Source organism: Gymnodraco acuticeps, unplaced genomic scaffold (genome assembly GCF_902827175.1).
Source record: "Gymnodraco acuticeps unplaced genomic scaffold, fGymAcu1.1, whole genome shotgun sequence".
NCBI lineage: Eukaryota > Metazoa > Chordata > Actinopteri > Perciformes > Bathydraconidae > Gymnodraco > Gymnodraco acuticeps.
Window position 1 is genome coordinate 2,949,308 of NW_022990270.1, and position 144,179 is coordinate 3,093,486.

At 41.2% G+C, this 144,179-nt stretch overlaps 1 protein-coding gene across 3 annotated transcripts; it reads right to left on the minus strand.

Moving 5' to 3' along the window:
• Window positions 1-34,084: 34,084 nt before the first annotated feature.
• Window positions 34,085-85,064, minus strand: insyn1 (inhibitory synaptic factor 1). 3 transcript variants are annotated; one of them, XM_034220768.1, is made up of 3 exons: window positions 84,475-85,064; window positions 82,413-84,032; window positions 34,085-35,392 (listed from the first exon to the last, which is right to left on the minus strand). In XM_034220768.1, the coding sequence occupies exons 2-3, from the start codon at window positions 82,554-82,556 to the stop codon at window positions 34,574-34,576; spliced, it is 963 nt and encodes a 320-aa protein (XP_034076659.1). In that variant the 5' UTR covers window positions 82,557-84,032; window positions 84,475-85,064; the 3' UTR covers window positions 34,085-34,573. The 3 variants fall into 3 exon arrangements, with proteins under 3 accessions (XP_034076659.1, XP_034076661.1, XP_034076662.1); XM_034220770.1 differs by having other exon boundaries at window positions 84,236-85,064; XM_034220771.1 differs by lacking the exon at window positions 84,475-85,064 and adding an exon at window positions 84,360-84,455.
• Window positions 85,065-144,179: the final 59,115 nt, after the last annotated feature.

Below are 144,179 nucleotides of genomic sequence, written 5' to 3' on the forward strand. Positions count from 1 at the left end.
TCAGGGATAGCATTCTTATTTGGTCAGGAGCTCCTTTAAGTTAGTTATCAGATCTGTCCACATTAAAATTGTATCATGTTTTGCATCATTGATTCTAGCAGAGGACAGTTCAAGGTAGGAAATGTTCAAAAAACTCTGAAGCCAGTGAGAACTTGAAATATCGTGAGGAGGTTTCCAACGTTGGACTATAATCTTTTTAGCTGCAATCAAGCCTGTTAGCCAGATTTTGCGAGTTTTCCCCGTAAGGGAAAGGTGAGATTCATCATTTAGAAGATGTACAGCAGGTTCCATTGGTAATCTTAACCCTATTAAATCTGTAAGGGTACTAATAACCTTCCCCCAAAAGTGTAATACTCCTGGACGCTCCCATACAACATGTAAGAAAGAGCCAATGGTTCCCTGGTGACAAAATGAACAATACGGGTTAGCACCAATCCAATTCTGTGTCTAATTATTGGTGTTAGATATGCTCTATGACAAAATGTCAGATGTGTATATACTGATGGTTTGGGTTTTTTGAAGCTGAGACGGGAGTCTCACAGTAAAAAGAGCGCTGTTTGGAGAGATGACAAGTGGCATTCACAGTGGCCAATCAGAGTGGTACTCAACCGGATACGTCACACGGGATGAGGGTTCCCAACCAACCAGAATTGTTTAAACTAAGGAAGTAGCGTAATTTATATACCGATAGCAGCACCGTTTGTCCAGCGGCTTAACGGTATACCGATACCGTCCAATCGGTTACCGGTACTGACTTAGTATCGGTTCTCGATACTCATCCCTATATATATTATATAAATACATAAGTCTAGGCCAGAAATAAACTCCACTTTCTGTTCCAGTGAGTAAACTGGGCCAGGTGTTAATCAGATGTAGTGAATATATCAAACCTTGGTATGTTTACCAGTTCTATATTCGAAGACATTTATGGTACGATGTTTTAGATTTGTATCGAAAGCAACTTAACCCTCCTGTTACATTCAGGGTCAAATTGACCTGTTTGAAAATCTACGAAAAATACTTTCAAGTATTTTTTTTGTATGAAACTTCTTCTACTTACCTTAATATAGTGTAATAAACAAGTAAAATGAAAATGGTTCATGTCATGCATTTGGAACCCCCCCCTACATGTCTATATCACAGAGATGGTATTCGGGTCAATCTGACCCGGCAGTGAAAGTGGAGGCTAAAAGGGGTCAGAAATACACACACACACACACACACACACACACACACACCATTGAAAGTGGAGACTAGAAGGGGTCAGAGGGTTAAAATGCGATATACAGTATATATATATCGTAATTTTCCACACACAAAAAGACAGATAGACAGACAGATTTACACAAATACACACACAAATACACACCGCACCTGTTAGTGAAAGTGGGGGTTAGAGGGTTCAAGTCTCAAATGTGTAATGGGTAAGCTCCTCCCACACTGGGATACATTATACTCTGCACTTAACGTACAGTATACTCACAATACTATCAGACAAAATGAGCAACGCAAGTGAAGAGAGGACAGCCCTGGGCTATATGGAATACATCCTTGAGGAGGATCACGACAGCGAGATAGAGGAGAACGTTTCCAAGGATGAAGACTACCTTGAGGTAAACGATGAAGATTATGATTATGATCAATCAGATGAGGAAACTGATATTCGCCCAGATGAGACATTCATGTCCAAAAATGGTGAAATTCAGTGGTCCTCATCCCCTAATGGACGCCAGGCAACACTATCGGCAGCAAACATAATGAAGGCAGTGCCAGGGCCCACCAGGATGGCAGTCTCTCGTGTCACAGACATCAAGTCTGCTTTTGAGCTGGTCATTTCGAACACAGTGCTGAAGATCGTTCTGGATATGACCAATCTGGAAGGGAGACGTGTATATGGGGAGGAGTGGAAGGAGCTGGACGAAATGCATTTACATGCATATTTGGGTCTCCTCATCCTGGCTGGGGTCTACAAATCCAAGGATGAATCGACAGCCAGCCTGTGGGACGCAGACACAGGCAGGAATATATTTAGAGCCACAATGTCTCTGGGGACTTTCCACATTTTCTCAAGAGTGATCCGATTTGATAATCGTGACACAAGAGCTGGCAGACGTGAGAGAGACAAGCTGGCAGCTATAAGGACAGTGTGGGACAAGTGGGTAGAGCGGCTTCCACTTCTCTACAACCCAGGACCTAATGTCACAGTGGATGAAAGGCTGGTGGCATTCAGAGGTCGTTGCCCGTTCAAGCAATACATGCCTTCGAAACCGGCAAAATATGGCTTGAAAATATGGGCAGCATGTGATGCAAACTCCAGCTATGCATTAAACCTGCAGGTTTACACTGGAAAGCCAGTTGGAGGAGCCCCAGAGAGGAATCAGGGCATGAGGGTTGTGCTCGACATGGCACAGGGTCTCAGGGGTCACAACATAACTTGTGACAATTTCTTCACGTTCTACAACCTGGGTCAGGAGCTCCTGAAGAGAAAGCTAACAATGGTTGGAACTGTACGAAAGAATAGAACGGAACTCCCTGTCGAAATGCTGGTGATCAAGAACAGGGTCCCTCAATCCTCCAAGTTTGTGTGCACAGACACCACAAGCCTACACACACACACACACACACACACACACACACACACACACACACACACACACACACACACACACACACACACACACACACACACACACACACACACACACACACACACACACACACACACCACACACACACACACACACACACACACACACACACACACACACACACACACACACACACACACACACACACACACACACACACACACACACACACACACACACACACACACTTAATTGCTGTTACAATAAAATACTTTCAATACAAATCCTTATGACTCATTTGGCTTGATTCTAAATGAACGGGTCAATTTGACCCTGAACAGAAGAGGTGTCTCGTCTCTATTTATCAACATCAACCAATTGTAAAACAAGTTGGAACATTTTAAAATTAATTTAAAACATGTTGTGTTATGCAAAACTAATGTATTTTATATCAAGGTTTTTCCAATGTAAAAAGGAAAATAGAAAAATGTGTTTGAATGTATATGTTTTGAGATAAACGAGTGACTTATTCTAATGGAATCATGATCTGTGAGGGGTGAATAACACAATTTCACTAAATATTGATTTCATTGATAGTAATAAAAGGTACAAACTATGTAAACAAAAAAAAATCTGGATTTTGGGGTTTCTGACCATTTTTGGATAATTAAACATGCACTGGGTCAAATTGACCCACGAATATTATTGCTGTTACAAAAAACGAATATAACAGGAGGGTTAAATACACTTCAATACCGTAGAGATTCCTACAGGAAGAATTTGGGCTTAATTATCGTGCCCAATGAAACCAACGACATGTTGACTACTTGGGGATCAACTGACCATCTGATCGGAAGATCAGCCGTTACATTTAGTTTGAGAACGACTTCCTGTGGATTAACTTGGTTGTTGAGAAGCACCAAAGCAGACTTTTCTATTTGGTCTGTGTGAAGCAGAACGTTTGAATTTGCAGAGGTGGAGGTTCACCCCGGAGTATACTGTTCCAAATGAGAGATGAGAGATTTACTGTAGTCGTCTTTGATTTTTTTAAAACAATTGGTCCATGTTCATCATACTGTATAAAAAGGGGATACAAGACTTTTTGTCTTTGTGTAACATCACTTTGAAGATCAGTGTCAAACCAGAGTATTGGTTTCCTTTTCTTCTTGTTATCTCTGCCTTTGCAAATGAACACCTTTTGACCCTCGAGCATACAAGCTCTACATAATTACCATAAATACCTTACATTACTCACCCAGCTAATTTTATTGTACATGCATAATTACCCTAAATACCTGACATTATTGGCTGTTTTTTCTATATCTGTCTCATGTTTGTCACATCATGCTCTGAATCTAATTATGTTGTCTGACATTTCGACTGTCACATTAGTTTTCCTCAAATAGATAGAAACCAATCTAGAAAAGGCCCTGCTGTCCATTATTAGGGTGGGGTGTCTGTGACAGTCTGTGTGATTGTGAATGCTGGCTCACTGGCATGGCTTGCTCTCACACATCATTGTAACATTAATGTTATTTGTTAGATCTGTGCTATTCCTGCATGTCAAAATGTCTTCCGTGAGAAAAGGTCCTTTGGGTGTTTAAAGGTTAATGATGAGTGAAGAGCGAAAGATGCCTCTGTAGTAACACCACCTGTGGCTTTTACTAATGCTCATGGTTGCAGATATTACTTGCGTCATAGAGAGCTGCACCCACATTGAAATGCTAGCTGCTGGAGAATTATAAAAACTTGTGAAATAGACGGAGCTGTGAGGAAAACAATATTGGTGTAACTGCCTCAGTTACTCCAGATGGCACAAAGCAATGTGACATTAACACCAGTGACATGCGCTTGGGGATGCATGACACTATGTTTTTATGATCGCCTCAGACGTGACCTCAGTGTTTTTTTAGGGTTATTAGACCAAGCTCTAGGTTGAAGCTGATTGATATGTTACGATTGATTTTTGCAATAATTAAATGACCCGGTTGAAATGATCCTAGGTGGTTTAGTTATCGACAGTAAAAGGCTGATTTAAGAAAATAGCAATATTTGATTACCTCTTAGCAACCAGATGTGGTTTACACATGTTGGTCCAATAGAGGGTTTTAGGTTCAGGTTGAGCATCTTGCTGGTACACCCCACTCCTCTATTTGGTCAAATGCCTGCTAGCACCATCTCATCTTTGTCCATTCTTGGCACGTAGCAGATGTTTCGCATGAATATGGAGTACTTCGCTGATTTTACTTCTCAAACGGACGTTGGAGTTGGGCTGTTTAATTGATTTAGTCTTTAGCCTTTGCTTCTGTGGGCGGTTAAAGCTTTTTACAAGGGCAAGATAAAAGCTATCACTGGTGGTTTCAGCTTTTTTATTTATATTCTGTCAGAAAAACACAATGACATGTCCTTTTAAAATTCAGAATCCTGGCTGAGTGTCTGAGCAGGTGTGGAGAACAGAAAGCATTATTGAAATCACATTTACATCTGGGCAGTGGGTAGCTCTCACCATTTAAATGATTCTAATTTCCAGAGTATTTGAATAAATGTCACAAATGCTGTATTCAGCTCTAGGATTGGCTGCTTGCATCAGCTGGCACAAGCTGCAAGTCAGTGTGCCACAGTTGATGGTGCCCGGGCTTCCACTCTCATTCCACTTTATCTCCCCCGCTTTTCATATTGGAGAAATGGTTTCTACATCACACCACACACCGCCTCTAGCTTGCCCACATTGAGGAGGGTTTGTCTTCAATGCTATCAGAAGCAGGTGGTTGGATCTGGGGGTTTGGGCATCGGATTTAAAGAGCATGATATATTTGAAGACAAACTGGCTGAGAAGAAAGGAAAATGGCTTAATCCTGTGTGGAGTCAGGGAGCTGTGAAAAGGGCATGGAATAAGTGAGGTGGCTAGTGGGACGACCCTCCAGGGAGCACAGCCCGCCCTGGACATACCCATAACATTTATGAAAAATGATTAGGCTGTGACTAATTACCCGTTTAGTGCCGCCGAAAGTTGTTAAACAGACCATTGCCTTTTAATACCTAAAGTAAGGAATGGGATTAATTAAGCAGAAATGTATTCTTCTACTCTGCCAAGTCTCTTTCTCACAGTCTTTAAAAGCACTTTGTGATGGGGTTTGTACCTCGGGGAAATAGTTATTAATGGCTTGAATAAGGGATCTCCTTTTCTCAACTCACTACCTCTTTTTGGGTGGATGAATTGAATGAATAACTACATGAGCAGCTGCCTCTATAAAATGGAAGGGAGAAGTTGAGGCTCAGACGAAAAAAGATGTATGACCGCCCAACTGTTGCTTTGAAAAGCATGACCTTTAAAGGTGAAATCTATAATGTTTTTATTAAATGTAACATTATTAATATCCATCTGTATGGTAAATAGTAGTGAAATAGAGAAAATGGCAAATATACTGCGGATGTGGACGACAGTCTATTTTGTATTCTGCATCCAATAAATGTTGATTTGTTTGTTGGGTTATACATATCTGGTTGACTACCAACACTGTCTAACTTCATCAGTTCAGCAAACATTTCCATCAGTCATGACATTTACAATGCATACCCAGAGAAAAAAGGCAAGACAAGTTCTCTAACACAAAGCCAGATGCTCCATCATTCTTGTTGTATTGTGATTTATATAAAACCTTTGGATCATAGCTTTAATCACCAGGGCATATCTCCTTCTGCTTCTTTGAATACATAAACGTACATGTGGCGATGAACATGAGAGTTACCCGTTGTCCTTGATTGATGAAAGCAATTTAGAAGTGTTTTTCATCCGTGGGTTTTGAAAATAACATGTCACTTGGATTATGACATTATGTTGTCAATAAACTTGGTAAACTGCAAATTGGTGATAGTGAAATTATCTGGGAATCATTCACAATTTTTTATTGTAGGTTTTAGCTATTTTTCTAAAACCAAACTCAAAGCAATCCGTAAATATAGGAAAAGAACATGGTCTTAAATTAATATTTAAAAAGTGGACGATGACCTTACTCACACACATGATGAGTTGACTTGATTAAAATGTAATCTAAAGTAAAATATGTGCCTAATCTAAAGTGCATTTGTCATCTTTAACTACATGAGTACCCTTTTTTCCAGCAGTACATCAACTACACACCCTGTGCTGTTTTCAGGTGCACCATCAATGCTAACTGTAAAAGCTGAAGCCAGTGTTTGACTATTACCCAAAGTACCAGAGTTGACATTAATATTTGGTCATACATTGTGGACCTGTGAGGAATATACTGATTCTTACTATATTTTGTCGACAGCCTTGTGTGATCGCTGTTTGATGACTTTTTTTTGTTTGATTGGATCATTAAAGCTAACGGAAGGTGGCATGATAATGAATATTTTATGGATTATATCTGCAGTGGCACATGTTGAAGTGGTGGGGCACATCTTAATGGGATTGCACAATTAAACACATGTGCTCAATTTATGTACAAAATGTCAGTCTCCGCTTTTTATCAATCTGTTACGCACCAGTCCTTCCTTCATATTCTGATCCTCCATGACCATCAGCCAGCTGTCACTGAAGCTTGATCACATGTTTGACAATGTAACATATGCAGTAGCCTAAATTAAAACTTCTAGATACATTTGCTGCCACTTCAACAGATTTCTGTCAAAGGGATATTTTGTGTGCATTAGTCTACCATGGCAACACTGAACCATGTCGGTAAGTATAAAAGAGTATCAAAACCATTTCTGCCCCTCATTAAAAGTGAGTGAAACTTAAGCAGCGGCCACACTCGTTTGACAGTTCTCCTAGCAGTGTCTGGAGCATTGTATGTTTAATTGCAAGACAAATTGGCCTATGGCTGAGGCAAACATGATGTGGTGCTATAATATTACCCCAATTAATCACTTTTCATGTAAAGTCAGTAATTATAGAGGTTGGTAAATGTTTTATATCATGTCATATCAAAACATGTTCAGGGCCCCATTTTCAAAAACATCTACACAGCCTACATTCAAAGTGAAGTATGTATGATCGAGTGTATTGGGATGCTGTGTGTGGATAAGGGTTGAACCATATACTGTACTACATATGGAGTAAGTATCCATGACAAAGTTTGCAATTGGGGCCGTTACAATATCGGCAGTGACGCCAGCATTGAACTCTCGGACCGTTGCGTAAAAGGTCATTGTCAGTGGAGTTAAGGTGAGCCTTTGTGACGCAGCAGAGCTAGCCGTAGAGTTCTGAGCACCACCCACCCCTCATTCAATGTGACTACACCCTAATAATGAATTATGTTAAATCAGTTATATAAAAGTACTTCCCTTGGCCTGTACAGTCGTCATAAATACATTTAGGCTATCAAGACCCAACCTGTTTTTTGTACAAGGCTGTAAATATGTTTATTTTGTGCTATAAAGTTGGCCATTTTAACATCAGGGTCATGGAGATTGATTCCCTTTTTGAAAGCCTATAGGAAATGTTTAAAGATAGGTTTCCAGCATGATTCGACAATTTAGCTTTTTTTGTCATCAACACCGCAATGGATTTGGAGTTGCAACACTTACTGCACATGTCGTATTTTGATGCATCATAAGTCAGCATACTGCCATTATGGTGCAGGTAAAGAAAGATCTCAACAGCAAAATGTCACTTAATTGAGTTTGATAACTAACTGCTTCTTGAAATATTCAACTTCAAATAGCACGGAAAATAAAGACTACATTTTCTCTTCAAAATAAGTTTTTCCTCTGGCAAATTATATCATCACAGGGTTTGTACGTTGTGACTGTTGTGAAAAGATTCCAATAATGTCTAATTTCTTGCTGGTAATGGCATGTTGCTACAGCTGGCTTCTTATGGCCTTGTGCATGGTGGTAAATTCGGTCTGAAGCCAACAGAGATCATTCTGTCAGCTGGGAGATTTACACTTTACATGCTCTTAAAGTCCTGGTCCGACACCGAGGGTGCCAGAAACCCCTGCCAGATTGCCAGACACCAGGCTAGCAAAGGGCCCCACCGCCATTTAACAACTGTGCTTTCCAGGCTTTATAGCCCATGCTGATGCACTGAGGACACAAGCAAAAGAGAACATTGATTGACCACTTGGACAAGTCTGTGATGCCATAACTTAAAACTGCAGCCTGATTGCTTTTTATCCAAGCTACATTACAAGCCTTTTCCTGCCTTCGGATACATTTTAAAGGAAAAGCTGTGATGTTTGTTTGCCACCTAACTTGGCATATGACAAACCCATACTACAGTGTATCCCAGCCTCACTCCTGCTTTAAACCTCTGTTAGAGGATGCAGTATGTTATTTAAGAAAGTACATAATAGTACTTTGATGAGCAGAAATTATCAGAATATTTTTACTTAATTTGTAGGATCAATACTGCAGACTAGGGCTCTTCCAAAGCCACCAATGTTGGATTTATACTGGACAATGTGTCTGATATTAAATGACAATTACATATAGTGTTGTGCAATTAATCGTATTTTACTCTCGATTATGATTTTGTCTTGCAACGATTATCAAAACAACGTAATCGAAAACAAAACGATTATTTTGCTGCATTCCCTTTCGCAATGATACTCTCAATTTGTTTTGCGTTATACATCCTGCCCAGTGGCGTGTTCTCCTGGAGGCCAAGAGAAGCCAGGCTTCCCCTGTTTTTTCGGATTGTAGTTATCATTTTAATAAATGGCGGCTGGCTTCCCTTGCCTCACAATCCAATCAAATCGCATCAATTTAGTGTTGCAGTGACGCGTCCTAAAACCCGGAAGTAAGCTGCGCTCGGTTTCCCTCGACAAAAAATAAATGGGATTTCTCCATAGGATTTTGGAAAATAGCTCGAAATAAGGTCTGTGGAAAACGAACCTGTTAGATAAATGCACGTTGTGTTCAGTCGGATAATATCCACATGTTTACCCTACTTTTATAATTTTTGAATCATAAATCTAATCGATAGAAGAGTCATTCTACCAGAAACGTATATTTCCACATCTAAATATACTGAAGAAAAATTATTTCTTTCTTTCAATTTCAATAACAGGTCATATGGAGAACATGTTAAACTGTTAGGAACACATATTGTCCCATCTCAGCATGTTTTTATTATTGAATAAAATCCATTTTTAAATGAGTTTCACCCTTAAGATGTCAGGCCCTGTCACAGACAAATGTGAGTACGGTAGAATGGCTTCCTAATATATTTTTTTAATACAAATAACATTTTCCCATTGATCACATGTCCCTGATTGTATCTAAAATGTTTTTTTAATCCTTTTAAGAATTCTTAGCAACCTATCAGTTAACTGTAGTGGACGGTCAGGAAAGAATAATCACCAGGTAGTCATATTGTTGTAAAGAAAATACTTTTACACCAATTATTTTTCTAAACAGCTAATGTGGATATGACCCCCCCACCTCCAAGCTCACAATTGTAGAGGTTATTTCACTTAAAAAAAAAAAAAAAATAGTCAATTTCTGTATTATAATTTCCTGTGTGACAGGACTGACCCTGTCGTGACAGGGTTGACAGCCTGTGACAGGGCTGACTTAATAAATTGATTCAGAACATGTATGTTTGTATTTTTTAAATCTTGTTTTGGTAAGTTTTCCTTTTTAAAATTATTATCATGATTCAATATTAGACTGATGTGGTAATAATCATTTAAGGACACACGATAAGATTTGATAGAAATGTATTGATAACTGCTCGAAGCATTGTTTTAATAAACACATATTACAACTTAACATTGGTAATTTACAATTCATTTAATCTAATAATTGATTATTTGTCAGCTTAAAAACAAGTAATTTAACAGTTCAATACAATTGCATTTAACAGTCAAATGACCAGACACAATGAACATTAACATGAAATAGAAAAGCACTTCTCGTAGAAGGGACATTCTACCAGAATCTGTCCTGGGATTGTTACAGCGAATACAAATTATAATACATAACAGATCTTAAAACTGATGAGATAGTAGTGTTTTGTGAGTTGTTTGTACATAGGTCTGTGATTCACAAGGGTTTCAGGTGTTTTTGAAAGCGAACAAAACCAAAACACACTGCATGAATGTCATTATTTCAATTGGAGCTAATGACACGTACGAGGAAAATAATTTTCATCTTCTATTTTGCCAATTTGGCCCAAACTTATTTTTTTATCTCATGACGGCTAGTCACAGGCTGAGGCGGTTGAATGAAACAAAGCACATCCTCAAATAGGTACCAGATCATGTCTTCTCTTGTAGGCCAAAATAACCTGTTTACTCCAGCGCTGTGCATGCATTTCACTTGCACTTGAACCTCATCAATGGCAGTAATGATGCCAGGATAGAAGTCACTGTCATATTTTATTACACACCACTTTTGTATAACATCTGGACCCCATGTTATCTCTTCTATTGCTGGTGTGGTCGTTGGTTTGTTGAAGCTGAATGCCTTTGTGTTATAGCATGTGCAATGGTAAATCTTGTCTACAGTGCACATACAGCTCACATCCCGGTACAACATCTGTCCAGGAGAGGTTGTGAGAATCTGGTGTATTCTCATTGTTGAGGGGACTTGGGGGATGCTTTCTGGCATGTTCTTTATTGCCATGTCAATGGACTCTTCAGTTACATAGAACAGTTTAATAGTGGTGCCTGTGTTTACCAAGGCTTCAAACAGACCCATTGCATTGTTAATGTCACAGCCATGGCTCACCAAACGGTCTGCACTCCTTTTCGTTGTTGTTGCTTTCGCCATAACTTACGCCTGTATCTTTGCTCTCTCTTACTCAACTCGTCAATAGTTTTCCTACTTTCTTTTTTCTGCCTCCATCTCTCCTTCTCTCTCTGAAGATGTCTTTCCTTTCTATCAGGTTCTGCATTTCTGCGTGCCCGACACTGCCTCTGTCTCTCAGCTGCACTGACTGGAGCCATTCAACTGCAATTTCCATGAATTAAAACAAATTACTGCCATTGTTACTTACAGATAATAACCCCCATTACAATATTAACAGGTATTTAAAGGTCCCCTATTATACTGTTTTTCATTAATATATATTAGAGGTCTCAGATATACAAAATATGTCTCTGAAGTGTTTGGCTGTTTTGTGACAGTGACAGGGCCTGACGTGACAGGGCCTGACGTGACAGGGCCTGACCGTCGGCCATTTTAACTGCCATTACTCAGCATTTCAACATGTTAGCTTAAAAATAGTTAGCTTGCTAGCAAGGGATTTTAGTGAACTTTAATACATTTTTTAAAAACAAAAACAATATAATCCTTTTCAGGGATATTTGAACGTGACAGCACCTGACTCTTTAGCTTGTCCACGTAAAAAAAAAAGGTGTAAAAACAAGATTAAAATATTAAAATTCAAGGACAGAATTTACCCACCTCAAGGACAGCTCCTCCTCAGTCAGATGATGTAACTCCTTCACAATCATGTTCTTAAAGGTGTATTACACAATTTTGTAAGGAGTATTTTATGAAGCGTGACAGGACTGACCGAAAACATGGAGACTGTTGTAAAACACAATTTTTTGGTCAAATGTAAGCATTATTCAATGTTTTCAATGAACTGTGGTAAAAGATAACAAGTTAAATGTGTTATTAATGACGTTTGTTTTTAAAATAAAAGTTTTAAGTTCATTAAGAAATGTAAACCCCTCGCTCCAATTTGGCTGGGGACAGGCCATTTTTAAGAACTTCTATTTTTCAAAAGTGTTTTTCAATAAATTAAAAAACATCTGAAACCCTAATGAATCACAGACCTATGTACAAACAACTCACAAAACACAACTATCACATCAGTTTTAAGATATTTTATAGATTATAATTTGTATTCACTGTAACAATCCCAGGACAGATAATATACGTTTCTGGTAGAATGTCCCAGAAGATAGATAGCGTCACCGCTGTTAGAAAGTAGCAAGCAACTGAAGTAAGTGCAAGTGGAGATTTGGAGTATTTAATCAAAAACAATTGTACTAAACTTCCGCTACAGCAGCAACAACAAATACAATCTGATGACAGGCCAATGCCCAAACTGGAGCTGTGTACAGCGAGGAACAAAGGAGCGAATCGGACGTAAAACGTTAAAGGTCTCCTGATTTAGTTTGCGAATGAATGCTTATTAGAGTTTCGGCTGGAGTGCGTGCGGACCTGTCGGTTAGATAACAGGCGTGTGCAAGTCCTGCATCTGTATGATACAAATGTGTGTAAAATGATACCGGGTGCTGTAATCACTCATCTGGTTACGTTATTACATTGACCACCACACCCCCGACCCAAAATAAAGGACGTATTATTGCCCCCCCTAATTTTTTTTCCACGCCACGCTACTGATCCTGCCTGCGCCTAAAAGCCCTCTCGGCCAGCTTGTGTTGTGACTTGCAGTCTGTTTAATACATCCATATAAACACGTTACAAGGGAAGCTTTAGTTGCCGTGTCTTTATTCTCCGCCGGTCTCTAGCGTAGTTAACTTTCACTAACCTCGTCAAGCTGGAGCCTCTTAGCTACTTCCGGTTTCCAGATAAGGGGTTACCAAAATAAGAGTACTGCGTGTAGCAGTATAATTAAACATTACAGGTTGTGAGTGACATTAGTTATCATATTTATATATGTTTAGTAGGTTGTGGAAGTGCGCTCCAAAATATGTTTATCTTCTTTATTGGTATTTATTATTTTGATATTATTTATTTAAATGTAGATATAAATGGATAATTTTATTTTTGTATTGGTTTTTCAGTTAAATTATACTTAAAGTTCAGGGTATACAACTGTTAAAAACATACTGTTCAAATTATTATTTTAATTTGTTTTAAAGTTCAATAAATGGATGTTTTCATAGTCAATGAATAATCGTGATATCAATATTGACCAAAGATCAAGGTTATTTTTGTCTTATGAACACAGCTACAGTGTAGTTATGTCGATGAAAATCTTAGGCTCCTTCAACAGTGCAATACAATAATACAGATAAAAAGAAAAATATAGTGCAAGTAAATATTAAAAAGTAAATACAAAAATAAAAATAGTTTAAAAAAAGTGAAATAAGAGTCTATATGCAAGCTATTGGAATGATATATTAGATACATATATACATAATTACTAAGTAGCAGATGAATGCTATGGATGATGTTTCAACAGTTCAGGTGTTTAACAGTCTTATTGCCTGTGGGGTGAAACTGTCTCTGAATCTGGTGGTTTTCGTCCGGATGCTGCGGTAACGCCTGCCAGACGGCAGCAGGCAGAACAGCCCCGTCCTGGTGATGTTCTGTGCAGTTTTCATCACCCTCCGTAAAGCCTTACGGTTGAGGGCGGTGCAGCTGCCGTACCAGGCCGTGATGCAGCCAGTCAGGATACTCTCTATTAGGCCTGTCACGATAATTTATTTTGTTGGACGATACATTTTCCCAGAAACTATTGCGATAAACGATAATATTATCGGCACTGTTGTAAGACCATTTTAGACCACTGACATAATGATAATATATAATAATAATTCAAGTACATCCTTTCAAACATAACTTTTTATTGAACATCCAACATTGCAAATGAAAAGTGAAATAATATTCAAATATATAAATGATATATAATAAATAATATAAAAAAAATAATTAAATCACACACAACCAAAACAATCAATTAAATAGACTCAGGCTAGAAAACAGAGCTCTCTCATATATATAAATAAATATGAGCACACATTGTCTAACAAGCAAAAAAAACCTCCTTAAAATAGCAGTCCAGTGGACAGTCCATACAAAGACCGGCCATACAACAGGCCATATCCAAATCTGTATTTCAAAGATTTCGAGCAAGGAACACCAAATTAGGTTGCATCAAATTTGAATGGGACATTTTAATTTCAAAATATCAATTTGGCTGGCATTGCATTGTGTTCCAATTAACATAAAAATGACATTTGCAAAGTTTTGAGGAATTCCATTGAGATGTAGGGGTGCCACCAAAGACATGAACTTTTGTGAAATTTCCAAAAATGTGCAATTTTTAGTCTAATTGCCAAAAGGTTGACCTGGAAATGTTGAGTACAGTGAACTTTTATACAGTAACATGTTCTATAGGGTTATCAAAGTAAAAATTGTTAGTTTGCCCTTTGGGCAACTTAGGCATTTCTCAGAATTCAACTTTCAAGATTCTCCATTCATTTGTCCTATAGACACAATTAATGGAGCTCAATGGGACATGTTCACGTTACCCTGAGTTTTGTACAGCAGTGATGGATGTCGGACACACATAAAGTTTAATTGACTTTATTGTTAAACACAAGGGGCGATACTGACACACTTAAAAGAACAAACCCTAACTAAACTTCAAACTTAATTGCTCAGTCTGTGCCAGAGTCCGCTCCACTGAGCAACATCACCAGGGAGAAAGAGAGAGGAAATGGAACCTGAACTCTGAACCTAGCCCGTGCGTCTCCCTCCAGATATGTCTCCCCACCCGCCACCCAAGAGTAACCGTCCTATCGCAAGCTTGCGATTAGCTTGCAGCGGCGAAGGTTTGGCTGTTGGCTGCGGTCATGTTCAACTGCCTGCAGCACATTCTGCAGGTGCTGCTCCTTCCTGGCCACTGCGACGAAGTCGGACGTGAGCTTGACGCCACGCTCGGCACAGTCATTGACCACGTTCATTGCACATACATTGACCTCACTTTTTTTTAACGCAGCATTGGTCGCCCATTCCTTCACATCGAGAGACATAAATTCTGGATCAATGTGCAGCTGGTGCATCCCAAACCAGCAATCCTTATTGGCGAGATCAGCCAAGCTGGTGGTTGGCAAGAGGGTGGGGAACTTTGGCTTGCCAAAGCCAGTGCCAAAGCGCTGCTCAGGGATGTGCATGGGGAGATCAGCGGGCTTGTGCTCCAAGATCGCACTGGCAAGTGCACGCTTGTCCTCATTGGGCACCTTGCTGCTGAAGAGAGCCAGGGGTAGCATCTCACCTGTCAGGTACCAGCGATGCCTCTCCAGTGCCTTGATCGCTGATGCTGCAATGCCTTCATCTACAGCCTTGTATGCCTGCAGGAGTGTCAGGTCATTCCAGGCAGCATCTACAGATTTCTCGCAGGTCAACCACCACTTTGCATAGATGTGTGTAATGAAAATGGCAAATGCCCGAATCTTCGGCACCTGCTGCCGTGTGGTAATTGTGCCCTGGGGAAGCAACGCGATGTGCTGCTTCATCAAAGCCAGCTTGAGAGTATAGAGCAGCTTGGCCATCCATCGTGCCTTGTGGAGCGCTCCCGGTCGTTGGAAGGTCACTGCAGTCTGCTCTTCACCACCTTCATCCAGAAACACAAGACACAGCTGCACAAACTCACGGTAGTCACCTCGCTTGTGGTCAGTCACTTCTTTTGCGCACCTGACAAGTTCAGCACGTAACTTGCCCAGGAGTGGTTGCTCGGTGTTGCCAGGAATGTAACGGGACCATTGGCTGCTGGATTCTTGTGGTAACGGGTTCCATTTCTCTCTCAGACGTGTGAACAAGGTAACCTCTGGCGAGCGTGATGTCTCCACCTTCAGGTCTGTAAAAACCTGGTTCAGGAGGACCTCACCAATGTGGTGCCGGTACCCAGACCAAAGCAGTGGTCGGCCCAGTGAGAGCTGTATGGCAATGCAGGCTGCTGTGAGATGGCCGGTGTTTGACGCAGTGGTGTCAAATGCCATGTTGACAACCTGGTCAGCGCAGCACCAGTCCTGCAGCAACTTGCATGTCAACCGGGCAATGATCACTCCACATGCCTCATTGGTCTGCTTCTTATACGCCGGGACACCAAGCAGTTTCAGCCGCTCTGCATTTCCAATCACCACTGTAAGACGCTCCTCCCACTGGCGCACATTGGTGAGCATCGGTGTTAACTTGCTGTCCCAGTGTAGGGTGCACAATGGAGGTGGTGTCCAGTGCTTGTGCCGTTCCTCACTGATTGTCTCCAGCACTTGGCGTCTTGCTCGGTCAGCTGTTGCGTAAGATGCAGAGAGATGTGTACAGTCACCGCCTGACTCTGCAACCAGGCCACGCGTGAAGGCAGCCTGTTGCGTTGGTGACATCTTCAACCTTGTAGCCAGTGACACAACACTTGGTCGGCTAAGGATGTCATGTGGAATGAAGATGTTTGTTCCAGTCTTCTTACGCTTGTGGGATGGTTCGCCCTCAGATGTTGGACAGACTGTGTTAGTATCCTCCTCTGGCTCCTCATCACTCTCCGACACCAAGCTGGACATTGCCGTCATCTCCTCCAGCTCCTTTTCACAGCGGGACTGCCTGGCTGCTGCAGCAGCTTGACGCTCCTCTCGCCGCTTCACCTTGAGCTGCAGCTTTTTGTCCAATACACCAAATGTGGCCACTCTGTCGGTCTTCATGCTGGCCAAGAAAGCTAGGTCTTCTGGGTTATCAATCAGCTTTTCAACATTTGGAGGCCACAGCGGAAATGTGGCATCAAGTCTGCACTCCATTTTCTCCAATTGTTTCGCTGTAGTCTCACTGGAGCGCTTGGTCTGGGAGATTTTCAGCAGCTTGTTGTTAGCATTGACTAAGTCTACCATCTTGTGGCAGGCCCGCTTGTCGCTCACCATTGGGATGTTGGCTTTCTTGTAAAATAGCCGCACCTGCTCCAGGACACCCTTGGTTGCCTCGAACTGCGACAACGCTCCGTTTGCACCAGGTTTCTTGGCAAGCATGCAGCGTAAGATCTGACGACCAGTTGGCAGTTTGGCGACGGTGATGATGCCATCCTCACTGGTGATGCTGGGGCCCAGACCAAAGACCAGGCTGCGACTGCTAGTCTGGCAGGGACCAGTTGGTGAGGGCAGCATCTTAGGAGAGCTGGATCCTGGGATAGGTTGTGTTGTGCAGTGCCTGGGAATGAAAAGGACACAAGCTCAAGGATAGTGTTTAAAATCATATCTTAGCATACTTAATATCACTCAATTATGATAACCCATGCTTGCATAAGCCTCACATTTTAGCTGTACATAGTCTAACTTCAACATAACTTACCGTTACTACCAGAGTAGCTAGCTGTGCTCGCAAATATACTTATATTTAAAATGTTAATTTACTGTAACAACTACAATGCTACGTCTCAATAAACATGAGACATCAATACTCTGAATATGACATTGTCCACTCTAGAATAGCTGCTACTGTTGATGTTAAGCTTAATAGCTTAGCTAACATAGATAGCTAACTGTGGTTAGCAAACTATTGCTAGCTAGATTGTTAGATTGTTAGCTCGATGTAATGAGCACCACATACCTGTATAAATATGACTTAAGTATACAAAGACACAACTACAGATATGACAGTAATATGTAATAATACATACCCAACACAAAAACAGAAAGATCACCTCAGTTTTCTTGAACTGCAGTCTTGTTTACCTCCGATCTCCATGGCGCCCATTGAGCACTGTTTACCACTTTATCCAACAAAAACAGATGTGCGGTGGCACCCCTAAATCATCATGTATTGGAAAAATATTTTGCATGTGTTGTTTCTACATATATTGGAACACTTTTAGCACCCAGCCATATCAAAATTCAAGAATTGTGTTTTTTGATGCACCCATGTTTGCATTGTCGGGCAAATGCATCTTTGATTGCAAACTGTAGGGCTCTCCTGCTGCTGTGTTTGCTCCCAGGTGGGAAAACGGAATGGGGTGGTTATGTTTCAGGTGCAGTTTAAGGTTGGTCGTATTGCTAGCTTTTGTTGCTACCTTTTTAAAACAAATACGACACACCGCCCAGCTCACTCAAGTCCGTAGGTTTGCCTCGTTGATTTGTCTTAAATACTAAATATTCCCACACCGGAGATGTGGTATTATGTTTTGCAACCAATTCCATTTAACTTCAAATTCCCCTCGAGTAAGTCACACGTTGTCTCCTGCTTGTCTCTATATTGTTAATTTGGCTGCTACACTGTTGCACGCAAAGTTTCCTGACTTGGCTGTGTGTGAGCCCCGCCCCTCACAGCGTGCCAGGCTACAATGTTGGTCACATCTTTATGTAAACAAACACAGATGTAAACGGCAATTTATCGAGCTCAGAAAAGTTATCGAGTCCATTTTTATTTATCGTACGATAAGTCAATTTATTGATTATCGCGACAGGCCTACTCTCGGGTTCACCTGTAGAAGTTGCAGATCAATACATCAATCAATGTTTATTTATATAGCCCAATATCACAAATGTTACATTTGTCTCAGTGGTCTTCACAGTTTGTACAGAATATCAGTATGACAATACGACACCCTCTGTCCTTAGCAGTGTTGGGATAAAGTGTTATAAACGCGTTACTGTAACGCCGTTATTTTTGGCAGTAACTAGTACTCTAACGCATTACTTTTTAAATTCAGTAACTCAGTTACCGTTACTACATGGTGCGTTACTGCGTTTTTTATATAGTCAACAGCCAGGCGAACAGAGATGAGAACTGTACTTAAGTACAGTAGGCTACTTGAGTAAATGTACTTAGATAGGCTACTTCCTTTGTCACTTGCGCTGTGGGCGTGTTTGTGTTTACTAACAAGACTATCATGGCGGCGGCGGAGCTCAAGTCAAGTTTCTCCACCTGGAGATATTCTCACTATTTCACTTTTGTCGAGCACAAAGAAAATAAAGTTTCTGTTAAATGTAAGTTGTGTCCTGGCGGGTCAAAGATCCTATCTACTGCCCAAACCAGTAATTCAAATCTCTTAAAACATCTGCAAAAACAACATGCTGGGACGAAGCTAGTAACTAAGACCGGCACAGACCCAGACTCAGCCGATACCACTCGACCTCCACCTACGTAAGCAACAGCGGCTGGATTTTAACCAAGGGACAAGTTGATGAAGCCATTGCACGGTATGTTGTAGAACACATGCAAGCTATTGCTACAGTGGAGTCACCCGCTTTCAGGGAGCTACCATGATACCATGTCCGGGCGGCACACGGCATATGGGATGGAAAACTTTTTCCAACTACCTGGAGAAAGAATATACAAAAATGGAAAGCCAGCTAATATCGATGCAATCCAGATTGCATATAAGGCATGTCAAGTTGATCAACAGATTGTATTATTCTCCAATGCAATAACAGTAGGCTAACTTAAATGAAGGCTATAAGGGCATTAATGGGAGCCCTTTTTTAAGTAACGAAAAAGTTACTTTTCACAGTAACGCATTACTTTTTGGTGTAAGTAATCATTAAAGTAACTGAGTTACTTTTGAAATGAAGTAACTAGTAATGGTAACTAGTTACTGGTTTTCAGTAACTAGCACAACACTGGTCCTTAGACCCTCACATCGTACAAGAAAAACTTCCAGAGAAAACCCCAAAGTTTAAAGGGGAAAATGGAAGAAACCTCAGGGAGAGCAACAGAGGAGGGATCCCTCTCCCAGGACGGACAGACGTGCAATATATGCCGTATGTAAATCGAAAAGATAATACATTTTACAGCATATAGACCGAATGTTAGGAAATGCATGTGTCTATAATAAGAAGATGAATCCACGAGGATGTCAGCAATCTTGTGGGAGCCATCAGGGAAGTAGTATGATGAGTCAGGCAGGAGGACTGCAGAGACAGGTTCAGCCACGACTCAAAGTCCAGGACTCAGATCCAGGACTCAGGATCCAGGACACACGACCACAGCAACATGATTAGCCTCGACTCAGGATCCCGGCGTATATATGGACACAAAAAAGAGATTTGGGGGAAACTGGGTTAATCGGAACATGAGAGTACACAGGTACAAACAGCCAGAAAGACGGAGTAAGTTGCCCCCCCCAACAGTCCAAGCCTATAGCAGCTAAACTAACGTGTCTACATACATGCACTCCCTTAGGATAGGTTGAGGGAAAAGGGTAGCAAGTAAGAAGTAGGAAACAGAGGTGGAGAGGCACACACAGGGAAAAAGGTCCCCATTGGAACCTGAATTTGTCAGAGGTAGGAGTGGGTCAGTGACTACGTTCCACACTCCCCGGCCGGGCTAGGCGTTCTCTGCAACCTGTTACCCTCTAATGGCGCGTTTCCACTGCAGCGGGTAGCTCGCTTTAAGCGTGCCGAGCCGTGCGGGGCCCGTTTTTGGTTGCGCTTCCACTTGGCCTAGTTTTGGCCCGGGGCTACTTTTTCACCTTTTTTCTGGCCCGACTAAATCGTGGTTCTAGGGCCAGGAACAACCAGGCTGAGTCGGGCTGAGTATGCTAAACTAGAGAGAGAATCGCTGGCAAGGGGGCAACAACTACAACAAGATGAACATATTTGACCGTGATTTAATTGTAATACACGTTTCAAAATGATGCCGAAGTAACAACATACTGATACCGGTTAGTAAAAACCATGAATTAATGCTTTGACAAGTCTGCAGACAGACGGCAGGCGAAAAAACCCTTTTTAAAATGCGTGTTTTCTAAATGGAGCTTGGCTAAGCTAACGTTATATATGCTCCGACCGTCCACACTCACAACAACGGCCTATACAGACATAAATAAACCAGCGACTGTATTCGCCATGACACAGGCAGTCTGTGGTTTGTACTTGTTTAACTTTTGTCTAGTTTCTGAACAGATATGAGGAGCTGTGAGCTCTGAGTGCTAAGAGCTAACGGCTGTGTTGTTTTTTGGGGCGCTCATTGAAGATGACGTCACGGCTCTGCCTACACTGCGTTACTATACTAACTACCCCAGTTCCTAAACTGTAATGGAAGCGCAGCATTAAAGTGAGCCGGGCCTAATAAGGCCTAACCAAACCGAGCGAGGCCGAGCGAGGCCTGCAGTGGAAACGCGCCATAATAAACCTCGAGAGGTCATAGAGGGGAAAGGTTTGGATAAAGTTTTAAATATAAAATCTAAGTTTTTAGGATTTAAGTGAAAGAGTAAGAACTAAAATGTATAGGTGAAGAGGCACAACATATCTACGTCAATGCACTCTTATTAGATTATTTTATTTTATCACGATAAGCTTAATCAAAAAGGAAGGTCTTAAGCGTACTCTTAAAAACAGATAGGCTGTCTGCCGCCCGAACACAAACTGGAAGCTGATTCCACAAATGTGGAGCTTGATAAGAAAAGGCTCTGGCTCCCATTGTACTTTAAGAGACTCTAGGAACAACCAACAACCCTGCATTCTTGGAACGCAATGCCCTAGTAGGACAGTAGGGTAATGAGTTATTTAAGGTAAGATGGCGCCTGCCCATTAAGGGCTTTGTAGGCGAGAAGAATAATTTAAAATTCTATCCTGTGTTCTATAGGGAGCCAGTGTAAGGCAGCCAGAACAGGAGTAATGTGGTCCCTTTTCCTAACTCTGGTTAGTACACGAGCTGCAGCATTTTGAATCGGCTGAAGCGACTTGACTGACTTCTTGGTACACCCTGATAATAAGGCAAGGCAAGTTTATTTATATAGCACTTTTCAACACAAGGCAATTCAAAGTGCTTTACAAAAAATGAAAGACATTAAGAAAATGGCATTTAAAATCAGTCATTAAAAATAAAAGCTAATAAAATAAACATTAAAAGAAAAAATACATGGATAAAAGTTACAGTGCAGTCTAAGATATGAATAGTTCAATTAAACATTAAAAGAAAAAGTACATGGATAAATGTTACAGTGCAGTCTAAGATATGAATAGTTCAATTAAAAGCAGCGACAAAAAGAAAAGTCTTCAGCCTGGATTTAAAAGTAGTCAGAGTTGCAGCGGACCTGCAGGTTTCTGGGAGTTTGTTCCAGATATTTGGAGCATAATAACTGAACGCTGCTTTACCATGTTTAGTTCTGACTCTGGGGACAGAAAGCTGACCAGTCCCTGAAGACCTGAGAGATCTGGATGGTTCATAATTTAGCAGGAGGTCAGAAATGTATTTTGGGCCTAAACCATTCAGTGTTTTATAAACCAGCAGCAGTATTTTGACACACAGGAAGCCAGTGTAAAGACTTCAGAACAGGAGTGATGTGATCCACTTTCTTAGTGTTAGTGAGGACTCGAGCAGCAGCGTTCTGAATCAGCTGCAGCTTCCTAATAGCTTTTTTAGTGAGACCTGTGAAGACACCATTGCAGTAGTCGAGTCTACTGAAGATAAAAGCATGGACAAGTTTTTCCAAATCCTGCTGTGACATTAGTCTTTTAATCCTAGATATATTCTTTAGGTGTGGCTGATTTAGTAACTGTTTTAATGTGACTGTTGAAACTCAGGTCAGAGTCCATGACTACACCTAGATTTCTGGCTTTATCTGTTGTTTTGAACATTGCACACTGAAGCTCAGCGCTAACTTTTATACGTTCTGCCTTGGCTCCAAAAACCATTACCTCAGTTTTATCTTTGTTTAATTGGAGAAAGTTCTGACACATCCAGTCATTGATTTGTTCAATGCACTTACTCAGTGTTTGAATTGGAGCATAGTCTCCTGGTGAAATTGTTACGTAAATGTGTGTGTCATCTGCATAGCTATGGTAACTTATTTTGTTGTTTTTCATTATCTGAGCCAGTGGTAGCATGTATATGTTAAAGAGAAGAGGCCCCAAGATGGAGCCTTGAGGAACCCCACATGTCATATTTGTCAACTCAGATGTGTATTTACCTATAGAAACAAAGTTGTTTCTGTCCTTTAAGTAGGATTCAAACCAATTTAGAACTGTTTCCGAAAGTCCCACCCAGTTTTCCAGTCGGTCTAGTAATATGCTGTGGTCAACAGTGTCAAACGCAGCACTGAGATCTAATAATACTAACACTGAAGTTCTGCCACTGTCTGTGTTTAAGTGGATGTCATTAAAGACCTTTACAAGAGCAGTCTCAGTGCTGTGGTTTGGACGAAAGCCTGACTGGAACACATCGAAACAGTTATTTAAATGCAAGAAATTACTCAACTGTTGAAAAACAACTTTTTCAATGATTTTACCTAGAAATGGCAGGTTTGATATGGGCCTGTAATTGTTTATTACTGAAGCATCTAGATTATTCTTTTTTAAGAGCGGTTTAATGACTGCAGTTTTCAGGGCCTGTGGAAAAATACCTGAGTGAAGAGATGTGTTTACTATATGAAGTAGATCTGAGGCCATGCAAGGCAAAACATCTTTAAAAAATCCTATTGGAATAATATCAAGGCAGCAAGAGGAGGATTTCAGAAGTTGTATAATGTCCTCTAGGTTTTTATCATTCCTTATAAGGAGTTAGAATAATCCAGCCTAGAAGTAACAAATGCATGGACTAGTTTCTCTGCATCGTTTTGAGGCAAGATATGCCTAATTTTGGCAATGTTGCGTAGATGGAAGTAGGCGGTCCTTGAGATTGATTTTATGTGGGCGTTAAAGGATAAATCCTGATCAAATATAACACCAAGATTCCTTACAGTCTCACTGGAGGCCAAATTAATGCCATCCATAACTAGTATATCTTTAGATAATTTGTTTCGTAGATTCTTTGGGCCGAGTACAATAACTTCAGTTTTGGTCGTGTTTAACATAAAAAAATGTAAGGTCATCCACGTTTTTAAGTCCTTGAGGAAGTCTTGAATTTTATTTAGATGATTCATTTCATCAGGCTTGATTGATAAATATAGTTGAGTATCATCTGCATAACAGTGGAAATTTACAGAATGATTCCTTATAATATTGCCTAGCGGAAGCATATATAGTGTGAACAAAATAGGTCCAAGCACGGAGCCCTGTGGCACTCCATGGCTAACTTTGGTTTGCATGGAAGATTCATCGTTGACACATACAAACTGAGAGCGTTCAGATAGATAGGACCTAAACCAGCCTAAATCAGTTCCCTGTATGCCAACTAAGTGCTCTAGTCTTTGCAATAAGATATCATGGTCGATAGTATCAAATGCAGCACTGAGATCGAGCAAAACAAGAATAGAGACAAGTCCCTTGTCAGAGGCTATTAGAATGTAATTTGTGACTTTAACCAGAGCTGTCTCTGTGCTATGATGTGTTCTAAAGCCAGACTGAAAATCTTCAAATAAATCAGTTTTTTAAGTAATCACACAACTGTTTTGCGACCGCTTTCTCAAGAATCTTTGAGAGGAATGGGAGATTAGAAATAGGTCTATAATTGGCTAAAACCTCTGGACCGAGGTTGTGCTTTTTAAGAAGAGGTTTTATCACTGCTACTTTGAATGATTGTGGAACATAGCCTGATAATAAAGACATATTCATAATATTTAATAAAGAAGTGCTAATTAATGGGAAAACTTCTTTTAACAGCTTAGTTGGAATCGGGTCTAAGATACACATTGATGGTTTAGAAGAAAAAATTATTGAATTTTAATTGTTCAAGGTTTATGGCTGAAAAGCATTCTAGTTTACTATCTAGTATAATATTAGAACTTAGGTTTCTGGGAGCTGTTGATAACACTATACTGGTTAAAGGCAAGAGGTCATTAATTGTGTTTCTAAGAGTAACAATTTTATCGTTAAAAAAGCACATAAAATCATTGCTACTGAGTGCTATGGGAATAGAAGGCTCAATCGAGCTGTGGCTCTCTGTCAGCCTGGCTACAGTGCTGAAAAGAAATCTTGCATTATTCTTATTCTCATGTATTAATGAAGAGTAGTAGGCTGCTCTCGCTTTACACAGTGCTTTCTTATATTCATTGAGAGTAATATGCCAAATTAAACGAGATTCTTCAAGTTTAGTGGAACGCCATATCCTTTCAAGTTGTCTCGACTTTTGCTTTATTTTGCGGGTTTCGGCATTATGCCATGGAGCTAATCTATGTTTTATTTTCTTCTTTTTCAAAGGAGCGACAGTCTAATTTTATTCGCAGCGCATCTGTAGCACTATCAACAACATGATCAATTTGGGGTGGTGTACATTTTGTATACGTTTCCTCCCCTACATGCAGACATGCTATCGAGTTAAGTATTAGTGGAATCTCTTCCTTAAATTGGGCTATAGCACTAACAGATAGGTTTCTGCTGCAGGAGCTTTTGACTAATGCTTTGTAGTCTAGTAACAGTACTTCAAAAGTTACCAAAAAATTGTCGGATAAAGCAGGATTATGCGGTTCGACTAATAGTTGCTCAATTTCAATACCATAAGTCAGAACAAGGTCGAGAGTGTGATTATAGCAGTGGGTTGGTTTATTTACACTCTGACGAAAACCAACATAATCTAATGTAGAGTTAAATGCAACAGTAAGGCTATTTTTATCATCGTCAACATGAATATTAAAGTCACCTACGATAATTACTTTATCGGTTTTAAGTACCAAAGTTGATAAAAACTCTGATAAGAATTCTGAATAAGGACCTGGTGCACGGTACACTGTAACAAATAAGATTGGCTGCACAGTTTTCCAGGTCGGATGCATAAGACTAAAAACGAGACTTTCAAAGGAGGTATAATTACATTTTGGTTTAGTATTGATAAGTACATTTGAGTCAAAGATGGCTGCAACTCCACCTCCTCGGCCTGTGCCTCGGGCAATATATGAGTATTGATATGGCTGGGTGGAGTGGCCTCATTTATGCTGACATATTCTTCATGTCTCAACCAAGTTTCAGTGAGACAGCATCAATATTATAATCTGATATTAAATCATTTATCAATATTGCTTTAGATGCTAAAGATCATATGTTTAAGAGTCCACATTTAATCTTCGTGTTTTGTTGCACTGTAGTAGTTGTTACAATTACTTGTATTAAGTTATTATGTGTGACACCTCTATTAGCAGAGTATCCTGGAGTCCGTGTTGAACCTCCTCAGCTTGCGGAGGAAGAAGAGCCTCTGTCGAGCTTTTTTGGTGGTGGTGGTGATTATTATTTTTGCCATAATTGCACAGCCCTAATTACATATTTGATTTTAAGTTTCTATATTAGAGTCTCTTTGGGTTGACCAACCGTTTGGACCGGCCTAATTGTCCTTGGGAATATTCAGTTTGTGTTCAAAGTGTTCCCCTTCACATCAGGTCTCTCTATTTTTGCAAGTGAATTCATGAACGTCAATTTTGGGTCCAATATTCTATCTCCAAAATCTCAACTTCTCAGCTTCTCAACATGCTACCCAAATAATTATATGTTTGACCAAAATAATACATTCAAATAAATCCTTTTTGTCGCCTGTGTTTCTGTCAATTTAGCAAGCAAACACATTTCACAAACATTCATCGTGTTTCCTTCACTTCCTTCAAATTCCATAATTTCTCATTAATTCTGTTTCGCTTCAACTTCAAACTGCAAGTGCTTTACACATATTATTTTTCAGATATGATTTATTTTCCTTCATTAATCTTTGTAAACAATGAAGCCTAATCATTGTTACAAAGTAAAATGTTGCTGTTAGCTGGACTGTAAAGTGTGACATAAAAATGTGGACTAGATCAATACCTGGGCCTTTTGACAGATCTGTTTTTGCCTTTGCTCCTAATTATGGACTAAACTTAAGGGAAAGCAATTAAGTTTTAATTAATTTGTATATATTCCTCCCGCTTCTTTCAAGCACCTGACTCAATTAAATCCCACAGCTATTAATCTTCGGACATACCTCTGAGCTACATTGTCAGCAAGCCACCATGAGACCACCAGTTTGTGTTCGGGCGGCAGACACTCTATCCGTTTTTAAGAGTGCGCTTAAGACCTTCCTTTTTGATAAAGCTTATAGTTAGGGCTGATTAGATTCAGCCCCTAGTTTTGCTGATATAGGCTTAGTTTGTCGGGGGACATCTTACTTCTTCCTTCTCTCTGTCTATACCTGTGTACTCTAATTAACCCAGCTTCCCCAAATGTCTTTCTTTTTGGTGTCTGTATACGCCGGGATCCGGAGTCATGGATGATCCTGCGCTCCTCTGTCCTGGATCTTGAGTCGTGGCTGTGGTCCTGGATCATAGGTCCTGGATGGATATCCTCGTGGATTCATCTTCCTATTATACACACATGCATTTCCAAACATTTGGACTACCTATGTTGCAAATGTATTATCTTTTCAATTTACACACGGCATCTATTGCACGTCTGTCCGTCCTGGGAGAGGGATCCCTCCTCTGTTGCTCTCCCTGAGGTTTCTCCCATGTTTCCCTTTAAACTGTGGGTTTTCTTCGGAAGTTTTTCCTTGTACGATGTGAGGGTCTAAGGACAGAGGGTGTCGTATTGTCATACTGATATTTTGTACAAACTGTAAAGTCCACTGAGACAAATGTAACATTTGTGATATTTGGCTATATAAATAAACATTGATTGATTGATTGAGAGCGCAAACCAAGCCTGTCATTTGACTAACTGCAGTAATTTGAGAATGATCGCTAATATAATTTATTAAATGCACAGCCCCGTAACACAACATTTGGCCACCTCTTATCCAACTTGTGACACACTTACTTGTCGGAGGACAAAGTAAGCTGAAGTAAAAAATAAAATAAAATCTATTAATTGGGCCAAGTTAAGTACTATAGGTGATTGCAATCAGAGGATCGAGTCAGATTTTTGCTAGAAATGCTGAAGACAGGAACCAATCCATGGCGCAATCAATCATCCAGTGCTGAGCAATAACCCGACTCCGACTTATTGCCCTGCTATCGGTTTCATCGTGGAGCCTTAAAGGAATGACTCTTACCTGTCCTTGGCACCTAGCGAATTGCTGTGCACTTGATGAAGACCTCAGTCACACCTTCCTGGGCTAGAGTGGGGAGATCATTACGGCCAGAGGAGACAAGTGTAGGGTAAGAATGAATAGAGGAGTGTGTGCATGTTAGTGAGAGACAAAGAAAGAGAGCGAAATACATTCACCGGCAACTTTATTAGGTACACCTTGCTTGTACATTCCTCACATATTTTGGTCCATATTGATATGATGGCATCACGCAGTTGCTGCAGATTAGTTGTCTATACATCCATGAATCTCTTGTTCCAACACATCCTAAAGGTGCTCTATTGGATTGAAATCTGGTGACTGTGGAGGCCATGAACTCATTGTCATGTTCAAGACACCAGTTTGTCATGATTTGAGCTTTGTGACATGGCGTGTTATCAGAAGATGGGTACACTGGGGTCATAAAGGGATGGACATGGTCAGCAACAATACTCAGGTAGGCTGTGATGTTTAAACAATGCTCAACGGGTACTAAGGGGTACTAAGTATGCCAAGAAAATATCCCCCACACCATTACACCACCACAACCAGTCTGAACCGTTGATACAAGGCAGGATGGATCCTTGCTTTCATGTTGTTTACGCCAAATTCGGACTCTACCGTCCGAATGTCGCAGCAATTTGGGTGAGACCGTGCAAATTGTAGCCTCAGTTTCCTGTTCTTAGCTGACAAGAGTGGTACCCGGTGCGGTCTTCTGCTGCTGTAGCCTATCTGCCTCAAGGTTTCACGTGTTGTGCGAGCAGAGATGGTCTTCTGCATACCTTGGTTGTAATTTGTGGTTATTTGAGTTACTGTTGCCAGTCCATCGTCTTTAACCAGTCTGGCCATTCTCCTCGGACCTCTTGCATCAACAAGGCGTTTTCTCCCAGAGAACTGCCGCTCACTGGATATTTTCCCTTTTTCGGACCATTCTCTGTTAACCCTAGAGATAGTTGTGTGTGAAAATACCAGTAGATCAGCAGTTTCTGAAATACTCAGATCATCCCGTCTGGTACCAACAACTATGCCACTTCAAAGTCATTTAAATCACCTTTTTTCCCCATTCTGATGCTCTGTACACCAGGTCGTCTTGACCATGTCTACATGCCTAAATGCATTGAGGTGCTACCATGTGATTGGCTGATTATATATTTGCGTTTATGAACAGGTGAATCTAATAAAGTGTCCAGTGAGTGTAGTATAGGATGGAGAAAGCAGTAAATATGAGCAATGGGGAAGACCCTTGTACCCTGAAAAAGGGGCCCTTGTAGACTTGCCTTGTGCATTGCACCTGCCTCATTTAACTCGTATTTGTTGGCCTTGCTAAACTGTCAGTAATTCCCTGCCTTCGTGGCCTTTACCTGGAAAATGTCATGGAAATGTTGACAGGCTGCCAAACCGGAGCTGTCCGGAAACAGACTGCTGCTGGCTTTTATTTGACTTCCACCATGTATTGTAAATATGAGGCGTAGACACAAAGGGCTGCACTTAGCTGTATTAATATACCACAGTCCACCTCTCAAATATAATTCATTTAACGGCAGCTCTTCTCCAATTGACTTCTTCCTTTCACAATTCACCTGTAATTCAGTAATATAAATATTTTCCCTGAAACCTACCTCTCCTATTCCTGCAGTCTGTCAGTGATGTTTTGTGTAATCGTGTATTTTTCTGGGCCGATTCAATTGTCTCTTGATGTATTCTTCGCTTAGCTGCGCATGTCATTACACACATCATTTGTGTGCAATTTAATGTGGTATGCAACAAGGTTACATTTCTATGCTAGTTGAATTTGAAGACTCGTAGCATTTCCTCTGCAATCATTTCTCTCTGTCTCTCTTTTTCACTTGCTCTGAGAAATTGCTTCGTCAATGAATAGGCACTCCTCTGCTCCGCTCGGTCATGCCACAATTTCAGTTTCGCATTGGGGAGATATTCCAATCATCATTTGAGTAATGTGTCAAAAATGGTAAGTTTCTCTCTAGCCTGGGTGTGCTGATCATCTTTTTTCTGAAGTGGATTGCATCATACATTATATCTTTATGCTTCTCATTGGCTCTTGAATGGTGAGTGTGTTTCTTTTGAGCTTATATAGTTAGGACTGCTATTGCTCTTGGTTCAGTTAGTAATAGCAAGTAGACTTACCTTTTGATGGAAAGAAGAAAGTTTCCCACAATAAAATCAATGCAACACTAACTTGGACAGGCAGAGGGAAGTAGTCAAACATCAAGTTTGAACCGCAGTAATACAGGTTTCTCCAATCAAGGTCCAGTACAAACACTAAAAATGATTTGGTAGCTTCATTTGAGCAAGCCCTCATGGCCGCCTTCTCTGTGACCTATCATAGAATAATTATTGCCTCTTATTACCTTTCTTTGTTTTGCTTGACACACTGTTCAATCACAATGCCACGGTGTATGTGAAAGTGACAGGATTCTCATTAACTTTAATTACTGTGTGCCAAGTCATCTGAAGGCAGTGTTTTGTCCCAGGAACCGCCCAGCCCCCCACGCGCAGCCACAGGCCCCGTCCTTCATCACCTGTGAAGGTCTAATCTTATCTGCGGCTGTTGCATGGCTCTTCATTAATCACTCCCCCGGCCCAATCAAACGGTGACTGATGGTTGAAGCGGCCTTGTCCGGCCATCCCTCAGGTGCTGGGAGCCGGTCTCTGATTGGCCGGGGCTGCAAATGCGTTATGGATTCTGTGGCCGATTGTGAGCGGTGTCTGTGTGTGCATTAGAACAGCGGTGTCCTCTACATGGGGTACACTGCCTGCCATGTAACCATGTGCCAACCATCCAGTGAACCTGAAGTACAACATGTCGTTCTACTGATGCGGACCTTGTCTCATCAGGAGCAGGAAGCTCTTTAAGCTGTGACACTGTACATTGCTCAATGACACAAAACTTTAATTGTCTGACAAAAACTCATTGTGTGCTCAGTAGAGGATTTGCAGTGGCCAACCGGTGATACCATGAATTGAAAGAGGTGTGGGGTGAAAGGAGGTTGCAGTTTGGAGAAAGAGGGGGGAAATATAAATAGTTTGTTCGAGGAGCAGCATGATATAAATGGCACAAAGATGAAACAAATCAACCTTAGGTAGCCCCGGCCGTTAGCCAATCCATAGTAATCAGTGAGGCTGCATTGAGCTCTCCGCTTCATGGACCCTTACCAATCAGCAGAGAAAACAGAGATCTGTCATCTGTTTTCCTCTGCTCACTGACGGGAGCAAGGGGCAGTGAGAGTGAAGTGTGGTAATTATATATGAAGTGTGTGTATGGAAGGGGCTGGGGGGCGTGCGGTTCTGTGTTTTAGTGTCATAATCACCTTTTTAAAGTGGTTACACTATTTGTCAGTCACTCAACATGGACGGTGTCCCGCTGGCAGTGATTAGAGGATTGATCAGGGATGTGAACTAATACATGCCCACTGCCAATGTCAAAACACAGATGGCATGACTCACTTTGCAGGCTTCTAAAATAGATTGTGTTTAATCTTGTTTTAAGTCCGTCCAAATGACTTCCAGGGGGGACGTGCAGCGTCTATTTGTATTGATCTCCATTCATTACTTTGACAGTGAAATATGAAATTAAACATGAGGCAATTTGTAATTCTGAAAAACATTACTTATCTCCTTACACAATGTGCGGTCACAAAGGCACTGAAAATGCAGACGCACGTGCACTCAAACACAGACACACAACATCTGTTTGGTATGCAGTGCCATCACAAAATGATCTTCCTGGTAGGCAGATGATTTGGCATCAGTGTGCTCAGGTTTTCATAACCTTTGGATGCCGCCCATCCTTGTCCTACAGAGAGCCGAGGACAAAGCTCTGCCCTATTAGAGATGAATAATGAGCCTGTTGGCAAAAGAGACGTTGCTAATGTTTTGTCCAAATATCTCAAATCTGTCCCCAATGATAATGTATTCTGTGGCAGTGCCAAACAGCTCTATATTTGGAGAGGTGATTTCATTGCAGATATGCCTTATACAATCCTTAGATGGGAAAAGGAAAAAGAAAATCCCCTCACATTGTAATGTCTGGCGGGTGTATAGACATTATAATAAGGGCGTAGTTTGTTTTCCTGTAATTGATGCTTTGCCTGTGTGTCGGCATAGCTTTGTTTGTTTATGCTAATGGCTGTGATGACCTGTTGGTCCCCAATCTAGCAGGGAAATGGCAGCCAATGCTTTGGGGAGTGAGCCATTGATCCCTCTTCAGTGCCTCTTTCTTCACAGGTACTTGGGATTAACCGAGCCAGAGCAAGACAAAGGGAAAACGTTACAAAAGCAGGGGAAACAACACTGAATGACTTCTTATGCATGTATCAGCTTCAGGCCAATTGATGCTTGTACGACTCCTACCAGGCTGCCTGGTGTAAAAGTGCTCACTCTGCTTCCCTTATATCGTGCTCTTGAGACTTGATGCTGCCTAAACAGCACAGCTGTAACTCCCCTAAGCAGTGCACTATGCAATAACTGTTATACATAAACACACAAACAAAGAGGTGGGCTGTTATTGATGTGCTTCTCCAGAGAACCTCATAATCTACGGTGTTGCTGTGGCCAGTTTCATAAGGCTGGGTATATCCCAAGCTATGATGGAAATAGAGAAGCACCAGCTCTGGGGGGTCCAGGGTCGCATCAGAAAATCACTGTCGTAAATTGTCGAATAGTGACTAAGCGTATTTTAAGCCATCGTTGAAATGTTTAGGAGTTGTTCAAATTAGTTTTCTATTTGCATTGCATTTATATTCGCCTTATTTGGTAGCATGAATTTTATATGAATTGTTTATTAGTCTGTTGAATTCCATATATAGCATTGATCATTTCAGATTCAGATTGATCTACATGTTATATATTTTAAAGATAAATGGACTTTTGTGTTCCACAAGTAGTTTCAACAACAAAAAAGTATATGACTATGAGTTGAAACTCTATATTACTGCCTATAAAGATAAGAGTCTTTTGCCGTTTGTTTAGCTGTGTCATTGTGAGTAAATTCAACAAACTCCCTTACAAAACATAGATTCATTAAATACATATTTTAAGATGTAAATACATCCAATTGACTGAGCATTTCTGCCTGCGGAAGGTTAAGTTCACCTTAGGCGATCAGAGGCACAAATGTCAGCAAGGAGCTTCCTCTTTAAGACTATGACATTTTACAGTTTTTTCCTTTTCAAACTTGAAAACACAACGTGAGGAAAGTAATAATAAGGGGACCAGGCTCACAAAGCCTTTCCCCGGGGTGAATTATTGCTTGGGAACAGGAACACTCTCTCTTTCCACGGTCAGCGCTCGCTGCTGGACGCACATTTTTTGAAATGTCAGTTCTTTAGGGCCACATATCTAATTGTGTTTCACTCGGTGTAAGTAAATAGGTCTGACTGTGAGTTTTTGTTCACAGATCCCGGGAGAGTGGTTTGCAGCACAGCAGAGAGACCTCTCACTGCAACCTCCCTCTAACATATTGATCAGGAATGGCTATTGGCGTCAGCCCTGTGAATAAAATGCTTCTCTGCTGAGTTCAATTCCCCACTGGGCAACTGAATAGAGACAAAACCCTTTAGCACTTTCTTTGTGGACTTCTATTTAGCTCGGATCCCGGGTCTAATAACGTCGCCCTCAGGCACAGACGAAGAGAACACATGGAAATGCCACTTCTGTTGACCACACATTCTCAAATTACTTCATATATACCAGTTGTTCTTCCTGCCACTCTTATGTTTTTGCAGCAAACTGAGAAGAGATCACATTGAGATGATTTATAAAAAAAACCAAGGGCAGGTCAATAGTGTTGTTTTCAGGCGTTTCGCTCAAACTTGTTTGTTGACATCAAAGAGAGGAAGAGGCTTGACATATGCATCTAGATACATTATCCCGCTGAAAGCAACAATCCCCTTGACATTTGAAATAACTGGAACATGAAAAAAGACAATGTTTATACAGATTCAGAGTACAGAATGTGCAGCGTTTTGTATCCACATAATAGGAACAAGCATTTCCTTTTCTTTTTTTTGTGACTTCTACTATTGTATGAGGAGGGGAAAGGACCTCTTCATACCTCATTTCCAATTTAGAACACTTAAATACTCTTGTAAAAATGATTGCTTTTATAATGTCTGTCATTGTTTCATATGATTACACATAGGGAATCCATTCAGTGTTTTTTTTTTAACATCAGAACAGGCACTAACCTTTTGGTCCACCAAATTTTCATCATAGTGATCTGCTTTCCTTCATTTCATCGAGTTTTCCCTGAGCCTCAGAATAACTTTAGGTAGTCGAGTGATTTCCCATATATCATTTATTTATTTAGTAATTTATTTATTTGTGTATTAATCTATGAGCTATGTATTTAATATTAAATAATGCACAGTCCTCTTCATGAGATTTATGATAAACGTAGGGCTTTCTCAGTGGTCCTTTGTTTTCTGTTTGGTTGGAATATAGGGCAGTACAGTTTGGGTGCTCTTGTCAGAGACAGTTTGTGTGCTGCTATTTCGTAACAGTTTTTTGCGGCAGCCGGGGTTTAAGAGACCTTTCCTGGGTAGTGTGTGGGCTCCCATCGTCCCCTTCATTGACGAGGGAACATAGGAAGGGTCCAGACAGTTATGGAGGAGTGAGTGCTCAGAGGAAGAACGTTTGGGGCCGACTGAGCTCGACAGGAGACTGGGTTCACCTTCACTATCTGGTGTAGTACAGCCACTCTTGTCCTCCTGCAATTCCTCTTGCTCCTCCTCCTCGTCATCATCACAGCACAATGCGTGGTACAGAATTTTGTCACTGAAGCGCACCCTTTCTCTTGTGCCGGAGTTACGAGAAGTCTTGTGGCTGTGAGTGGAGCTGCTCGCCTCCTCGCTGGATGAGTCTGGAGTAACAATGCGGGGCCCATTGGGGATGGGCAGGCCGCCGTTCATCTGGGAGTAGACCGAGGCAGTGGAGGGGGGCGGGGTGGGGGTCTGCGTCTGGGTGGGGATGATCCCGCGGCCCATCTCCGTTCGCAGATCTCCTGGTTGCTCACCAGGAATGCGGCAAGCGGCGCCAGCACCCTCCAGGTAGCTGCAGAACTCCCAGCTATCAGAAAGCACATCAGAATTGAGGAAGTCAAGACGGAAGGCCTCTCCCAGTCCTCGCTCACTGCTGGACGTGCTGCTGGCCGTGGCCACCGTCCAGTCATCTGGCTCCTGGTCAAAGTCAAAGTCGGACGTTAGTTTATCGATCTGACCCACCACCTGCAACAGAAAAAGGAGAGCGGGGGAGAAAACACTGATGAGATACTGTGGAGAAACCATTTCTGAGAGAGATTACATTCAGAACCAGATGCTTATACAGTATATACATTTATTTTAGCGACATGGCTCTATTGATGGCACGATTGGTCTGTTTGTCATGCTTTTCAACACTTGGGTCCAGAAATATCAACTTCTGGATGGCTTGTAAAATTAGGTACAGACATTTGTTTTGCAGGTGTTATTTACCTTGCTTGGTAATGTGAAAACATTTTGTGGCCAAAAAATAAGCAATTATGTTTAATTTTCACATGAAAACACCATAAAAACAGAACAAAGGTCTTTTTGCACCAAAATTGGGGTACTAGATCTTTAGAGCTGTTTTTCAGTCGATCAGTCCATGTTTTCCACTATTTAACTGATAAACGGGTGCCACGTGCACAATCACGTGAAAATGTTTTATAAAGAAGATACTTTTTTTAGACCTGAAAGATACACACGAGGTGTTTGCAAATGTAAATATTGCTTTTGTTTGTTTGCAAGAAAACTCCACATGGCTCTGTTAATGATCACAGGGGGTTCATTATAACGTTCACCATGGGGCTAATGTTTCGGCTGGGTTTGGATTACAGAGAAACTACTGGCCTGATTTTTATGAACTTTGGTGAAGCATGGGCCAAAAAATAACCCATGTCCTTTTTGAGTTTCACTCTCGTCACTTTAGAATACAGGGCATTGTACTGCATTCAGGTAATATTGGAACTTGGAAATTGCTAGTACTGTGTTGTTTGAATGCTCTGGGAAATAAAATACAAGGCTTGTAAGACCCTAGCCACACGGAGACGGTAACGAAAACGAACCGAATTCAATATCAAAAAGTCTTCCGTCCACACGCAATCGGCACCAGAAACAGTGCAGTCCACACGAGACCGCTCGACCCGCTGGAGACGCTGTAGTACATATGCCGGGCCTGTAAGTGGCGCTGTACTTCCGCCACAAAATACACCAAAAGCAGCGAAGAAGACTTCACGAGCATGCATGGTTGCCCTTCTGTTTATTCTCCACGGTAGATTTAGCAGCAGAGATGGTTAGAGGCCAGGGCTCTGGCTCTTTTTCTTTCTCCCCGAGGCAAGCGTGTGCTCCTGCTGTAATTCTCTCCGGTAGTCCACCAGCAGATGGAAAACACCCACCTCTCCGTCTCTTCCAAGGGAGGAGGGAACCGTGCGGCAGAGTTTCCGTTAGAATTTTTTTTCGCCGGTCAACATGTCCGTTAAAGTTTAAATCTTCCGGACAAAATTATGAAAGTGCCGGTCAGAGGTCTTCTTTGTTATTTATTGAGCTTTAAAACAAATTAATAACTACTCTATATAATAATATACGGAGTCTCTCTTTTCTTCCCTCTCTCCTGACAGCCCATCAGTATTTTCGTTATCAGGAAATGATCGTATAGGGCGTAATCACGGAGCCGTTTGGCCCCCCAGAGCGTTGCGTCCGCAGATCTACCCACCTTGGGACCCGTTATCGTTATCTGCGTTTCCCTGTCGGCCTTGTGTGGCCAAACCGTCTATATGATAAAGAACTGTTGCGGATACGACCCGTTTCGTCTCCGTGTGGCTAGGGCATAAGTCTGTTTTAACATTGCAAATTGATGCTAATTAACTAATTAGGATTGAAGAATAAAATCGATATTCATTAAATGGGACTATCAATAACTTTTGCGAGGTATACGCCCTATAGTGCTATTATAGTTACTCATATGTTGGTACTTTAAGAAGCATTACAAATTAAAATCTCATACACACTTTGACTTTTACTCTTATTGTATGAAAATAGACTGCCTTTGATGACAAAAGTTAACAAAAGTATGAAAAACGAATACAAAAGTATTAATTATAAATCTCCCTTTAAAATAAATCTCTCTGACAGCTTACTTGTTACGCATTATATCACATTTCCAGATGCTTTACATAGAATATCCGTGTCCCCTACGGGCAGTTTAACAAAAGCTCAGATTTAGTCACAGCTGCTAATAGATCAGTGTTTGCATTTAAAGCTTGCCATTACAATACTTTCCACCTATAAATCTTGAATTGTTTGTTAATGGTTTTTAAAATGTTTTTATTTCTGCTAAGGCCTCCTATGGACAGCTGTTTTAAATTAGCTTTATGTTAAATCAAGAAAAATGTAAATGGAATACGTTTGTTGCAGTGAAGATGTGTCAAAATGTGTCAAAGAGGCTTTTCCAGCCCTAAGAGAGAAAATAACAAAAAAATACTTTTCGATTAATGCTGAGAGCCGGATGACCTCAGTACAATGGCTCATTCATATTGCCTTGATGTTGTACTGCAGCTACCAGGATGAATAAGATGAAGCTACACAGACGTATAGCTTTATGGCACAAACACTTAACCCAGTGCTTTTTATGCTCTAATATTGATGTATATTTTGAATTCCAGTGTTATTGTAATGTCCAAGTCTAACTAAATACAATCCAAATGTCCCCTGCTGCATGGAAACGTAGCCTACTCGGTAAAAGCATTTCATTCATGGTTAGTCAAAATTAACCTCAATGCTTCAATCATCAGCAGCCACAGCGGTGAGTGTTTGATGAATAGAAAGCACTTCAGCTGAAATCCCACTGATTTGCTGACAACACCTAAAAATCAAGCCCTCTATACTTGACATTTTAGCACCTTCAATCAGCATGTTCTGCTCTCAACAGCAATAGGCGCATTCACACCGCAGTACTTTTCCCACAAAGGTTCATGACAACTCTTTAGTTCTCATGAACTAAGTACAGATCGCGTTCACACCGGAATAAATCCCTGGGGGAGGATTAGGCAAATGAAGCCGCTGACGTCACTTCTTCTTCTTCTTCTTCTGCTTTGGGTTTACTGGCAGGCCGCAAACCACAAAGTCCCCGGCCGGAATTCCCCGGAGTTGGGGAGTCCCAGCAGCTTCTACTGAAGCCTTCCGAGTAAATCGCCAGAACGCCGACACCTCCTCATCTCCACCGCTCCCATGTTTTATTTTGTGTTGCCATAAGTTAGTCTCTCTGCATTTCTGCGCTGGGCTAATGCTAATGATGCTAATGCGAGGATAATAAAATGGCGGCTTCACAAAATTTTTGGGAGTTTTACGGGGCGTGGTTTGCAATCCGCCCAGCCAATCAGACATAGGAACCTTTTTCTCCCACGAAAGTCCCTGCTCTCTAGCAGGGACGGAAAAGGGGGTGAAAAGGTTCTCTTTTTTTGGGAGAAATGACCCCTTAAATTAGGACTTCTGGTGATGTAATGGCGCGTTTCCAGTGCAGCGCGGAGCTCGCTTTAAGCGTGCCGAGTCGTGCGGGGCTCGTTTTTGGTTGCCTTTCCACTTGGCCTAGTACCGGCTAGCGGGTCCTAATTCACAGTTTTTCTGACCCCATACAATCGTGGTTCTAGGGCCAGGAACAACCAGGCTGAGTCGGGCTGAGTATGCTAAACTAGAGAGAGAATCGCTGGCAAGGGGGCTACAACTACAACAAGAAAAAACCCTTTTAAAAAGCGTGTTTTCTAAATGGAGCTTGGCTAAGCTAACGTTATATATGCTCCGACCGTCCACACTCACAACAACGGCCTATACAGACATAAATAAACCAGCGACTGTATTCTCCATGACACAGACTGTCTGTGGTTTGTACTTGTTTAACTTTAGTCTAGTTTCTGAACAGATCGTATATGTCCCCAGCTGTTTGAAGAGCAAGCATGGGAAACAAAAGACAGCATTTACCTGTTTGCATCCAGCTAGCCATGCATTTCTGGTGTACCAGCTACGTGAGAAGCCTCGTTGATACGTTTTGTATTTTTCACGAGCTTGCTGCGATATATACAAATCGGGTTGGTCCGGTCCAAGGTCTTTAAGCCACAGTTTATCTCCCACACTTCTCCCTTCGAAATGATTGGAGATTAGCTCTTGAACGGAATTGGGCGGGGACTCCACCTGCACATGAAGCCATCCTCATCAACTACTGCCGTACTGCGTCACCCCACCGGATATGAGTCACTAGTGTCCAAACTACTCACAGACTGGACCGGGCGCTGACCATCGGCGCCCGGTGATCATCAGATTTTACGACGCTGATTGGCTGAAATTATGTTTCGGCATCATAGTTTACAGATAGCAACAGTCAGCTGCTAGTGGCTTCTGCTGCACTGGTTGAGGGCTCCTTTCTTACCGCCCAGACGAGAGAGGGTAATGACCATAGACTGTATATATAAAGGTAATGACACATGGGCAAGGCCAGGCAGGAAACATGTGACTTATCCGTAACTTTAGACATCGTCGTAACACAATTTTAAACGAGATTTTATTGTAGATTATACATTTTACTGATACCAATTATATAATATTTACCTTGTTTATTAAAAATAAAAATAAAATAAACTTTTTAATTTTTTTTTAAATATATCTTTTATTTTAATTTGGTATGTGGGAAGAGGTGGGGCGGCGCCCCTAGCGCCCCTATGGGCCGGCCGCCACTGGTGTGAACGCAACATTTCGGAACTATATCGGAACTAAAGTGGGAAAAGTACTGCGGTGTGAATCTAATCTATTGTATAATGCAGGCACCCAGTGTTCCTGTGGCTTGTAAATGATACATTTCCCCAAACCATTCAGGAGGCTTGTCATAATAATAAAGTTATCGACTTAACGCAATATTTGGACAGGACCTTGATCATTTGTACGTTATTAACTTTCAGTCCGCAACTCTGGTGTGATTAAGGGTTCAAGCTAAGTTAATGTTTTGTTATTACTTAAACTTAAAGCTGATTTTTGGTTGGTTTGAACTTTATGCTTACTCATTCTTAACCATGAATAAGCTGGACTGTCATTGTATCTTATTGGCACTTTAATGACTGTCTATGCCCCTGTGAATAGAGAGTTTCCGATATAATACAATATTAAAATATTATCATTTCTTCCATGTGATAAAATGGTCCTAAAATAACAGTACAAATATTTTGATTATTGCAGTTATTTCACAGTCAATAGATCGTCCAACAACAGTAGTTATTGTGACAGGCCTAGCATTTAGCAATAAAGCCCAGAGAAAAGCAGAGAAAACGTAGCTTTAATCTGAGATTTTTAGAACATAATTATTTTTGTTTTAGCCTCTGTAATTACTTGTTGTGTCGGCTCTTTTCTGGATTAAATGACTACTGTTGTATCCACAACACACACTATTATCTGTTCCTATAATTAAAGTCCTTATTCACTCTCCGTCCAACTTTAAAAGCGGTATTATGAGTTGCAGACTGTAAATGCAAACAAATGTTCACCAAAAGATCAAGTGATCTCCACTGCAAACATGGAAACCGACATCCAGGAGCTTGATGATCTTTTGCAAATATCTCAAAATGATGATTTTAATCTAACAAACATAAACTTTAAATCCAAACTAAAGAGCACTGACTTATTTTACAGGCGGCACATCTAGGCTGCAGCCACACAAGGACGATAACGGTTGTATCTGCTACAGTTCTCTATCATATAGACGGTTCGGCCACTAGAGATGGCAAATCCGGATCCTTTTACGGACTCAGGGTCTTCTGAGTCAGTCATTGAAGAGATCCGGATCATACGAGTCATTTGAGTCATATGAGTCAGCATCACCAAGACCGTATCCTATCGGTGAAACCGAAAACTTGTTGCATTTCACGAGCATATCAAACTGACGTTATATTAACCTCTGCTACACAGTGTCTTTTGCTTTAATAAAAAATGTTGATCACAAAAAAAAGGGTTATTTTGCAATTTGGCGAATCTGAGTCTGCTGTTGACTCCTGCATGACGACGAGTCTGCTGGATCTCTGGATCTGCTGCTATACGGTTACGGCTCTGAGTCCGCACGAGTCTGCTGTGTTTTGCACAGTGAGTCAGGATTTGCGAATCTCTGAGTCTGCTGTTGACTCGTGCATGATATAGCCGCGGGAGCCGGGAGCTGGAGGAGGGGCTGCAACATGTTACTGTTAATCTCTCCCCACTTTTGGCCACACCCCCTAAGTAAAATGTCTTCCCGGCCGCAGCTATGCTCGTGCTCATGACGAGTATGGATCTCTGGATCTGCTATGCTATTACGGTTAGGAGCCGTAACTTACGGCTCCTCTGAGTCCCCACGAGTCTGCAGGAAGTTTCACTGATCCGCGTCCCCTCCCCTGAGCCAAACGATAACTTCTGGAAGATATCCTACTTGCTAAAGGGTAGGCAGATGGACTGGGGTACGTTGTAATGTTATTTTACATGTCATAAGGAGAGTAGCGAGTGACGCAATTTATAGTTTTAATTTGTACGTCACACCAGGTGTAGGACTCAAAGTACTCGGGTTAATGGAGAGGGGAGACTCGTCACGACCAGCTCATTTCTAGGATCCGGGTTAATGATCCGGATGAATCAGGACTCGCCCATATCGCCCAGGGAAATGCAGATAACGATAATGGGTCCCAAGGTGGGTAGATCAGCGGACAAAACGCTCTGGGGGGCCAAACGGTTCTGTGTCTACATCCTATAACGATCATTTCCTGATAACCGATGAGTTGAACAAAACACACACTTCAAGTTAGATCATCACCCTTAGCTATTTTAGTTACCTCTCAAACTACCTAAATTAGTTATAAATATTCACTCATTACTGGATCAGCCAGCTGCATGAGACCACGGATACTGACGTGCTGTCAGGAGAGGGGGAGGAAAAGAGAGGCTCCGTCCTCCGTGTATTATTGTTATATTATTATATAGAGTCGTTATTCATTTGTTTTAAAGCTCAATAAATAACAAAGAAGACCTTTGACCGGCACTTTTCTAATTTTGTCCGGAAGATTTCAACTTTAACGGACATGTTGACCGGCGAAACCCCACTTCTGCTGCTAAATCCAGCACGGAGAATAAATAGAAAGGCAACCATGCATGCGCGGGAAGTCTTCTTCGCTGCTTTTGGTGTATTTTGTGGCGGAAGTACAGCGCCACTTAGAGGCCCGGAATATGTACTACAGCGTCTCCAGCGGGTCGAGCGGTCTCGTGTGAACGGACACGTTTCTGGTGCCTATTGCGTGTGGACGGAAGACTTTTTTGATAACGATTTCGGTTTGTTTCCATTATCGTCCTCGTGTGGCTGCACCCTTAGTAGAAAGAAACAGTTTTGCATGAATAAATGCTATTTTCCTTACTTTTCTTTTTCTGTAGAGGTGCTTTATGTTTTTAGACATTTATATCTTGCTGCATATTCCTACACCCATGGCATTGGCACATTTGTCAATGAGCTTCTCTGCAGATCCACCAGTTGTGGCATCGTACAACTCACGAGTACCTGGACCGTGCTTCTCTATTGGCAGACGGCCTGGAGGGAATTGGGCTGTATGAGTCCTCTAATCCTTGAATTACTCATCATGTTTGCTGTGTGATTTGCCGACTTTGTTCTCATGGAGTTGTTAATGTTAAACGTTTCTCAGGATATATGTCATATGTATATTACAAGCTTGCAATGACACCGACATATATTATTTGGTTGGTTAGCAGTCAAAAACAGAAAGTCCTTTAAATACATTTCTTTAGATGTGTTTAAGAGAGTTGCATAAACAACATTGTACTGTGACATTTTTAAGGGAATTGTACACATTTTCTGGTTGCTGAACATAACCCAAATGTGGCTGTTGTTTCTCTGCAGTTTTGCATTTGAATACATTAATTATGTAAACTTCCACTGCTGGTTAGCCTGACCCATACCTACAGTATGTAGGCTAATTTAGCTTGATAAGCTTCTCAGCTCAAAAGGATTCTGCCAAATCTTTCTAGGTCACAATGCAGTACACCTTGTACAGTATGCAGCAACAATGAACACTCTCTACCTCTAGTCAAATAATGTGTGGTGAAGGAGTGAATCGGAGGAGCAGATTGCTTTAGCACAAAGGATGAATGAACACTTCAGGAACCAGTCATTGACTTGCTGCCCAACATATTTAAAATTGATTAGTCAAAAATGGAAAGTAACAGTTTATTTTAATCACTTTACATTGGATCATATATAGCCCATACACCATTATCAGTATAGGAGGTACCAAATGTTTCATTGAGATTATTCCATGGTATTCGTCATAGTGCAACTATATAGTTACAGGCCATTTAAGAGTAGAACATTTACCAAACATTGCACAAGTAAACATCATTAATCCGGTGCTCATTTCCTATGCAATTACCAGCTCATGTTTACTGCAGCACCTCTTCATGATCCTGTGCACGAGTTTAATCAGCCAGAGTAATTGAAAACACCTGTGTGGGTGGAAAACACACTCTACACGTTTAAACTGACTGATATCCTCACACTGACTGACAGTTTTGTAGCCTCTTTACAATGCCTGAAATGTAGGCCTATTTTTATTTATTAGTCAATACTAAATGATGGCAGAGTACTTTGGATTCCTCCTAGGTTTTCTGCCATTACAATATATAGTATGAGTAGCTTGAAGCTTGGTATACACCTCTGGAGTTGCGCTGTGTATCCCCCTTTTGGCTTTATGACGCTAACACTCTACAAAGTTTATGATGCATCGATGGCCCATCCTTGAGACTGAAAATACTCCATTTGCAACACAGTTAAGCAGTAATGTATGGTATAAGCGTGAATATAAGTGCGGGGTGTGAATTCATCTCAAGTCTTTAATTTTTCTTGATGCCTCAGCTGACAACTTAACTCACTTTCTTTACTGTAAATGGTGTCTAGTGGAAGCTACTGAAAACAATGAGGATCAATATTACCTTCTATGATTCACATATGAGTTTAAAGCACACAAATGATAGCTATAAACAATTTTCTTTCAATATTTTAGAAAAATTATGATCTTTCTACTGTAGAAGCACAGTAACAGAGTCCTCGCAGAGCAATACGTGGTATTGTTTTTCTTTTTCTTTTCCACTGCACACTATCAGCCGGCAGCCGCGAGTCAACTGTGGTCACTGCACCTGATCAACAGCGAGTTCAGTCATTTCAGAGCTCTCAGAGGTGCTTTGAAAGACAGGCAGCATCAGGCGAGGTTTTATTACTGTACCTCAACAGCTGTCTGAGATGATTGGGCCGGGTAATTGAGGGTCAGAGTGAAAGAGGGCACTTGAAGCCTTTTCTGTGACAGAAAGGTACAGTGATGGAAAAGACAGACAAGGATAATCTTACACTGAGTGATGGTCAGTAATGTAAAAAATCTCAGAAGAGCCTCTTCTCAGGCGGAGTAGTGATTTGGGAAATAGATTCCATACGGTCCACTATCATTACAAGAGTCCTTCTCTGTAATATTCACCACCTCCTGGTATCGTGATTTATTTATTGCCGGTGTGGTAGCTGTTTCTTTTTCCCTAAGTCAGCGCCTGTGCTCTGTAAATGCTTATTGCAAATATACTGGAACATCAGTACTGGAATACCTGATTCCACTATTAATGTTTAATGTACAGGTTGAGGTCAAAATCAGCAAATGTTGACATTTGTGTGTAAAATTGCCTCTGATGAGGAGCGAACTATTTACCACATGTTCTAAGCACTCTGTTGATCTTAAAACAGATGTTTAAAAGGAATAGCTTGTTTTGATGTGCATTGATGGCTTTCTGTATGAAAGGACTTCTGTTTGCTGTCTAGTAAACAGATGGAGGTTGCCATCCTTTGCATGTCTTATGGACATAAATTATGTAAAAGTGCATCTTTAACATGTTTTTAATGATCACACTTTAATGTGTATCCCCTCTTACATATTCTAGTATTTATCAGCACATTAAAAACAACTCAAAATATGTTGTCTGTAGCAATGTACATATGTAGAAAAAATCAGGTGTGAGTTACCAAAATAAATGAGACATGACACCCTCACTGGGTTCATTTGAAATGCACGCTGTACGAGGGAATCTTCTGCGTATCGCTTCATTACGCTGTGTTCAAGTGGCCTCTCTCCATCTGTTCCTGCACCACCCGTTCTTCCAGGAGTCATTTTCAGAGAAGACTGAGAAGTTTGCCGTGCTTGTTTTTTTAATTATGCAGCATTCAACGTCTTGCATGGCTTTGCTTATCTTCCTGGGAAAATCTAAAATATGTTTAGTGGAGCCATGCAAACACATCTAAGTGTCATTTATTTCTCAACATGTCATAATAGATTTCCAGCCCGCCCCTGTGCAGCACTTCCAGAGCCTAAAGCGGTTTATGCCAGTTAGGAAGTCTCAGCAATTATCAAAATAGCCTTGCATGCTGGTTTGTAAGTAAAACGTTTGCAAATATTGTTTTAATGCAGTTCGCTCCTGCAGTTTTGCAGTTTCTCCTTACCCCTTGCTTACTTCCCCTCAATCTAATTCCCCTCAAGATTTGAAGAGGGGACCATCTAAGCCACTCACAACGTGGCGATATAGTTTATCGTATCCCCCAGAACCTAATTTATCATCCCCGACCTACTCTGAGAGAAAATATTTACAGGATTCACTAGAAAGATTGTCCTGTGACTCGTAAACTTGTGCAATCTCTTCCAGACATCGTATTCACCATTGGATGAAACAGCACTCTGGGAGTATTAACAATTTCTCGTTATGTACTTAATATTTCCCAGCAGTGTTTGAACAACATGCAAAACGGTGCAAAATCCGAACAGTGCTGTTGGCCCGTTAGCTCAGGGCGGATTTGTGAAGCAGGAAGCTGACTGGCACGCACTGACCACTGCAGATGTTTACGTGTAATCGCAACAAGGTCATGTACAAAGATTGGGATGGATTCAAAGTATTAAGACTTATTTTGTTAATAAACAACCATTTAGATCCTACTAAGCAAATGGATAGCCATACGAGTTATATATTATGCTCAAGTAGTCTAATTTTAAAAGTGATTTGGATAGTTCATTGCTGCCTTCATAATTTGATTTTTTGTCGACTTTTATCACTTCAATATTGCTTTGCATTCTCTACAGCTGCGCCTCAAAACCTCATTGGTCAAAATGTTTCTGCAGCAATGCCAGCAAGACTAATTCCTGTATGCAAATCACTTACATTGTGTGGTTGTGACTCTAATGCAGTTGACTCTGCAGAGGTCCAGTAGGTCCGTGGGCGGGACACTTTACAGACGAGCCACGGGGACCTGATTTAGGTCAGGCCATCTTGATTGGTGAGATGTGTTGCTTGGTGTTGGCACAGGGATGAAGTGTCCTTTGAAGTGTTCGCTGGAAGCATTTGGTGTAATTATCCTGTCACGAGAGGGGCTATAAGCCTGAGACTTCATTAGGCACATGCCCCCTGCTTTTTCATCTTTTCTCAAAAAATGCTCATCTTTATGAAGGTCTTTAAAGTGCTAAACAACGCTGTGATGAGCGTAGAGCCAATACCTCCTGACAACACACTAATCAAAAGCATCATTACTAACTTCACTGCATAATGGGCCTCATTTATCCCTCTGCAGCTTTAGAAGAGGTGGGCTTCTGTAGTCCTTGAGGTCTGGAAAATCAACCACTTTCTTAGCCAAATTTCGGTCATTAGACTGGGCAGACACATCCACCTGCCGCATGGCACATTTGGAAGGTTTATACTATTATGCTGGAGAGTTTATGGGTTGTACTATCAGTGAGGGAGCAAGGTGCGAACTCTGTTTTCTAGCAACAGGGAGGCAGCAGATGCAGCATGCGTTGGTGCTGGCAGAGCACACTGATCATTTATTGAAGTTCTCCTTCATTGCTTCTATCCGTGTTGAGAGGCCTAGTGCCGGTAATGACCAGAGAAAGATGGTAGTGCCACGCTACGGGGCTCTTCAGTCTGTCTGCTTGCCTGAGATAGCGCTCGGATTAGGCCTGAGTGCTGTCAGGTCGCACTGGTCACACGAGGAAAACGAGTTGTGCATGTGAGCACAGCCAGGCCACACTGACCTATTTTAATGACTGAGTAGAGTTTTCCTTAACAACACGGTGTCTTCCTGTAAAAGGCCAGTGAAGGTTTAAAGTGATTACAGTTTGTCAGAGCACTGGAAATGTATGGTTGGAGGGTCAACAAAGTTGACCCATACTGGAATAAGGGGAGAATCTCTCCAACCACGCTACATTCCAGCAGTATATCCTTGACCCTGATGCTTCACACTAACACTTTGTCTACAGGCCAGCAAGTCTATTCTGACAAAAAAACAGCACAAAAAGTAGAGATCCATAGCTACATAGATATCCCAATTTGCTGACTAATAATACTTTATTTTTACTGTAGTTAAAGTAAATTGTTAACATAACAATACCTCAGGTAATTCTTACTACAGCAGCAGAGGCAATTTTAATGTTACTGCACAAAATGCAGAGCCTGTTAGTATCCGATGCTGTGAATAATTGCTTTTAGGTTCTTGGTGTTCCTGTTTTATTGGATCTATATACGACAGAAAAGCATATCAACTTCAAAGAAAGTAAGCTACACTTTGAATTCAGTTTTTTGTTGTCTCAATCATAGAAAATAAACCACTTTTATACATTTTATAGGAAAAGTCTAATTTAGGCAAAGGTCTCTGGTGAAAATACTGTCTTTTGCACATGTTGGCTTGCAAGATAGGCTCAAACTAAAACACATTCATACATGGCCTTCTATAAGTCTAATTGAAACAGCAGGCATCCATATACTGTACAGTATGTTCTCAACTTCAAATGGTTGTAATACAAAGAACATAAGATATGGAGGGACAGAGAGGCAGGCATCAAGTGATAGACTGGCTGGCAAAAATGATCTTTCCCATAAGTTCATTTCACTTGTAAGCTTCGTTCATATCTCTAAAATATACAGCCTTGATTTGAACCTTACTCAAATAGCATTATCAGTCACACACAGCCATCAATGCCTTTATCATAAGTAAGAATGAAGCTGCAAACCCCACATTCAGCAAAAAGGTTTTTGCAGTAGCCCATTCTGTTCGGCCAATAAGACGGAGAGTGCTATTTATGGTTGTGTAAGATCCATGTCCAGTGTTACCATGGGACCAACTATTTTATTCAAATTAAAAATATTTCCAGCCAAATTCTTGATATGCCTACTATCACTGTCTCTCTTCCAGGGCAGGAGACGGTAGGATGATATTGCCTAATGACAGTTTCCAGACGGCTGCAATGGGTGTTGTTTTACAATTCCAGGGGTGTAAATGGATTTACACACCCCCAAAAATCTTGAATAACACACCAAGGTGGCAAAAAAAAAAAAAACTACCCTGAAGGCTTACACTTTGTTCTCACTGTTTTTCCTACAAGATCTGGCAGTTAGATCTATCGGCTCTGTTTGTGGTGAAGAAAAAAACCAAGATGTGAATATACAGACTGTTGCCAGAGGATCAGATGTGTGGATGTGTAAAATAGTGTTAATCACTCAGGTATCCATGACAGCTGCCAGATGGTTTTCAGCTGTTGACAACATTACTGTCACCCATGTCAACAAGTCGCAGTTTTTTGCGATCATCTAGACACACTGTTTATAAGGAAGTAAATTGACAGAATTTGTGTTGGGTATCCATACTGTCACTTTCTGTCTGATGCAAGCTGCTATCACTCTTCCTATGTGAAGCAGGAGGGCTACAGATCCTGTAGCTGAAAGGTGTTAGCTGCTAGAAAACTCCAACCAGTATTGGGGTTTAAAATGCATAATGCACTTTGATCTGCATTACCAATGGTTAGGTTAAGAACAGTTAGGAAGCATGACTACTTGGTTCATTTTGTAATCCTAAAGTCTGGTCCCTGGTTAATTTATCAATCTATGGTAACATCCAGCATGGTTAGGTACTACAGTAAACACTCCTTAATTAAAACATGCATGTTAGGGCAAACAATCTAAACTATATAGGACTAATTACTTAATATAAATACATAGCTATTGCTGACAGAAACCAACCCATAACTGTTATACATTTTGTGACTTTTCACTTTGACAATATAGTATAAAACCGTCAATCTATCCAACACACAGAAAACACACGAGAATTATCATTACCCCAATAACATCAATAGGTCAGATTTCTTTTTAAATATATACACAACGATACACATGCTTCGAAGTTTGCAGTGAACGATTACATAGAATAAACTAATCATTTGGAGGTAGCGGTTTGCAATGCAGCAGAAATGCTGACATATAGTGTCCATGACTACCCAAACTATTCAGCATACAGACCGCATCTGCAGCTCTGCTTTATATGCTGCAATGTATTACATAAATTATGTTAGCATGTCCCTGCTTTTATTCGGACATCATCCATGAATCTGCTGTGCATGTCTGTTATTTTTATTTATATTTATTTATTTTTACAACTGCACTGGTTAAGTGTGTAGCAGCTGTAGTCGTTCACATGCAGAACTCATACACTGATCAAATAAGACATATCCATCAACAACATGCCAAGTGTAAATCCCTCACTAAAATGTAAATGAACTCTCCGCACCTATACCAGACAGAAAAGCTCAACAACATGCTCTGGACTCAGGGTTTTTCTCTTTTAATATTGCTCTCTATATTATCATGTTGAAAGTTAATGATGCTAACATTTATTGCACGTCTGTCCGTCCTGGGAGAGGGATCCCTCCTCTGTTGCTCTCCCTGAGGTTTCTCCCATGTTCCCTTTAAACTGTGGGTTTTCTCTGGAAGTGTTTCCTTGTACGATGTGAGGGTCTAAGGACAGAGGGTCTAAGGACAGAGGGTCTAAGGATAGAGGGTCTAAGGATAGAGGGTGTCGTTTTTCTCATACTGATATTCTGAACAATCTGTGTTGTTGTATTTGCTGTAAAGTGTCTCTACTGTAGGCTATCTTTATTATATGTACAGCACTTTGGCTCGACCAAAAATCGTTTATAAATGTGCTATATAAATAAAACTTGATTTGATAACATAGCTGGCACCTCGAAATATACTAAATATTAAATCAACCAATTGTCGTTTCTAATAATTGCAACTGCTACAAATGATTAATTGTTGCCTGTTTGTGGCTTTCCATGGTACTTACAGCATTGTGCATACAACGCAGTTTATTCACAAGTATAAACAAAGCCTATTTAAGAAGTCAGAATGAACAAGGGTGATAATATCACATATTTACCATAATATTCTGTCACTAACAGTCTGTCCTGAGTGAGAAAATTATATTTAAAAAAAAAAGATTCCTGACACATTTAATTAAGCAATCATACACGAGAGGTCGTTCTTTAACGTCATTATTGGTACGACAGTACTGCGGCAGGACCGAGGCGCTTGCGCCGAGGTCCATACGCCTGTACTGCAAGCAGTTTGCTTTTCAGGCCAAGGGTATACCGTTTTTCTCAGACGCGGAGGGATACTGACTTGTTGTGAAAAGGCACGTTCTATTTGACCGTTCTTTGATCGTGGAATCAAACACGCCTATTGACCAATCAGAGAGCTTGCTCACACCTATGTGTTATAGAATACTAATTAAAGCATAACATTTAAAACAAGTAACCACCAAGACTGGCTAAAATTCATAAACAATAAAAAAGCTAATCTAGGCTTAAGACATCGAGGTACAATTATTTGATCAAAAGACTTATAACTGGACTTTCCACCATAATTCACACCTGCTATGTTCTGGTATTCATTCCAATTGACTAATTGTCTTTTCAGCTCTACAGCACCTGTGCAATGTTTCATTTGGTTAAAACGTGGGGTTAGTTTTCATTGCTGCTCATTGTTGTCGGGCCACGGCTTTGGATGAAATGTCCGGGCTGTGATACAGGGTATGCAATCAATATGCCACTGGCATTTCTAGGTTTCCTTGGCCTGCAGCGCTTATCTTAATGGGAGTGTGCCCCCATTTTGTTTTATTGTATGAACCCATATATCATTACCCAACAAATACAGACGGATCTACCCTGCTGAAGTAAACACATTGAGGCTCAGAGAAAAAAACTACAAAAAAATAGTTTTTGCAATTTCTTTTTACTTTAACCTTCTCTTTGCTGCTCATGGTAACGGAGTAGACCTCAGAAATGTATCCAGAACTATTCGATTTTTGCTAAATCTTCTTTTTAATTGGCTGTGGATTTCCGACAAATGTTTTCCCAGTGTTTGCAGTCAAGTTTTGTTACCCATGAAACATGTCGTGTCAGTAGACAATGATGTACTGTGTGTTAGTGCTCGATATACAGGCATCAATATATGTATGGACCAAAATTGTCATAGTCCCTCATTATCTTGATATGATACACACTTGGGGCATTTCCCACTGAAGGATAATGAGGAAGGAATGAATGAATGAGCAGATACACCAGGTCTCACATCATATTCTATTTTGTATTCATGTGTTATATGAATAAAATGAATCTGTATTATGTTATGTTCTTAGCAGTTTGTTTATAACTGTTAATTTGTTTATTTGTATGTATTTTGTATAGATGTTACAACTATACATAGCTTTGGCAATACTGTATGTAAATATGGTCATGCTAATAAAGCTTTTGAATTGATAATCGCCATGGAGAGATGCATCTGTTCAAGGTTGCATAGTACATTGTGGTTTTCATGAAACTGATATGGTTTTCAACAAGACAAACATTTCTTGCAAGCGCATCAACTCCATGTTTTATGGATGACGCTGACCTGCTATCTTAATGTCCTGGAAAACCCTGAGTTTCTAATATTCCCTTTTTAATGATGTTGTGCTCACAAGCCTATACTTGCAGTTATGTAACAGGAGTTAAACCCGGCAGGGTTAACTACTGTTATCGGCCAATGTGCACTGCCAGGATATAATAATATTTTTTCTTAGATGTCTTTTCTCACACCCTTGTTGCACTAAGTATTACTTGTGGCCACTCTGTTAGCTTGAACAGGTCTTTGCTGACCTCTCATCAACAAATCAGTTTCACCCTCGGGCCTGTGACTATGACTCACTGTCTGGAGGAGTGAGCTGTTTCAAATAAGCAGTCTGGTTTATATAATGGTGAGGGATATGCTATAATGGAGTCTCTTCTACTGTGAGGTATTATCCCAAGGCATTATTGACTATTCAAGCTGCAATCCACTTTTAAACAAATACAAAAAAAACTGATATTGCCTCGTGAAGACGCACGTATTTCAGTAAATATAAACAGTACATCTGTGATGCTAGACAAAAATTATAAAAATGATCCTATGATTTAATCCATATATTGTATCTTTAGTCTGTTCCTCCCGAGCTACAGATGGGAGAGTAAAAGAGCTCTAAGTAGTGAAGACTTCAAGAGATAAAAAAAACCTGCTGCTCTATTAAAAATAATTGGAGATTGAATTTGTGTATGCGTAAAATGTTTGTTTAAGCTTTTACACCCAAATGAGCTGTATCTGGTGTGGTGCTAGCAGTTATGAACGGGAAAATATGCCCATATCTCCGTGAAATCACCCTGGCTTCTGTTACAGCGTTCACAATGTCGTACTCGCACTCACTCAGTGGAGCACATCAAGGATTGCTCTCTTGATGACATAAAGAGGTTCTTGACTTCTATTTTTCTCATAATAGAATTGTTCATGTGCACATTAGGGCCGTCCCCAAAATCATGATGTTTAGAGACATGCATTGATTTGACTCCCTTGCCCACTTAGTGTCAGTTCAGCGCACAAGCAACATTACATTCCTAAATAACCTTCCTGAGTCTCATTTCTTACCTAAAAGACCCAGCCTTTAAAGCCATGTTATATACATTTACATTTACTTCCAGGCAGAAGTAAAGGTTTGTGTCCTGGTCATATAGTTAAGTCATAACATCTTAATGCTTAGTAACTACAGACGGCAGTAGATTAGGTTGTAGCAGCATATGGCTCAAAAGTAGTTAAGTCTTCTTCATCGACAGTCAGCACTGGAGCTGATAGTGCTGCGGTCCAGCCTCACGCCTTTATCCTTTTCTACTGCTATCAAAGTTTGTTTTGTGCTTCGGTCATCTCAAGACTCAGTTTGTAAACTTTACAGCCTGCAATGGTGGTCCTAAATGGGTCTGTATACAACGACACATCTAAAAAGTGAAGTCATTCAACCGACAAAATGTGCATCAAATGTGTTCTCGACTGATTACATGGATCATAGACTTTTAGGAGACTTACATTATGAAACTATGCTCTACAATGTCAGCGCAATAAGACAAAGTGTTGTTTTTAATGCATTAAGAGAACATTATTCAATCCTCTAAATCCCACTAACCCATGGAAACTGTTTTAGGTTACATCCAGGTAACTAAAGGCATAATGAGTAGCATTTCCTACAAAAACCGAACAATGTGTGTTCTCGTCTAGTTTGATGCTATAATAACCAATCAGATTGAATCTCTGGTTGGTTTTCACTTGCTGATGCATGGGGGCGTGTAATTCTGGTGTAATTAAGCCTGGGGAGAAGGGATCAACTTTGAATGTTGTCTTTACAAACCACAACCAAGCAAATCATCCTGCCTTAAATGTTGGGTGTTTTGCAGTCTGCTAACTGATCATTCTTAATGCGGGAAATAACAAATGTGCAGTTATATCTATCATCAGGAAGAACCCGATTTTGCAATTATGCAGTAATTATGACATATACTGTTAAGGGAAGTAAAAGCAAAGATCTTGAGTGACGGCATGCTCCCCCTTTCCCAGTACCCACTGCTGAAGTAGGCCACAGATATTGACATGAATGGGTCTCTTACCAATTTTTTCTCAGAACAATTTGTCATTGCTTCCAGGGTTCTGCCATTTCTATCTGTGACAATCTGTAGGGCGGTCGCCTCAGAGAGTGACAAAAGCTGTCACAGCGCGTCACTTTCACTCTCTCTCTAGCAAGCGGCGGGACATCTTTGAGTCTGCAGCACCTTTATCAGATATGGCAGTTCCTAAAGCTCTGCCTATAACAGCAGGCAGGTTGGAGGAGAGGAGACGGCGACTTTACAGAGACCTATTTGCAAACAAAATCACTGGGAGACATTCCCCACAAGGCACCATCTGGCTGCCACACATACCTGCCCGCATCATACCATCACCATCACCGGCTTCTCTATTTATAGACTGCTCTCCTGTCCACACATTGCATCTTGTAAAACAGCAAGCACAATGTAGCAAACTGAAGAATCTCCTTCAGGCAATCAATCATCAGGGTGACAGATGTCAACACAACTCTCCGTAATGTGTGGATAACATCTTCCTAACAGTCTGCCGTCGCTAACAATAGAAATGAACAATCATCCGCCTCCTTGCCAGACCTTGCGGAGATAGCGAGGACGGCAATGACCTTCTTTGTCATTATCTGAACTCTTGGCCTACTTTAGCTTGCCTGTGTTAGAATAAGTAATGGGATGAGCTTTGAAATACAATGAAGCAACCCTAATGTGAGGTAGAAACGTACTGCGGTGACAGGTGGGAGCAGGTGGTGAGGGTACTGGCCTTGATCTAATCTGTGTGTATTGAGGGTTGGAACAAGAGTAGTTTTTAGATGATGGAAAAACATCAGCTATCATCAGACTTGTCAATTATGTAATTAGTGCCTCCTCTCTGAGGGGTGTATGCAGAATTCTGATTGTTGGTTGAGCTATATATCTCTTTATATTATTTAATAGTTTAACATTTATTTTCTTGCTGTTTTATAGTGTTTATTGTAAATGTATTCTTAGTTAGTCTCATAAGTTAAAGTAGTTTCTATACTTTTATTTTGAAGGCATGTTTTGGGCACTGGGTGATTAGAGCACCTGGTGTAATTGTATATATTGCAGACAGGTGGAAGTGGGAGCCAGAGCACTAGGCAAACGGTTTTTTACCAGGGTGTTTCAAGCCAGCAAAAGGAAAGGCTTAAAGGTCAAATGCAAAGCTTCCAAATATGCTACATTTTTATAGAAATGTTGTTTTTAAGACAGCAGATAACGGAATTGCAGTTTTATTGCTTATAGATTATCAGAACATTTCAAAGGGGACACAGCCCCATTGGATATTAACCTATGGATTAACTACATCATCGTTTTTATCGTTTTAATGCCATTTTAGACCAGACAAAGAGGAAGGTAAGCCTAGCTCATGTTAGTACCTAGCGCCACTTGTTTTTGTACGTTTTTGTTGATAACCTCGCGAGTTTGTATCTTTCAGTGTTGAGGTGGGCACCGTTAGATTCTGTGTCTTTACGATCATAAACAATGTGTTGGATGTGGAGCTAGGATAAGTAATAAGGGAGCTAGGAGTGATTTTCGGTGCAGTAATAGGTTAGCATTTTTCGCTCGGGGCTAATTCAGAGGCTCACTGTTAGCATTGTGTTTTCTTTTTTTAAATAAATGAAAAAGATCAGTTAAATGAGTTTTTTCCCGTTATATGGATATAAAATATTCATAGTTTATTAAATATTAAGGTTCCTTAGACGTCGTTTCCTGCAAATGACGCGATTTCGGGTCCGTGGGGCTAAGAGGATAACAGAGTATGTTTTATTTTTTTTTCACAACAGTTGTATTTGGATGGAATTAATAGATACCTATAGTGATAATTCAAAGTAATAAAATGATTTTTACAGTGAAAAAGTTCAAATGGAACTGATGGTTCCCAAATTACCCAGAGGTTGCCTGGACTTTATTTTTCTAAACCTCTCTAAAAAGGTCACATTTCACTTGTTTTGCATCAATCTTGATACAGGGTACTTATTATATGTTATAGTTTCGATTCCTAAAGATTTTAGTCTATAGTCTACTCAGAATCAGACATGATAATGAAACTAAGTTGTACTATCGGCGGAAGCAGCTGTGAGCGAAAAGCCAGGTGGAAATATGTTTGGCCACTCTGACGTCCCTCGACGCCATCTTGCGGAGACGAGCGGCTGAGAAATAAATCGTCGGACTTGGTGTTGGGGGTTGAACAAAATAAATATTGCGCATTGCCAGACGCATATTATCTCCGATTTTAATACTGCAATATCTTAGATAGTGTTGTAGCTATATGATTTTGATTTTACTGGCAATTATAAAAAAACCTTTGCATTTGATATTTAAGGAAAAGGGATATAGGAAACCTGTTCGTTGTACTTTGTTATCGGAATAAACTGCACAAATGGAGAATCTTGTCTGGACCTGGATCATTGCCCTGCGTAAGATCTGCTAACTAGTGCCTCAGCGGCTGTATTATTTTAAGTTAATTATCTGTTTTATTTCTATATGATTTTGGCCGCTACAAGGTTATTGAAAAAGTATTCCTTAATGATATTGAGACCCTCACACAGAATATACAAGCTAGTCAGGCATTTTCAGAATTTTGATAATGTCCACAGTGACTATATTTTGAATGCTATAATAACCCCTTACATCAATGAACTACTTTGATTGCAGTGTTAAAATGTCACATGTAATTAAACTTTAGCAAGCAGGGGGGAAAATACTGCCTCGCTAATGGCTATTTTTCTCTGCATCCCAACACAAGTTATCCCGCATTTATTTGTGCATTTAACATATTCTCATTATATTCATGCTCCAAGTTTTTATCCTTTTGAAGCATGAGTAAACTTTTGTAAAATTCTGCAGTAAAATACAGCCTTTGAATGTGAAACAAGCCATCAAAATCCAGATGTGCTGGCAAGGCTCCCCATTAAGAAGCTGCAACAGCTTTTCTCTTTCTCTCCTCTTTTTTTTTTGGATGGATTTCATCAGTCATCTTGGAGCGAGAACACATAGTCAATGCGCATGGATCAACTCCTATAATTACATATTGAAATATAACTCATAAGCTTAAAAACATATTGATTACTTGCCTGAAATATGCAGAGAATACATATATGATCCCCTCAGAGCAATACCGCAGCACATTTTCCCTCCAACCATTCTGTTGATTTGCATTTGAGTGTGTGTGTTCTTGATAATTATAGGTTGCAGGGGTGGCAGGGAAACATGTTGGTGTGTGGAGAAAAACGACCTCACTTATACAAGTCCTTCCGGCAAGAGGAGCTTGGTAAACAAACTTCACCAAAGTGCTATTTAACTAGAGCAGTCTGCAAGTGCACTATTGACATGTTTCTACTACTTTCTAGATTCATTTCTAATAGTTATTCTTTGCATAATGGTTGTGAATGTACAGACAAAGGCTAACCAGTATGCATCAATCATAAAAAACGACCATGTTATCTAATTTCATGAGGATTTAAAGGTGGGGTAGGTAAGTTAGAGAAACCGGCTCGAGATACACTTTTTGTTATATTCCATGGAATGCTCTTAACATCCCGATAGCAATGAATATCTGAAGTGCTTTGACAAAAAAATCTATAAAAAAAAAATCATCTGTGGAAGCCGTAGTACTGTAAAAAGTACAACCAATCCGTTTAGCCGGGCCGACTAAACGGATTAGATTGCCCCCATGTCTGTCAGCCTTCCATCTCGTGCACGCACAAATGTATCTCGTGCCCTCATTGGGTGTGCCGTCATTGGGCGTGCATTGCAGCAGTACTTAAATTACTCGCCAGCAACAGGCGGCCACTTTCACCAGTCTGCTGACGTCATGTTCATGTGTGTTGGAGGAGGTGCTCTGTAAGGAAGTCTGAAGGAAGGGGCGGATTCTTTTCGGCTGTGTACTTTCAAATTTTAGTGCACTCGAGGCGATTTCTGAAACTTACCTACCCCACCTTTAACTAAAGCCCATTGTCCATTGTCTGCCCAGTGACAAGGAAATACGTGCAAGTCTATAATAGATCAATCTAGATAGACCCAGAATATATTCCATTCGAGCATGCATCATCCACCTATCAGATTTCCTCCCGTCTGCTCCATTCTGCTCTGCCGCCTTGTTAGAAGAAGCATAACACAGCGGGGTTCTCTACCTGCATTCTCCAGAAACATTAAAAGGACCAATTACCACAGACAAATAAGCAATGTACGGTGAAAGTGAAGGACAGGAGAGGCAATTCTCCATACTTCTCGCCTCTCACTTCATCTCTTGTTTTCTCACTTTAAATTGCCAGGCCATAAACAGTGGGCCCATTGTACTTCGCTGTTGACACAAATTGGGAGGGCTGAAGAATGGAGATGTATTGTCCCATGTAAAGCATATTCATATTTTCAAAATAGTTTGGCATTTAAAGCGAAGGGAATGTGAAGTCAGGCGCATAATGTAATTAGCAGGTAGAGGTATGCTACGGACGCCGCATCGAGCCATCTGCGAGGAGCATTTGTGAGGATTTATCTGACTGAGCTTCCCTCGCTTCCTTGTCTTCACTTTGCGTTTCTCCGTGACTCCCTTATTCCCCCACCTCCAATACCTATTGTAGCGCCTATTTGCAAGTCTGCGTGACGCAATAACCGGTGTTCACCAAGGCACCTAATGACGCAAGCTGCTTGCTTTTAACACACCAATTCAAGGTTCTTGGAAAAATTCAAAAAGGGGCCAAATTAATAATTTATGCCTCTATGCATAAATGTGGTGGCAACCTACAAGTACACGTCCTTAGTTGGACACTGTTTTGACACCTTTCAGGGTTTCTCCCTCTCTCTCTGTGGCAGCCAAGCTTTGATTGATGACAACAAAAGGGGTGGTGAAATCTGAGGGCTGGATGGAGAGATAACTGACTGGCTGAGAATGACTCAGTCTGTAGCAGAGTCAGTCTGCGGCAGCCTGGAGGAAGAGAGTGAGACAGGAGTGCAAGAGCGCGAGGGAGCGGGGAAGGTATCAGGGGGTAAATGAGGCCTTGCAGTTTGGTAGTGAACATAGCTTCATCATCCTCGGCTCATGTTTGAGAGGCAAACATGACTGGGCAAATGTCGCTTTATTTGAAACGAGAAACATCACAGTCAGTGATGTGGCCAAACACACGGTGGGGGCCCCGCCAACAGCATTATATCTAATCAATTGACCGTGGCAGGACAGAAAACACGCACAAACAACGTGCGCAAACACACCCACAATACACTTTTTTTCAGTGTAAGCACACACACTCCCATACACACAGCCATCTTATATCTTCTGGCAGAGACTCATACACCCACGCAAACACATGCATCAATCACTAGCTCTTTTTTCACTCTAAAATTAAAAACACACTGTCATACACACGTAACAGATACATATGCAGCACACAGCAAATAATTCTGTCTGCCAGGCTGGCTCTTGTTGCTTTGATCCTGATGGAAACCACTGATCATTGTGATAGCAGCTTGAAGGGGTTAACCTCAGGGTTAGAGAGTTGTATTAATAGGCCCACAATAAGCCTTGACATGGGTAGAGCAGCTCTGACTGCATCTCTGACATCATCGGACATATTGCCTCTCGTGTGACCTTGGCTTTTATGTGGTGAATCTACACGGATGCAAAAAACGTGATCAGGTCAGTCACGGCAGAGGAAAAGGCCCCCTCCCCATTTTGTATCCGTCATTTGTGCTTCATCTTGTTTGTCACAAGGTGAAGGCTGCCAATGATGTCACAGAGGCAGCAAATGCACTGTGGACACTGGCATCGGGGGCTGTGGCGTGCGCACCCTCTTTAAATAGCCCCAGATCTAATCTGCAGACAGCAGCAGAGTTCTGACAGATCCTGCCTCGGTGCCTCCTCCCACTAGGTGACACATTCTTTATTTATTTGTCCTCTCCTTCGCTGTGGTATTCACTCCGTGGAGCACAGACCCCTCAAGCTATTGTCAGTTCCGTTCTCCTTCCATGTCTGAAAAACCAAATGGATTTACAGAGTTTACTGTCAACCCCTCCCTTTTTCTAGGATCACGAATGTGACAGTCTTCCATTTCCACTCTTTTATTTCGACGCTATCCAATCCTTTATGAAGACTTGGATGTCCTTCTTAGTATGGGGCACTGTCGCTGTGGCACCAGCTTTACTTTGTCAAAGCATGACTTTCACATGACATCATAATGTCTTGACCTGTGTTCTAGCGCAATACGTTTATAAGATCGTCAGAGCAGTCATGACCATCATTACTGTTTCAAAGACTTCCAGCAAATCCGAAAAGTTTGAACCGTTTTAACCTTCATTGCTTTTCCACTAAGACAGAGAGGAAAATGGAGAACCTACTCTAGAATAGACTGCCCTAAAAAAAAAAAAAAAACTAAATCTAAGGCTCCCAAAATGAAAAAGGCTAGGTAGGGAAATGTTGAAATGAATGGGTTAACAAAACACCAGAACAGTTTGGAACATTCACAACATTTTCATTATTTAAACCAAATCGTGGACTTTCCCTGGCCAAGTTGTTCGTGTCCCTTAACCAAACCTCTTCTATTTTTAACACTTTTTAAGGTTGTCATTGTACTGGGTTGCCATATGAGTCGACAGTTATTCTGGTTGGAAGTCATTTTATAGTTTTATTTAGGGAGGAGGACTTTATTTAGACACCAATCTAGAAGTTCCTTCAAGATCCGAGTGCTTAAATCTGCCGTTAACATAGTTGCCTGATATCACAAGCACAAATAAACATTTCTAATTTGAGATGGTAAATACATGGTGTAAAATGTATACCTCTTAACTTATTCAGCTTTTTTAAATATCTGTTTGGTAAACTGACTCTGCAGCCCCTCAGTTGTAGGTGTACTCTTGGCCAACAAAGCAAATTATTGTCATACAGATCAGCTCCAATGTGAAGATCATGAACGCTTTCGGATCCATTTAATCCTTTTACTTTGGGTGACAAAGCTATTATCATGTCAAAGCAATGAGTTATTTGCCCCACATCTTCTAACTTATGAGCTGTCTTGATACATTATCAGCTTTAGTAACAGTGCTCCTGAGATTCATTGAATCACCATTGGCTCTATAACACTGAACTTAAGTTTTTTAATCGAGACATACGTTCTATATAATGATAAATGAGTGGAACTAAAAGACGCTCTGACTCAAGCAAAGAGGCTGATAATGATCCATCTTATTATAAGATTTGACCAAATGATAGTGTATGGTCAGGCGCTCATAAGCATAACTGCATTTTGAATCCTGTGGTAAAGTGCTTTATGATGCAGTTATTTTATTCTGTAGGTTTCAGAACAAATGAGATGGCATTGTAGACAATGACAATACGAAAACCTCAACCAACCTCAGGACACTCAGGCTCTGTGCCGTGGCCCAAATGATTTGTATCTTACCCTAACAACAATGGCTATCATGGTAAAACAAGGCTACATCCCTTCTGTATCAGTAACACCTCAGATGTCATCAACGTTTTTAATTATATTTCTTAGTATGTCAATTTTCTATAATCCATTAACAAGGCTAGACATCCATTAATAATTCCTGTCAGGTTTCACCTCGTGACTTAAGTATTTAGGCACAAGTGCAATACTTCAAAGCCATGGGATAATCCTAAGGCAGTACTTTCATCATATGTTGGCTTGCATAGCCATTTCAATGTACATACCATGCATACCCCCCCCCCCTCTCCACACCATGCTGACAAGCCTGGAAATGAGCTCATATGTAATGCTGCACCACGTCTGTGCTCTGCATCCAGTTTTCTTTAAGAGGCAGCGGCTGTGCGGACTTAGCTGGGACCAAAAAGGTGAAAACAAGAAATCTCGTTTTACTTTATGCAATAAAGTGATGACATGGCGAAATCCATCTCAATGAGATCGTCTCCAGACCCTCCTCGCTCCATGCACAATTAATTTGATACAAGCTAGAAGCGTAAATCCTAGATGATTATGCTGTGTTCACGACAACAGCGATGAATATTTTCATCTTCTCAAGACACAAGAACAGCAGGAGAAAGGGAAATTAGTTTTGTTGTATTATGTAGACGCCGGCGCATTCTGCAGCATCGACAGGATTCTTCAAATGAGATGTATGTTGTGGATGGGTGGGTCAAGGTTATGAAAGTAAAACAAATACGATGAAACATAATTTTTTCCACAAAAAAAAGATATTACATTTTAACGACGGCAGGTGTTATTTCTGTGGATAGTTGTGTTTCTCTTGAGCAGTGAACCTGTGAGGCAAGACATGGTAATGATCTAAATGTAAATGTAATTATAGCAAATCCCCCCCCCACCCACACCCAGAACACAAGCACAATTAAAAGTGCAGTCGTTCAAGCTGGAAGGTGGCCAGCTGTACTGGGTTAATAGATGGGTTTGGCCAGACGTCTGCGAGGTGACCGCTAGCTGGCAGCCGGCTGGATAAGGTTGCAGATTGTAAGTGGACATGTACTTTGCTTCCCTCTGTGTGCAGTTGTCACCAGAGATGATGAAGCACCCTGAATCTTCCTCCTTCTCCGACTTTAGCACCTCTTCTTGCCTTTATCCTAACCTTCCTAACCCTTTCTTTCTCTCTCCAATGGCGACGCAAATGTAGCGCTGACACGTGGGTACCGTCTCGCTGGCCCTCTGACTTTATACCCAAGAGTGAAGTGTCTCTATTGACTCAGGGGAGTTTAAGGACCAGGAGAGCATGATGAAAAGAAAGAGGGAAGAGACAGCAGACTTCGCCCTTTGATAACCTGTGCCACATCTCTCAAAAATGACCCCACACAAACTGTGCTTACTTTGCACTTCACTGTTGGAATTTTACACTCGCATGCCCTAAAACTGGATTAATCTAGTAATCAAATCAGGCAGAGGCTCTGACCTGCAATGACCTGGAGTGGCATGGTAAAATATGTACATAGCGCTACATGTTCACCCAGTGTGATTCGGCTATGTCTTATTTCAGTGCTGCTCTGCTTAGTGGTTTCGTTTGGCATCTGCTCTCATTTTCAGAGCAAAAAGAGAGGTTGCAAGATGAGGGTTGGTGTGTTCGATCAGCCACACATGTTACTCCAGCTTTTCCTGTAATCTTTGGAGTAGAGCCGTGTTATTGATGTTAAACAGAAATTGGTCTGAAATGAGCATTAAAAGTTTACTGGACATGCTCCAGTAGCCAGTAAAGCTTCCCATTCAAGCACTTAAGGGAGCATGAATTATCCATGTGGTGCTCTATGTGTACCCAAAAATGGGTGCATAGTTTATTTGATTACTGCTACCATCAGATCACAAATAACACGTCTATTTTATGATATCGTAAAAACTTTGTTTCCATCAGCAATGTTTATAGATATTTTTATAAAAAGCTCCCCATACACAATTGATTGAAAAAGACACAAAATGCAGATTTTCCATTTGCAACTCAGTCTTGAATTATGTATGTGAATACTGTACCTACTCAATAATTTATATAGTCAAACAAATGACTGATTGGGCCTCAAATGTATTCACTCTTTAATGCAAAATGGGAGGAAATCGGAGCATGTGAGCAGGAAAATAAATGATAGGTAGTGTTTGCAGAGCCTATGGTAGATCCCATCAAAAGGCACATGAAATATTCATTTAATGGGTCTCACTTTATTTGGATAGTCCGGTGGTGAAAATCGGAATCCCATTAAGGGACTTTAATGTGTCACTAAATTGCCTAGGGTGTTTCAAATGCTGCTCATAATTGTGTGAGAAGTAGTCAATATATCTCTGGGCTACAGTTACACTTATGGCTCGGGTTACTTCAGTAGTACACTGTCCCGAAAGCTTTAATGCAGTAGAAAAGGAGGAGGAATACAGGAGTGGAGTCTCTGGCAGCTCTCTCTTTGGCTTCACACTGGCCTGATTAATATTCTATCTGCAGCGTAGGACACTGGTCTAAATTTAACCAATACAAAATAAGGAACTGGACTCGTCTTTCCAATTCTGAGAGAAAAGAGCTGACCAGATCTGAACTGCTCCTATTCCTACTGGAGGACCAATGTTTGTGTGTTTTCTTGCCTCTGGCCACAGTTCTGGCTCTTGAGCAAAAGTCCTAGGTCTGGGCTTGATTGGTTGCTTCTCATCACTGCTGGGAGGTTGCTTTAGGCTGGCACTCAAACCAGCGCAGCCCTAGATACTGTATTCCTGGGATCCTGCTCAGAAATGGCATATCAGTAATCCTAGCTCTCTAAAGTAGCATGGCATTGGAGAGCAATTTTAATCAGCCGTTTGAATAAGCATGATAACCAACCTGTATGTCAACAGCTGTCATGTGCATATATTATACTAAGATGCCTCCATCTGTAGCTGTACAATTACCAGTTGGCCCCTAATGATGGAATAAATAGGGGGAAATACAAGAAACGCTATGTGTAACATGGCAGGCAGCTTTTAGTTCCGCGTCTCTGTATTGTCACTCTGAAAATGTCATTAAGTGTCCTCAGATGGCAAAGGCAGATGTTCCTGCAATCACCGCAGTTCACCCAATTCATTAGCCTCCAGATACCCAGCACTGATCTCAAAAACCTACCGTTCTGCTCCGAGTAATGAAAGTGGCAATAAATGGAGAGCTTTGTGGGGAGCGGGAGAGAGTGAAAAAAGAAAGGGCATGCATCTATCAATTAAATGACAGGGGCAGAGAGTGTGCTGTGAATTAAGAGAATCCAATGGCCTATTTTCCCTCTCTCATTGGAAATCATCAACACTAAATACAGCAATAGTAGATCAAAAAGGGAAATCCAATAAAGCATAAAATGGAAGAAAAATACAGCCACTGGCTGTCACAAAAGTTTACAGTGGGTTTGTCGTCAGAAATACTCTGCACTTCTCCAAAATGGAGTCCATCTGTTATGTGTTGCTTCGACTTGCTGTGCAGAACCTTTCATCAAATAAATGCTATTTTAAATTGAACTGCTTTCTTTATTGTCCTGAATATTATGAGAACACAACACCTTCCACAGAGTCCAACAGCAATTCTGAGACATGAAACATTTCTGACAGTTATTTTGACGACGTTTTGAAAGGAAGGTAAGAAGTGGGTGGGTGGGCTGAATGACGATGTTGTTAGCGATGCCAGCGCTCTTTTCCGTCTTTCCCTCAAGCTTTTTTTTGTCTTTAACGGCTCAATGGCCCTCAAAGATGATACCCCAGGCAAGCTCCAACTGTTTCCTGTCTCTTTCTTTCTGAGACTTAAAAAGATAAAAGATGATCAGACTCAAATGATCTGCCACTTTTTAAATTTAGCCCAAGATAAAGCACATGCACAATGAGAGATGTACTTGAATAGCAAATTAAATCCAATTTAGGAATCTTCATGGATGTGAGGTTTTAGTACCAAAGTATTTGAATTTGGTCATTCTAGGACAATATTGTGTTATTTGCAGACATTATTACTATGCAAAACTGTTTGTGTTGAAACATTATTTCTGTATTTAGTTGTTCAATGATATAGGGCTTGGTTGCACCAGATCTTGGTGTGCACAATTCAAGATATGACATTGTGGTATGCTAAAAGTTTTAGCAAGAAAGTGTGTCATTCCTTAAAATTATTCACTGCTATCATAGGATCAGAAATCAATAATGTATCCCATGACTCTGCTAGTCTCACTGAAAAGAACAACAAGATATTTGTCAAGTGAAGGCAGCAGTTATTTGTCTTTGTTACCTCTCTTCTATGGTTAAGTGCAACAAAGTAGCTTTGAATTCATTACTGCAACCATGGTAGGAAAAAGCTTGGCAAGTCACATGGCCTTGTTTGCTAAAACAAATGGGCAGAGAAGCGAGGGGTGTATCTATGGCGCCAACAAAAATCAATTCATCAGATGACACACACTTGTTTAACAAGAGGCTCAGCATGTCAGTAATGGGAAACACTAGATCCCCACATTTAACCAACTGAGACAACCTGAATTAAAACATTAATAAAGTTATGGCGTATGGTTGAGCTAGTCCAACCCAGTCTCACAAAAAAACTACTACGTTGGTCCACAACTTGGGACGTAGTATTTCTACAAAAACGCCTCTGAAATTGTAAGATCCCTACGTTTTTTTTCACCATTAATTTCCAACGGCTGGCGTCTATGTCACGTGATCTTCAAATTTCTCCCTGCAGAAAAAAAAAACATGGCCGATATTGATTTTATTCTCGGTGGAAAATGCCTATTTTAAGGTTAGTTTGGCCATTAAAATGCGTTTTGATGTCATTTGATGCGAGAAATATGAGTTGTTATTTCAGATTATGTGTGCAGTGGATGTACATGATCTTTAGTTTGCTAGTTATTACGAAGATTACTTCAGGAAATTATGTCTATACAACGTTTTCATTGTTACCAAGGTGGTTGCTAGGGACGCTGCTATCGATATTATTTCTGTTATGTTGTGTAACTGTTTAATGGTGTTATCTTTATTGCTACGTCCTTCCCCGTCAATTTATAGTGTTGGTCCACAGCGCAAACGTATTAGTTTAACAAAATCTGCATCTAAACTTGTGGCTTAGATACGTTATTATTATAGTATTATTATTACGTAGTTATTACACGTTTTTTTGTGAGACTGGGTTGGCTAGTCTCTCTTCCCTTCACTCATACATATGCATGGAAGCAAGCAGGCAGGAGTAGGCTGAGAACAGCATGATATTTTGTTTTGCACAATGCATATCTAATTAGCTGACCACCAACAGTTATAGCCGAATTTAAATGTAACACAAAATTCTGCACTCTTTCCAACTTCTCGACCCTAACGGCAACATCCCTGGAGCCCTGTGTAGGCGGGGCAAGTGCCGGGTCTACTTGACGCGAGAAGAGGCTACACTCAACCGTTATCAATCTGTCGATCAGGCAGGAGCTGTCGGAACGAATTTCTGAGCATCAATCCCCCGCTACCTCTCCTGCAGAATTTGGCTTCGGAACAGTTTCAAACTGCCAATGTTATGTCCATGCAATTAGACTGAGAGAGAGGTAATGTTGTCGCCCTGCTCCAGGTGTGTGGCTGCATCTGGTCAGGCAGAGGAGAGGGGCTTTGCCTGGATGCAAGTTCCCAGAAGTGCACTTGTCCAGGAGTGCCACTAAGCCATGGAAAAGTCAAGGATACATATGTGTTTTGCCTTTTTGCTGCAGTCGATAATTGGTAGAGTTGTTTGAGATTTCAGTCGATAATTGGTAGAGTTGTTTGAGATTTAAATTCACAGCTTTGTCACGGACTTAGGTCACATTATTTTCCTGTTTGTGTGCTTGTAGAATATTGTTATAAGTTTGGAAACTACAATCTCTTCAAAGTCTCTTAAATTGTATTTCATCCCTTTAGAAACATTATACTCTCCTTGTAAAAAGTCAGTCTTTGTGCTTAAATTAATAACTGTAGGTGCGCTAAATGTCAAAAGCAGTTTATCTCAAGTTATTACGTTTCTATTAAATACTTTTGTCTGAATTTCTCAATCCATCGTAGGAACAGCGCTAACTAAGAAATGAAGCTCTGCGAGGATCAGATCCCTTCTTCTAGAAGAATCAAAGAGGTGCATCATAATGGCAACTTCGTCTTGGATACAAAGCACTGGGGGACTTGCTTCCACGCAGAAAGAGAGGGTACATTGATCTGAGCAAAGTGGTGTGATAAGTAGGGAAATTAGGTTTAATTTACATAGACAATGTGGGGAAATATGTCTATCGCCCACAGGCTTGCCAAACACTTTTCTTAATTGATTTGGGAATTGTATTGTCTCACGGCGCATAATTCTCCATAAAGAGTTTACATGTCGCCTTCCCAGGCTGCTCCGTTTGTTTTTGTTTTGATCATTGAAGTCGCAATCCACACTTTTGACCATGGAAATAGGATGACGATGGTACTCCACTTTGTATTGCAAGTTAGAATAATGCTCTGATTATCATATTTGGGATATATCTTTAAATAATATGTATAGATCACTGAGTAATTATTGAGCATATAGACCAGTTTAAATGAGTGTCTTTGATTGTGTATCGTTTGCCTAATTCAATTCCTCGTCTCAAAAAAACATAAAAGAAGATTCCAGTCATCTTTTAGATTTCTGTAGAAGAGAGTGGATTCCGATTTGTGTTACTTTTTAATACAGTAAGAATTAACGTTTTTGCTGATTCCAACATATATCTCAGTGGTTGTACTTAATTCAGCGCTTCCTGGTAAGATGCCTTGAGTCACCATGAGATGAAAAACAATTTTTCCATTTAGTATGCTAATTTTCCATGTAAAAAAAACATTTACATTACATTAAACGCCCCCAAAAGTGCACTTGTGGTTTTGAATCAAAATCCAATTTGAATACCAATTCAGTTCTTTTATAAAAGTGTATGCGGAACCTTTACACCTCCTTCCCATAACAATATTTTCGTCTTCCTAACTGATATTGCTTGAGATTATAATTCTAGATGAAGTTTTGCCATAATATTATATGAAAATATAATACATAACATTTATTAGGAAGCTCCCCAGTTCCTGTATTGTGACTCATAAAGGATTTGTAGCTTTTTGATGTTGGCTGTGCCCTTGATTTTTTTCTTCCTTTCTTCATTTTACCTAAGAATGTACTGAAAACACAGTTCCTCTTTTAAAGAGTGTGTGCCATCACCAATTTAGCTTCTCGCAGCCCATTTAATATCGCCTCCATTTAGGTCATAGCAGATGTCATTGACTAAATGTAGACCAAAGCTATTCTTGGTTGTTACAAATGACTCTGCAAAGCAACAGTGACGAAAGACAGATGGATCTGACGCTTCTGAGGGGTAAAGGACTCTGAAAAAATGCAAGCACTCGGATGGAAAAATAAATAAATATTTTGTCCTCCCCCTTTGTGAAATCTTGCAAATATGCTTTGGCTAACAGCCGCTCTTGACAGCTCCCAGTGCAGAGGCAGGAATGACAGGTGTTAAATAGCTAGGTCCCGTTTTCTATTGTTGTGCATCTGCGCCTGACTTGCAGCCATCGAATTATGCGATGAACTGCTGACCCTCTGGCTCGTGCACCCCGAAGAGGAAATCACTTCCCCCCCCAGCCCTGTGCACACGGCTCCAGCTCAGAAAAATAACTGTTGTCTGCAGGCCAAGTGATAAGCCTTCCTCTCCGCCTGTCTGCTCTTTTTTCTTATTCTTTCCCGGGCTCCTCCTCTCTCCCCCTCTGCCTCCATCGCTTTCTCTTTCTCTAAATCATCTATTGGTTCTAAGTGTCTAAATATTCCCCTCCCCAGTCACTGCTACAGACGGCAACGGACATTGGACATCAGCAGGGTTGTGTTCTACCCTTGTCCTATTTGTTTTGTGCTGACAAAAGCCACCACACAAATGGATGACCTTAGCGTCTTCACCCTCACCTGACTCCAAAAGTCCTGACTATGGGCAAACCACTCCATCAAGTTGCCCTCTTTGCCAACATGAACAGCTGATTCTAGGAGTTATAATTCTAGCTGTGACCTTGATAGAAACTATGGAGGTCATCAAGGCAGCTCCACCTCTGCTCGATCTCTCCCTCCACTCTAATCCATGTCAAAGGCTCTAAAACCAAAGTCGTCAAACGTTCGGTCAATTAGTCACGTGGTTTGCCTTTTGCAGTTTACGATTGAACACAGAATTGGTTAAAAAAAACCTGAAGCTGCCCACTGGGGTTGATGATGTATGGGATAGTGGCTGGACATTTAGCTCTGTGGGGGCCTTTGCATCATACATTACCTTGAGTCCCACACAAATTGCATCATATTGTGTCATTGGACCACACACTCTATTGATGAGCACACATGAACCCTTGAAACCATGCATTTACTAGATACGAACAACCACAACAGCTGAATGATTTTATAATAAAAACATAGTTTGAAGAAAAGGAATAATTTCATATATCTTTCTGAACAAGAAGTCATTGTTAGTATCTCTATCAACCATCTAAATTCCAGTGAATAATCTGGATCACACAGAGCCTCAACACTGTGAATCATGGTTGAGTTGAGGACTGTGGAGCAGCTTTACTTGTCAGACTCTTGAGCTATTTTATACCCTCCTTACCACACACAGGAAGCATAAATGGATCTGTGTGTGTGTGTGCACTACTATGCATCACTTCTGGGTGTATGTGTGAGTCACTGTGCCTTGCATAATAGATTCACTATAGAACTGACTGTCGTTACCGATGAACTATGTAACTACGTTGGCTTCTATTGAATACATTGCGTTGTGTCATTTTGTGTGAGTGATTGAAACACTACTTTAAGTCATTCAATAAAACCATATTATTTCAATCAATCTTAAAGTGTATGACCTCACAGCGTTGTAAGCTTCAATGGCCAGGGTCAAGGTGACCACCACTTAAATCAATGGGATCTGTCTGGCTTTCTGTGTTGATCCTAATCTTGGAATTAATTAAATAAATCATGCATTCGACCTGTGATAATGCTGCAATTAGGGGATGAATTATTGCCGTGAAGATTACCCTATATTCTCTAAACAGTTTATCTACTAATGCCTTAAATTAAACAAACTGCACAGTAAAATGTTAAGTTGCTGCAACTCACAATTATTTCTGTTACAAATTCATCCCCAGGTTGCACTACAAAATAAACGTGTATATTGAAATGGTTGGCGCGACACGTCACAATGTTGAAAACAAAGCAAACAGTCCAGCAGGTTATTAACCTTGGGAATTTGCTAATGCATGTTCATCTGTGAATTCATCAGTAAATCTCCAATCTGCTTTTTGCATAATCATAATTAGGATTTTCTCTCTCATCAGAACCTGCAGCTCACGGTCCGCATCAACCCGCAGTCCCATCCTCAGTTAATATCCTTGAGAATAACAGCGGACCCAAAAGTCTAATTATAATTTTCACCCTCGTAGACCTTGCTATATCGCCTACTTTGCATAAAAGTCAGGAATCTTGGGCTTCATCATCTTGGACATATACTGCCAATTGCACAGGTGACTGCGCAGATGACAACAAATATAAATCATCCAAACAGTTTGTTGACATGTTTTTTCCCCTTCTGCTCTTAGCTGTGAGTCTGAATAATTATCCTGTCCTCTCTGCTGTGCCTCTTTCATCTTGCCCTGCCCTGCGTTAGATGGTTGTCGTGTTATTGACAATGTCAGTGGTGGCAGCCATCCATGCTGTGCAACTGGCAGAGTGTGAGCTGCCAGAGCAAAGCCAGATACAAAGAAATGGGGGGAATTTCCCAAAAGCATGGGAGATCTGAATTTGAAAGCACTCATCAGGTGTTTTTTTCATATTTTAGACCCCACAGTGTAAAGGTGCTGCCCTTTACCAAGAATCACAGTGACTGTAGTGAAACATGTACAAACATTGTAACAAAGGTCACTTTTAAGCTGAGCAAAAAGTGGAAACCCAACCACCGCTGAATACTTACTGGAAGTATAACTCATTATCATGACCAACTTATTCACCTGTTAACATTTGCACCGACAACATTAACTGACATTAAACTAGCCTTTCCTGGATCCTCCAATGAAACTACCAACTAGCCACATAGCCACAAGGGTCAAATACATTATGCACTGAAATGAGGGAACCTACAATAATTGAATGCAGACTTCTAATCTCAGCTAGCAACGTTTTCTACAACAAGCTTATTAGTTGAACTTTAATGCATCTTGTGTGTCACAATGTTTGACTTGACTCGCATTTCAATGACAATGTTTACAATTGGTGATCCATTGGTTTATTAGAGCCCCTGATGACTCTTAAAATGATTCACTGTTTTCTGATGATGAATATCTTACTGAATAGCTCTGCAGTACCCAGGTAGCCATGTTTCTTTAGAGCAAAGATATTATAACCCAAACTGTACCTGACTTGAGATCCATATTCTTATTTTAGTTTGTAGCAGTCTCATTCATTTTGAAATGTAATTGTTCATGAATAAGTAAAAAAAAAAACTGATTAGTCTAATGTTACAGTTCTCTTCAGACCCTCGATGCAGATTAACTACGACACCTTGGGCCAAGCGCAGACACTCTGCTTCGATATTCAGACGGACAGGTTCCTCATAAAATGAAGTAATTAAAGACATTTAAATGTTAAATAGATCTGTCTAGTTGGCATTCATTTGGTCCAAGTCAGAGAATCTTCTGTTTTACCATTTCTAGTCCTGTTACAAAGTGCATTACCTTTATATTAGCCTATTATCCCCTCCAGTAATCTGTGATTTCCGGTTAGAAACGTTAGTGGACTTTCTGCCACTCCTTGCATTTTCTGCTCAAAGTCAGTGTTGTAATCATGACAACCTAAACCAAAGGAAACCAGAATGTATCAAGACCGAGACAAGTCGAATACAAATATAGATTAATACCAAGTTAAAATGTAGAACAGAGGTCTTATTTACAGTTTAACCGTTTGCTTATTGGTTGTCTTAATAGTATCTTCTAATACAAATGTTTTTGTGTGTGAAATAACTGCAGTCTACATGACTGCGTCTCCAGTGCAATCTGTTCAACACACTCTGCTTTCTCCTGTCACCTCACCCGGCACAACTTCTCCTCTTGCACAGATTGTGTAAATTAGCAAAGTCTGGAAATAAAACCAGTGTAGGCTCTCGCACAATCATTACACTCCTTATCCTCATTATACGGTAAGCCCCAGTGCAGGCCAAGTTCTCCATAACATAGCTTACATTAATAAATATATGGTGTTCACCAAAATGTGTTTTCAAATGATAGGTCTCGGAAGGAGGTATCACTGATTTGTGTGACCATGTTGGTAAGTTGTGAAGCAATCAGTTTAATTGCTGTAAACATATAAATACTGCAGTGACACGTTTAATGTGTAATGCTGTATAATGTTGAATGGAAAAACTAGTTAGGAACAAATGTTTAGGGACAACCTCCGCCATCAGCATGGTGATGTATTTGCTAGAAGGACAAAAGTGGCCTTTCTATGGTAGTCGATGGGATTTACTGTAAATAATATAAACTTGTGTAATATAATAATCAACCTTAAAGGTCACCTATTATGCAAAATCCACTTCGTCATGTCTCTTCTTCATCAACATGTGTCCCCTCTTCGTCATGTCTCTTCTTCATCAACATGTGTCCCCTCTTCTTCATGTCTCTTCTACATCAACATGTGTCCCCTCTGTGGAAAGAGATTCTGAAAGTTTCAGGAACAAAGATTCTCTCACTTTTTGTCCTGATCCATTTCTATAAAAACCTGTCTGAAAATGAGCTGATCAGATTTTGGTCACTTTATGATGTCATCACGATGTTTTGGCTTGAGTAACCATTAGCCAATCACCAACCAGGGTACCCCCCCCACCTTATCACCTGAATCTCCTCCTAGAGCACCATTGTGTTCTTTTTAACCAAATCTCTCTCAGAGGGGCGTGGGGAGGGGCTCCTTATTTTCATCTAAAGTAACAGACAGAGAATCAGCACTTTGGAAACAGGGCTGAAACAGAGGGGATTATGGGATGCTGCAATGATCTGTTTGGTGTTTGGAGCCAAACACTTCAGAGACATGTTTGTATATATCTGAGACCTATAATATATTGATGAAAAACAGTATAATAAGATGTGCTCCATTGATCATTTATGGTTGAATGTGTCAAGGACGGGATGTGACGCTGATCCACGTGCACAAGGTTTTATAAATCAGAATGTTTTGGCTTTCTTTCCTTTCCTCATGTGTACGTTAGGTGTTAAAACATTAAGATAACATATTGGCTTTCTTCCGTGAGCAATTTTTAAGATCACATTTTATTGTGTTGCCGAACATACTTCAACATTTTTTAACCACTCAAATTGATGGTAATTATTTTCTGAGCACCTGTTGCAAATTGGAACTGTGTGCCTCTGTACAAAAAAAATCACATCTGCTCTGATTTGTGCCAGTAAAATAAACAGTGAAGAATGATGAGATTATTCTTGAGTTAATTTTATATTTTGAACATTGTATAATTAACTTAGCAAATTGTTTCAGGAGCCACATTTAGAGATTTAGAAAAAATAAAAGCTGTAAAAAGGCAAGTATCCATCTGGTTACCATCAATAAACCTATAACCATCACATTGCCAAAGACATGGTGTTGACATTTGGAAAGTAACAACAATTTAGTAGCAATGCATTTCAGATCATTTAATAAACGTAGTATAAACACAATTTTAAGATTTGTATTAGCGTTTTTTGCTGTCTGGACTCCAATGCAATCAATAAAAGAAGTCTAAGTGGAGAAGACGGAACGACGTAGCTGATGTTGTGCCAACATGTGCAGACTTTAAAAATTAGTTTTCCATGGCAGCGTGTCCTTATTTTGTCCTCTGTGTTTGTGAGGTGGTTGTTGTTTCTTCAGGACGTAATGAAATTGCGCTTGGGGAAATGTGCGTAGTAATTATTTACCACTATCTAAACTACTGTATAATCTCACATAATCTCATCTAAATGTTTTTGAAAATTCTCGAAAAAAACCCTGAAATGTTGCAATGATTTTTCCTCCCTCATCATAACTGAAATGTTTTTGAAAGTGTCAAACTATAAGTCAGACTAAATGTGCAATGGCTTATTTCTTATACTTTTTCGACAAAATAAAAGTGGAACCTTTAGTTGGAATACTGTAACATTTCCTCTTAACAAAATGCTATAAACATTGTTTTACTACCCTTTTAGTTTTCTTCAACACATTATCAAGTCAAGTAGCCGAACATTATCATATTGTTCAAAAACCTTCCTCAAAACATGGAAGAACAAATACTAAAAGCATGCTTCAAATATAAGAAACCTTCACAATATTCATCCTTCTAAGAACCAACTTGTGAGGTACCTGTGCGCATCTGCTCAACATTATGTGTTTATGTGCATTTGTTAAGGCCAGAGGATACAAACACTTGCTAACGTGCTATCTCGGTTCAGCTGTTCCTGCTGGTTAAAACTGAACAATCTTATTTGAAACTGGGTTGATTTATGATGCATCACAGGCTATGGCTAAAAATAAAAGGCAGGACAAAAAAAGCTGCCTGATGATCCCTCAGTATAACACTCACACAAAGATTGGAGCTGGATTAGGCTGATACACTGTTGAGTGCAGTGGCCCACATTGCCCTGAGCACTGTCACAGGCAGTGGAAATGAAGTTAGAAACAAAAGATCTTTTTACATTAATAATTTGTATTTCTCATTATTCCTTACTTGAATTTGTACTCTTAAAACATTTGTTCCACACCAGGTGGAAGAGAGAATCTTGCGTCCTAATAGAGAGCACGCATGTCTCTCTGCGTACAGTATGCTTTGACACAATGAAATGATGTAGCTATTCTCGGAGGCTGCTTGTGCACTTCGATGGATGCCATTTTTCACACCATTAACTACAGCCTACTGGTTTTATTCACAGCACAGAGATAGGCCAAAACAATCCGAAACACGCCCACGAACGAGCACAATTGCAACAATTGATCTAAGCTGTTCCACCCAGTCTGTCGCAATTTTGTGCAGCAGGAGAAACCATTATCTCCATCCGCCCTTCATCTCTTGCTCTCCTTTTCTCTCTCTCCATCTCACTTGGACACATTTTGTTTTTCTTGTCCATGTCTTTAACTCCCCTTTTCATCCTATTCAGCTCTATCCTCGCCTAGGGACATGCAAAAGGGTTTGTGGCTGAATCACAAAATACAAACATGCAAGGTTTAAAAAAGAAAAAGTAAAAATAAGTCACGCTTTATCCGCTACTCGCCCACAGTAGACGTGTTATTTGATACAAATCAATGAGCAAGATGAGTGCAATTTTTGGAGTGTTTACCTCAGCAGAGGTATAACCTAAAGCCCTCATTACAGTGTATGCGGAGTTCGCATAGGGAGGCCGAGCTCAAAGGGCCAGCTAATCCACTGGGTCTTACAGGCATGATGGGCTAGTCAATATGCTGTGCCTGCATCCTGAAGGAGCTGAAGCCCCACAGCAGAGCGAGGTGGAAGAGGCTCAGGGGGATGCTTTGCGTGGTGCCGTTTTCATTCTCTTTACAGCTCTCAAGGTTAGATGCCGCTTAAGTCTTAACCTGTTTTTTTTTACTGCTACCCCCCCCCCCCCCCTCCTCCTTTGATTCTGCTCTCCTTTCAATCCTTAATACTGCTTACGTTTGATGTAATCCGAGGGCGTTGTATGCCGTAGTGGCTTCTAATGTAAATATCTGATTTTGGGCTGTATATTTTAATTGATTTCATTACAATTTAGTAACATATGAGCCTCTAGGAAATGTATATCTGGAATGATTCCTTTGCCAGCTATTCTTGGTAAAATCATCAAATAAATGGAAAATATGTTTATCACCTCCCTTATCACCTGTTAAGTCATGGGCCATCTTTGTTATCAAATTGTAGTTATTCAATGGAATCACCATGGTAGTTTTGTACAAGCAGACATGAGCATGCCGTGCTCAGGTCGGAATCCATTTAAAATCAGTTCAATCAGGACATGATCTGACATTTTCACTTCAAATCCCGAAGCAGTATTTCATCAGTCCTGAGAATAATTGAGCCTCTGATTCATTCCAAGTGTTTTATGTGGAGCTCAACTCAAGGCTAAAACGCAGGTGTTGAGATGGCAGTGTTTTATGTTCAGCAAAGAATAGATAAGGCTTGAGGTACCTTGTTCTTGTTGTTTTCCTGAGTAAAGAGAACTGCGCTGGAGGCATGTTTAATTTAGGAATGTAATTTCCACACACAAAAGAGGTCTGACAAGGAAGAACACATTGACAGACACGGCAAGCGGGTACTTGTCATTTCTTCCAAATGGTTTTTAATGAGAAGAAACCCTTTGGCCCAGGTATGTCAGGTTGAAGAGTACTTTCCTGTGTGAGTGGTTAAGCTTTCACTATTGCCTACAGAGCGTTGTTTGCCTGCTAGGACAGCTGGTGGACATGTTCACAGGTCGTATACTGGGCCAAGCCTGCCTCAATCAGAAGTAAATGGACTATGTGATGGAAAACAGACTGGGCAGTCGTCAATGGAGACCACTGGGCTGTGGTCAACTGGCCAGTAAACCCACAGTACTCTGTAGCCAAGTCAAAATGGTTGCTTTGTGGGAAATGATCAACCAGGACACAGCTTTGTGACCGATTGTAATTTCTGATTGTAGCCATTCATTTGGACAAACATGGAGCCACAATCTCCTGCCAATATGTTGTGGTATTCAGCCACATCAAGTCATTTTTAATTGTTGAATTTATCTGAATTTGTATTTACAATGAAATGACTTCATCAACAGGAAGAAGTTCTTAGTGAATTAAACTTGTATTCCTCATAATGTTTCCCAATTTGTTGGCTATAAAGAGTAATTGTAGTTGCTAAATCCTTGCTATAATTGCCCACGTTAATTATTCTAAAATATTCTATTGTACTACATGCTGCAGCAGTAAGCCATTTCCCCAACAGGAGTTATCAAAGTTCCAATGCCTTTAAACCTTCCGGAAAATATTCCCCAGAAATAGGATCAACTATTTCATTCAATGGAGACTTTGTTTACCAGTGGCCCTTATATTGTTCTACTCCCCAAGTCCTAGTCTTGGTGTTTAGTCCTGGAGTCTCATGGTCAAACGTTGAAGTATTCTTGCTAGGCAGTCTACTGCTCCCTACCCTGCTCAGCAGAAGCATCATCATCAGCAGGGGGAAACACAGTGTGAGGAGAGGATATGGCCCCCGAAGAAAAAGAAAACGGCCCTTTTGATTTTGCTTTTGGTCTCCCTCTGGGTTTTGGAACAGATTTGGTTCAGTGCTGAGCGCGGCAGCTCCAGCAGATAAGGGACCGCGGTTCCCTCCTCGATGTGGATGTGTCATAACTGGTTTCAGTCTAGAGAAAGAGACACCATTGGCTGGCTGATCTGGGGCCAGCTGTTGGATACCACACCAGGCTTTAACAATGGATTATTTAAACATGGGACAGACATGAAGGAGCACCACATGGTAACCTTCGAATCATTCGCATAACACTTTTCTATTTTGCCAAATGCCTTTATTTACCAACCAATGCTATCATGCTGGTATCTGGTAAAAAGAGGATGAATGGAAATTGAATGGACAAACTTTACTGTGACTTTAAGGTGTTCCTGCAGATTTAGGCTGAGCTTGTCATGCACAAAGTTGACCGTAGAAACAAGAAAACCTGAAAGGCTCTCAATCCTGATGCTACTCTCTGCTGATTCTCAATAGATGGAACACATTAATGAAACACTTTTTAAAAATCCATTATGTAGTTCTAAAACTGCACTGTGGCAAGACTCATTAATAAAGGGTTTAGGACGTTATTCCTAAAAAGCTGACTTTGGGAGGAAGCAGTTTTCACCTGACGCCAGTGCTTTCCTGCTGCCTCCCTGCTCTGTCTTCAGGCTGAGTCTAAACGGTAAGCCAGTCTCCGTTATTACACTGAGCATCGTGCATGCAGCTACAGCTGACTGATGGAGGCCAGTGTCCTGCACATGCTGTACTCTGCTGTTCATAATTGCTCTTTGTCCAGCTTATATCCTCTCCTCTCTTTTGGAGCTTTAATTCCTGAGTCCTGATTGCCTTCCTGTGTTCATTTGTCTTGAGCCGTGCACAGACGTGCGGCATCGTCTGCTCGTGGTATGATTCTGCATAATAACTACATCCACATAATAACAGTCCATCATCCCTGTTTGGTTCCGTATATAGACGAGTAGCTCACTGCCAAACCCCTTCCCCCAAGTGCCGCTGCATCTTCTCCCCAGTCTCTCTCTATTTTCTTTTTTAACGCTTCATTAAATTCTTTCAATTTACAAGTCGGTATCTCTCTAATAACCAACATGAGTGCACTTCAACATTTGCGTTTCCTTACGTGCCCTTTCTCCCAGAGGGAACAGCTCAACGTCAGACATTTCAGAGGTTCTTTGCATGTCTTTCGTGCAATTCTTTTATTTGTTTTTATCTTCAAACTTCTAAGTGCAAGGTTGAAATGATACCTAAATAAATTATTTCTTCTAGAGTTGCTACTACTGCTGGTGTTATTATTACAAATGGAGTAGTTTATCAGTATATTACCCTCATTTTACCCGTCATGGGGCCTGTAATGGGATTCACACGTAAGACAGGCTGCATTTGACTGTAGGCTTTTGAAGGGAGCTATCTTGGAAAACTGTGTAGTCCGTGGTCCATTTTTCTTTGACATGTAAAGGAGATTTATGCCCGAGACTGTGCTGTAGCAAGGACAAGCAACTGTGAAAGCATCACAGTATTTCAAAAATAAAATGATCTCTCTAATAAAACAGCTTTCTCTCTCTTATAGATGATCAGTACAGTATAAGCACTGTTGTAGAGACAGCTTATATTTAATGTTTTTTTATTTTTGCTGGCTTGGGGTGGAAGCCACATTGCATGGATGCTACATGTCTCGATTGTATTCCACAGTAGACCAGCTAATTTATGTGACCAACACACCATCAGCCAAGGAGAAGGAATGATATATAATTGTACCACATGTTTGAAAGCTAATCATGGTTAATGGGTACATGTTAGGTAATTATGTGAATTATATGGAATTTACCTGGATGAATAAAAAACATAGTTGCTTAGAGACCAGACGGGTGGATAACACTGAAGAAAAACAAATAATAAACTCTTAGAAGGTTTGATGAAAAAGCACAACCCTGACAGATTTACATGGACATTTGTTGGTATAGTTTTTTTTAATTTAAGATTCATTATTGCTAATTTCTCAGGCTTCCTGAAAATGACTGTTTGATGAAATCAGACACTGCACTGTCCAAATGACTGAATTTGCCACATAGGAACAAAAATCCCATTTACCTGACGGTGATTAAAGTGTAATGGTAAGTTCACCACACGGTTTGATTAGACTGCACTAAGTGTGTTGTGGTGATCCAAAGTCAGGATCGTTAATTTTGGCAGAGAAGGACCAATGGATGACCCCTTTTTTTTTTAGCAACCATCTTTTTAAGGAGCCACATTGGGTTAGAATCAGTGGCGTGGAAAGTCTTTCTAATGGGGAAGTTCTTGTTCCTTTCAGCCAAATGTTCTTAATTTATACCATCATGTTCAGTATTTAATCACTTTGCTTATTGGTGCTTGTTAGTATCACTTATCCAAGCCCACATTGTGCTGAAAAACAAGTCATTTTGGATGGATAATTTTAATTTTGAAATCTGCAAAACTACCCTAGTTTGCCTTCTTTGGATTTCTAAGCTACACAATTTGCAAAATGTATTCAAACAATGTTTCTGTGTCACCTACTTTTTGGATGTGAGATTGCCCTTGGGCCTTATTAAAATGTTCCTTGGGGCTTGACATATTTATTCAATTAAAAACTGTTAGATTTTGCTCAACAATTTAGCATTAAGTGATAAAAGGTTTATTCCCGGCACTTTTATCACCTTAAGGACATCTGCAGAATTATCATTCCTTTAACAGTTGATGCATAAGCCTGTGAAGGACAGATTGAAAACCTTTGAATACATGTAGAGGACTTAATGTTTTAAATGAATATTGCAATATACAATGCGCAACCTTTGAAGCAATGAGCAATCAGCTAATTAAATGTGGGCAGTTTGACTAATGATGAAATTAGATTTTTTTAACAGCTTTTGACACAATTACACTGCACGTATGTGATCTTGAGCTGTGAAAACAGTACTGTGAAGTAAGAATCGTGACAGACCAGTTTCCTAATTTCTGGGCAGCTACGTGCTTTGGAGTGTCAGCTTTAACTCCTCGGAGCACTGCAGTATCTCCAGTTCCCCAAAGACCTTGTGGGTGATAATCAGTCATTACTGCTCCTTCACGGAGTTGTTTATTTCACTACATTCACACGGCAATTCATCATTTATTTATATGACAGTTGTTATCTATTATGTTGTTCCTTTCATGTGGCCAACAATGAAGGCTTGTATGGAACATTAGGCTTCCATGCATCTGATGGCGTTACACTGATTCTTCATCTTCCTTTGATTCCCTGCAATCTCATAGGTCAGTTAATTGCAGGATATTGATACCAGCATTATGACTGCCACTGCAGCTAATATGATTCCTTAGCCATTTCAATATGTGGGATTGTGCTCTCCCAATAAAAAATGACATTTGAGCCTCTGTGCCGAGCCCTCTCTAATGGGGTCTGGGATAAGAATGGTAATATGCGTTGGAGCTGGCAGAGGCACACGCTGTGTTTTTGTTTATAAATAGCTCCAGCCAGCATTATTCCACTTGCAGTTGTCCCATAATCATCAATCACTCGCGCACAGGCCGGCTTCTCCTGCTCACCAGAGGGAAGGTGCGCTGTGAGCTGTGCCCTTGCACCTCCAACTGTACAAGTACATAAAGTAGAGCATGGTGAGCGGGACAGAGCTGGGAGTGTGGGGGGTTGCGGGGATCCTGTGCGGTGATGGAGTGAGTTATGGCAGCTTCACCCTGGCTGTTCAAAACCCTCCTCCTCCTTCAGGTCATTACATGCGCTAACATCCACCATTTCGCTTTTTCAACACGTTTAGAAACACACACACTCCCTCTGCATCCCTGATCAGAAGCAGGTGGGAGGATTATCATGTGATAAGCTTGGAGGATGTGGGATGAGTCGGACACAACTGTTTGCTCTGGTTTCATTTGTCTCTGTCTCTCTATCAGCCATTATCTCTTTCTTTGGAGGAGCTTTGCGGGAAGAGCTCCCAGCTTTGAGGACACTGCAGGGGAAGATCCCAAACAGATGATGAGGGCCATTTTGTACTCTCACACGCTCATGAACAGATGTACCCTGATTATCAGCTATCACACACATGTTTGTCCAGTTAATTTACTTGTGAGAGCACATTCACACACATTCACACACGGTATATTTCTTTGCTGATCCTTTTTTCAAACTGTGTACCGTTAATACACACAAAAATCTCCCAGTGTTACCATGGCAGTTGCAAAAATACAGTAGGAATCCAGCTGATCCTTAACAGAACGGTTATATAACTATTGCGGTGCTAAGTCTTGTATCTTATCTAAGCTTTTATGTGTTTCCTTACAGCCTGGCTTTGCTGCTTTTCAACAGCTCTTATCATTGACTGTACCTTCCACAAGACACCACTGAACACATGAAGGACATTTGTAATTGGCGATAAGCATTTGTTTGATTGGAAAAGGAAGACGGACTCGCTTTGGTTTTAATCAACAGTATCCTCCTCCTGTTCCAAAACAAGGGGAACAAAAGTGAGATCTCATCACTTTAAAATCTTAATCAAAATCTCCATGCTCGGTAAAAAATAATTTTACACTTAATTAAATGCAGCCTACTTAAGAAGCACACCCACCTGGCACCCACATTCTTTCCCTGCCTCCGTCTATCCCTCCTCCTGTTCTACGCTAAACTCCCCCCACCCCCCAGGAGCACGATATGTGAAAGCTGAATTTTAAACCTCACCTCCCGGAGTTCCTTGGCCACATCCTTGAGCTCTTTGAGAATGCCGTCCAGCTGGTCGATCACCATCTTCATGTGGCTGCGGATGCGTTCTCTCGGGCTCGGGGTCTCAGAGGTGTCCCGGGCCGGAGCTCTGCTGAGGGACATCCTTTACAGGGCGACGTGGGGCCAGTGGCCAACAGGCTGAGGGCGTGGGGGAGCCGAGTCGGGGTCCATGTCTTTGGCTACAAGGAGCCTCAGTGCTACTGATCCGAACAGGGGCCCCGGCCACGCAGGGAGACCTCAACATCTTAAAAGCACCTGGGCAGCCAAAACACCTTGCCTCGCCCGCACACCAGGCACAGGCTCACACATCCATGCCCTCTTGTAGACACTTCCAAAAACGAAGAGAAAATGAGCATGGGAAAAGTCAAGCGCTGTAAATCCATGGAAAAGAAACAGGCAAAACACATGGGCTGAAGCTCGTACGAAACTCTTACATAATCTTGTTGAGCCAACTCATCTCATGTGTCAGTGTGTGTACTGTACGTTTGAAATTGTTCCCGAGAAGACGCTATTTAAAACGCCTGACTATACAGGGAAGAGACGTTTTCCCTCTTCCACTTGTCCTGTAAAAGCTTTTTTACTTGTGAAACACAGTGACATAATGGCAGGCTAACATACAAAAGTGAAAGCAGAAAATGGGTTCATATTAACCCTTTTTATAGAGAAAGCTATCCAACATAGATAGAAAAATAGAACTCCCAGCAGTGGCTCAATTTTCAAAATGATCGTGTTCTACATTATTGGTGGCCAGCAGGGACAAGATTTGCCTTCTAAATATAGTCCTTCAGCTACTGTCTGTTATGAGAGAAGGACAGACCCTGTTTGGAAAAAGGGGATATTCCTCTGTGCCGTTTCCCCCTCCAGGACAAATGTTAAAGATTCTCAGTAGAAACTCGCATCAGAATAAACTTTGCTTCACATCCATTTTTCTTTGCAGGTGATGACTTAATCTAGTTGTCCTTCAATTCTCGTCCATGAAAGGGAGGAAGGTAGGTGTGGGTCTTCTTCACAGAGCGTCCACTCTCCCCCGATAGCACGGCTTATTCCAGGTGGCGTGGGATCAGAATGAATTGATTTCCAAGCCAGCGGAACGTGACTTGTGATGAGAATTTGTAGAGGGATAACAACAATTCATGGTGTCCATGAGACGCAGTTACGAAGCGGTTCGAATAAGAGCCTTCCCCTGGAATTCGGGTGGCAGCTTGTCTTATGCAACAGCGCTCTCCAAGTCCTCTCAGAAAACACTGACCCACAGCAGTCCACAGGGGTGTGCCCAAAAACCAAGGGTGCAGAAACAGAAAAGGATTCTCTTCTCTCCTTCAGTTGTTGCTAAGGGAACCCGGTCTGCCTCCTTGTGCTGTGATTGGATAATTATTTTACTTCTTATCCGTGTAGTGTATGTTTTCTCTGTGGACTCTTTTCAGAGAGGCAGAGAGCTCAGTGCCATCCAGCAGGAAGAGATAAATCCCATGAAAGCTTCCCTGAGGAGCCCCAGAGAACAAGCGGGGGGAAGAGCTTCTCTCCAAATCCAGGGCGATGCCACTGCCACGGGGTGCGCTGGCCAATCACACATGGCACCTGGACAGACGGGAAGAAAAGCAATCACTTATTCTCTCATGTCTCATCCCTCAATCCTTTCGATTCATCCCTCTTTCTGGAAGTCATAGCGACATAAGAAAAGCAATAGAGTGAAGAAGACTCAGAGATGGACGGCAATTAACTGCGTTGTCAAAATGTATCTCTAGATTCAGAATCACTTTCTCACACACACAACTACTCACATTTCCTGTGCATCACTTTGCTGTTGCTATGCCCCCCAGCGCTCACTGTCCACACACGGAAGGATCATTCAAGCTACACACAACCTGCTGGTTCTTCAGCAGTCCCTCTGTCGCACACACTAACCTCTTCTCCTCTCGCCCGCCTTGTCTTCCTCTCATTCCTTTCAATCTCAAACAGACTCTTACTCTCTCTCTCTCTCACACTCACACACAGCTCTCTCCCTCTCTCCCCTACTTACTGTCTTGACAGAGAGAGAAGCTTCTATCAGCAGGGCTATTTCACTTTGAGGCTGTGGCTCATCAGAGGAGGAGTAGAAGTGGAGGATGAAGCTGTGGAGGAGGAGGAGGAGGAGGAGGAGGAGGCAGGAGGCATGAGATGGGAACGATGAATGGCCCTGATAGCACTCTGAGCAGGGAGAGAGGAGGCTGAAGAGGAGGGCTGAAGATGACTAAGAGCTGGAGCGGCGGCGAGGAGAACACCTGTTTCAGATTGTGATGCCGCCGTGGCTGCTACCATCACTCAGATAACTGTGCTGCCCAAAAGCATGCCACCCGTCATCCCCGTCGGCGTTCGCCTGCACCGGGAGGCAGCAGACCGAGCTGTAGAAAAGGAGCTGTGTGATTCCTATGACAGCCTCTCCCTCTCTGCCTATCCTCTCTGTTTTTGTCTCTCTCTCTCCCCCCTCTGTCACTCTTGCTCTTTCCCTTTCTCCGTCCCCGTCTCTCTGCCCCTGCGCCCTCACTGTGTCCTCGCTGACTGCCGGATGAAGGGAAGCTGATGCCAGAGTTTATCGTGGGGCTCAGGCTCCTGCCAGCACCACTCGGCTGTTCTGCGCGGCTCCGAGGAGGAGGGGCCGGGTGCTTTAAAGGCACAGTGTATCGCACAGTCCCCTCCTCTCCTGTCCTCTCCTCTCTGCCGGCGCCTACACTCCCCCACTATCTCCTCACACTGCCTATCTAGCCTTTGTCACAGTTATATCGAGGGTGTTGTCTCTCTCTTAAATCAAGATGAAGTCTTCCTCTGCCTTCAGCCAAGCAGTCTCTGGGGAAAGAGTGTCCAAAAACCTCTGGCTGTTACATCATTAATATACAAAGCAGGTTGGTGTTTGATGACCTCATCTGACTGAGAGACAGGAATAGGGAGGGAGGGCCAGTCTGACTTGTTCTCTCCCCCATCCTCTTCATCAGCATTTTCTTCAACACAACAGCCCTGCATAACCCCACCAGAGGCAATTACCCTAATATGAAATTACTTTTCTAAAGGAGATACTGTAACAGTAAAGCAGATTCATAATAGCAACTTCTTGAGCAATTCACGCCCGATTCCAGAGGGTCTTGGCAGATAACTACTGAACAGCGGCTCGGTGCATTCCTTAGCATAATTGTAAAGTGCATTGTAAAATGCAGAGTGGATTCAAGTTAGGTGGATCGTCCATGCTCATGAATTTGATCTGGGGTCCTCTGTGATTTCTACCACTAGCACCACAGACCTTATTCTGGTGCTAATTGGGCGAATAGGCTGCAGTTTAATAAAGTAAATTTCTCTCTAACAGAGTTCTACTTTTTCAAAATACAATAAAGAAATGCAAATGTGATATTCCTTTTCTTTATATAGTCACATTGTGTCATTTTAGGACATCTTTATGTGTTAATATTACGTCAGATTCTAAAGCACATCGTGGCTCTTTGTGGAGAAAGGGGACTGAAATGGGATCTTGTGCTTTTCCTGCACTTGCACATGGCTGCTGCAGTGGCAAGATGCTTCTCACAAACTGCTCCCTGAGAGAAACAGGTGTCCTTGAGCACGTTTCCTTTGTAGCTTCACTGCTTAGTCGCACTGCTCCCTTCTTAGAACACAGTACATTTTTCAAGCCATCATTTAAAAAGAAAAACCGTATATATCTTGGATATTCGTGATGTATTTCATGGAGCTCTCCCAAAATAAAGTGTGTACTAAATGACCTCTTAGTGGGAAGGCCCAGGTGTAGAGCACAGATAACTCTGTGGCAGTGAGGCCTTCATTGGTAGAGAATTAGATTATTTCCTCCCGTAAAATATATATTTTATTAATGCTAAGGTCATTCCACCCTGTGAGTTTAACTGGGAATTTGGAGCGGGTCCAACTATATGTTATATTTCTACCTTTGATTTATTGTGCCATACAGTTTATAGACATTTTATACAACGTCATTTTTAATAGCTGGGCACACGTATGTTCAAACGCACCAATGCACAGCAGCAAGCCACAAAGCATAAGGAAAAAAAATATTTGTAAGTTGGTGCCTTGGCAATAAATCCCTAGACAGATTTTATTTGACGTGTATTGTTTACCTCCCAATAAGCTATCATACTCATATTTATTTGATGCAGCAGGGATCAACGGTCTTTATTATTGTTCTTTTTTTGGCAGCCTTCCGCACAGTTTCTCGGTTCACAGCCACTGATGCAGGATGTGCACAGGATTTATTTTTTATAATAAAGCAGAGAAGGGCGAAAGACAACAATCAATACAGATACTCTATATCCTCCCTCTTTCCTCAATGCACACACTTGTATCCTTGCAAAGATGGGGAATATACATATTGGAGTATTTTGACTTATTCATGAGCAGGCATGCATTGGCAATTGGATATATAATAGAACATACTTTGCTGTAGAAAACACCAAATAAAATATACATTATGTCTCACGCTATAGAGACAAAAAATGCATTGCAATTGGGTGTTCAACCTCAAAAATACAAGTCAGTCATGATGAGGTGAACACCATTGGGCCTGCTAATAAATTCCAACACCTCTGGAATTCCTCTACTCTATTGAGATTCACTGTTTGTTTATTGGCATTGAAAATGAATAGTGGTGAGCCATGGGCCTTCATGTAATGCCTGACCGTAGTATAGTCCAGATGCTAGAAATGCTACTTGTTAAGAGCTAGTTTATTCTGTCCTAGAAAAGGAAAAGCAAGGCTAGATGGTTTTGCTGTTTTCTTGCGCTACGCTAAGCTAAATATCTAGTGGCAGTGGTTCTTTGTTTACTGTACATAATAGTTATATCAGTAATCAACAAGGTATCTATAGAGACAATGAAGTTGTCTATAATTATGTTTGAAAGCAAGTTCATTTTTTTATATTTGCTGGCTAGGAGTTGTATTCCCACCTACAAGTTTGAAAACACACTTTCAAGGACGACAAAACAAAAACAATTTAAAAAAAAAAAAAAAAAGCAAAAGTTCGTAGAGATATGAGCGATCCTGTTGTGAGGATTATATTCTATAGGTACACTTCTTGTAAAAAGCAACTTTTCATTTAATTTTGAAAGATTCTGTGTGGGATCATATTCCCTCTACGAAGAGTAGCATTCCTCCTCAAGCAATACATCACCATTTCCTCTCCACTAATTAGCTCTCATTCAGTCCTCAATACCCTCGATTCCCCTCACCGCTCTAAAAGCTGCAAACACACGCTTTCTCCTGTCTTCTACAAGGGATTCTGCCCGTGTGTGCCTAAAAGCAAAAGCATGTGACCAACAGTTCTTGTTCATTCTTTTGCACCCGTCCTCAAACTTCAAGGTGGAAATCATTTGCATAAATCTCTGACACTCATCCTCATCATGTGCATAATTGATATATATTTTATATCAAACCTATAACTGTCCATATCTAACTGCCAAGAGCTGAGTAACTGTCTGTGTTTGAAGGTGACTCATGGGGACATGTCACGAAAAATGATTTGATGGAGTAGATGCTGGTTTTGCAAAGTTTTAAAATCAATGCAGAAATATGTAGACACTATAACATTAGATGCCTGTTTTTTTTAATAGCATAAGGGTATGTTGTTTAGTCTTCAAACATGGTATTTTCCCAGCAGCACAAAAACAATGTAAAATAGTCGAAACCCAACATCCTGACTACCATGGAAATCTAATCAGCTAATACATTGTGGGAGGATTGTCTTCCTTTGAATTTCAGCCAAAAATATTTGTTATATTTAAAAATATTTGTTGCCAAACACAACCCTTTGCCCACTTTTGTTAAAACCAATCAATTACAGTTTAAAAAACAAACAAATACATAAACCTTTAATGAATCTACATACATTATGCTTTTCCTCTCCTGGCCATTGTGTGGCACTGTGGTGTAGATGTGACGTGTTACTTTTTTCTCTTCTGACTGAGGACTAAAATGGTGGACAGACACAGAAAAGTTGTTTGTTCTTGGTATTGGACCAATGCGATAAAATATTAATTGTGATGATCATTGTGTGAAGACTTCACACGATTACATGATGCAGAATCAAAGGGGGATTAATTGCAGTTTTCAATGCACATTCAACTCACACATAAATAAATAAGCAGATCCTTGGTGTTGCGTGATTTATTTAAATGTATATGTAGTGGACATATCTCCACTGATATAATTAACTCTTACTTAGAGGCCAAAATATTTTAACATACAATCTGTCATCATATTTCCGTTGTGGGATTTTTGGGATGTATGTTGTCTGAATCTGAATGATGATTTTTAAACCAAAGGAATTGGAAGGCACATCTGGCATTTGCAATATGCATGGCCACACACCGTGCCCTGTTTACGATCTCCAGTTGTCCTTGATTTCACACAAACAGCGACACCAGTCTCTCCTCTTGCCTGTCTGCTGACCTTTTGATATTTCAGTCCTGTGTGTGTGTTTGTCTGTGAGTGTTTGCTTTTTTTCCCCTCAGCAGTCATGCAGCATGCAGAGGAGCAGAGGCTGTCTCAGACCATAACACCCTGTGATGGATCAGTGCTCTTACACAATGAAATGAAGCTTAAGTGTTTGATTGATTTCTCATTTACTTTCCTCACCATTGGTGGAATTCTGGTCTGGACACAGCTGCACTGGGGGTCCTAGTCCGGGCCAGTGGTCTCATTGTTCATAGTGGTCCTGTGTCATATTTAAGACATGCTTTTGAGCAGTGTCCCTATTGTTCATTAATGTTCGCCTCTATAATTTAACATAACTGGGTAGCCTCTTTGTGTGAATATAACTAAAGCCAATAGTAAATGTCTTTGTTGTACTGTTTTGTTTGCATTTAACCCTTTGGAGTCCAGGGCTAATTTGGCCGTTTTCGCATACTTTTGATTTGTCTTACTAAACCCCATTAAGAAATGTTTGTTTTGGACATTAAAACTATTACAAATATACATGCTCCATGCTACCGAATGTATTTTAGCCCACTTCAAAAGTGAAAGGAACTGCACATGTGAGAAGGGAATTTAATGTTCATGTTGTTCGGTTAGAGATGCTTACAGAACATGCTTTATAAAACAAGTTTCAAACTGTACATTTACTGCAGAAGAATTATGAGTAAAGATTGAAGCAAGCTGTGAAAAATAACAGCATTCTCACAGCAGCAGTGATCTTTTCCAAATCAAAAATAATCGAAAATTACTCTTGGAGCATTCAGCAGGGCACAGGACACATTGGCAGAACAATTTAGTCTTCTGAGAGGTTATCACAGCAGGCGATGGATAAAAAGGACATTGTTAAGAGTGTTCAAGAGACTCTGGGTTGTTGTTGTTGTTGTTGTTGTTGTTGTTGCCTATCTGTTTTGTTAAGATGTAAGAAAAGCTCCTGTTGTGTTCAAGTGTTCTGCACTCAATTACAGCTTTGTGTTCAAGTGTCACATCACAATGCTGCAAAATCAGAGATATTCCTTTCACGGTTTTCCCCGTCATAACCATTTGCCATCATTACCCGCAAAACAATTAGGTCATTAGTGTGGTTGTATATTCTGCTGTGTATGCTAGTAGCGGAAAATGTAGTCTTTAGCAGCTAGCCTAAAACAGAGATGAGTTGCGAGCCACAGATATCTGTTAAAGTTACTTTGTTCTAACTCAACACCCACAGACCCAACACACTTTGTCTTCAGTGACTTCACTGTCAACATGTTTCCTCTCTAGAGACACAAAATGTCCGTAATAAACTTTGCATATGCAGTAGTACTCCCAAAGACTTGATAACATACTGGGTGTTTCTCAATGTCGAGGAAGGCTGCTCCAGAGCCACTATTTCAAACATACTACGTCATCGAGTGCCGCCGAAGGACTGTTCCAATGTCCAGCATACTTGGAATTCTACCGAGGCCGGCGTACTTCGTAGCGGGAAATTTCGAGGCTGCACATGTATAGACTCCGTGGTCTTAAAATCCCCACAATGCTTTGCGCACGGACCAATTTCCAAATATTTGGCGGAAATCGCGCTCCATTTTAGGCGGGGCCTCGCATATGACGCACACCTGTTAGCCTGTTCCACAATTATTCGTTTTCCGAGGCTAGGAAGGATTCTTGCCTCGCTTCTGAAGCAACTGACTCGGAGGTACATGCTACCAAGGAATCGTCCTCGACATTGAGAAACACCCACACATACAGCAAACCTGACTGAATAAAATACAAATATAGAGAGGTTAGTTAGAAATATATTGTACTTGATCCCCATAACCTCACTAACTAATCTGACACTTCCTGTAGCTGCTTTACACACTTGCAGTGGTTTTCCATCACAACAGTTTTAATGGAAAAGCGGTATGAAGTGTTCAGCTCCCATCAACAACAACTAAACATCATAAACATGCATATTGAGCCAAACACATCGCATTGAGGCCAACACCATGGTTTGGTCCTGCGTATTGTGGGTCACTGTGGTTATCTCCTGCTGTGAGGATATAGTGGAAATATAAATTATCTTAGCATGGCCAGACATGCTGCAGCTTCCATTATAAATGCTCCCACTGCCCTCAGGATATAAAGCCATATGCAGTGAGAAACTTGAATGCATCAACCTTCTCACATCAATAACTGCACAGGTTGATGTAGTACATGTTCCTTTATCTATTGTTGTACTGGAAATCCATGTTGCTGTTACATTAACTCAAACATGCCAGTCCATCCCCACATCCACCCCCAACCCGTCTGTGTCGTCTATGTATTGCAGACTTCTGTTTAATACAAAAGTAAAAATGGTGTAAAAAAGAGCAGCTTCTCCCTCAGAGAAAGCAAATGTGCATTGGTGCCACTAAATCACCAGAAATGAATCTTTGTTTGATGGCATAGTTTGATAAATTCACGGTCTTTCAGTAGGACTTAGATGAGGGTGTTGCACTTTTCCTTTTCCTTATACATGTGATGTTTTTGATGTTGTTGTTTTTTGTTGTTTTGTTTATTTCCGTTAACCGTCAAGTGGGAAATAAGTAGTTTGTGTGTTTCTCTTAGTATCCTAAGATACTGTTATGTTTGGCTGTGAAAAACAATTAATATGAAGGGCAGACCATCTATTTGTATTTATTTTTGTTGGCAGGTCATATACAGTAGGATTGTATTCTTCTCCCTGCTCCTTTTCGCTCAATGGTGTGTTTGTAGAGACATGTTTTGTTGGCAATTATTGTACATTTGGTTTTGCGTACCATGAGCGGGACAAATAGAAATGAAATGAAATGATCCGACATGTTTACATTGGACCTTTGTCCTGTAAGACTAGTTTGCTTTTGGACTAGAATACATACTGGTAATCATTGTATATGTTCATATTGTTTGCAGTGGCACTCCTTCTACGCTGCATTATGATGGATTCATTTGTATTTCTGCTTGAACTACTATGAAATTTGTAATCCATAACGACGGTAGAAAATGACTTCATCTTGTGCTGTGGAAGGTGGTAGAAAAATGTACATCATGTCAAAGCATAATCCAGCCTTTGATCAGGAAGATAAAGGGAAAGGATGGCAGAGAAATTCAAAGCTTCAGGTCATTTGAAACATCTTCAATATAAGGTTACACAACCTATATGTATAAATAATTCAGCAATATAATTTAAAATTACATTGTGCAAGCTTTGTTGTTGGTTCAGGGTATAGGCACTATTCTTGACTACTGAGGTAAAGTGAAAGTTCAATTGAGGATTTGTTCACCATAATGCATGTGCAGTTGATATAACTTAAACACATGATCATAATGTATTCCATATGGAATATCCTGTAGACCAGTATTCATTCGAATAACTTCATTATGTCAATTCAAAGCACCTAAACCAAACACGTTGGAGTGCTGTGAGTTTAGCTTACAATCATCCTTACTTGTACAGTCATAGACATAGAAAGACCCTCAGGGAATAGTATGTGTGTGTGAGACAAGAGTTGTTAATTTGCAGGTGAAAGTATTATTCATTCATTATAATTCTGCATTTACATTAGCTGTGACAGTTTGCACCTCTCAAACTGGCACAGCGCTTGAAATGGGATCAGGAAATATCACTCAAAAACGTTTTCAATATTCATGCAGATCAGGGAGATTTTGACAAATCCTCTCAAATGATGCTGGGGATAGGACATACAGGTTCAAATTCACAGAAAGATTAGAACAAAAAAACATAATCCATAATAACATTCAATCCCATAGTTGTTTTGTTTTGTTCGGTCCTATTACCATGCGTCAGTACTTGAACAGTCGGCCCAGATGTATCTGTATCTTTCAATCTGCTCTTTCCCCACTTCCCCTGCATGCTCACTTTGCTCAGGATGCCCTCTCCGTCTCCTTGTGAAATGCTAAGTAGTCATCCCCCTTTAACCCTGCCCTTCTCTCAGAAGCTAAAGTATCTTTGGTGTGCCGTTTGCCAAGAGCTATAAACAAGTGTAATAGAATTGCAGAGGGGTTATCAGAGATAGCCGACTGTGCATCTCCCTTCACCCCTCGCTCACCAGCCGCGTGCTAACAAGCCCGGCAGCATCATTGCAAATTCATAACGAGTCACACCAATGTGGGTCATCTCTGCTGCTTCCCCGGTGCCCCTCCTTCTTCCCCTCTCCCCACTTTGTTTTTGCGCACCTGTTGCCCATTGCACAAGCATTATAAGTCTCAGCTGTGCTAGAGACTAAAGTAGATAAAATGTATCCCTCTCTTGGTCTACCTTACTCAAAGGAGAGTTAAATCATCAAAGAAAGAGTCTTATTAAAGAGAGCACTCTAAAAGGTAGGTTATCTTGGGAGGGGGGATATTTTGAAGAAAGCTTTTGAGAATTACTGCCATTTTTCTTCAGTCCAAATTGTTGGATTTGTTTAATTAATGGACTTTTTTTGTCAGTATTTCTACTTTTACAGAGCTGTAATGTAAATGTCAGTCACAAGGAATGCATAGAGTTCCTCAGTCTTAAAGCTGTCCCCATATAAAAAGACATTCAATGTACAGTATACATTCTTTACTGTGTGCCTCTACAGTCTATTGGGTGGTCTGGGAGCCAATGTACATTGTGTAAAATAGTGTGCCAACATAACAATGCAAGACGATGGCGCCTAATACATTTTTAATGTAACACCATTCATGTTTTTACAATAGTGAACAGGGAAATGCTGTACATTAAATGTGCGACAGGTTTGCTCATTACATATGACTCTGCTGTGATACAGATCAACCCTTGAGACTGTTTTTCTAATCAGCATCAACAGAGTCCTCACAGTACATCAGACCCAACCTTCAGGTGCTGGCTAATGATGCCTTTTTAATTCCTCAAGAGGAGTCATTAGTTGATTTGGATATTTATAGGGTCTGAAGAGGAAGATGCATTAAGGCAGAGGAAGCAAGGATTGCTCAGATTAATGTGCCAGTAAAAATATGAATATGAAAATGTACTGTGATCCAGGGGCTGAATTATTCAGCTCGACCCTGATGCCTACTGCCACTCTTGTTTCATTGCCTAAGGCAGCCTGAGTTCCTCTCTCAATGCCATGGTCCGGAATCTAGCAGGAGACACCAAAGAAAGACTGCTACCCTCTAGTTAGCATTTACTGTATAGTGTCAAGAACTGGTGTAAAGAGGCAGGCAGATACAAATTACATGAACAAATGGATCAGCCCCCTGTGATCTCAATCTCGCTTCTTCTAAGCCAACGCTCAGCCATGATGTTGTCAGATCTGATTTGTGATGAGTGTTTATAATATTCAAATGTTGATGATGCAGACCATCAGCTTCTGAATAATTTTGTGGGAATGCTGATACAGCATTCCAACTATCTGTTATGGTACGCACAAAATTATTTATTATTATTCCGCCGGGTTATTTTGCGCGTCTTCTTCTCCCACATTGAACATCGCAGAAACTCCGTTCAAACATCAAAACGTTCAGCTCGGTCGGGAATCGATGGCTATTACTTTTATCATTCATAACTTTCATAATTCCAGAGATACATCCCATAATTCATCCCATTTTTAACATGAAGTCAATGGAGAAACTCTTCAGACTTGAAAAATCTTCATGCGACTTCAACTGCTAACTGTTCCTTCATACTTTCACTCAGAAACCTCATTCCAACTTTAAAATGTTACACATCCTTCTGACATTATTCGTGTAACACCACTTTTAAATCTGATTCATACTTTTAGAGACATTAAACATTGTTCAGACCTTGGTAAAGAGGCCTTCTTCAGATTTTAGAGTGCGTGATGTCACGGCTATAGGGACAGATTTAATTTCGCCTTCATATTTTCTTTTTAACCTGCCATAATTCCCAAACCCTACATTCCTGAGACATAATTGTTCATGTGAAACATAGGAAAACATCTCGTAGCTTGAAAAAGACAAAAAATTAAGCAAAATAATTAAACAAAATGCCTCTTGAGGGCAAATTTCAACATGTCTCCATTAAACCCCATTGTAAGTTCAGCCTCATCTTTCCCCACCACAGCAGCCGCACACCTTTAGTTAATCTGCCAAAAAGGCCACATTATTAACCCGAAAGTACACAAAAAGCACACTTCAGATGCTCAAGTTCCTTGACATTATTATATTCACATGTAAGAGGTTTATCTCTCATTCAGAACAATGAAAATGCTCTCCTCTCACTGATTACTGCACATCACCATGGAAACCTTTGATCTCTGGACACGTCGTTAGCTCAAATATAAAAACCTTTGTCATGGAACACGATGTTGTCATAACTCCAACTGACATGCTCAGAGCAGCAGACTTTATATAATGGTTAACACAGCTCTACATCAAATCTGATGTTACGTAATGTGCAACAGCTCTACGTCAATTATGGGTGTCATATGCCGTTTCCATGGAAACGCATCCCTCGCCATAAAACACGATGTCGCTGTAACTCCAATGGACACGGTCTGATCGTCCCCCAAACATTGCTTGTATATCACCGGTCCATGCCTCAACAGCTTTACGCCAAATCTGACATCTCACCATAGGCTGTTGCCATGGAAACGCATCCCTCGCCATAAAACATGATGTTGCTGTAGCTCCAATGGACACGGTCCGGTCGTCCCACAATCTTCACCTGTATATCACCTCTCCATGCCTCAACAGCTCTACGTCAAATCTGACATCTCACCATATGCCCTTTCCATGGAAACGCATCCCTCGCCATAAAACACGATGTTGTCGTAACGCCTATGAAAAGGGTCAAAACAGCACCAGACTTCAGATAATGGTTAACGGTTCAGCCCTCAACAGCTCTACGTCAATGGGGTGTCATCATATTTCCATTGCCATAAAAGAGGATGTCGCTATAACTCCTATGAAAATGTTCAAAAAGTGCTCACACTTCACATGTCCAGCCGTGAAGACATATACGGGACAGGTTTGAGATGTCTTCAAATGCCGTTGCCATGGCGACACAATGTTCACCATGAAACACGATTTTCTTATAACTTCAGTAAAAATGCTCCAAACGGCCCAAAACTTCACAGGTTTGGTAACGATGCAGCCATCAACACATCTAAGCATATTATGGAGTGTCATCAAATGCCGTTGGCATGGCGACAGATCATTCGCCATAGAGTTAGCTACAATTTTGCAATATTCTGCTGCTTTTCCAAGCCTTTTTACTTTATTTTCTTCTCTGATCACACATTCAAGCCCCCAGTGTTCATGTATCATTTCAATCTAAATTCTTCACTTTCTTCTTGCACATTACATTTCAGCATAGCAGTTTAGCGTCACCTTTTCAGCATAAAGGAGGCGCTGGGAGGCGTGTGGCGCAGTGGATAGAGCCTTGGTCTGGGGATCAGATGGTCACAGGTTCAAACACCACTGCAGTCAGCATGTCGTTGTGTCCCTGGGCAAGACACTTCACCCCAAATTGCTCCTGTGGGGATTGCCCACAGTATTGAGTATGTAAGTCGCTTTGGATAAAAGCGTCTAACAAGTAACATGTAATGTAATAAAGCATTCCCACTAGCAATTTCTTCAGGAATTGCATTCTCTAGTTTATAATTGGTCTGCCAGTGACGTGCGGTGAGGTTCATGGCTGGTGAGGCACTGACTCTTTCAGAGTCAGATTTACAAATATTATATTTTGACCTTAATCGAAATATTCGGTTATTTTCAAAAGCTTTTTTAGTCTGATGCTTCAATTCATTTTAAACAGACCGTTCAACAAAAGGATAGGCCTACCCACAATTTAAATATTGGATTGTTCTTTCTTAGTAAGATTCCATTTGCATTACAATTGTGGTCTTACCTTGACTTGAAGATTAAGTCCATGCTATCCTTCTGGACAACAATCTCTTTTACTTTTTTGTAAAAGTCCTCCTTATCTTCCTCTAGTTTCAAAAGTCTAGTTTGTTGTTCACGTCTACCGCATGGATGTATAATAAGAATGTAGAATAACAGTCGCAACAAGAACCTGTGGGCTCACTTGCGCCCCCTTTGAATCCTACTTAAAGGACAGAAACAACTTTGTTTCTATAGGTAAATACACATCTGAGTTGACAAATATGACATGTGGGGTACCTCAAGGCTCCATCTTGGGGCCTCTTCTCTTTAACATCTACATGCTACCACTGGCTCAGATAATGAAAAACAACAAAATAAGTTACCATAGCTATGCGGATGACACACACATTTACGTAACAATTTCACCAGGAGACTATGCTCCAATTCAAACACTGAGTAAGTGCATTGAACAAATCAATGACTGGATGTGTCAGAACTTTCTCCAATTAAACAAAGATAAAACTGAGGTAATGGTTTTTGGAGCCAAGTCAGAACGTATAAAAGTTAGCGCTGAGCTTCAGTCTGCAATGTTCAAAACAACAGATAAAGCCAGAAATCTAGGTGTAGTCATGGACTCTGACCTGAGTTTCAACAGTCACATTAAAACTGTTACTAAATCAGCCTACTATCACCTAAAGAATATATCTAGGATTAAAAGACTAATGTCACAGCAGGATTTGGAAAAACTTGTCCATGCTTTTATCTTCAGTAGACTCGACTACTGTAATGGTGTCTTCACAGGTCTCACTAAAACATCTATTAGGAAGCTGCAGCTGATTCAGAACGCCGCTGCTCGAGTCCTCACTAACACTAAGAAAGTGGATCACATCACTCCTGTTCTGAAGTCTTTACACTGGCTTCCTGTGTGTCAAAGAATAGATTTCAAAAATACTGCTGCTGGTTTATAAAGCACTGAATGGTTTAGGCCCAAAATACATTTCTGACCTCCTGCTAAATTATGAACCATCCAGATCTCTCAGGTCTTCAGGGACTGGTCAGCTTTCTGTCCCCAGAGTCAGAACTAAACATGGTAAAGCAGCATTCAGTTATTATGCTCCAAATATCTGGAACAAACTCCCATAAACCTGCAGGTCCGCTGCAACTCTGACTACTTTTAAATCCAGGCTGAAGACTTTTCTTTTTGTCGCTGCTTTTAATTGAACTATTCATATCTTCACTGTAACTTTTATCCATGTACTTTTTCTTTTAATGTTTATTTTATTAGCTTTTCTTTTTAATGACTGATTTTAAATGCCATTTTCTTAATGTATTTAATTTTTTTGTAAAGCACTTTGAATAGCCTTGTGTTGAAAAGTGCTATATAAATAAACTTGCCTTGCCTTGCCTTCAGTGCGGCAGAGGTTATGGCTGCCTCTCCTGGTGCTTTTTCATTGCCGTTGTATGATAAGACCAGCGAGCCTAAATATCATATATACGTGAAATAAGTTATTTAGAGACTATGGATGGCAAGGATAAATGTAATAAAGGGATCTACAAACATTACATTGGTGACATACAGTGAGATGGTGCAGGCATGCGCTTAGTGCCCGCTTTCCAGACAGTTTCTGTGGGGTGACGCATTCTGAGGTGAGGCAGAGCTCATCTGTGCCTCACCTTACCTCACAGTAACTGGCTTGAGCGCGCTCACAAAATAAGTGCTCGCGCTAAATTAGTGCCCGCGCTCCAGCCAGTTACTGTGGGCTTACGTGAGGCAGAGCTCGTCCCTGCCTCACTTCTCATCGCTACCCGTAGTTGTAGCGGAGCTCGGCAAATTTGCTGATTTTGACTATAAAAAGCGATTGGAATCATACAGAAATCACATTTACAAAACAGATCAGTGACCAGACACTTTTGATCAGACATTTTATTATTATTACTATTTAGTTGTTTTTTAGTTGTTTTTCCGTTACATTGGAGTATGACAGGTGAGGCTCTGCCTCCCCTGACTGCACGTCGCTGTGGTCTGCAATACAAAAATAATCGTCTGCAGGATTGTCCGTTGTTCCTCTACCTTAAGCAATTAGATGTATAGCCAATAAAGTTTTGTGAGGACACTTATGATCGCCAGAGAATTAAGCCTTCTGACTTTTCTTCAAGCACGATCAACAGGTTGAAGTGTTCAACTTTAGTAAACATTTTCGCCAGCTATTGTATGCATTGTCATAACGTTTGTGACAGCCATCCAAGGTACCTAAAGGATACATACTAATGTTTTTGTGATTCCCTGGTTTTCCTATAGCGCAACCATGTTGCGCTATAATGTGATTATCACATTGTGGTTTAAAGCAGAACTTTTCAACTATCTGCTAACACTAAACCAAGAGGGTGAACATAGTAACCATTTAGCTCAAAGCACTGATGTGCCTAAGTACAGCTTTACAGAGCCACTACTAAGCCTGTAGACTAAGTGATGCTCATGCTCAAATAAAAAAGAAAACAATATTAATCAGCCTGTTTATCAAAGCAATCGTAATGAAACATGTCCTCATTCCTATTCAAATCACGTTCGCCATACAGGTTAGTGCAACTCCAATCTAGAGTCTCGGTACAGCATATTTCCAGGCCAAGGGAGGCCTCCGCCCTCCGATTCTCCCCGCTCTCATCAACACATCACAGAGACAGAGTGCTGTGCCCCCCTATCCCGCCCACCGCTCGTCACTTACTCATCACAGCCTCTCAACATGTGTCAGGCTAGCCAGCGGCCTCCATCTGTCTCCCCTAGAGCCAGCCAGCCATGTCCATCCCAGAGAGCCTCACAGGCAGAGAAAAAAGTATTCCCAAGACAAAGTGCGTTATGCCATGCAGCCGTTCCCCTTGAAGATGAGAACTCCATTTGAGGAGCTGGGGTAGTTTAGCAGCCAGGCCACTTGCCTGTGTGTCATGCCCCGGCCACACGAGGACGAAAACGGCTAAACGCATAGGATTAACGCAAACGCAATCGCAAAAAACCTTCCGTCCACACGCAATAGTCATCCGGATAGTGTCTGTCCACACGAGACCGCTCCGTTTAGCTCCAACCGCTGGAGAAGCTGCAGTACATATGCAGGAGCCTGTACGTGGCGCTGTAACTTCCTCCACAAAAGCAGCAAAGAAGCATGGTTGTCATGGTTGCCCTTCTGTTTATTCTCCGCGGTGGGGGCCGAGGGAACCGGGCAGAGTTTTTCGCCAGTCAACGTGTATTAAAGTTTAAATCTTCCGACAAAATTATAAAAGTGCCGGTCAAAGGTCTTCTTTGTTATTTATTGAGCTTTAAAACAAATGAATAACGACTCTATATAATATAATAATAAAATACACGGAGCCTCTCTTTTTCCTCCCTCTCTTCGGACAGCGCCAGTGTCTGTTTCATGCAGCAGCTGATCCAGTAATGAGTGACCCGGCCGACAGTAAAAATAAACATATTTATAACTAGTTTAGGTAGTTTGAGAGGTGTCGTTATCGTTTCCGCAGTCGTTTAGTGCCGTATTCGGTCGTCCTCGTGTGGCCGAACGGTCTATATGACACTAAACAGTAACGCAAACGACCGTTTTCGTCCTCGTGTGGCCGGGGCATCAGAGAGGCAGGGAAACATGGCCACGGCCACGCAGTGGAGAGCTGCGTGGCTGAAGATAGTGAGAGGAGATTTGTCATCCTGAGCCACATGCTGACATGGTGTTGGGCTTCTTCAATATAGATGAACACATGCACACACACTGGAAGAAGTACATATGCATGCCTGCATGGGAACATGTAGTATGTGTATGCTTGTATAGTACATGTACATATCCACACTAACAATGTATAATGTTACTACTGAATAATACATTTAATTTATTTTTCATAAGTTATGCATTTAACTTACTCAGCACCAATTAAATCTACTAAAAATAAGTTTCCTATCTCATGTTGGGAAACTCACAGCTTGCATTTTTGGAACACAAAGAGCTCTCACGCCATCCACTATCATTTATTCTACTGCAACGTCTCTGCCTCTGTCACACACATACAGAGCTCAAACACTGTGTCTCAGCAGGTAACCAGAGCGAGAGAAACGACAAAAACATTAGTACCAACTGTGTGTTGTCTCTTGGGATTTGTGATGTAAAATGTATAAATGCATGCAGCAGACATTAATGCTTCAATCTACAGTGCTAATGAGAGCATGGATAACATGGACAGTGATAAGGAGCATAGGACACGGGAGCATGTGGCGGCAGATAGTCTGCTACACGGCACTCTTCATGCTAAAGATGGCACTGGTTGAGCTAGCTATACATGAACATAGATTTTCTTTTCCTTTTTCTTAACAATGTGTAATGACTCTAAACAGCATTTGAATCTGGAGTCCATCCCCAACTTTGTCTGAAAAATGGATCCAGCACTTTTTCTTTGATTGTTGCTTATATAGATTTATCACCAAACTCTTGACCGTGATCAAGTCCTTTACAACAACAACAACGACAACAATGTTAGAGCAGGGAATCTCTGGATTGTGTCTAGAGTTTGAAGCATGTATAAACTGCATTGTTATTGCTATAGTGATAAAAGTGAGTTACCCTAGTATATACAAGCAGACTTCAAGGCCTGCACTTTTCTGTTATAACCTGAGCAAAGGTAAAAGCTTAAGTCAAGTATTTTTCCTGGAGAAAAGTATATAACAATTTGATTAACCTGTGCCTAGAGCAGAGATTGTCAGGGGAGATATAGGGATAGTGGTTTGAAAAATGAGGAAAGTAGCGGTGTTTTATTCAGCAAGAAAAATATTATCATCACCACTTGCACAATGACAGCAGTATAAAACACTCATGGAACCCTTATCAGGGTTATGTTTAAAGTTAATCTTCTAGCGTTGATTTATTTTAAAAGGCAGATTTTTTTGAAAAAGTTTGAGGCAACTGAGAAGGCATGGTTAAAGGTGACATTACCTCATCCCACTGACAGTGTTCTTACTTATAAATCATATTTCAAAGCAGAATATACAATTAAATGACTTAAGATGTTTTGCACAGCTCAGCAAACACTGTCAACGCTTCCAAGTGGGGCATGGGATGTTTGTGTGTTCCTATCAGTGATGGAAAGTAACTTGAGGTTTCTACTTAAGTACTTTTTTGACATATTTGTAGTTTACGTGAGTATTTCCTCTTAACCCTTCTATTGTCTTCGTTTCCCCCCTTACTTTGGTGTTCGCGGTTAAATTTGACCGGTCCTGTTTTAACTGCTATTACATTAACACAAAAACCATTAATCATCACCAAATTTCATTTAACATCCTTTCAAACTGTAAATATTGTATCAGACTACTGGTATACATGAAACATGGCGTGTGTGTGTGATCTGAGATCTGATGGTTACTAATTCCTGCGGTCATTTTTGACACCATGGGTGTTACAAAGTTGACTAAATCATCCAAAATTATAATTTTATAATAAGCAATTGCATATGTTCAAATGTCTACTGTGAAGGATATCATAAAGCCTTAATGCAATCGAATCTAAAACAAAAAAGTTATGGTCAGATTTGACCCGAAGACAGCAGGAGGGTTAAAGCTTTTTTGTATACTTCTTCTACTTTTTACTCCACTACACTTAATGTAACACTCAATTGCTGATATAATACAGTACTGTACTGCTAATCTACAGAGTTTCACATATCTAATTGTGGTCAACATAGATAAACTGCAATGAGTACTTTTACTTTTAATTCTTGAGGTGCACTTAGTTGATAATACTTCTGTACTTTTAAATCATTCTGAAATGGGCCATTTTGCAGAATGAGTACTTTCACTTTTCAAGTATATTTTTATGCTAATAGTCTTGTACTCAAGTAACATTCTGAAATGAGGACTTCTACTTGTAGTGGAGTGTTTGAAGACCATAGTATTTGTATTTGTACTTAAGTAAAGGATCTGAGTACTTCTCCATGAAACAAAAACGTGTCTATTAAACAAAAAAAAAAGGGAAAACAATTCACACACACGCACACAGGTCAATACAGACTTTTCCCACATAAGCATTGCAGTATTACCTTTGCCTTTCTGTGAGCACTCTCATTTCCTCTGTGAATGTAACCGTTTTCTGTGATAGTAGGTTAAAGGTGCTCAACCGGTACTCCAGATTACTTCCAAAAATGTGAAGAGAATTTGTAGTTATCCTTTTTCGTGTTGCTATATTCACACTGACCCCTTCTTTCTACAAAATCTGAAATACCCATCACCTTGTCTCATTGAAATTCTTCTAGACATCACTGCTCACCGATCGGGGATCATTACATTTTAGGAGCAGCACTCCCGGTTTATCTGAAACTGGATCATGCAGTAGATGTGGAAGCCCACATCTTCTCACTTTGTTGTCAGCCTTCAAAAGTTAAAGCTGCATATTTGACAGGCACTGCTGTCTTTCCTCTTCACACTCCTCTGTGTATTACAGCTTGCTCACTGATGATACTGATGTTTTATTTTTTGTCTGTGGAGAGAGATTGGGCTATAAGGGAATCTTGCCGATACACCGGGTAAAACCAATTTCTCTTACGTCTAATAATCCCAAGGAGGGACCATTTATTACAGTGCCCTATGGATATTATACATGCGTGGCATTAATCACAGACCTCTCTGGCTGAAGGTCTTCTGTTTAAAAACGTTTTATCGTATTGCTGAGGCGCTAAATGCATTGGCGTGTATTTCTATCTGCATTTCTGGGAGGTTCTTTACATTTTTAAATTAAACTGGTTGTCTCTGTATCTCTGCATTCACAGTTGCATGCACATATAGGAACTACTGCATGGATTCTCATTCCTGCTTGAGAGGAAAAGGAGAAAGAGGGGAATGAAGTGCTAGAGAGTTCCATTATATGTGGTGGTTGAAGGCAACCAAAGATGACTTGTAAGTGCATGAAGGCCACAGCTGTGAGGAATATCAATAGCACAGAGACAGCAGTGAGATTGTCTGTCTGTCTGTGTTTGTGTGTGTGTAGGCGGTTGCATAGTGAAACATATTAATTTCTCTCTTTGCCCTATTCATGTCTATGCATGAACTGAAACCCATTTACATGCATGTATTCCAATACCTCTGCATCTGCTGGTATGTCTATCTGCATGTGTGTGTGGAGGTATGGCCATGTGAATGCATACTTTGGTTGTGCAGCACTTTTCCTTCATTCTTTATGCCTCTTGAGGGCCAGGCTTCTCATGAAGACAACAGGGATTCTAACAGGACGCAGTCACTCAATGCCATTGTCTGTCACTCAGCACTAGGACTCCTTCCATCTCCTCACTGCTCATATGCTGCCCTCTGCTCAGCTGTGTCACTGACCGGCAAATGATGAGAAGTGACAGCCAAGGACAGCCCTGTGCTCAGCCCCAGCGTTGGAATTGAGTCACCATGCAAAGTAGCAGCATAGCCCCAAACACACATATGCACACACACTGAGGCAGCAAGACATGAATGTCCTCGGACAGGCATGTGTATGCAGGCCTGCACATTCAGAAACGTGCACAGGCACCCATGCTGTGAAATTAATGTCAGTGTTGGGTATAATGTTATACACAATGAGTTGTAGAGGCAGAACACTGCATCAGCATTTTCTTACAAATGGGCCTGAATGTGTATATATCGAGGACATTTTTGGGCAGGTTATTTCAAAAATGTAACCCATAATTAACGTTACTTTTTGCAGCACAGCCTCTGACATGTCGCCAAAGGAAACAGAAAGTAAGATGTTGTGGATTACCCGAATGTGCAGCCCGCCTATGTACTGGAGGTATATTATTTTCTGACCATCAATTTACTGCCTCAGTGACTTCACACACCATTCCAGAAATGCAGTGCTCACGGTGAAGTAGTGTTTACATGCCCTCCGTCCAAATGTAAACAAAACCAGGTGTTTCATGAATGTAGGTTCATACCAGGCCAGCTGAGAGCACACAACATAAAAAGAGAGAAATGTTTTAATCACTGGAAGTTGCGTTACTGTCTCTTATACATCCCCAGATCACAGACAAATCTTCACTGAAGGCAGATAGACAACACCTATATCCTACTCTATAAACTGTAGGCAAGAAGCCGACCATGACTAAATTGTAGACCCTTTTAACTAGTCATCTTTGAAAAAATTATAATATTGTAATGTGTTACTTAGTCATTTGATACTGCCCAAAACAGACTGTGGACATATAGATAATATGCATGCTTCATGTTGGAATATCTTTAACATCTTAATTGCAATTAATCATGTATTAAAGGTCAACTATTATGCAAAATGCACTTTTCCATGTCTTGTGTTCATGTCTCTTCTACATCAACATGTGTCCCCTCTTGTTCATGTCTCTTCTACATCAACATGTGTCCCCTCTGTGGAAAGAGATTCTGAAAGTTTCAGGAAAAAAGATTCTCTCACTTTTTGTCCTGATCCATTTCTATAAAAACCTGTCTGAAAATGAGCTGATCAGATTTTGGCCACTTTATGATGTCATCACGATGTTTTGGCTTGTGTAACCATTAGCCAATCACCAACCAAGGTAACCCCCCCCCCCCACCTTATCACCTGAATCTCCTGCTAGAGCACCATTGTGTTCTTTCTAACCAAATATCTCTCAGAGGGGCGTGGGGAGGGGCTCCTTATTTCATCTAAAGTAACAGACAGAGAATCAGCACTTTGGAAACAGGGCTGAAACAGAGGGGATTATGGGATGCTGCAATGATGTGTTTGGTGTTTGGAGCCAAACACTTCAGAGACATGTTCTGTATTTATCTGAGACCTATAATATATTGATGAAAAACAGTATAATAGGGGACCTTTAACCCGTTAAAATTGAGTTTTGCAGCTACCATTTTCAGGAAAATGTATAAAATAAATATAAAACAACATTTTCCACATCTCTTCTATCAATGCACAAATACACACAGTGTATAGGTCAACCTGCATCAGGTAGGAGGATATCAGTCTGAAATTACAGTGAGTACAATATGATTACAACTCTACAACTGAACTGTCAAACCTTTTAATATCTGCATATTTATAAATTAAAGGCAATATCCATTTCACTTCAACAGGCCACGGGTAAAATACCTATGTTTCATGGTTAATGTACCCATCTATATTACAATATACGTAATAAGGGCACTAGTCTGCTCTTTCGGAAAATGTGAACGGATACAATTGAAGTGCCATTTAAAGTGCAAGCCTTTGTATTCATTGAAATAAACAACAGGAGGTGTCTGCATTTATCTTGGTGATGCATTATTGATCAAATACATCCCACCCCATTACTTTGGACCAAAACATGAGGTGAGGTGAATCTCGCGAGTCTCCCAGGTGCTAAAGTGAAACTAATGCAACTACATCTTATTCATAATGAGACAGAGCTATTGGTCCTTCGAAGGCAAGGTTGGTTGTATTAAAAATGCATCAGTGCAAAGAACCTCTCCTACATTGAGGCATGATGCATTGTTAACTAAGACAGCATGCATTATCAAGAAGATAACACGGATCACATTTAGGCGATCTTGGGAAAGTGCAAACTTCACATTGGTACAATTTAGTGTTGGTAATGCAAGGTGACATAACATACTATATAGTCAGCGAAATGCAAAAGTAAAATTGCAAATTAATAATGAATGCAGACTTTTTTTCCCGCTGGTTAATGGGGCTTTGACTTTTTAATTTTGCCTCCTCGTTATCGTGTATCTCTAAAAGCCAGTACAAATTTAAAAAGCCAGGGGAATTGTGGATACAGATTTTAACGGCAGAACTTGCAAAACCTTTGCATACACTTTAGAGGACGATTTAAGTGGAAGCTTTATGGGACATTTAATTTGAGCCGCGTGGGCTTTTCGGAAGATTCAATAAAAGGGCAGACCTTTTACGGTAGAAGAATGCTGCATTAATGCATCGGCTCCATTTGTCACAGAAATGAGAGGAAAAACAAACGTGAAGCTTTGTTGTGAACTAAGAAAACAGCCTTGAGAAGGTTTCCCCTCTACAGATGGCAATACTTGGATCTTGCTGAGACGCTGACACATCTAGACATGAAAGAAGTGAGTCTGGGCTGACTTCAGAAACTTTGGTGAGCTCCAGCAGTGGCTAGCTCCCTGAAGCACAAAACAGATCGCGCCTCACACAAGCTGGATTGCGTGAGGCCAGTGAGATGCTTGGCCTTGGTACACAGGAGCTGAGGCCTTCAGGGCTGAAACACCAAGCAACAGACAATGATGTCCTCTATCAGTCTCTCTTCTCAAAGCCGATTAGAGTACCGGGGGCATAGGAGAAGTGACTATATCATTCCTATCCATCTGGAGACGGCTTTTTCTCAGCCAAACCTCCAGACACAACCTGGCAGTGCGCTAAAATCACACATAGGGATGCCATTTAGGAAACTTTGCATTGCTGTATAGTGGTTAACCTTCGAGGAGGAGGAGGGGGGGGGGGGGGGGGGTCAGTGTTTATTGCCTCAATAAATCAGTCTACATATTGACATATAAACATGATTTCAACAAAAGCATAGGCAGTTTTGGTTTTGAGTAAATTATGACTGAAAGCCAGTTATATGTTATTTAAGCGCTGTCAGAAAGAATGACAAATGTGCACAATCAGTGTGGTTCACTATTGAGGTAAAAGCCCGGTTTTAAATTTGAGAGTGGAGAAGCCATTTTTCACTGACACCTCCTCTTACCTGTCACTCAGACACAGCCATTCTCCTCAAATAATACCAAATAGGAAATGTCTAAAATGTTCTATCTTTATTCCTACAGTGTTTGATTGTTGGGTGAGGTGGTCAAATCAGTCCATCGCTTTTCTTTAACTTTTCAATAAAATAAATACTAAATACAGCTGCTACAAAAAATGATCTGGAAATTGATATGACATTCTTGTAGGCATATTACTTTGCTTTCTTTTTGATTTCTCTAGACAAAATAGATGTTTTTGGAACCTAAGACATTCACAAAAATAAAACAAATATGTAATAAAGTACTATTTCCACATGACTACTGAATGGATTGCTCCTCGACAATGCTATGTTGTATTTCGTCTACAATTATAATAAGAAACATTTGGTAAGTAAGTCTGATACTTTGATTGATTTTCTTTGCAAAATGGGTGGGGTCCGAAGCTTGGTTACCATAGATACCATTCATACAGTACGTCTGAACCATGGATGTATAATAAAAACTGGATACAGCGTGGGAGGCGGGGCCTCGTTCATTCCTATGAGAGTTGCTCATTGGCGCATGAAGACAAAATGGCCCAACTTTTGAGAGAGCGAAACGTCACGAAAGTAATCATATAATCCGTTCTTATTGTGCATCCATGGGTAAAGGTAAAACTCATGTAGTACTGAACACGTCACATGAACGTGCCGGGCGGCACGGTCCCGTGGGTTAGATGTGCGTTCATAATGCCGAGGAAAATAACTCTCAGAATAACGTTATTAGCACATTTTACAACTTGATGACCGAATGTTTTTAATAAGGGCTATACAAGTGTTCATACTGGGTAGTTTATTTAGTTTTAAAAAAAGTATCCAACGATTTACAGACGTCTCTTTCCCAATGTAAATCAATGGGAAAAAGTCTTACCGGGCCCAGCAACTGATACGGAAGTGTAGTACCGCCGTTTGGCCACAACGAATATTTTCCTCAGAGTCCAGCGCACTTCCTGGGGGCTGTTAACTTGCTAGCTTGCACAGTCAATAAAAAAGCTTCTGGAGCTTGTTGATATTTTCTTTCTTCTGTTCTGTTGAGGAATACGGCTCAACATTGCACACCATTTTGTTTAAGAAGTCAAAGAATCAGGAAATAAAGTGTTGCAGTTTAGTTCAGTCGCTTACTGAAAAATGAAGTGCACAAAGTTTATTCAAAAGACATTCTCTATTTATAACTGTCTGTAAACCATGTCTCTTTTGTGAAACATATTCTACTCCACCAAGGTAGTTGAAAAGTGATTGATGCAACAAATCTAATAGATAGCCTTCTCTATTTTGGACTCTGGCATTCCATCATCTTATTTTCTATCCATTGTGAGACTCTGTTTGTGTCTGGCTGATGTATCTATCTGGAAATAGTTTGTAGAAAGGAAAGGACTGCAGCTTCCCCTGGTCTTTTGTTACCTCTCAGGTTGTTTTGAGTGCTCAGATGGAAAAGCAAAACCAGTCTGCTTTGTTTACTCTCCAATCAGGGTTGCAATATGCTGTTCTCTAATGGAGGCATGAATGAAAACATTCACACCTCAATAACTCTATCTGCATGCCTTGTTCTTTCTAACTTATGTCCCAATACCACTCTCATATACACATAAACAAGGCTGTAGGCCTACTGGATAAGCTTACAGTCAATGTCTGGTGTAGGCATGTATGCATTTCTAATATGCTGTAGTGCAATTTCATTTAGTTAGTTGATGAAGCGCTTTCATTCTTTTCCCATTTGAATTATTTCACACGTACACATCAAGTCTGAAATGTAATTGCAAGGAAGAAATATTGGCTCCAACTTGACATATATAATCCACAATGCCCCCAGGCTACATTTCCTGTCCAATATCCCTACATTCATTTAAAGTTCAGGCAAGGAAGGTATAAAAAGCGTTCACCGCAGGAAGCAATGCCGTCAATTGTTCCAGGAAATGACCACTCGCTAGCGAGGGAACTGTCAACCTAATCAGACTTGAAAAAAAGCATAGCTCATCCGACAGACTGACAGCCAATGTCTAGGAAGGGTGTGCTGTCAAACCATCCATGCTTCACCAAGACACATACTCCAACCCCCTGCATATTATTCATATAAAAAGTGTTGCTGTGTGAATGTACAGCTAAGGTATTATACCATGTTGGTAAGGTGTGCTCTTCCAAACTGGTTTTCGGACAGGCTCAGACAGACTCTGCTGTAGGCTGAACTTCTATCCCTTGTGTTGCACCGCTCTAAATTCTCACAGTATTTATTTTGTCAGCCAATCAGAATGAGCTTAAATCCTTTGCACCAATGTCAAAACACAGCTCTGCATCCATTTCTCTTCAGAGCCCTAAGACACAACATCAAGGTGACAAAACCAGAGTCTCTAGAAACCAGCAAGAAACACCCGTCTCTGCCTGTAGCTTCACTAAGTGACTCAGTGTTTTTCTTGCCTTACCTGACAAGTAGCAGTAGGGACATTTTTGCTAGCAGTGAGATAGAAAAAAAACTGGTCATCATGTAGCGTCATAATCACTGATTAATAATTAGATTTATTTTACAAATAATGGCATTTCATTGATTTAAACACTCTTGAATATTTGTTTTAATGTGTTGCTCTAAAAGGGTTTGAAGTCAAGCCTACACAGCCCAATGAAGGGCTTCACCTGTTTGAAAGTTGTGTGTGTAAATGTTTCAAAATAAAAGTGATTAATCTACTACTTAGCTTACAGTTGTGGTAAGGTCAGGTAAAACATGATTGCTTGTAACCCAATGGGTATGTAGCAAAGTACTGGCATCCTACTTTTCTACATAGCATCAAAATTAGCTGTAGAAGCAGAATCACTCCATTATCACAAAAGGTTGGTCTAAATTAAACCTACTTCAGTATCATCAGCACATTAACTCTTTAAGGATTTTTGAAAACAGTTTTCCTAATGCAGCAGTCTGACTATTATCTCCTCTTTCAACATAAAAAGCTACTATGTAGCTTCAGCAGTCGGAGTTTGACACCATAAATAACTTTTCAGAAATGTCAACGAACAAGACCCCCAATGACAGATTACAAAGCAGCACAAAAGCTAGCTGAAATACAACTTTCCGAGAAGCAGCTCGGCTGTTTTCTGTATTTTTTAAATATAAAACTTTTTTTTTATTTTCTGACCATTATTGGAAAATAAATGGATCACTCTAAACCGTACAATATTTTCTTCTGAGGTTGAGTAGACTATAAAAGCAGAATGTCAATAAAAAAGTCTAAACCTGTACGCCTTCGAGGAGCAGATATGTCTAGCACAGTTACATGCTATGCAGATGCGTGAAGTGTATTTTTTCTATTTGATCCAAGCTTCCAGAAGCTGCCACCTTGCCACACATTCAACTACACTTACTGTTAATCAACTTTCCTTTAATGTTGAGAGAGTTTTACAGCAGTAGGAAACAATAAGTGGAAGTAGTAGAGTGCATGGCTCGCTAATGGGACCATTTCAATCCATTTAAAAAGGGCAATATTCAGCCCAGCTGTTTAAATAAGCATTGCTAATGTACCTCCAGGGCTTGGCAATGGGCATTATCTACCAAACAGGGCTCCATCTGGCAGAGGCACTTTGCTTTTTATTTTGATTCCCTACTGTTTTTACTCAGGTTTGTTTTATAGGGAACAGGGCAGCCCTACCACTATAGCTCTGATATGTAGTCTGAAGATCACCAGAGTTCTTTCTTTGATCAAAGCAATGCCTGAGCCTGATGTATTAGGCTGCCCCAACTTTCCCTCTAAAAACAAATGAGGAGTTGCTTGACATTCATTGAAGAATATTTGTGTACACCAAAACCATGCAAATTAGTGACTGCAAACAACAGGCAATTTCTCTTAAGAGTGAAACTCCCCATTCACAGAAAATGATGGTTGCCAGCTCAGGAAACATGGAAGGGATTGCTTCCCCCTGAGCAAGGTATTTAAATGATGCTGCCACATCTGTGTTTTCTCAGCTACAGGGGGTAGATCTTCCTTCTCACCAAGAAGCTGGGATGATGAGCTTGTGAGGTCTGTGTTCAGCTTGGTCAGTTCCTCTCTGGCTTCAATCACATTGTCTGTTAGAGGAATTTAATTTGCATCACACGCCTCACCGGTCCAGTCTTCCATTTTATCAAAGCATTTTCAGAGGCATCACCCTTTCTGACTTCTCTTAGCCTGGTCTGACATGCGTCTCAGCATTTAGGCTTTAAGATGAACTCCAGGGGTGAAAAAGATGCCGCGGCTATTTTGTTTCCAAAGCGAAATATCACTTTCAACTTTTTATGATTCCTTGCCCTATATTTTGTGGCTCACCTCAGTTACACAGGAAGGCAGACACAGTGTCAGAATTACTTAACCCTCTGGAGATCTGATTCTGACCCAGTCTGTCAACCCAGTCCCTTCGCTCTCTTTGTCAGTCTGCCTTTCACAGAAAAGAGGCTGAGATGCACCAGCGTCAACTAACCTAATTGGACATGAAATGCTATTAGCCCCCTAGCTATCGAGGTTCAAGTTTATTGGTGCCTGTCATTACAGATTCTCATCTCCTGATTGGGGATAGGTAAGCATGGATTATCATCACTGCTTGAGACAATGCTAAGTTCCTGACAGCTGAAATCTGTGCACCTTGGTCCCATCCTGTGTTCCATTATGGTGATATATGAGGAAGGGCACGGCATAAACAAACTCCAATCCCCGGTCTCCTTCATGCCTTCATGAAGCGCTCATCAAGCCAGGTAAAAAGAGAGAAGCAATGTGGGGGATTGTTTCTCCTACAGTCATTAGCTTGAAGATCCTCTGCAGAAGGTTTAAAGGCCAGAACCATTCAGCTGTAGAAAACATGCAACACAGCTGTCTCTTTGTCCTTCTTATTGCTGGAGCTCTGCATTACATGATCACAACTGCAAAGCTGGCAAATCACATGGACAATGTTGGGCAAATCCACGTTTTTGTGCCCGGGTCTCTTTGATAATCTTTCCTGGCTAATGGCTATACATGAACGCACTTCACTGCATTGGTGGACTGTTGAAGTTGTGGTGGTCAATTTAACGTTGGGCAGCTTTGGTACACTTTTCAGGCCGACCGTGTTAATTCATGCTTTATCCATCTAGTACACATTGAGTCGTGGTTGGATGATTGAGCAATTGATTACCAATATGTCATCCACTTACTTGAACGGACACACATTGGCTACCTTAATGATTACAGGTATAGTGCTATCTACACTGTTGTACTGAGAGATGTTGGTGGCATGTTTGATGAATGTTACGTTGTGGGTTTAGACCATCTCCATCTTTCTTTGCTGCACCTTTTTTTTCAGCCAATTTTCCCTATTTCAGATTACCAAATGGGCATTGCTTGTTCATTTCAAGCTTCAACAGTGAAATAAATGACACAGAAGGCATTTGTTAACAAAATTAATTCGCACCATTTGCCTAGTTTATTACATACTACACATCATGTCCGCTCTGGTGCATGGACTGCAGATGCTTTTAGAATCTCTGATAATAAACGCATATTATTACTGATTTTAGTATTAAAGTAAACGTTTCCTTTTCGATTCTAAGAGGTATTCAGACCAAAATCAACACTATAGCACCTTGTACTCTGCAATAGAAGGTTAATCATCAGGTATAATATCAAATCTAAAATCTTAAAAGTAACATGGTAACCCATCACATTTGGTCAGAGGGAAAAGATGATTACAATTTAGAATAAAATACATACTTTTTGTTGGAAGAATCTGATACACAGATCCATTTATCCAGATAAATGGATCGTGGACCACAAACTGCTATCAATAGAATAGGGCTGGAACTATTGTATATTTTTATTTATCTTGACAGATCCATTTATCTGGATAAATGGATCTGTGTATCAGATTGTTGTTTCTTTTTGACACTTCCCTTAAATTGTTCAGGCTCCGTCTCATATCAGCAGTTAATAAATAATATTGATATATAATGAAGTATGACAACGCAAGTACAAAAATCTTCAGAAAGTTGAAACCAGGCATGAGATACTTGAATTTAAAACTCTAAATATGTTTAAATATAAAGATCAAATTCATATCCAGACAAGATTGATGAAAAAAAATATCATTTACTTCAAATACAGGATGAACATAAAACCTGAGCTCTGTGTCGTGATGTTGTTTAGCCCTGGCATTTGTTTTTGGTTTTGAGTTTTTTCTCCTTCATCTTTACCCTCTGGCTGGAGTTGCCTTTCTCTGAGTTCATGTGAGCAGTGATGCATGGTGACCAGACGGAATAATTACCCAATTTCAGCCCCTTTTGGCAGGAGTACACATTGCTTTGCTGAATCCACGACCACTACCACCTAGACCAATCATATGGCAGATTAGGAAAAGCCAGGCTTAGCTGTGGTAATGTATTTTAAATATGTACCTGATCTGTTGTGTGTGGTGTGTGTGTGTTTGTGTGTGTGTGTGTGTGTGTGTGTGTGTGTGTGTGTGGTGTGTGTGTGTGTTGTGTGTGTGTGTGTGGTGTGTGTGTGTGTGTGTGTGTGTGTGTGTGTGTGGTGTGTGTGTGTGTGTGTGTGTGTGTGTTGTGTGTGTGGGTGTGTGTGTGTGTGTGTGTGTGTTGTGTGTGTGTGTGTGTGTGTGGTGTGTGTGTGTGTGTGTTGTGTGTGGTGTGTGTGGTGTGTGTGTGTGTGTGTGTGTGTGTGTGTGTGTGTGTGGTGTGTTGTGTGTGTGGGTGTGTTGTGTGTGTGTGTGTGTGTGTGTGTGTGTGTGTGTGTGTGTGTGTGTGTGTGTGTGTGTGTGTGTGTGTGTGTGTGGTGTGTGTGTGTGTTGTTCTCTTTTCTTTTCTTGCGGGAGGCCTAGCATTACTATACTTGTGGGGACCTAAATCTGTTTACACAGGACGTGTGGGGACTCGCCTCCCTTATGGGGACACATTGGAGGTCCCCATAAGGGGAATCATTAATTTTAGGGTGAAGACTTGGTTAGGGTTAGGCATGTGTTGATTATGGTTAAGGTTAGGATACGTCTCCAGGAAATGCATGTAAGTCAATGTAATGTCCCCTGAAGTGATGTATACATGGTATGTGCGTGTGTTTGTCAACTGAAATACTTTACCATCACTCTGATTGACAGGTGGCATAATCTCTTGATGGATAGGGTAGTTCTGAGCCGGGATGTTGATGATTATGACTTAGTTGTGTCTGTGTGCGAGAGTGTGTGCCTGTGTGTTGAGCGAGCGCTCCACTTGGGCATCAGAGAGTGATGAGCCGTAGAAAGTATTAGACATGTAATCAGTGGGACTGTTCATCTCTCCATTTGGGTGAGTGAAACCCTGAGGGGCAAGTATGGAGTGTGGATACCCCCTGAGGGCCCGAAACACGGCAGCCTCTCATGCCTGCCTCTCTAGGTCCTTGTAATGCTCACACCAGAGAGGAACTGATGCAACAAGAAAGGCCCCAGCAGAGTAGATTTTCTTTCATATCACTCTCCTTCTTTCTGCATCTGCTCTGCACTGCAAACAATCCCAAGTCTTTTCTACCTCACCCCTTAAGACTCGCTACCTATCCTCACTTGCTTTTACAGCCCCTCCTCTTCCTGTCAGGCCATTTCATTTTTCTGTTGTTGAATATACTGCAACCAATTTTGCCTAAGAAGGTTTGCTATAATATGAAAAACTGACCTCATCTTGCGAAGGTCATGGGTAATAAACACCTGACAAGAGGTTGGGCCGACGGAGCTTCAAATTCTAATCTTCTCTTAGCATCACGGTGTTACCAGGGTCAGCTCGCTTCCCCCTCCCAGTGGTCAGCTCCAGCCAGAAGACTGTGGAACATTTTATTTCTGTGCCTTCCCCTTCTTCCCTTCTCTAGCATCAGATTTATTGATATTGACCTTTTGCTGAAATTAAGCGTGTAGATCCCTGAGCAGCGAGAGCAAAGTTTAAACCAATTAAAGAGCACTTCACCAATCAGCAAGGCAAGGCTAGAGCTGTCTCACAGGCTGGCCTCGTGAAATTAAAATCATTTGCACTGTATCCTGTTCACAGGGCAAACGGTGCCTAAGTAATCTGATTAGGTGAGCCATCTTAAAAAGAGCAAAGGACCTCCTCGGGTCACAAAATATTATGATAGAAATGACAATTAGGAATCCTGGCACAGACAGTCCCCTCCAGGGATTTATACAAATAGTACAAAATGATTCCCACGTTGCTGTCTGAATGCAAAACAAATGTAATTACTTTAATCATGCTGTTTAAGTGTATGCATAATTGTTTGCAATCGAATCGACTTCTTACTTTCAGATGAACTGAGAGGAGTACAACACTGGAATCGTGTACAGTGTAATACAATATCAAACTAATGTTTTTTTCTGGTATTTTGTACATTTCTATACATGCGTGTTATACACATTTGAATTTTCAAATAACACACCTGGATGGTAATGCCAGGAAACAGTTTAAATTGTTTTCATAAATGCTAATCGGCACATCGTTTATTCATAAACTATGTGTCGATTAGCATTTATGAAATTATGAAATAACAGAGCATTAGAGATACATGATTTGTGTCCTTACTGGATTTCTAAGATGGTTTAATACTGTACATGTGTACCTTACAAATAAATTACATAAGGAACGTTTTATATGGCTGCAGAGCAATCATTCCTAATATGAATCCATAATCCCCAAATAAAATAATTCCCAGTCAGTCAGTTCCTCTCTTGAACATGGTGGATTTTCCCCTCTTGGTTTGGTGTGAGTCACTGACTGAAGTGAAGGAGTTCAAGTATGTCAAGATCTTTTTTTATTGTGTTCATAAGTGAGCGTAAGAGGAGTGTGAAATTGACAGGAGGATTGGTGTATCAACTCTCACCTGCACTCATAGGTAACGTGTTACAATGACATTCCTCTGCTGTGTGTGAGCACATAGGTTGAGGAACCAAGTCATAGAGCTCCATAGTAAATAGTTGCTACGTTGAATCCAAAGGAGGTAGTTGGGCACCTTTTGGAAAGGAGCCATCCTATTTTTGAAGCCACACAATTATAGGACACACAGGGGCAAGCCCAGAAGATACTGGCGTGGGACTATAGCGCATTATACAGTAAAGGTACACATATCTTGAAAGAGGCTGAACAAGGATGGATGATATTCACATGTATTCATTTGGCACAAGTGTTTTTCCAAGCCATTAAATAAATGAACAGCTCACGACACAGTACATCAATGAGAACCTTTTGAGAATAAGACCTGACAATCGTGCCACAAGGTTCACGCCACGGTGTAACATGAAAGCCTAGCAAATACTTTGTATTTCAGATTGACAGGTGTGCTTATTAGATGAACAGGTCACCTCAAGTGAAAATTGAGATCAATTCAGATTGAATTGCTTTAGGTTATTTGTGTTACCCTCAGGGAAAACACAGGTGAAGAGTTTGGAGTGAGATTTCCTTCCTTACATTGATGGTAACTATTTAGCGCTCATTGGCATACAGTAATAATGAATGCTCATAAACCTGAATGCGGGCATTGCCATGCTTTTGCAATGGATATTAGATGTACATTGAGCCGAAATCCAGAATTACTGTCTAAGGTATGTTTTGAAATATGCCTACAATTGATTAAAATTCAACTTAAAGCAGCATTAACAGTAAAGCTCGGACATGTCTGTTTTTTGTTTTTTTGGTGGTCTAATGGATAGTGAGGTGGGCTGATGATCGGAAGGTTGCGAGTTCAAATCCCGCCTGGAACACCACTACTGGTGTGCCCTTGAGTAAGGCACTTAGCCCTCAGTTACTCCAGGGACAATGTCCTTGGAATTGGTCATTGTAAGTCGCTTTCGAATAAGGCGTCTGCTAAATTGTAAATTATATTTTTGGGAAAATAAACCCCACAGATCCTCAACTCCGGTGTGTCTCACTCATTAACAACGTAACACAGAGCAACAAGAACGTTGTCTACAGTAGCCATGAACTTGCATGTATTTTCTTAGGGGGGTGCGGTCTATTCACAAATAGAATTAAATTCTGTGGGAAACACTGTAGTTGTCATGGCAGGCAGTATTTGAGTGTTACACCCCCCCTATGACAACATAAAAGGCCACCTCTTCAAAGGCACTAAAAGTGTGGTGCCCTCTAAACGTGATGTCTCTTCTCTAGGTTGAACCAACGTCGCACCTTGGCTAGTACCCTTTTTTGTAAAAAAGTTGAGGCAGTGATGTTATTACAGTGTTGTAAGCAGAAGAAGACACCACCGTTCACTTTTCCATTCTGTGGTTGGAGTGTTGGCTGAGAGCCTAGCATCCACTTACCAAAATAATTATGTTAGTCCCCATTTTCACTGCTATGACAATCCTTGTTGTCTTTGAAGATAAGGCCAAGCTTCAGTGTCCTTCATGCGTGTCAGTCCTTCCTCACACATCAATCTTGTCTTCATAATGGCATTACCCCTGCTGTGTTTTAAAAGGCTCTTTCTTCTTTTCTTATTATAGATCCTCTTCTCTAATGGCTCTTGAACAGTACGAGGACACTGGTCATTGACATCCATTTCCCTGTATGCTGTGACCATCCTCGAGTCTAGGACTGTATGGACATGTATGCATCGTTCTCTATATAGCCATCTTTGTTCATCTAAAGTAGGTGTATTTTAGGGAGTTTAAGCTTTCCCATTCTGCTCTGAGGCCCAGCTGCTCCCCAGGTGATGGCTGTGTGTGTGTTCTGCATACAAACAAGCCTGTCTATCTAAGAGACATGGTGTACAGTTCAACACAGCGCCCTGCTACTGTCAGAACACAGAGGTGCCTTTCCCTGCAATATGCAAACAGAGAAAAAGAACATGGAACTGTGTCTTAAGTGCATTTAGATTGCAAATGGGTCCTGGGGTTGTCGTAGAGTCTTTTTGAGGGCCAGCAGGGGTGCCCCGCACAACAGTGCATCATCAATGGGGAAAAGCTCTGCATCCCACCACCCCTTGTCATCAGACTTGCATGGCCTGGCTTATGTATGTGCATATTTATTACCATTTGCATTTATTCATGAGTTTATTTGTTCCTTTTCTTGTCATGATAAACAGAGTTTTGGTGGTGGACTTGGCTGTAAATAATACACTGAAATTGGATCTTTTTAACCCACTTTATATAATTCATATTTAAAATAGCATTATTGTTTGTATTTTTTTTTCTTTCGGATCCTATTTTTATCCTGACATGCTAAATATTCTATATAGGGAACAGTTATGTGTATTTATCACTACATGTCGAGACTGCTGCTGTCCTTGGCTTGAAAACATGTGGGCATGTCTGGGGGTCAACTCGGAGTCAAATATTTTTAAAAAGCCCAACCATGAAACTCCATTGCATTAATCTATGGGAACTAAAACAAAACAATGAAGCGGCCTGTAATGAATTAGACTCTGTCCATAAGGCAAATCAACTTTCAGCCACTCATATAAGGCAGAGATTGACCCAATTACGGAAAAGCCTTTATGACCAAACTCAGTGGTAAACCTCCTATAGAAAGTCAAACTAGGAAATCATTACAAAAATGACACAGCTTATTCCTACAGCTTCTCCACAAATGTTTCACTGTTAATACTCTAACTAGGCACCATGCCATCTCCTGTCTGGGAACAGCAATGGCCAGGTAAGGTAATGTGCAACAATTAAAGATGAGTGGGATTTTACAACTGTTGGGAAATATTGCCACACAGGTGTACACAATCTGTATAAAAAGGCAATTGGTATTCAATTTAAATGTTAAAGGAACATTTAAAATGTAATCTGCACACTGATCATAGCACTAAACCAGGGAATTCAGCATGACAGCAGTAGCAGCAGCAATGTGAAGTGACAGAGCTTCCCAAGTATAAATTGTACGTCTGCAGACACATTTGTTCAATTGAATGATTGGCAGTCCGTCTATCCCACTGGTTAAAAAATGAGAGATAATTGAACTTCTATGCAGCAGCACAAGTGTAGCTTAGTACAAAGTTTCAACTGTTACATGTCTGCTGCTAACATTAGCTCCATTAATCCTCTCCCAGTCAAACATCCTAAACCCAGGATATATGAGCGGTCTGCTCATATATCAGGAAAGAAAACAGGCGTATAACAGCACTGCATACTGCTCTTCAAACTAGGAATTAGTAGTAATGGAAAGAATTAGACTATTTGCCCACAAATCACAAAGTGTAGGCTGTTAACACAAAAGGCCTAAACTACCCACACGTGTGTTCCCTAGGGACACAACAAACAGAAGTGCCTCTGGGCTATAGTGTGCCACCAGCCATCGTTGAACAAAGAGGGCTTCTTTTAAATCCTCTTAAGAGCTGAAATAGTATTGTCTCAATATTTAAAATGGCCATTCACCGCTGTATCTGTCCATGTCAGAAGACATATGACATTAGTGATTTTATTTGAATTTAAAATCTGTAGCTCTCATGTGTCACATATTAGCATGATGGTTGCTAAATGCTAGCCAGAACAATACTTGCATTTAACAGACTTTGATAGTAGTTAACACACATTTTAATGTGGCTGACTTGTTGATATCCACAACAATTAAAATGTTGTGACATCAATAGTTCCCAATGAATTAATCTAAATCACTTAGGTTGATCTTTTTGTTAATTTCCCACAATGATATTTATATATAGAAATACCTGCAAAACTAACATTCCCACTATACTCAACTGATGTTTGTGCAAAGTGCTTAGTGATGTAAGTAAGCTAAAACTGTAAACTGAGGCAATGCACATCTGAATGTCAGCATTGTAATTGTTAGCATTGTTAGAAATCTAAACTTTTGAACCACATTGAAGTTCTAACTAAGAAATTGAAATTCACTCTTGGCTTCCTTTACAGTCTTAAGTGTTGTTTTTCAACTTCTTCCCATAAAAGGTTGGTCTCTGGCTTATTCCTGTCCCAGCTGGACTACGGTGATACAATCTAAATATTTGCCTGTCCCACTGTTTTGGCCAAACTTGACACTCTACCATGATGCACTGCGATATATCAAATGCACCCTATAGGACTCATCATTGCAAACTGTATAGCCTAACTGGATGGTCCTCACTTACTATGCGTAGGATGCAGCATTGGTTTGTATTAATGTATAAAGCCATTCTAGGTAAGCTTCCACTGTACATATGTGCCAGATTTGCTTCAGTTTGTGACTCTTACCTCAGATCCAGTGCCTGGATACGGTTCCAGGTTCCTGCCGTGTGGACTGAGGCTGGAAAAAGGAGTCTTTTCTATTATGGTCCTTGGTCTTGGAATGACCTTCAATCACGCCTTAAACTGACGGCACTTGTCCCTATGGCCTATTTTAAATTCAAGTTGTCTGAGGTCCTTACCACCAGCTGCTCTTGCAGTAATAAGTAGTACCTTTCTTACTGTCCCAAATGTGCACAATAGTGTAGTGACTGTTTTTTTTGTTTTTGTTTACTTAGTTGTGTTCTCTATATTTTATATGTCTGTGTTATGTGGACAAATGTGTAATGTCTTTCTTGGCCAGGTCAGCATTGTAAATTCAATTGTATCTCAATGCTTGTTATCTGGGTGAATAAAAATAAAAATAGCACATACGATGTTGACCGCATTTTCAATGCTAACTTACAGCCGCAAAGAGCTGCTAGCATGGCTGTAGACGTTTGTTTGGTATTGCAACATGCAAGTAAGACATACTAAAACACTATATTTGCTTGGAATTACGTTTGTTTTCCTTTAATAACTGTCAGTCAGGATAAAGTAACAGGCAGGCTATTGACTGCTTGTTATCAACGTAAGGGTGATGGATATGTTCTTTGATTTAGACCTCAGGTTACTTAAGGAACCTTTTAATCTCCTTTGTAAGAGGACACTGCCTATTTGATGTCGAAACCAGAGGCAGGTCAAAGCAACAAAAAAATAAATAAAGTAGAAATTATTCTTTCAGTAGTTCACATCAAATAAAGCAGATCAAAGTCAAACATTAAGAACAGAAATCCATCTCTGAAGTTCTCCCCACTGTAACTGTGTATGATTCTCAGTCTACCTGTGTGTGTTTCTTTTGTTATCTCACTGAGACTAAAAAGGAAATATCAAACAGATGTGTATTGTTGCTTGAAGATGTTTTATCTGTCACATGAAAGTGATCACATTTATTAAGAAATCCAAAAATCTATCTGTTTTCTTTATTATTTTTTTGTAATTGATTTGACTTCATTTTTTCTTATTTTTCTACAAGTTATCTAACCAGAGAGTTGAGTTGTTTAAGGTTGTCCAATATTTTGAAATGCACTCTTGGAACAACGTCCCCTTTATCCAAAACGCATGTGGATTGGCGTCTATTGCAAGCCAACGCAAAGTTGCGGGGTAATTCAGTTGGATGTTTACAACCTTCTCATATAACATTGATCGACGCTGCATGGCTGCACAGGAGGCTTAGTGCACACTCTGTATGCTTGGCAGTGGAGAGATTCTGACCTTCTATTGACAGTTCTTATACTCTGTGTCACCTTGTGGATCAATTCCCCCTCCACAGTAGAAAACTGAATGCCACCCCACCTCCGGGGAGCGAGCGTACACAGCATGTCAAAATTCCATATGGATGATGAGGGGGATGGAAATCTAATCATTCCCCCAATGCTCCGAATAAATCTGCCTGCAAAGCATTATTCCAATCAAAAACATAATCTCCTAAATGTTTGTATTCATCAACCCTGTCACCTCTGCTAATCCGCGCCTTTGCTTACTTCTCATTGGCATCCTGGACCTAAATGCCGCTTTCCACATAAAGTCATAAATATTTAGCACCGCTGCTGACTCATAGGAGAATGATTTTCATGCCAGCACCTAACAAAAGATTTCCATTTTTTAACATGTAAATGTGGCAGAGACAATTACAAAGCAACAACAAGAGGCTTTTATTCCATCAGTGATTCACAACCCTAATCCCTCCTCTCAGGCGATTTGTCCTCCCACTGGTAGAGATTGAAAATGTGACGTGTCTCGAGCTTATGGCCCAAACTGCCATAGCCTATTCATACAGTATTTGTTTGTTATTCTGTCCGACCTTTATTTTCCCTTGGCCCCATGACAAATCGTGTTTAATATAAAATGTCTTGACTGATATACAAACCAATGTGCTTTGAATTTAGAGACTACTAAACCTTGCTTGCTTGTATATTCTTGTATAACATTTTCTTTGAGGGCAAATGAACAAAACTGCTCATTCTGAAAAAGTTTCTGCGGAAAAACGAAAAGGGGGTGTAGCAAGGCTCTGGCAAGTGAGTAATTTAAACCCACAGGAAGTGACTTTCCTGCCAGAGGGAAAAGGTTAGATAGTGAGGCCATGCTGAGCCATCAGGCGATGACCTCTGTTCATTACTCCTGAGTAAGACAAGGTTCACTACCGTTTTCCCATCAGGGGGATAGGAGGTTGGATCCACGATGGATCACCAGAGGAAATGTTGCCTGAGCTAAAATCCAAGGAGTACTCATTGGTTATCTGAAGTGTGACCGCCGCGGTCTTGAGGTGCCATATAGGAAAATTAGATAAATAAGGTTATTATAGCCTCCGATAAATGGGGTATGAACCATTTTCATAATGGAAATTGGTTGGTGCATTTTTTATTTTGATCCGGTGCGCTACCCTCTATAGTGAATTAACACCAGCATGTAGAATATCCCTGGATATGGATATCAAATATGATATTAAAGTCTATGGTTTCAAATTGTCCACTCCAGCAATTTCAAACCATAGTAGGGAAACGTGTAGCCAAACGAAAAGGAACAAATAAATGACATTTGATGCTACTGATATGCCCGAATGTCTGTTATAAGGATATCTTGGTTTTTGTTCACCCTTTGTTTATTTTAATTAAACAATTACTCAATCTCAGTGTGATTACAGCACCAACACAAGGCAAGTGGTGTCGTGAATTGCAGGCTATCAAATGTAATTTGTCTTTGAAAAATGTTCCTTGTTATAGCCCTAATGAGACAATTGATTTTATCTAACATATATTGACTTCTGTTGTTTCTTCAATTCAATTCAATTCAAAACCTTTATTTATCCAGGTAAAATCCCATTGAGATCAATGATCTCTTTTTCAAGGGAGACCTGCAGCAGTAGGTTCCACAAGAAGACATACAAACATAAACAACAGAACAACAAAAGGATATCATACAGCAAAATGTACAGGGATTACAATTTACATATTTAACCACATGTACAGGTACCAACAGCATCTGATTTTGTAGCATCCAACCGAGCTTTAAAAACATGTAGTGGTACTAGCTTGGTAATTTTCCATTCTTTTTGCAGACTGTTCCATGTTAGTGGAGCTGCACATCTAAAAGCTTTCTTCCCTAAGACAGTCCTAGCACTTGGCACATTTAATAAAACCACAGCATGCGATCTCAGGCAATAAGTACTTTCAATTCGCAGAGAGATCAGGGAGCAGATATAAGATGGTAGTTTATCCAACATGGTTTTGTAAATGAAAAAGTACCAGTGACTGAGCCTCCGTACAGTAAGTGATGGCATAACCGCCTTGGTATACAGGGTACAGTGATGCGTAAGTGCTTTACAATTTGTCAAAAATCTCAGTGCACTGTGATACGCCGCATCTAACTTACTCAGGTAATTGGCAGGTGCACTCATATATAACAAATCACCATAATCCAGCACAGGTAAAAAGGTCACAGTGACTAGCCTTTTCCTGGCCTCAAGCGAGAAACGACTTATTTCTGTAAAAGAAACCTAGCCTAACCCTCAGCTTTTTAAGCAGGTTATTGACATGAAGTTTAAAAGTGAGACAGTCATCAAGCCAGATATTTATTTTGCTCCAGCAAATTCTACCAACTACAAGGCATTAGCTTGGAAGAAAGCCTGGAGATATGGTTTAACAGCTGTAGGCTGCTGCATCCTCATGCTTTAGTGTATATATTATTCAGCAAATCGTCCCTCAGTGATTGAATAATATAAGTACTGCACTGTGTCATTGCTACATTGATGTTACTGCTTCAGGCACTGGGAAACTGCTAGCTCCTTGTAAAAACAAAGCTTGCTTTGTTTGGTTTCAAATGACCTTGGTGCAGATGGAATACAAGATGTGTTCTAGTTTTTAAAACAAATGTAGATACTGACTCAAACTTTGCTTAGAATCCACACGTTTAAAACAAAAACTCGCCATGTATATCCCATCTTAATTGCACACTGATACCCAATGCTTCAGTACAAAAACCATTTGTGAATTAACTTGCTCCCTAAAAGCATATATAATCTTGAGCAGAGGGTGAGAGAGAGGTTTTTTGTTAGTTTGAGTCCTTGCTTTCACTCAGATAAACCTGTGCATTAATAACACAGCCTCCGATCAATCTGCATGCCTTAGCCTTTCTCCCTGAGGCTACGTTTTAGAATGAAACAGTTAGAAAACTATTTTAGTCAGGTTACATGCATAAGAGCTAACACGCACATTTTTTCTAAAAGTATTAGTCGAAAATAATCAAATGCACCCTGGATAATCCAGTATTTCAATGTCCCAAAAGGCAATACAATATTCTGGAATTGCACATTGGGAGCCAACTCAGCCAAGGTGGATTGTCTTCCTCTTATATTATTGATGATACTGTAGTCTACCTCCTGACAGAGCAGGATGAACTGGTCTGCAATGAACCTTGCAAAAAGAGTCAATGACTTTGCATCAATCCATCCGAAGTGAACTTCAACTGCTAACGATATATCAACCCAAGGTGAAGAGAAAGGATATTAGATATTAATCAATGAATACCATAGCAGGAACCTTTTTCTACATAGGATACAATATTACTGGGGTTCCACTTTTAAGTTATCACAAATACATGTGCATTGTTACAGCATGTTTTAGGTGGGTATCATATGTTGTCCAATTATTTTCCCTCTATAGTGGCTATAGTGGTTATCCTTCTCCTCATTACCTCAGATCTTCACCAGACCTCGCCAGCTCTTCTTTAAAAAGCCAGGATGTCTCCCAACCTGTACCTTCGTCTATGTTCCTCTTCGTCTCTGGACCACTTGTCTTAATTTAACCAAACATTGTGCAAGTGTGGTTCACATGCTTGTCCTTTTATAGGCGATTGGCTCATTCATTAGGAAGCAAAGCTTGTGGTTTTATCCAACTAACGTGATTGACAGAACACCTCTTCTCTGCCTCTCTCTTTCCTCTCTCACCTATCACAGCTATGTTCATCCCACTGAGTGACATCCCACCAACTCTCTCTCCCTGGATCAAAGGATTAAGCCTGGAAGGACGGCAATTGCTCTGCTATACCTCTGAGAAAATAACCTGAGAGGGAAATCACAAAGCGGATAGATTAAATACTGATGATCGTAATAACGGGATACATTTTCAGCAAACATGCATCAATTATAGTGCACAGATTTGAAAATGCAGAGTGTATTCACAGTCATTGAGGGCTTACTGGGACAGTGCTCTCTAAAATGACATCATCATGCCATCAGAAAGAGTGATTCACATTTGCTAAGATAAAGTGCTTTAAGTGCTATTTAATGGAAGCTATGAAGACTTTAAACCAACTGCAAACAGCAATGTGTACGAATGTGTATGGACAAAAAGCAGACAAATCAAACCAAAAACATGACCTCCTTGTGGGACTCAATCCCTTGAAAATGCCACTTCAACATACTGTAGGAATTGTGGGGGAAACTTCTGAAGCAATTGGAAACAGGACTCAGAGAGGCACGAGGAGAGCTGGAGCTTTGATGGCAAACGCTGACGGTTTATTTGGAGCTTCGGCCGGAGAATTGACAAGACAGGTGGTGTGTCACGAATTGACACAGCGGTTGCCAAACCAATTCTGAAGAACTCTTCTGCAGCTCGAGGTTTTAACTAGTTCGGAGTGTAATAATCAACATTCTTCATCAGCGAGACTAAACAAATATGGACCCTGAATCTAACTAGCGCTCTCGTCCATAGGGAAGAATGTGTGCCAGGGAACCTACGTCCCTGAACAGTGAACTACCTCATGGCGGCTTGTGCTCTGTCATAGACTGACAACAACAATGCGCCCAAGCTGCTCCTCCTTAAGAGAGATAGCAACAATACCCAAGGCCGTAGAACTATGCCATGAGAAAGGAGACAGTGAGAAGAGAAAATGATGAACTGTGTCAAAGGTTGAATACCTAAGCAAATTATTCCCCAACAGTAATAACTGAAAAAATCTAATTCAAATATCTTTATTGGCATGACCATAATCACATACAGTATTGCTGAAGCTTTGTACGTTTACAACATATATACATAAATATACATTTTGAATGTGTTGTTATGTTCATACATTTTGAACAGAAGCAAAACACATGTCTTCTTTACTTGGAAAACCTTATTGTTTTTTAACATGAACAAGGGAAATAAAAAGTCTGAACCTTTTCAGAAAACTGGCTATTAGGGCCATAACGGATGTTTGGGTGTTATTAGTTCATAATTGTATGGTTTAGAAATGTAACGTCTTGCTTTATTGAGAAGGTATGTAGTTTAATTATATAACATCCTTTTTAACACCACTAAACACTAGGGCTGCACGATCTGGGGAAATAATCAACTTGCGTTTTTCTGACAGATATTGCGATTGCGATTTGATTTGTGATATTTGTTTTTAAGCGACCCAACGGAAGTTTATTGTAAAATGCAGCCATATCTCCGGCTAGGAAGGTCGCATCAACGTGCTCCCGTCTCTAGCACCCCCGCAACCAAGAACTATAGGTTACTTATGTAACCCCAGTTCTCAGAGTAACATGAAGTGAGATGTCTCACTATGGGATGCGCCTCAACGCGTATGCAAACAGAATCATCAATCTCATTACGCCAATCCTGATTGGCTGGTGATCTTGACGTCAACGTCAGGGAATCCACCCACCCTTTAAGTAGCTTGCGCTACGACGCAGCGTCATTCAAAATAAGCACCTCTTCTCGCTTCGCCTTAGCAAGAAGGGCCGTCTGGTGAGACATCTCACTTCATGTTACTCTGAGAACTGGGGTTACGTAAGTAACCTATAGTTCTCATTCATAACACTCCGTTCGATGTCTCACTATGGGATATCGTAGCTCCCGTATTGCTAGACATGCTTATCTCGAAAATCACCAAAAACAACCAGAACTTAACAGGTAGAACTCTGTCTCAACACGGGGCCCAGCACTGCGCGGGCCACACTTGGAGCAGAGACATCTAGCCTGTAAAAGCGGACAAAAGTGAGCGGCGAGGGCCAGCTCGCTGCTGCACAGATGTCTTGGATGGAAACACCCTTGAACAAAGCCCAGGATGTAGCCAGTCCACAAGTAGAATGAGCATGCAGGCCCGTTGGTGCCTGCAAACCCTGACTCGTATAAGCCAGAGCAATCGCTTCCACAATCCAGTGGGAGAGCCGTTGCCTGGTAACGGGCTTGCCCTTCTGAGGGTTAGCCCAGGATATAAAGAGTTGGTCATTACAACGAAACTCTTTTGACCTGTCCATATAGATGCGTAAAGCACAAACTGGACACAGCAAATTCGGCCGCTGTTCCTCAGAGGAACATAGCGGTGGAGGAAATGCCACAATGTCAATTGGGGTACATGAGCCAACCACCTTAGGTATAAAGGCAGGGTTGGGCTTCAGCAACACTCTCGTTTGCCCCGGGGCAAACTGAGTGCACGAAGGATGTACAGAGAGCGCATGAATATCACTGACTCGCTTAGCAGATGATGCCAGAGCCAGTAACAGCACTGTCTTGAGTGACAAGTGCTTCATGTCAGCTTCTTCCAGGGGTTCAAATGGAGGTCGAGTGAGCCCATCTAAAACCACTGCCAAGTCCCATAAGGGCACCAGTGACCTGGAAACCGGGAGGAGCCTGCGAGCCCCTTTCATAAAACGGCGGACCAAAGGATGTTGGCTAGCCGTCTTTCCCTCAAAGCCCACATGGCATGCAGCAATAGCAGCCAGGTACACTTTAATCGTAGAGAAAGCTCTGTGTTTATCAATTAAGTCCTAGAGATATGATAAAATCACCCCGACAGGACATTGAAAAGAGATGTGTCCTTTTTGAAGGCACCACTCCTCAAACACCCTCCACTTACAGTCATAGAGAGACCTGGTGGAGGAAGCTCTTGCACTCTGAATAGTGTTTATCACCTTCTGAGGGAGACCCACTGTATTCAGATTGTACCACTCACGGGCCAGGCCCATAGTGCCAAGCGCTCTGGGTGTGGGTGAAAGATCGCCCCCCGCCTGAGACAGTATGTCCCTGCGTAGTGGGAGCTGCCACGGCTGCCCGCACAGCAGCTGATATATCTCCGCCAGCCAGTACATTGCAGGCCAGTGCGGAGCTATCAGGATAAGTGTGTGGCGTTGTTCTCTCACTCTGGCCAGAGTTGGGGGTATCAGAGCCAGGGGTGGGAACGCGTACAGAAGGACCGGAGGCCAAATGTGCGCGAGCGCGTCCACGCCTAACGGTGCGTTTAAATCACGCATTGAACAGAACAGCTGACATTGAGCATTTTCTTTTGATGCGAACAGATCTACCGCGGCCCGGCCGTAACGCACCCACAGCTGACTCACAATCATTGGATGTAGAGTCCAGTCTGCATATAGTGGTGCACCTCTGGACAGCAGATCCGCCCCGAGGTTCATCACTCCTGGTACGTGCGTCGCTCTCAGAGAGAGGAGACGTCCGCAGCTCCATAAGATCAGTTTGCGTGCCAGTAACTGGAGAGAACGCAAACCCCCTTGGCGGTTTATATACGATATTGTGGTCGTGTTGTCTGTCCTCACGAGGACATGATGTCCTCTGAGAAAAGGCAGAAAGCGTTTCAGGGTGAGGAACACCGCTAAAAGCTCCAGATAATTTATGTGTGACCGTTGGAGGTCTCTGCTCCAGAGACCCCTCACAGGTCGACCTTCGTATATACCCCCCCAGCCCGTTAGACATGCGTCTGTGGTGACCACCTTCCGCGATAGGACAGCACCCATAGGTACGCCCCGTACTAGAAAAGTCGGGTGTAGCCAGTGGCGCAGAGCCATTACGCATTTCATAGTGACCATCACTCTCCGCGCGCCATGACGCGCGGGGTCCAATCTGAGGGCAGCTACCCAGCGCTGAAACTCCCTCATGTGTAAGCGTCCCAGTCGTACCACCAGAATGGCTGACACCATGAGCCCCAGCAACCGCAGACATGACCTGAAGAGAACATATTTGCGTGGCTGGAAATGAGCGAGGCAAGCCCTGAAGGCTTTCACTCTCTCTGCTGACAAGCGGGCTGTAAAGGGCACCGAATTCAGGCGTAGGCCCAGGAAGAGTACAGTCTGGGCTGGGGACAACATGCTCTTTTCTGTGTTTATTACAAAACCCAGGTCGAGTGTTTTACGAGAACATTCGTCTGCGTAATAGCCTCTTGCTCCGACTGTGCGAGAAGGAGCCAATCGTCCAGATAAGTTGCCAGGCGAATACCCTGTTGTCTCAACGGGGCTATCGCGGCTTCCGTACACCGTACAAACACTCGCGGGCTGAGAGACAGACCGAAGGGAAGTACTCTGTACTCGTAACAGACACCCTGAAAGGCGAACCTCAGATATTTCCTGTGTGGGTAATATACTGGGATGTGGAAATACGCATCTTTCAGGTCGACTGATGTGAACCAGTCGTTTTGGCGCACGAGACGCAACAGAGATGTGTGAGTGAGCATTCTGAATTTGTATTTGAGATATTTGTTCAGAGCTCTCAAATCTAGTATAGGCCGAATTCCGTTCCCTCCCCGTTTGGGAACGAGGAAATACTTGGAATAGGAATAGGACTGGCTTACCTAAAGCCAGTTGAGTAGCACTTGAAATGTTTGGCTCTATGAAACCTGATGTACTTATATGATTCTGTTTTCTTCAAGGTTGTGTCTTCCTGGTCGAATGTACTTATTGTAAGTCGCTTTGAATAAAAGCGTCAGCCAAATGCAATGTAATGTAATGAATAAAAGCCGCTCTGACTCTGTTCGGCGGGTATTATCGATATAGCCTTCTTTTCTAGCAGCGAGAAAATCTCTTGCTCTAGAATATGGGCCGACTCTCCCCGGCCTGTGAATACAGAATGCCCGAGAAGTGAGGGGGGGTGACAGCGAATTGGAGCCTGTAGCCCCGTGTTACTGTCTTGAAAACCCAAGCAGAATCTGTGAGCATCCTCCACTTGTCGCTTCTCAAAGCGAGCGGAGATGTCACAGCTCTGTCGTCTGCCCTCAGTGTCTCTATTTGTTGTGTTATGGGGCCCTCTAGTGTCTGATGGTACCCCAGGTTGACAACCCCGGCCGACACTGCGCATGCGCGTGGCGGTGGTGCCTTCACAATCCCGTCTATTGTCCGCCTTTTGAGAGAGGCCGTAGCCGCTCTCAAAAGAGGGGGAGACAACAGACTGTTCATTGTTTTTATTTTCATTTTTATTGACTGCGCCCTTGGCTTCAAGCCTGGAAATGACAGTGGAAAATTATTTATTTTGAAACAACAATGATGACATGTGTTTGTGTGACTTAAACAGGCAGCGGAACTTGCTGTCTTTGATGTTAAGTCCATTTCCCTGATGGCGCAAACTTGAGGATGACGTTTTGGCATCACTCGAGGCGGCGGGAAAGTGGGGGCATGGCGGCACCCCGAAAAGACATGAGCATCCAACACTGGAACGTGCTCTGGAGCTGGGGAACAGGGAACTTCCAGCTCCTTCATCGAGGAGAGGAGAGGAGGCTGTCAGGCCGCCCGCTTCTTCTTCCTCGCCTGGTGGCTGAAAACCTGGGTCGGCTGCGCCTGAGCGGCCGCTGCCGGGACCGGAGATTTTCTTGGCCAGCTCCCTCGTGCCTGTGCTGGGGACCCGGGACGGGCTGCGGTCTCTGCTGCTTCGGTATTTTGAACCGAGCAGGACGTGAGACAGCTTGGGTGAAGGCCTGCCGCGGGACCATTGGAGGTGGCGGCTGGACCCTTCGGGGAGACAGAGCTGGAGAGCCTCGTCTCCCTTCCTTTTTGACTCGCACCTCAGCTGCATTGAAGCTAGAGCGGAGCCAAATATGCCCTCGGGAACAATAGGCATGTCCAGAACATCCTCTTTTTCCCGGTCTGGAAGGTTCGTCAGGTTGAGCCACCTGGCTCTCTCCTGTACCACCATCATTCCCAATGCTTTTCCCGTGGCTTGGACTGCACAGCGCTGCACACGGAGGCACATTTCCGTGATCGCTGCGATCTCGTCCCACACGGCAAAGCTCCGCCTGGTAGGCGGTCAGCAGCGAGGAGACGTTGAGAGCCCTGGCGGACAAAGCTGCGGCTTTATAGGCCCGTTCGGTCATCGCTGACTGGAACCGGTCTGCCTTTGTCGGTAGCATGGGGTTCCTGCTTGGTGTCGAAGCCAGCCTCGGTTGGAGGTGGGCTGCCACCAGCGGTTCCATGGGCGGCATGCGGAGCAGGCCGAGCCTCTCCATACCGTCACAGTCCAGGGAGGAGGCACCCTGGATTGGGGCCTTGTTGCTGAAGGGACGGTCTCTCCCCGAGACCGACACCTCGTCCAGCATCTCCGGAAAGACTGGAAGGAGCTGCCTCTTCGTCCTCGCTGCTTGGGGCAAGTTCTTCCCCTCGTAGCGACATCTGGAGGTCTCCTTGGCCGCTTCAGGCCATGGGATGTCCAGCCTGGACGCAGCGCGGTGACACACGGCCTGCAAGTCCATGCTTAGGACGGGCGAAGCTGGTGTGCTCTCGCCCGGGGGAGCGGACATCACTCCCGGCTTAGCAGCCTGAACCGATGAAACGAAGATGTCATCCCCATCTGAGTCAGACAGGAGGAACTCAGAGGTATCCTCTTCGTCCTCCATGTAGTCCAACTCCAGGAGATCCTCCGCGGGTGGAACCATGGTGAGGTCCAATTGGGAGCCCCAGCTTGACACAGCGCGGGGCTCCGCTCTCGCGGCTCTTGCCGCCACCGGGTCCCAGCCTGAAACGGCGTGGGGCTCCGGTTCAGCGGCTGTCGCTGTTGTTGAGCCCCAGTCTGACACAGCGCGGGGCTCACTCTCTGCGGCGGATGCCACCATGTCTTGATTGCTGGACGGCGAATCAGCGGACATGAGGGGGTCCTGTCCCGACAAGCTAGCTTGGCGTGCTAACCGTCGGCGGAGGCTCTTCATGGTGAAGCGGGTACAATGCCCGCACAAGCCGGGGTTATCGATAGCCTCCCGGGCGTGTTCCAGCCCGAGGCAGGACGAGCAGACCTGGTGTGAGTCTGTGCCTGAAATTTTAAACCCGCAGCCGCATAGCCGAGCCTCCGAGTCCCTGACTCCTCTGTTGTGAGGGAGAGAAGGGTCCATCTTCGATCGCCGGGGTGTCGGCGTGGAGTGGACACGCTAGTAACAGGTACGTTACTGAGAAAAAATCTAACCTTGCCGTTAGTCCGAAAGGAAAAAAAGGCGACGGTGTAGATTTATTCTTTAAAGAATATTAACTGGTGTGTTAATACCTTTTTTATCTCTGTCTCCTCTGGTGTGAGAGAGAAAAAAGAACGTCCTCTTTACCGTGGTGTCGGTGTGGAGGGAAGAACAAACTAGCAACAGGTATGTTACTAGCTTGAAGAAAAAAATCAAACCTTACCGTTATTTCGACAGAAAGAACGGCGAGGCAGATTCCAATATTAACTGGTGTGTTAATATTGCTAAATCTTCTTGCAAAGCAAAAAAGTAAACGGCAAGCGCCCGTCGACCGAATGTTAGCTTGGATTCAGTCTGTGGATCGTTAAGCTAGCCCGGTTACTGATAAACAAGATGTGCTCTGAAGCGAGAAGAGGTGTTTGAATGACGCTGCGTCGTAGCGCAAGCTACTTAAAGGGTGGGTGGATTCCCTGACGTTGACGTCAAGATCACCAGCCAATCAGGATTGGCGTAATGAGATTGATGCTTCTGTTTGCATACGTGTTGAGGCGCATCCCATAGTGAGACATCGAACGGAGTGTTATGAATGAGAACTAAACTTACATGAAACTTCCGTTGGGTTGCTTTAAAGTCAAGCTTCAGTTTAAGATTCACCCTGTAATAGAAACATGTGATGGAGCATTACTAACCTGACTCATCTAGGAAAGCTCCATTGGAAGCCATTTGGAAAGGGCAGGCACTTTCAAAAATACTTGGCAGGTGATTGGATCAATCTGTCTATCACCTTCTATCATGGGCCACTTCTGATTGGTTAACAATGGCTGGCTGATGACACCCAATTAATTCTGTCCTTTCCCCGCTCAGAGACCCAGGTCGTTGCACGCATCTCTGCTTGTCTAGCTGACATCTCTCAGTGGATGTCTGCTCACCACCTCAAGCTCAACCTTGACAAGACTGAGCTGCTCTTCCTCCCGGGAAAAGATTGTCCCACTCTTGACCTAACAATCAACATCGGCACCTCAGTTGTTTCCCCGACTCAGACTGCAAGGAATCTGGGTGTGACCCTAGATAACAACCTGTCCTTCACTGCAAACATCGCTGCTACAACCCGTTGCTGCAGATACACGCTTTACAACATCAGGAAGATACGTCCCCAGCTGACTCAGAAAGCGACTCAGGTTCTGGTCCAGGCTCTCGTCATCTCACGCCTAGACTACTGCAACTCCCTCCTGGCTGGTCTACCTGCATGTGCCATCCGACCTCTGCAGCTCATCCAGAATGCAGCGGCTCGTCTGGTCTTCAACCTTCCTAAATTCTCCCACACCACTCCGCTCCTCCGCTCCCTTCACTGGCTTCCGGTAACTGCTAGAATCCACTTCAAGACACTGGTACTTGCGTACCATGCTGCGAATGGATCTGGCCCTTCCTACATCCAGGACATGGTTAAACCGTACACCCCAGCGCGTGCACTACGCTCTGCATCAGCCAAACGACTCGTTGCGCCCTCGCTGCGAGGGGGACCCAAGTTCCCATCGGCGAAAACACGTGGGTTTGCTGTCCTGGCTCCAAGATGGTGGAATGAGCTCCCCATTGACATCAGGACGGCAGATAGCTTGCACATCTTCCGGCGCAAACTGAAAACTCATCTCTTTCGACTCCACTTTGAGCGTTAGAACTATTAACGAAGCACTTTTATACTAATAAAGGACTGGCTTACCTAAAGCCAGTTGAGTAGCACTTGAAATGTTTGACTCTATGAAACCTGATGTACTTATATGATTCTGTTTTCTTCAAGGTTGTGTCTTCCTGGTCGAATGTACTTATTGTAAGTCGCTTTGGATAAAAGCGTCAGCCAAATGCAATGTAATGTAATGTACATGTGGAGCACAGCACTTCTGATTGGTGTGGATGACTGACACACAAGAAGAACAAAAAAAAAATGTAATTTAAAAATGTATCGCAGACTTTGCGATTTGGTAATCGCATCATTTAAAATTGCGATTTCGATTCAAAATCGATTAATCGTTCAGCCCTACTAAACACACACTTTTACATTTTTCAGCAATTTAATGAGCCATCTTGTACTGGATATCCTGCTCCTAAAACCTCTGCCTAACATACCGGGAGTGTATTTTAAGATGATTTTGCACTGGGTGGCAGGGTCTTTCCAGTCCAATCCGACCATTATCCCTACTGAGTGCTCTAAATTATGTTTCCTCTGTTGCAGCACTGTGCACATATTTCATCATGCATACATCTCATATCATTCTCACAAGCTCACTAGAAAAAAAAACTGCACCAAGCAGGGAATTATATTTGCATATCACTGAATGGTGTCGTCAAGAATACATCCACAGCTCTTGATCTTCGAGATCTTTGTTAGTCACCAATTTTTACAAGATCTGAGGCTCGCTGTGTTCTCATCTCAACCACATGAACACAGAGCACTGATAACACGAGCATGTACTGAGATCAAGACTTGCAGAACATGGTGCAATTATACAGGGACCTTTCATGGGATTGTTCAACCTCTTCTTCAATAACAGTTCTGTTTGTAGCCCAGACAAAAGACTGCGCATGTTTAATCTTCTCGGCTCATTTGGGGAATAACAGTTTATGACGACAGACAGCAAAACTGCGTTAATGTTTGGTTTTAAAGCATGACTCTGATACCAGGTTGGTAAGCTGTGGTGCAGCAATGTGATAATGTATTGTGTGATACATGAGGTCTGGTAGAACACATTAGCAAATATTTAGTTTAATATGTTTGTCTGGCCTTTGCTTAGCTTTCAGTTTATGGTGGTTTTGTTTGTTTGTTTCTAGACCAAGAGCCGGAGGCTGTATTTTCAGGAATAAGGCAACATTGCACATAATACCTTGTTCTCTGTCCAAGGGTTTGCAACATTCATCAGGAAAAAAGAGCTAACACATGCTCAAAAAGTGAAGTGGATGAATGATATCACCTGAAAGAAGAAGCATTTCTGGAAACATTATGCGCCTGTTGACCAGAGTGTGTGACACAGTGATATGCAGGCTGCATTATCGTCCTGTTGTCTGCTCCTCACAGTTTGCAAGGAAGGTATGAAGCAAATCTAAATACAGCAGAAGTCAGCTTTTTCTATTTTCACTCAGAAACACCTCTTCATTTCATCTGTGGATGCCTACATTTGTGTGGACTGATGAGATTGATTTTGTGAATAGTGAGTGCTCAGCAAAGGTCTTGATGGACATGGAAAAAAGGAAATGTCCAGTGACAGAGTACAGTAGATTAAAGATTAAGTGATGGAGCTCTGAATGGAGACCTGGACTTCTTGCTGGATTGCAAAAGCTTTAAATAGCGTCTGATATTTGAAATGAACTCTTTTGTTCATGTGGGAGCTAGAACTCCTACAGCAATTCATTATGATAGGCTCTACAGAGAGGGGAGGCCTTGACAGCATTGCTCACTAGTATTATAATACGCAAGTACTGCATATTGAATGAACTCAAAAATAAATTGTTCAGCTAAAAGTGCTGAGTTTTTCCCCAAAAACATAATGTATTATCAGTTTATAGAGATGACTTTCATACATCAAATTATAAAGTGTGCTTGTTCTATACAATAACATGTTTTTAAAAATATTTGAAGAACTCTAAATACTTGCAGACTGTTCATAAGTAAGGAACGTTTTAATAACTGAATTTCAGTTATTTACAGAGGAAACTTAAGTTTATTGAATTTGAAGGGATGTTGAACAGCCATTGTAAGACTTTAACCTATTATTGTTCCTTTACTTTTGCGTTTTTTCTCCCATTCTATGCCAATATGGGATGTCCATCACTACTCAGTACATGTGACTTTTAACTGATTACAGCTTTCCAACCGTAAAGCGCAGCAGGTTTGTCGGTATCATGTTTTAAAAGAACTGGATATAGTGTTCACTGTTCAGTATTAGGAAGATTTTTGTTTGTAAGTCTTTAGGGTCATGGCTTTGTCATGTTCTTCATTATATTTGGATTTATCTGAGACGTATTGGCCAACGACATTAGTTTCTCAATCTTGACAAAAATGTTCTCCTGAAATAGTAAAACAAATGCCATTAATTAGTGACTCCCATTTCATGGTTTATAGCATTCATTATTATGGATTATATAACACTTTAATATTTTGTAATGGAATATTGCATTGAAAGAAATGTTCTGCCAGGCCAACAAGCCTCAGAAACTCTGTTGAACAGCATAGGCTGGGCAAGTGGAGGAATGGTTTGTCCTTTGTATTTGAAATCAAAGGGGTAGTTGTGTCAATGTATTTTTCCAAAAGAGGAAAAGGGCAAATGAAAAGTATTAGCACGTGTAAGCCTCAAGCTCTGCCTGCTGCAAATGCCTCTGGGTGAACTCCAGATGGTGACACACCTTACAGACTTCAAGATCAATGGAGTCCCATACTGTGTATTAAACTGTGATGAATCTGATTTGCAAAATTGTTGTTTTAAGAAGTTCAGAACTTTAGGAGCTAACTGATGAAACAAGTGAAGGACACCTTGACCATCGGGATTTATTTTTGACATGTACACTTCTGGTGGCAATTTTAAAATGGGACTGGTGGTAAATCAACAGTTGTTTTCAATCTCAAATGATCAAGTAGTTCAATAATGTATCATTATAGAGCTTGATATCACATTGTTTACATACAAGGTCAAGGATTAACAACTAAAAAGCTAGATATTTCCTTCAGGAGTTGGTAGAGACCAGAAATCTGAGGTAAAAACTGTGAATTATATTACATTTGCCAATATCCCAGAAACCTAACTCCATACAAACACATGTGTTGCTCTTACTATTGGGTGTGTGAATAATAACATCTAGATAACAAATATTAGTTATCCAGCTAGCAGACTGACATGTTCATTATGGCAAATCACTGTTGAAGCCTGTTTGTCTGGTTATGGTAAATTGCTAGTTAATAATACATGGCTTCATAATTGATTCTGCCAGAACAAAGCTTGTAAATATTTTATTTCTCCTTTTTTGTAGTTTGGTAGTTGGCATGCCCATTAAACAGCAAATTGCTTTTGCATTAAGTTGACAACCATTGTGTCCATTTGAATGTCCTACTGTTGGGTACTATTCAACATGAACTATATGTAATTCATAATAATAATACATGTTATTTCTATAGCGCTTTTCTTGAACCCAAAGATGCTTGATTGTGTCTTTAAAGGCTCTGTCACACTGTCCCGAAATTGACACCCGATGGACACACGATAAAGGAAATGTTCAAATTCGGCTGTGATCATAGCAACATCGGGCCATTCGCCGGTGGAGTTTCTCAGGCTCCGGCAGCAACTTAGTGAGCGGCAACTTCGTAAGGCACTCGTGAGGACATCTTGTCAAATCGTGTCATCTTCGTGTTATCATCGGTGCCATCGGGCATTCGCCCTCACTCTGATCGGGGCGAATGCCCGATGGCACCGATGATAACACGATGCCCTCACGATGGCCTTACGAAGGGCACAATTGACACACGAATTCAACACGAAAATGAACCTTCGCAAGGTCCTTCAGCAATTTTTTGGCATGCCAAAGATTTTGCCACCGCTCACGAAGTCGCTGCCGGAGCCTGAGAAACTCCACCAGCGGTCATACGATGGCTTAAGATGCCCTCACGAATGGCCCGATGTTGCTACGATCACAGCCGAATTTGAACATTTCCTTTATCGTGCGTCCATCGGGTTGTTTTATTGCACAACAAAATCATGTAAATATATTATGTAAATAACCCAATTTGTGTTCTGTGAAACTAAAAAGGATATAATATATTATTTTGAAGGACAGTTGACAGGAAGTTGTTGTTGTTATGGAAACAACATTACGGAGAAAACGTAATATTTTCTACATATAACGACGGATAAAGTAAAGAACAAAGTCTGAAGATATCAGTACAGTATCATAGTACTGTAACACAATTGTTTTTGGTACTTTCATTGCAGTTGTATGTCTTAAATGTAATGTAAATGTTGCCTTCGTGTGTGGTTCGGGGCCATCATCGTGCGAAATTCACAATTCCATATTCGTGTGTCCATCGGGTGTCAATTTCGGGACAGTGTGACAGGGCCTTTAAGTGAGTGGAGGATAATTCCTCCATGCTGTAGATAATTGAACTTAATGTGTTTAAATTGCCTGCAACTAATTCCGATTTCCAATAAATGTGATGGGAATAGAACAGTGGTAATGATTATGATGGGCAGCCAGAGTTCAATGGGCAGAAATTAAAAAAATATATAATACGTTACTGGCCATTAGAGCATCTCATACGATCATTGTATGGCTGAATGGCTCTTGGTCGTGAAACAAAGTCAGTTTAGCATCACACTGAGCATTACCTTTGTCACACCTTTGGCAATTGTGTTCTTCATTACCACCGCCAGTTACCCACTGCTTTACATGTGGAACTAATGGCAAACAATGTGATTTATTAGTAATAAAGTCAAACATGGTTCAACCCTCAAAACTCAGGTTGTTTGCGTGTTGAGGATTATTGAAGATATTTTTAAAAGTGCATTTTCAAATGTCCGTGTACATCTAATCCTCCTGAAACTCACAATCCACTGAGGGATCAGTTGTACTGCAATGAAAAGACGTGCAGTTAATTAAGGATCACAACGTTTTTTAAATCTTATTGCGTGAAGAAAGAATAATTAAGTAATCACTAACTACTTTAGCATTCCTTCTGATATTTGAAAGAGTGATTTTTCAATCAATAATAATTGTGCATGTTGAATGAGTTTGACTGATCTGCCTGTTATACATTTCAATTAAGAATTTTAAAAATAAAACTGTTATGCTATATAGAATTGAAAATAAATTGGTTTCGAGTAAAACACTGTCCCTTTTCCTTTTAGTCAGCCCTTCTCTCTCTTCCTCTCTCTCCTAGTCACAGATATGTTGAAGCAAAACGTTCTTAGAAACCTTTGATATAAGTTTCTCATGGAAAATAAGGAGGTTATGTAAATATGGATGACTGGCTGGTGAAAAATGTGCCTTCATGCCGTGATAGGGATGTGACCTAGCTGCTGGTCTGAGGATAGCTGCAAGGCCACACATAGTGGTACATTTACTCGGCACCCCCTCCAAATGTAAAAGCATATTGAATGCAAACAATTTCTGTGTTCTGCCTTGGTTTGTTAAAGGATTACATCTTTTGTAACCATTCTTGGCAATGTGAATGGAAATGTCTGTCAGTCTTTTTGGTCCACATTATAACTTTACTAGTGTATGGTACAAAAATATATTTTGTATACACACCTTCATGAACCCTAGAGTGTGACACCTGAATTACTTGGTCAAAAGGATGCAAAGTGAGCTCTGCAATAAAAAGAAATAAACCATAAATGCAATGGGAAGTTTGAAAAATAGTCGATTGGCAAAGGATGTTTTTTCCAATATGGTGATTTCTTCTCTTGGAAAACATGAGTAATGTTTATGAAGGGGATATTGATCTTTTATTTATAACACTGGGAATAATGAGCCAGCACACGCAACTGTTAAGGGACCTTTTTTTTTTACAAGATAGATGTGATGCTAAGCTAATTATGTGGCTACTGCTGAGCAACAAGCAGTGGTGGGGGTTGTTGTGACCATATTTTGGTGTACTGCTTGGTTCATGCTGCCGTGGGCTGCCGTTGTTCACGAGGGAGAGAGAGCAGCAGTTCCGCTTTGGTTGCTGTGTTGAAACTTAGCAGGCTGCATTGCCTTAGGTAAGCAAGCATGCTGGTTCATTTGCATTTCCTTAATATGCTTATTGGCATAACTATGCAGAGATCTGCGAAAGGCACAGACCGACTATTTGAATGACTGCTTAGACTGATAAAACTTTACTTAACTAGTCTTAAAAATTGTTTTAAAATCAGGTGCAGCATTTTACATTTTGAACAAAGCTCTAGCTGTGTTTTGCCATAATGTTTTGACCTATTTTCTCTTATCAAGACACTGTACTAATAGACTTCTGGCATGATGGATCATGGGATGAAAAGACTGTCAGATGACTAAAGATCTAATCTTTTTTTCCATGTATTATGTGAGTTACGAATTAGCAAAGATAACAAGCATGCAGTGCCTTCGCTACAGCGTGATTGGTTTGGGAGTCTCAAGCTTTTTTAAAGGTTTCTGACTAAGTATGCTTAGTTTGCTGATCTGATATGTGACCTAGTTTAGAGAACATTAGAACAGTGAGCACAGCTGTTGACTATTTACTACTCACCAAGATCACCGCTGTTATATTCCCTGCAGTAACATGCTATTTAAATGAATTAGTTTCACATCAGCTTTTATCACAGGAAACCTTTTTTTCTTAATTGTGCCTTTCCTTTGGTGGTCTTTAATCCAATCTTTAAGTTCTGTCTCTTAATGTCAAGTCTTGTAACACTGATCATTTCCCAGGCACTTTAGATGCAAAGCAATGCCAACACCTGTCGGGGGATAAAATGAGAAAGGAGATTGGAATGGAGTCTGTACCTTTCCCCGGGGACAGTAAATCCATGTGGAGCCTTCTTGTCTGGAGCTTCCTTTGAATACAATTGAAGTGTTCAATGGTTTCATCTCACCTCTAGTCTCTATATGTGACACCCTCATATGCTTATCTTTATTTAAATGAAGAATATAGGTAATGAAGTGTTTCTGAAGTAAACATTAAAAGGTAAACCACGTTTTCCTTTTTGAAGAACTGAAAACAATTGTGCTCAAAAACGCATTTCAAAGAATCCTACTTAATGTTTTGTGTAGTACTGTTCACATCAGTAAGACACTTCTTTAATACTCACAAACAACACACACTTTGTCAAGGTGCAAAACCTCTGTTATCTTTGTGTAGCAATTTCTTTTTTAGGTTTTCCAGGTTTTAACGAGGGTAAAATCTGAGCTTGCATCGTCTCAAGGCAGTACTTAGGCACAGTGGTGGTTATAGTGAGATGCTAATATTAGCTTAGCAACATGCAGGTATTGATTGATTGATTGATTGAAAAGTTTATTAACAGCTTGTATATTGGGTACAGTACAGTACAGCTCAAAACATACAATTGTTAAGGGGATGCAGACCAGAGAAAGACTTTCGTCTTGTTTACATCAGGGTCCCCCATTTCCAATTCATCATGTCATTTAAGACATATAAGACATATTTGACATACAGATGGCTTATTTACAATTTACATACAGGTGGTTTTTTTACATACAGATTGCTTGTTTACAATTTTCATTTTAGATTTCGTTCTAATACATCCTAGCCGGACATTTAAGACATACCAAGTCTACAGATATACAGTTAGTAACAGAGTCTAAAATGCGAGTATATACATAGATGGGGGGGGGGGGGGGGGAAGCTGTCCATTGAACGACAGGTTGAGATTTGTACCATTACCGGGGCCAGTTTTGCAATGCTCTCCCCCGAAGGTGCTCTTTAAGAGAGGTTTTGAAGGTAAGTATAGTTTTACTTTCCTTTACAGTTGTGGGAAGAGCGTTCCACCTTGATGTGGCATAATTGCGAAACGTGTATTCCCCCTTTTTTGTGCCAAATCTGGGTTTCACATGATTTGTGGAGCTCCCTCTGGTGTTATGATCATGGTATTCCTTGACCTTTGGGAAGAATTTTGACATGTACATGGGTACCATAGAGGTGTAGTGGATCTTGTAGACCAGGCCCATTGCAAGTAGCTGTACTCTGTCGTCTACTCTAAGCCATCCTAGGTTGTCAAAGTGGGCAGAGGTGAGGTGGGTTCTAGATGAAAGGTCAAGCAGTAGTCTAACCAGTTTATTTTGCGATGTTTGAAGTTTTATTTTTAGTGCCTTGGAGGTGCTATGGTACCATGACGTGCAAGCATAGTCATAGTACCCTTGAATGAGTGCTCCTGCCAGAGTTTTCAGGGTGTTTTTGTTTACCAGAGAGGAAATCCGGTATAGGAATCTAGTTCTTTGATTGACTTTTTTTATTACATTGGATGCCATTTTGTCACAGGAGAGGTTTGCCTCAAGAATAGATCCTAGGTATGTAATTTCCTTCTTACTTGTGACAATAATGTCACCCACTGCAACTGAGAAGTCGTCGGATTTGCTGAGATTATGTTTCGAACCGAAGAGAATGGACTCTGTTTTACCCAGGTGTAATGATAATTTATTATCGGCGAGCCAGGTGCAGATTCTGCCGAGCTCGGAGCTGAGGGTATCATGTTTACCATGTTCACCTTATAACGTGCTGCTGGTTTTGATTATTAACCAAAGTAATCTCGAAATGATGTTATGACAATGGTGCTAGACAAAAAGTATTAGTAATAACTATAAAAGTATAGTAATGGAAATTATTACAATTCGTTTTAAGGAGTGTGATAGTGTGTGCCTTATTTCATGGCAATCCATTGCATTGGCAATTTAGACATTTTAATCAAAAGCAGAAAACTGAGCCTCATGATTGAGCTAGACCAATTACCAAAGGGTTTCTCATCATGAAAATTATGTGAATTTGTCATTTGTACATAGCTACAGTGTAGACACATCTTAGGTCACAGGCTCCCCCAACAGTACAGCACAATAAAACAGAAGAAAGAGTGCAAGTCAATAAAAAAAGAAATATAATATAGTACAAATATTGCAGAATAGTCTATATCAGGGGTCACCAACCTTTTTTAGGGTGAGGGCTACTTTCAAAAAATAAAACAAGTCGTGAGCTACTTTTACTCCTCTTTTTTTTGTTTTTTGCAATGTACAGTATATATTTAGGCAAGGCGAGGCAAGGCAATTTGATTTATATAGCACTGTTCAGCACGTGGCGATTCAAAGTGCTTTACAGATTAAAAGCAAAAGACATTTTAAGAACAAATACAGCATAAATACATTATTAAAAAGGCATTTAAAAACAGGCATAATAAGCAAAGGTAATGAAATAAAATAAATAAACACAGCAGGTACAGAATACATGACTAAAAAGGCATACTGCTGTGTGAGTATGGGCAGCTCAATTAAAAGCAGCGGCAAATAGGTGCGTTTTTAGTCTGGATTTAAAAATAGGAAGTGTTTCGGCGGACGTGCATGATTTAGGCAGTTTGTTCCAGATTGTTGGGGCATAATAACTAAAAGCTGCTTTTCCATGTTTAGTGGTTATTCTCGGAACAGAGAGCAGACCAGACCCAGAGGACCTGAGACTCCTGGATGCTTCATAGTTATGCAGGAGGTCGTCTATATACCTCGGTCCTAAGCCATTTAGAGATTTAAAAACTAGCAGTAGTATTTTAAAATCAATTATTTGGCAGACAGGAAGCCAGTGTAATGATCTCAGAACCGGAGTCATGTGATCCACTTTTCTAGTGTCAGTGAGGACTCGAGCAGCAGCGTTCTGAATCAGCTGCAGCTTTCTGATGGATTTTTTAGT

What these genes read in the sequence shown, in the direction of transcription:
- insyn1 (XM_034220768.1), bottom strand. Translation starts at nt 82,556, where the DNA reads ATGTCCCTCAGCAGAGCTCCGGCCCGGGACACCTCTGAGACCCCGAGC. An exon ending in TGGCCAAGGAACTCCGGGAG is followed by an intron (nt 35,393 to 82,412) that starts GTGAGGTTTAAA and finishes TTTCTGTTGCAG; the next exon opens with GTGGTGGGTCAGATCGATAA.